At 44.7% G+C, this 144,179-nt stretch overlaps 3 protein-coding genes across 3 annotated transcripts; all 3 read right to left on the minus strand.

Moving 5' to 3' along the window:
• Window positions 1-29,906: 29,906 nt before the first annotated feature.
• Ckap2l (cytoskeleton associated protein 2 like) lies at window positions 29,907-56,659 on the minus strand. The gene is made up of 9 exons (XM_059261403.1): window positions 56,512-56,659; window positions 55,721-55,787; window positions 53,703-53,754; window positions 45,512-46,758; window positions 42,241-42,448; window positions 37,957-38,112; window positions 33,911-33,971; window positions 32,453-32,639; window positions 29,907-31,038 (listed from the first exon to the last, which is right to left on the minus strand). Exons 1-9 carry the CDS (start codon window positions 56,546-56,548, stop codon window positions 30,813-30,815), a joined length of 2,241 nt encoding a protein of 746 aa, XP_059117386.1. The 5' UTR covers window positions 56,549-56,659; the 3' UTR covers window positions 29,907-30,812.
• Window positions 56,660-59,637: 2,978 nt separating this feature from the next.
• Window positions 59,638-69,024, minus strand: Il1a (interleukin 1 alpha). Its single transcript, XM_059259571.1, has 6 exons — window positions 68,916-69,024; window positions 67,797-67,845; window positions 66,357-66,585; window positions 64,492-64,665; window positions 62,990-63,111; window positions 59,638-60,869 (listed from the first exon to the last, which is right to left on the minus strand). Exons 1-6 carry the CDS (start codon window positions 68,960-68,962, stop codon window positions 60,681-60,683), a joined length of 810 nt encoding a protein of 269 aa, XP_059115554.1. The 5' UTR covers window positions 68,963-69,024; the 3' UTR covers window positions 59,638-60,680.
• Window positions 69,025-118,050: 49,026 nt separating this feature from the next.
• Il1b (interleukin 1 beta) lies at window positions 118,051-123,854 on the minus strand. The gene is made up of 6 exons (XM_059259573.1): window positions 123,808-123,854; window positions 123,226-123,274; window positions 121,476-121,677; window positions 120,763-120,927; window positions 119,590-119,720; window positions 118,051-118,598 (listed from the first exon to the last, which is right to left on the minus strand). The coding sequence occupies exons 1-6, from the start codon at window positions 123,852-123,854 to the stop codon at window positions 118,389-118,391; spliced, it is 804 nt and encodes a 267-aa protein (XP_059115556.1). The 3' UTR covers window positions 118,051-118,388.
• Between the last annotated feature and the right edge of the window lie 20,325 nt (window positions 123,855-144,179).

Raw genomic sequence — 144,179 nt, forward strand, 5'->3', positions numbered from 1 at the left:
ACCAAATAGTCAAGCAACCAACCATCCAACCAACCAGCCAACTATTCAACCATCTATCCAACTAACCAACCATCTTACCAACCAATCAACCAACCAACCAACCAACCATCCAACCAACTAACCAACCTACCAACCAACCATCCAACCAACCAAAAAAACTAAAACAAACAAGCCAAAAGAAATCTTGTGCAGCTGGCATTGGAAACCTACTCAGTTCCTGGTCAGTCTCAAGCAGAATTTTTGCTGGATTCGGAGTCTGAGACGCTTCTAGATTGATCCTGTAGCTACTCAGAAAGCTGCCTGAGTTTTGTACATAGCAGCTTTTCAAATAATATGATATCCTGAACTCTGGATGCCTGTGGGGTTTCTAGTAGTCCTTGCGTCTGTCCATCTGTCCTCCCTTCCTCCCTCCTTTCCTCCCTCCCTCCCTCCCTTCCTCCCTTCCTCCCTCCCTCCCTTCTTTCTTTCCTGTAGACACAAAAAAATGTACCTTTTCTATTATAACAGAACAAAAATAAGAATAAAATGTCCACTGGGATGGTGGTTTTTGCTTGTGATCCCAGGACTCAGGAAACCTCAGTAGGAGGATTGTCACACATTAAAGGCTAGCCTGGGCTACAGTGTGAAACTCTGTCTCAAAACAAACAAAAAACTCAATAAAAAATAAGGTGCATATCAATTCTCTAATTTGACAATTCAGATTTATTTAGCATTCTATGATAAATTATTTTGAAATGTTTTTAAAATCTTATGCACGATTTTATATCTTGCTAACACAAATTTTTCCTTTGTTTTCTTGAAGCAAGTTGGAGTTTATTGAGAAAATGTTTTAATATAGATTTCAGCATAGGCAGAGGAGAGAGAGAGAGAGAGAGAGAGAGAGAGAGAGAGAGAGAGAGAGAGAGAGAGAGATTTAGAAAAAGAATAGTACACACCCAAATGTCAACATAAAATCTAAAACACATCTTTTATCCTAGGGTGTGATTGTGGTACTCAGGGTATAATTTTGGTTTTGGTTATAATTACCTCTTCTTATATGGTAATTACCCACAGTTTTTCATTTACTTTTATGAACAGGTAATATAGCACATGGCTCACAATTTCAAAATATGAACCAGGGTATTATGAAAACAACTTTACCCCTTATTTCTTTGCTTTCATTCCCATGACCTTCTCCATCTTCTGAAGTTCAGGTTTTAGTTTCTAACATGGTCTTCCAGCATTTCTTTACAGAAAGAGAGGCAATCCAAGCATGGACTCTCATCCCATTCTTTTCACAGAGCCTGAGACACCTATTTGTTCTTCAAGCTTCCCCCACCCCCAATTATTGGCATTGGAAACATTTTCTTATTCATAGATGAGGGACTACTTCACTCTTATTACAAGTGAAGTCTGATTGACTTTCACAAGAGTTGTATGTATTTCCTGTGTAGATCTTGATGAGTTGAAGATAAACATTTAGGATGCCATAAACTTAGCTGTCACCCCTAAGATGTTCCCCTCTTCCTCCTTTCCTGATGGCAAGAGTTTTTAGCCCAGGCTAGCCTGACTGGAACTTACTATATATACCAGGCTGATCTTGAATTCCTGGTAATCCTCTTGCCTCCTAACGCTGAGATTACAAGTGAGTGCTACCAGGCCTTGCCTCTTGCATTTTGGAGCTTACTATGATGTGAACCGTAGGTGACGGGCTGTGTAGATGATCTCTGGAACCTCTCATTGCTCATAAGCTTCACAGCCATGTCTTTCAGTTCCTCCTCTCCCTACCCAGGAGCCTCCGTATTCATTGTCCTCATTCTTTTCTAATAGCTGTGTACAGGCATGTGGATAAGGCACCCCATTATGGAGGGGTCTTCCTGCATCTGGCTCACCCTACATGGCAGTATATATGACTTACTCCTGCTGTTGTAGACCGTGCCACCATGAGTGTCTGTGTCCACTTGCCTGTTCTGGATGTATGTCAGCCAGTCTCATGTGTGTAGAGGATTTCTCTCAATTTTAATAGATGCTGCCAAGTCGCCTTCCCGAAGGGGCCGTGCCAATTTACACTCCTACAGGGATGGTGCGAAAAGCCCATCTCCTCATGTGGCATCAGTGTGCTCGCCACTAGTTGGAGTTTTACCAATCTCATAGGTGAAAATTGCTGTCTGTAGCTTTAATTTGCAATTCTCTGACGAGTCTGATGGTGTTTTTATGCAGTCAAGAGCCACTTGCTCACTTGTCTTCCTTCATTGATCTTTGTAGAAACTCTACATATTATAGGAAGCTTCTTCCTTCACCTGTGACATGAGATGCAAAGTATTCTTCCTTGCAGACTGTAACGTGCCTTTTGTCTTTATTTATAGTGTGTTCCTTTATTTATTTATTTACTCATCCACACATAAATAAGATCTAATACCATAGTCTAGGTTGGCTTGGGACTCACTATGTGCTCAAGATGACCTCAAACTCTTGACAATCCTCCTGCCTCAATGCCCAACAGCTGGGATTACAGGTGTGCACCAATACATTTTTAAAAAAATTTTAAGCCACTATACTTGGAGTATACACACACACACACACACACACACACACACACACACACACACACACACGTATATTTGAGAGATGATATTTAGCCCAGGCTGGCCTTGAACTCATGGATCTTTCTGCCTCAGCCTTCTGGGGTTGCAGGTATGCATCAACACTCCCGACTTTGCTTACAATGTATGTCATCATACTACTTACTCGTGTTTTCCTTGTTCCACAGAACCCCGAGAATGTCATCTTAACCTCTGGGTCTCAGGAGACACTAGGAGCCTGGCAATTTTTGCTCATTCATCTGGACATGTCTCTTGCAACCAGATTTAAACAGGAAGTCAAGCCAAGTGTTCCAGTGGTGCCTCGGTGACAATGCCTTGTGTAGATGCACCTTTCCTTCGGGGCTATGGGGTCTTGCCAGAGTGGGCAGGAGAATTCCAAGGATGTGAGCGTCTTCTAAGGATGGCCAGTGGTGCAGTCCACCCCTCCAGCGTCTTTGCAAGGCCGTTCTGTCAGAGGGGCTGCGCTCGTGCCCTCCTGACCCCTGGGCTCCAGGCTCACGGTGTTAGTCAGTGTCCTGCCACTGTCACAGAACTCCTGAGATGACATTTATGGAGAAGAAAGGCCTATTTCGGCTCACAGTCCGGCAGTTTCAGCCCATGGCTGGTTGGATCCATTGTTTGGGGGTTTGTTGCAAAGTGAGACATCATGACAGGAAGCTCCTGGTGGAGCAAACCTGATCATCTCTTAGCCAGGCCTCCAAAGAGAGGAAGAGAAAAAGGCTGGGGTACCAGTAACCCCTTAAAGGACGTGGCCCCATTGACTATCTCCCACTAGGCCATATCTCTTATCTAGTTCCACCATTTCCTGATTGGAGTACAGGCTGGCGACTAAACACACGGATCCTTAGAGGTCCTGTATCCAAACCAAGCTGTGGCTAATTTAGACACAAGTTCTTCTGAATTTCAAATCTAACGCCTTCAAGCAATCTTTAGCGTTCCCCAGAGATCCCACTCTCTCTCTGGGGACTGTGTCCTCATGCTATCTCTGACTTCCGGGCCTGTTCCCATTGGCACTATCTCTGTTCTTTGCATCCAGATGGCAAATATCAGGCCTTTCAATTTTTGCAAAGGGAACTGCCCACACAGTCATGAGGGGCAAAGAGGTTCCACTGAAGACTGGGAACAGGAGTGGGATGTGTGGGTGACAGAAGAGGGGTCTCCGCATGGAACGGTGCAACAGGCATCTGTTTGTAGACTGCCCCTAGCTTGGGGGCACCACTGGCCTTGGACTTGAGCCAGCCCCACCCCCTTTGCCATGTTGTCTCTTTCTCTCTGGTTTTCTCTGTCGCTGCTCCTCCTGGTCAGGGCAGGCCTTCTGACTCGGGCCTACATGAGTTTGGTCTAGTCTTCCCATCTCACTCACTCAGAGCTTATCTGGAGGTGGGGAGCGATCATTGGCTGTCCCCTCCAGCGGCCTCCTCTATTGGAGTGGGAACTCTTTGGTTTTTGCTTTGTAACTGTTGATGTTTGTTCTTGTGTCTTCTCAAGCTCCAGGTCTAGGCGTCAGGATGTGTTTCAACGTGGGATCACGGGAGGAAGAGGAATAGACAGGAAGGCCATGTAAAAGCATGAGTGAGAGAGAAAGAACAACTTAAAAAATGTAAATAAAAAGAAACCCGGGAGGAGGGAGAACGCATTATCAACACAAGCTGGGAAACAGGGGGCGGGGTGAAAAGTAAGCCCCTCCTCCACCCCACCTTCAGTCACTTAGTTCTGTTTCCCCAAAATAACCATTGTCACCAGAGTTTTTGTTTTGGTCTCTTGGGAAATATTTTATCTCCCTCCCCGCAAAAAAGAAAGAAAAGATAAAAAGAAATGGCCATAAAGCTCTATAGAGCCCAGCCCGTGCAGGTCCCAAGTGTATTCCTCAGTACTGAAAAAAGCAAATAAAAGAAAAATGAGGAAAGGAGAGAGCCCGTTACACATATGGTTTCACTCTTTGAAGTAATTTTGCAGTGTTTCACTACTTTTAATAATAAATAAATAATAGGTATATGTTCATAAACACACACACACACACACACACACACACACACACACACACACACACGTGCGTTTCCTGTCTGTCTCTGCCCCCATCACCTCTTGTCTCAGCCTCTCAAATGTTGGGATGTGTGCATGCCATCTCTGGCTCTTGTATTTTCCTTCATCTGCACAAAAGGACACCTAAGTAACCCCCTCCCTGGAGAAGGTATCCAGGGGGAGGCGTTTTTCTAGAGTGAAGAGAGACCGCCGTGGCCAACGTTCCTGATGTCAGATTTAGTGCCAGGGTGTGAGGGCGATCTGATTGCCCTTTACTGTGGTGGACTGTGTTCTTTCCAGCTGTCTTTGACCCCTCTGTGAGGGCATTCTGAATCTCCGCACCCCAATGTGTGAGCTGCAGCACCTTCCTGAGAGAAAAGCGAATTCTTTCCTCTCACAGGCACTGGGCTTGGTTGGCCACATGACCTCTTCGGGACAATGGGAAGAGAGTGGTGTGATGCATGTCACATCCCAATCAAACCTTAAGTGCCAATGTGGTTTTCTACTTTATGCCATTAACCCGTGACCTTGAGTCTGGAACTAGGGGCTGGGCTGTTCCTTCAGCATGAGCCTCAGGATAAGAAGAAAACAAAAGTCATAGTTGATTCACATCTTAAGTAATTGGGCATGAAATCTTATTTGTGGTAATCCCCCAAAATTCTGGGGTTGTCACAGCAGCCTAACCTCGTGAGCGCTGACTAATGCTGGAAGGGTGCAGGGCTAGGCTTGGTCACAAAGTCCCGAATGGATCCAGGATGAAGTCACCTGCTCACATTGGCTCTATGTTTGATCCAGTTTGATCTGGACCTAGCACTAGCTGGTTTACAAGAATCAGGATATGACACAAGCCCTGTGACAGCCCCGACTTTACCGGTGGTGACGTTAGGTGCTGTGAATTCTCAGGAAGTCATTTTGCAAGAGTCCTAAATAATTTTTTACTTCTAAAACCTAGCTTAAAGATGAGGAAATTCATTACTGAGATGTTGGTGAAAATCTGGATGCCCCACCACAGGGACATATTTTATACATTACTCTATATGATAGATATTTGAAGTCTTTATAAATCAAGTTACTGGGGCTGGGGAGATTGCTTGCTGTGCAAAGCACTTGTCATGCAAATGTGAGGCCCTGAGTTTGCACCCCCAGAATCCCTATAAGGAAGCCAAGTATGGCAGCACATGTCTGTAATGCCAGTGCTCCTATGGGGAGATAGGAGACATGTGCTATCATAAGCACATATCTTCACTTGCACACAAGAATTCTCACACACATGGACTTGCATGCATATACACACACACACACACACACACACACACACACAATAGTTGAATGTGTAATGACATGGGGAAGATGTTTCTATAATTATGAGTGAGATAAACATGACAAGGAACTACAGACATATGCCTGTAGGCTACATTTACATAGCAGATTAGGGGTCAATCGTGCAAACTCATAATTTTCTTGTTTCTTAAACTTACATTATGTGAACAAGTATTTCTCCTCAGATACATAAATGTGTATTTAAAAAGACCAGGGGATTTTGCCAAGCATGGCGGTACACGCTCATAATCCCAGCACTTGGGAGGCAGCATGGGTTTGAGGCCAGCCTTGTCTACACAGAGAGTTTTAGGCCAACTAGGGCTATATAGTTAGACCTTATCTCAAAACCAAACAAAACTTGAAAGCAAGCAACAACAAAACCAGAAAAAAACAAGCCCAACTGGCAGGTTTCTTGGGTTAACAGTTCCTTCTCTGCACTTAACTATTTTGCAAAGGTCCCGTAATGAGTGTGTGGTACTTCAACCATCAGAAACAAGCAAGAACCATTTAAGAGTCCTGTGCGGTCACCTCCAGGCCTGTGCCTCTGGGCTGGGCTACCCAGGGGCCTTAACTGGGCCTCCTGGTCTAAGAATAAGCTTGTGTGTTTAATTAGGTCACTCTCCTGCCGACCTAGAATCTCTGCTCAGAGCTTAGTGTGGACTGCCAGAACCCCGAGGAGACCTAGCAGGTCCTCTGAGGCTGTGCCGGGCAGGCAGGCGCCACTGTCCTGCTGCAGCCTGTCTTTAGCTTTGTGTGAATTTGAGAAACTTGTCAACAGTCGCCCCAGTGGGGCTGCCACCCTCATGCCTCTCGAAAGGATCCTCTTTAAAAATTCATTTAACCTGCTTTATTGAAGAGAACGTGAAGGCTCGTGAAGTAAACCTCAGAACCAGAGGAGACTGAGAATAATTCATTAATTCCTAGTCCTGCTGTGACAGACAACCATTGTTCATTGTTCACTCTACCTTCCTGGTATTTCCTGTGTCACATACATTCATGCCTTGGAGTGGCTGGCTAGGAGGTGGAGGAGGGGGAGGTGACTTCTCAGAAGTTGCTTGGCATGGGCACCAAAAAAACCTCCTGGAGGAACCATCCAGTGGGTCAAGGGAGCTGATGGCCAGGTGGCCCCCACACAGGGCCTGTGTATAGAGGCCAGTGATGCCTCTTCTGTTTTTCCAAAATTTTTATCCCATGTGCCATTGTAACAGTGTGGGACATGGTGTGTGTTCACACATGTGTGTCCAAAAGAGAGGCTGTATATGTGTGTGTTGGGCAATGTGCACATGAATTCAGGTGCCTGAAAAAGCCGGAAGAGGGCGTCAGATCCCCTGAAGCTGGAGTTTCAGGCAGCTGAGCTGCCCACTCGGGGTGCTGAGGACTGAACTCCTGTCCTTGGGTCCTCTGGAAGAGCAGCACATGCTCTCAACCACTGAGCCGTCTCTCAGGCACCTCTTACAACACTTCTGTTTGGAATTGTCCTTCCTTCAGCTTCTTGGCGGCGCTCTGAGAGCCCTGGTTCTCTTTCTTGGCAGAGATGCCAGCCAGGGAAGCTTGTCATGGGCTGCGGCGTCCTGTCCTTGTCATCTGCTTCCCTTTGACACTTCTCCAGTCTCACCACCAGTTCCACCGCTACCAAGCACGTCTGAGTCTTCTATCGGCTGACCTGCGGTTTGCCCCTGCACCAGGGCTCTGCCCAGACCTTTCCAGTTTCTCTCCCGGCTCCCTCCCTGGTTCTCTATAGCCTCCTCTGTGGGATTCCTCTGTCTTCAGTGCTCTTGTTTGTCCTAGCTCCTCAGTCCGCAGCTCTGAGGTCCCTCCCGCCTCATTTCACCCTAGCCATCCTTCTGTGCTGAGTCTCCAGCTGTCACAGACACTGACGTAAGGCCCCTCATCTCAATCCCTTGAACCCAAAATGGAGAGGTGGCCATGCTCGTTCAGTGGCAAGCCCTGACCGGCCACCACCTACATGAGTTTTTTGTTTTTTACCTTAATATAGTCACATAGTAGATTGAGTGTCATCCGCTGACTACAGTAGTTGCTGTCCTGGGTCCCACCAAGAGTGTGATTGCATACATACAGTAAATTGTATTAGTCTCCAGCTTAGAAAATGTGGGATTCAGAGGCATTTGTGGCAGCAGTGTTTCAGATTAGGAGCGACAGACCTGCAACTCCCACATCTGTTCTGGCCTAGGTCTCCCCAGTTCATTAATAATACGGCTAACCCTCCCCTTCAACACTCAGAGTTTAAGAGTCGCTGAGAGCTGGGGCAGGAGCCCAGGCAGGAGCTGTGGGGGGCCTAGATGATGGGCAGTGTGGAAAGGCAGCCAGGCAGCGAGTCATTTGACTAATCAGGATGTGAGGAGTCTGGAAAAGGAAGTGGCTGGGATGCCAGGGAGGATGAGGCCAAAACTCAGAGACAGCAGCTGGACAGACAGACAGACACAGAGACACAGACACACACAGAGACACACACACACACACACACACACACACACACACACACACACACACACACACCCCTGTGACACAGAAACAGCTAGCTCAAGCTTCTCAGGAAGGAGAAAGCAGAACTTTGTCAGAAGAGAGAATCTGTTGTTTTTCAGCAGTTGGGCATACACATCTCGGGTTATTCCATTTGCAGGCCCGGAGGCTGCACAGTGGGGGGCCTTCGAGAGCCTTCTCCAGAAGTCAGGGACTGATAATGACCACTTCCCTCCCAGGGGGGCACAACAGGAAGGCTGCTCCCATGCACCCCTCCCTGGGGCGGTGTTGGCACAGGGAGCCCTTTTCTGTTCACTGCTGTCTACTAAGGCAAGTTATCGCCCTTCTTAGACTGTGGACTGAAGGGTGACAAGTAACATGTGTGACTCGGGGCTTTGACTCAGCTCCTAGCTCAGGCTAGGCATGAGGCAGATGCTCAATGACTCTGTCTCACTACAGTGACCTCTGTATAGGAAGCAAAGGACACAGGCACCATCTCTGACTCCCAGACAGTTTCCGTGTGCTCTGGGTCCCTCGGCTCTGGCCTATGCTTGTGTGACTCGAATCCCAGCCTGTGTATCTCTGTATCCCTTCCTGGTTGTGTTGTATTGTGCTGTGTTTTTGTGAGCGGCTGGAAGTCACACTCAGGGACTCCACCTACAGCCTGGCTCCCAGGTCTTGTAGGTTGCAGCGAGGAAAGTTGGGGATTCTTGTTAAGGAGGTCCTCTCCCTCAAGTTATCTTCTATCTAGATCTCAGTATAATTGAGAGTGTTTGCTGTGGTTTGGGATGACTTTCCTCAGGCCTCAGGCCTTGCCTCAGGCTCTCTTCAATCTCCCAACACCCTCTCTGTCTGATTAGAGCCTTCCTTGCTCCCCTCTCCACAATCTGTCAAGCATGAGAGACTTAACTGCTCCTCCAGTCTCGTGTGCCCTCCACCAGTTGTGACCCTTAGACTCTTGCACAGGGCTGCACAGCTGCTGAGCTGTGGTCCCTCTGGTTTTCCAGATGGGGTAGCAGAGGCACCTCCTTAGTGGTCAATTTCATCTAAAGAAGGAGCCCCTGAAGAGTCTTGATTTTCTTTTCTTTCTTTGAGACAGAATCTCATGTAGTCTAGGTTAGCCTCAAACTTGTGATGTAACTGGATGATGTCCCTGACTTACTAAACCTCCTGCCTCCACCTCCCAAGTGCTGGGAGTATGTACCAGCATGCCCAGCTAAGCGCCTCGCTCTGATGGTACAGTTGAATGGAGAGCCTATGGCTTCTGGCTTCCCCAGCACCAAAGCTGTGCTCTCCCCCACAGGCAGGATGGGCTGGGTTGCTGCCATGTTTGTGCTCCGCTCCCTTCTCCACTCTTGCCATAACTGCAGTCCCCCAGAGGTTCCACCCTGAGACCAGGGGTCAGGGACTGGCACATCCTTTTCCCATCCTGGGCCCCAAATGCCTGCCCCCCATATCTTCACTCACATACATCCTCATCCACGCAGTGCCCGCATCCACATCTGCACCTACACTCACATCACAGATTCCCAGCAGCTTCCTTTGCTATGATGGAAGGAGCAGGTGCTTGGGAATTTCTTAATCTCTTACCCGAAAATTCTCCCTTCATGATCCCCACCCAAGGAGGGGAGCAGCCTTTGTCCTGGGAAGGGCAGAGCTATTTCTGGGATTTAACATTCCACGCCCTCCCCAGCAAATGGAGTTTACCCTCTGGCCATAGTCTAGTCAAGGTCCCTCCCCAGAGCATGCCCATTGGCAACGTACCATATCTGAGTTAAGAAGGCTGCTGGGGCCAGAAACCCCGGGCTGGGCTCTGATGGCCTGGCTATGGTCCCACCCCATCCGTTGCTGTCTCCTAAGGTCCACTTCCTTTCTGCCTGCAAGCACCAGGCCGATTATTGGGTTTGTGAAAATACAAACCCTATTTTCTTAAGTTCCTCATCTAAGACTCCTGTTACAAAGATTCTCTGATGTACAGCCAGAGTCCATGTGTCTCAGTCTCCTTGTGTGAATAAGCCCTAGCAACTGACTCTAGAGGATGCTTCTAGTCACCACCAGAGGGTTTTCCCAAGTTAAAAAGGATAGAAGCCCCCTCCAGCCCTAGGGAGTGGGTCCCATGTTACCAAATCTGCCATGGTTAGACCGCAGTGATCTAGGGTGATGTGGAAGGTAAGATCCTTTCTTGCTCTGTTGACCTGAGTGTAGGCATCCAGGATACAAATCCATCACAAGCTTGACTTGGACACGTGTATTTGTATATGTGTTGCACTCTGTGTGTGTGTGTGTGTGTGTGTGTGTGTGTGTGTGTGCTTCCTGTATTGCTTTCCACCTTGGTTTTCTATTTTCTTTTTTGAGACAGGGTCCCTCTACATAGCCTTAGCTGTTGTGGTACTCACTATGTAGACCAGGATGGTTTCGAACTCTTGGAGATCCTCTGGCCTCTGTCTCCTGAGTGCACCACCACACCCAGCCTTCCCCTTGCTTTTCGAGCATGGTCTCTCACTGAACATGGAACTTACTGATTCGTTAGACTAACTGGCCAGCAAGCCTCGGGGATCTTCCTGTCTCTGTGCTGCCCTCTTGACCTGCAGTGCTACAGCCTTTTACGTGGGTACTGGGGATCCGAACTCAGGTCTTCATGCTTGCATGAAGTCATCACTCCAGTCCCAACCTTGACATTTCTTTTAAAATTTTTAAAATGTATCTTTTTCTTAAGCCTTTATTTTATTCTATTTTATATGTATGGATGTTTTGCCTGTATGTATGTATGTATGCATATATGTATGTATGTATGTATGTATGTGCACCATGTGTCTGCAGTGCCTGCAGAGGCCAGAAGAGGGCTCTGGTTCCCCCGGGGACTAGAGTTACAGCTGGTTGTGAGCCACCCTGCAGATTCTGGGAATCAAACCTGGGTCCTCTGGAAGAACAATCAGCACTCTTAACTGTTGAGCCACCTCTCTAGTCCCAACCTTGACACTTCTCAAACAGACAGATGTAAAAGAACATTTATGGTCCACTTCTAGGTAGGAGATTCCAGGGGACTCTGAGCAGGTTGGTCCTGTTTCTGCTTCCTGTATCTGCAGATCAGAGTCACTAAGCAGAGCGCTCAGAAGGCAGGGCAGAAGAGAAGAGCTTCAGAGCTGGGGTGAGGGGGCAGGGATTCGTGTCCACACATTTTCAGTTTGGAAATAACTTCTGGTTTATGAAAAGTCATACAATAATAACTTAATACATAATTTTTAACCAAGATTGATCCATTGCTAGCACTAAAAACTATTTAATTTTATTATATTTATTTATCTGTTTGGTTTTTTGGTGTGTGTGCACACACACTCCAGAGCACATATGTGTAGGTCAGAGGAAAACTTGTAGGAGTTGGTTCTTTCTTTCCACCATGTGGGGTCCCTGTGATCAAACTCAGATTGCTAGGCTTGGTGGCAATCCCCTCTTTACCCACTGAGCCATCCCCATGGCTTCTATTGCTAACATTTGTCCCATGTGTTTTACCATGGTCCCCCACCATTTTGCCAAATGTCTGTATGTATGTATGTCCAGGTGCTTGATTGCTTTTTCTGAAACATATGATGGTTAGTGACCACACTGTGACACTTACCCTAAATCCTTCAGTCAGTGTTTCCCAAGACTGGGGATATTTTCTTATCTTCCTGCAGTAAAGTCATCTGTGCCTTAGGTTTACATCAAGGCAGCACTTCCCTTTAACCTACCACCCTTATTCCAATTGTAGTTGTAGATCTAACAATGTCCCCAGCACTGTATTATGTCCCTGAAGTAGAACTTGGTTGCAATTGTTTGCTATAGCTCTTTAGCCTCCGTTAAGCCAAGAACCTTTCCCCACCCTTCCTTGACCTTTTAGGACATTGAAAAGTCAAAGGACTTTTGTAAGGACCTTGGGCAGAGGAGGTCTTACCTAGTGGTTTAGAATAAAGACATTGGTGCCCAGTTGCCTGGACCTAGCCCCACTGGGCCACTCATTAGCTCTGTAAGAGTAGCAAGGTTGTTCTCACACTCTGTGTCGTAGCTGATCACCTTTAAATTCTGCAAACGATGGGCCCACCTGGAGGGGTAGTTATGAGGCCTGATACATGGCAAAACCTACTCTTGAAGTGCATGGAGTGCAGTGGGTCCTGGCACTTGCAGTCATGGGTCAAGGTCAAGGCCAGTCAGGGCTCTACAGCAACAGTTCCTGGCTCACCCTGCTGGCTCTTCAGTAGACAAACAGCCATATCTGGAGCTAGGAGCAGCTGAGGACACAGTAAGGACATGTCAGTGCAGTAGGTTTTAACACAAGGATGCTCCAGCCACCCCAACTGTGGCAGTCAAGACCAGCTAGTACCCACCAGATGGGACACCTTCTAATTAGCAGCGTGGCCAATTGTGCATGGTTGAGGTGTACTTGGAGAAGTGACCTGGGAAACACTGAAGCCACACACTGCCTGAGCATCAGTGGATGGTGTTTTTACCCCCAGACACGAGGGGAGTTTCAGCCACAGAAAAAAGGACACACTCTTTCCACCTGTGTGATGTCTTTTTTTTTAATTTTTGAGATTATAATATAATAACATCATTTCTCACTTCTCCTTTCTCCCTCTAAACCCTCTCCCGTATACCCCTCCTTGATCTCTTTCATGGCTTCTTTTTTAAAATTGATTTTTGTAACATGTATATATAGACATACATATTTCTAAACACAACCGGCTCAGTCTGTATAATGATGCTGGTATACATGTTTTCGGGGCTGACCGCTTGATATTGGCTAGCCAATTGGTGTGCTCTTCGTGGGGAAAATTATTTCTCTCACTCTGAGCGTTCCTTAGCTGCTCAGTTCTTTGTGTAGGGTTGACCCCTTGTGGGTTCCACCCCTTCAACCCCTGTCCACTTTGACATCATGTCTATTGTTGTTGGTTGTCCCTGTTCAGCTCCTGGTTAGTCAATCATGTAGGTGAGACTTTATGGGTGAAGCTTCTCTGACAATCCTAGGAGACACAACCTCACAGCAAACTCCCTGATTCTCTTAGCTCTTACAATCTTTTCTCCCCCTCTTCCAAAATGTTTCCTGAGCCTTAGGAGTAGGTGTTGTGTTGTAGATGTATCCACTGGGACTGGGCTCTACAGCTCTGCATTTTGATTGGTCATGGTTTTTTGTAATGGTCTCTGTCTGCTGCAAAGAGACGTGTCCTTGATGGAGAATGAGGACTATGCTTACCTATGGGTATAAGGACAAATATTTAGAGTGTAGTTCGGGATTGGCTGGTTTAGTAAAGTGGTGGTTGTAGGTCTTCCAAGATCCGTGACTTCACTGGCCCTGGGTAGCTGGCTAGGTTTCCAGTAGCAGGCATGATTTCCCTCTTGTTGAGCAAGTCTTAAGTCCAATTAGAGAGCGGTTGGTCACCATCAAGGTATGCTACTACTGCACTCTGAGAGCTATTGTGCCTTGCTGGTCGTTGTTGTGGTTCATAGGCATCACAGCTGGGAAGGACTGGTGTTTGCTTCCCTCCTTTGGGAGCTTGCTTGTGTCTTCTGGTACCCTGAAAGTTAGTCCTCAGAGAGGAAACATTCAGGTCAGGTCTAGCTCAGGTGGCCTCTGAGCCCTGTGTCTGAAGTACATGGCATCTTCAACAATAAGGGCTTACCTTCCTCCTGGTGGGGAACCAAGAGCACTAGCAACAGCCTAAACGTTTTTGAGAGTCTTAGACGACTCTGACCAGTAACTCAAAGCAGGGCTTTCCATGCCTCCTGTGGCAGACTTTGTTAGGTATTCTCTGTTTCTTGGGGAGCATTGTCAACCCTGATGTGACACTTTAGGACTGTCCCATGACTTCCTGTAAGCAGGTGGCCCTCTTCTTTCTCTTTTTTGACCTGAAGGAGTAGTGTCTAATGTGGGAAAGAGCACATGAAGGGAGCTGTGAGGGTAGCACAAAATCATGGGTGCAGGAGACTCCGGAAATCTCCATTTATGAAGCTTGATTTTCCTCTGAGGTCATCAATGTAGGCTGCCATATATGGCCTGGCAACTCGTCACCCATCCACGCAGGCATGAGTCCACCTGCCTCTGCATCCATTCAACCTGGCCTAGGATCTGTGGACTCTGCCTCATCTATTACTTGCTCATCTGACATTGCCAACACAGGACCCATTTCATAGACATGCTTTTTATTTTTATTTTTATTGTTGTTTTGAGGTCTTTTGATCTTTTCTTTTCTTTTCTTTTGGGGGTGTGTGACTGCTTGCTTTCTTGGAAGGCCTTATGTTCTCTATCATATTCTACCTATTCCTTTGTGAGACTATTTCTCCCTGCACCTGGGCCTTCTGATCTTTCTATCCCAGCCCCCTCAGAGCTGCGGTTACAGGCAAACAAGGGATACCTCGTATGTTACATAGGATCCAAATTCCAATCCTCAGGGTTGTGCAGCGAGCACTCTTAACCACGAGGCCACCTCTCCAGCCCTATTGTTTTAAGCAACATCATTTCATTTAGCTCAGGCTGGCTTCAAAGTCTCTGTGTAGCAGAGGATGGCCTTTTTGCCCACCTATGCAGGCCCGAGACTGAACTCAGGGCCTCATGCCTCCTAGGCAAGCACTCTACCATAAGCACATGCCTAGACCAGTTTTTAAAGGTATCTCCATTTTAAAATGCCCAACTTCATTTACTTTAGCTGTTTCAGAGAGAAAATTTTCTAAAATAAATCACAAACCCGGCCTCCTTTAATTTTTTTTTATTTGAAATTGTATTTTATTTTTGTGTACGGGTGTTTTGCCTGCAGATATATATGTCTGTGTATCACTTGTGTACCTGATGCCTGTGGAGGCCAGAAAAGGGTTTTGGTTGCTCTGGAACTGGAGTTGTAGACGTTGTGAGGTACCATGAGAGGTTGGGAACTGAACCTGGTCTATCTGGAAGAGTCATCAATGCACTTAACTACTTAAGCGTCTCTCCAGCCCCAAACTTGCTTTCCTTTTAAGAAGAGTCCATGCCTGTCATCTAAGTCTTCCTGGATGATCCAGGCCACTGTTCTGGATGAAAGTCGCTGTTCTGTTGTAAGAGCATTTGGGGGTGGGTGGGGAGCTGGGGGCACTAGGGGACATAGGGCTACTCTCTCTCTACACTAGGTGGTCCCAGTGGCTCTGCTTTGCTGTCTCCTTTTGGTACCCTACCCAGAGAGTCTAGGGTTCTGCTTTACCCCCTCTGGCAATTTCTCCTTTATTGTTCTCGAGCTGGGAAATTTATTAACCGGTACTAGACTCGTGTATAAAGAAGAGGCCAAGCTCTTCAGGTATTTGCGAAAGACTCTTTTATAGTTTTATTGTTTATTGTTAAGCACCGAATCCTCACCTTGGAACTCCTGTGCTTGCTTGATTTCCAAACTGCCTCAATTTAGGAGGTCCTTGGCTGTCTAAATCCTGGAACTGGCCTAGGGTAGATTAATTGTTCTTCCTTGACTCTTACCTCTGTCCTGAAGGAGGGAGAGATGGTAAAGCCATCTTTATTGACTCCACCCTCAAAAGAGGGCAGCAGAGGGAGGAACACAGGGTGGGGCCAGGTGGGTCAGGTGGTCCCAAGCTGCTGAGGAACAGGGGGCAGCTGGGCCACGCTGGGAGTTTGCCTGGGACTGGGGAGGGGGTCGCTGCCTCCTCTTGACTCTGGGTGGTGGCCAGTGTGCACGAGCCACAGGAGCCCAGCAGAGCCTGGGTTCCTCTCCAGGACAGATGCATGACTGGCACAGAGGTGAGACGGGCATTTGGCATGGGGGTGGATAAACCTTTAAATGTCCCGCATGTCACAGCAACACACAGTGACTCTTCTCCGTTCACAGTCAGGCATGGGCATCATAGAGACACTTTTCTGTAGATGGCAGTGACTTGTCAGGAGGAAACACTGACTGGACACGTTGGTAGGGAATTCCTTTCATGATTCCCCCAAAGGTCTCTGCCCTTCATCCTGGTGGCATATACTACTCAACTGTGTCAAACACATTTCTGAACTTGAATACACTGACCCCATTCAGAGACTTGCAGCCCCTTACATTGACAATCACCCTTCTCATTCCAAAGATGAATGGTCCTAACATGTTTCCAAACAAAGATTGTGAGCTACTGATTGTGTATACTCACTAGCACACATGCATCCACAATACATGCTCAATGCAAACGCAGACATGTAAACCAATTCTGCAGGCTCAGACACATGCACCCATTCTGCACCCTTACACACATAGCTAGACACACATAACTAATCTGTACACTCTCATGCACACACAGACATGAACACCCACTCTGTATGCTCTATTTTCTCAGACACATGTACTCATTCTGCACACTCACGTGTATGCTCTGACACACGCATCCAATCTGTATCTTTGCACGCACGCATTGCCACATGTACCCATTCTCACTCTTACGAGCATGCTCAGACATACATGCCCACTCTGCACACTTACCAGCAGCAGGGTCTTCAATGCCGGACTGGGGGACAACATCCCAACTCTCTCTTCTTCCCAGGATTTTTGTCAACTGCAGCTTTCACATGGACTACACTGTGGCTGGTAGAGAGGGCTGGAGTGCAGGGCATTTGGGGATGGGAGGGACCATGAGAAAGGCAACCAGACACCAGCGTCAATCTACTCGACCCTTCTGCAGCTTACAAGTCCCTGGCCTGTGAGACTCTGGCCTTCAAGTTGCTGCCTGAACGGCTGATGTGCGCCAGGTGTCCTCATGAGATCCTACATACATGACCCCATCTTCCTTATCAGCTGTGGGAGCTCGGCTGAGGGGAACGCTACGGCTGCTCTGGAACCCTTGTCCACACGCTTTCCCCAGAAGGCTGGTGTTTGACTCACTCTGTGGGAACCTGCTGAAGGTGGGCTCTCACAGAAACATGCTGCTGGATGTCCCTGGCTTCACAACGTCCTTTCAGAGTAAGGGTCAAGAGATAGAGGGGTGGGAGGTGGGAGGCAGCTGGAGGATGGAGGGACTCGGGGGACGGGAGAGGAGTGGCTCTGGATGACTGTCCAGACACCACAAAACAAATGCTAGCCAGACACGACAGAGGGGTAGTGATGGGGGGAGAGACTGGCCAAGGTCTACAGGCCTCGGGGAGCCTCTGAGAGAGGGCTCACTCACCCCACTTCCTCCTAGAACAGAGATGGAGTTTCTACCCCAGCAAGTTCATCCGGAGGGGTCGACTTCCCTCGCTTCCATGTCCTCAACACGCTCTTCAATCTGCCAGGTGAGGGCAGCTGGGGGGTGGGGAGGTGGTCCTTGGGGCCTGGCTCTGGCCTGGTGGACCACTGACTGTCCAGCCTCTCCCTCCCAGAAACCTACCTCTATACATGTCTGGGGGACTCCCTCTCCAGCTGTTCCTCTAAAACCAAGTGTGTCCCACCTTGGCCAGCCTGGGGTGACAGATAGGATGCTGCTGTCCAGGGGCCAAACCCCCAAATGGAGGCACCAGCAAGGGGCAGAGGTTCCTCATCCCAATCTGAAGGGGCTCTAGGGGCTCAGGAGGAAGGGCCCTGCTTTCAGGGTGACCTGTAACCTTGCTGACCCTGAGGGTGGCTTTCAGCACAAGGTGACTTCCTTCCCCAGATGTCTGGGGCATGAGCCCAGGCTGCCCCAGTGAGGTGAGAGGGGTTCACTCTGGTATAGGCTCCGAGGATGGTGATCACTTCAGTCCTCCTGATTAGTTTACTCTGCTCCTCGAGGTCTGTCCCATTGTGACACTGGATATCATCATGGGAACTATCTGTGTCCTTCTGAAGCCTCTTCTAGGATGTGACTGATGATGTGTCCACCTGTCATCGAGTGCCTGGATCCCCAGGATCTCTGACTTATCTGTCCTCGGTGCTCCTGGGCAACCCCAAGACCTCCAGTTCCTACAGACCTTACTCAAGTTTCTGCTGAGGACTTGGGCCCATGCCTCCTTGGCCAATACCCACTGTCTTGGACATAGACATGTAGGCAGGGGTGGACATGCATGCATGTGTGTGTGTGTGTGTGCACATGTATGTACATGCAGGGCTGTCTCAAAGGAAAGCCTCTGGAGGACATGGAGAAATGCATGGAGGAGGATGTGAGTGGGCACAGATCCCAGATCCTGACTGGCTTGTCCCTGTTCCTCGGGTGGCAGGCAGCCCCCTTTTGCTCATCTCTCTCGAGGTTTACACACACCTCTGACTCTTTACTATGGAACCTAGGTTGTGGGTGGCATCCATGGCTTTAAACCCACAAGGGAGATGCCAGCACAGCCCTAGGCGGCCCAGCACTGTGAGGTTGGGAAATCCCTTCTTTGCCCCAGGCATGAGTCTCCATCCTGCTGGCAGGGTGAATGAGGCTGGGAAAGGGTTTTGGGTCACCAACAGTGACTACACCTATACTTGTGAGTGTGTGCCAGAGGTGGGGTGGGTGGGGGTGGGGGTAGGGGTGGGGAGTGAGGCCCTGGTTTTTCTCTATGGCCCCAGGGGACACTGAGACCCTGGAGGGAGGAACAAAGGCTTTCTTACCCCCATCACCCTGTCAGCATCTTGAGTTCTAATTTCTTGACCTTTCAACCCTAATTTTCCTACCATGTTGTGCCTGAGGGCCCAGAATAGGGGATGACGAAGTGAAGGCAGAGGCTGGGTGCCCTCTGGCCTAGCCTAAGTCTGACCTTGATTCCTGCCTGTCCCTACCAGGCTATCATGACTGACCTATTTGCTGTCGGTGAGGCACATGTCTTAGGTTTGAGGGGTTAGGGCAGGAAGGTATGTATGTGGAAAGGGCAGGAGGGCCAGCCTCTCCTAGTCCATGAGGAGGAGGTATGTGAATGGTCTTTTTCCATGGGTGGGCCTCTCTGGAGCCTCTGGGTGGGTGGGGCAGGACCACTTATGTCCTCCTCAAAGGCCTGTTAAGACAGTAAAATATGCTGGGCAGTGGTGGCACACACCTTTAATCCCAGCACTCGAGAGGCAGAGCCAGGCGGATCTCTGAGTTTGAGGCCAGCCTGGTCTACAGAGTGAGATCCAGGACAGTCACCAAAACTACACAGAGAAACCCTGTCTTGAAAACAAAAACATAAACAAAAACAAACAAACAAACAAAACACACACAAAAAAGAGAGATAGTAAGATATTTGGGGAGGACTTGGGTGGGGTGAACTAAGTGTCTGGCAGGTCCAGGAGATCAAGGGACAAGCCTTAAGCTCTAATCAAGTATTGCTGGGTGGGTGGTAACTGTGGTCCTGTTCTGTGGCCCTGGAGCTCTCCACTGTGAGCATCTCTGGAGGCTTGTCTAAGAGTTCACGAGGGTAACTCCTGCCCCCTATACAATTACCATTGGTCATTTACTGTCTGTCTTGGCTAGGGATGCTGTGGATCAAGCCTCCTGGTTCCAGGGCCCTGGGGTGTCTCATTGGTCTGGGAGGTTGGTGGGCAAGGGGCAGACAGTCGCAGGGTCACACTTCTTGGGCTGTGTATGCCCTTATACATGTCCACGTTCCTGAACCCTGTCCCCTAGGCTGCCCTCACCCAGAACCTAGAGGTCCTACCTTGACCCGATCGTGGTAGACACACAGAAGCCTCGCTGTTTTTGCAGAAAGGACGGTCCTGAGGCAGGTCAAAGTGGTAATGGCAGTTGCTGATGTCTTGTTTTGTGGCGGGGAGGCTCCTGACCTTAGAGGTGACCTCACCTGTGGCTGCTGCTGGCTCGGCCAGCTTGCCTGTCCCTGGAGACAGGAATCCAAGAGACTGCTTTAGGGTCTGGTGACATTCTTACTCCATCACTGCCATAGTAGTCCCGTCACACAGATCTCCCCAGCCCTCTCTGACCCGAGATGGCGTGGTTCTCTTGGCTCAGGGCTCCTTCTGCCCCTCCAGGACTCTGGGAAGCTCTGTGTGGCTTCCTATACTTGTCCCCACCAGCCCCGTGTTGTCTACTCTGTAGGTACCGGCTGCAGCTACCTTCTCCTATGCTACCAGCACCCCCAAGCTTCCACCCCAGGGCAGAATGGTGAGCAAGCATTTGTCTTACTTTGCTGCAGCGGGAGCATCAGACATGGTATATGGGATTTTTGGAGTGGGGGAGATGGACGTCCTGTACATCGGGGGCCACGTCTTTGGGGACATTGTCAAATTTAAGAAGTGGCAGGGCTGGCATACTTGCCTGGGAGTTTCTGAGCTGCCCTGGGAGCTGAGCATCTGTGTGAGAGAGAAAGGTGAGCCGGGAGGGCGGCTGTATTCCTGTCTTCTGTGAGGGGACTCTCATCTACCATGTGATTTACAGGAGGAGATCTGAAATTTACACAAGAAAGCAGAGACCTTTTTAAGAGGTCTGTTCAAAATCACAGAGGTGAACAGGTCCCCATTTTCTGACTTATGTCTCCAAGATGATTCCAGCCCGGGTGGGTTTTCTCTCGCCCTTCCCCTACCTTCCCTGAAGATTTAGTTTGTGGGAAAGGCATGCTTTCTCACCCGTGAGAGATCAGGGCTTGCTTGCTGTGAGCTCAAACAATTTCAGGTGTGCTGTAAGCACTGTTGGGTCTGAGTCACTGCCTTGTGACTGTTGGAAGCCTGGCCACCTGACTCCCTGAGTGTTTCGGTCATCTGTCAGACATGGCCCGTGCTGCTGCGTCTTCTTTGCTCTGGGTTTCGTCTTATCTAATCTAAGGGGGTAATGTAGGTTATGGCTAGGGGAGCAGAGACCTTTGGTTGGGAGCTGACAGACAAAAGTGATCAGGGACAGTGGGTAACCCAAGGCTGTTACTTACCCTTGCTGTCTCCTGTCCCTGTTATTCAGAGCTGTCAGAGCATCTGGAGAGGCTAGACACACACCTGGTGGATCTGTAAGAGTGCTGATTTTCCCGAAGGTGGTCAAGGTGAGGGATGAGGGCTGGTGGTCTGGCCTGAGCTCACACAGAAACCTAGAGGATGTGTTTTGAATCAGGCTTCCGTAGTGACACCACTGAACCCCCAGGGGTCATGCTCGCTCAGTGCTTCCCTCTAGGCCAGTTCCTTCTAACCCACTGGGCACAGACTCAGGGGCTGTCCTTTCACGCATGTGCACACAGCCCATGGGTGTTCCCCTCTCCTCTGACTCCTACTCTTTATGCTCTGTATCCCCTAATGCTCTGTGTGCCCTCCGCATATGGGGCCGAAGAAGGTCATATCCCTCTCCTCTCCTGGATCACGTTGCTATTTTTGAACCAGGAACTTGGAAGGGAGCAGTTGTGGGTTACAAGCCCTCAGCTCCGAGGAGATTCAGGTAAGTGCTATGTGGTGAGAGAGGAGAGATAAAACCAAGAGGAGATGAGTGAGCCTTCCCTTGCCTGTCTAGGTCTAGTCTAATTTGTCTATTTATTATGCCCCGCTATTTGGTTTTCTCCAGGTTTGCCGGAGTATCTCCTGAGCTTGTCTTACAGTGCCCTCTGCTGGTTAGTATTCTAAACAACCGTAGCACGCTGTAGTAGAAAGGTTACAATCAATCCTGTTTCTGGGACTTGCCTCTCTCTGGCCCCTCAGTCCTCACCCTGAACACTCCTCAGGCACGCCTGACTTCTAGGCTTGGCCTCTTGGGGCTGACTACATAGCTATGATGGAAGTCTGCGATGCCATTGGAGAAGGAGCCTGAGAAAAAGGGATTCTGGGCCAGTGAGTTGACGGGTCTTGGGAAAAAAGAAGAGAGGAAAACATTCCCCTGTGGCATTACTGAGCAGCAAAGTTGATTCCCACAGACCACTCAGGTAGAAGGGTTCCAGAAAAATCTAGAATTCCAGGAAATCCTAGGCTCAGCCACATCAATGACAAGGACATTGGCAGAGTCATTTGCGGGTTATAAAGTTTAAGACACCTAGAATGTAGCACACTGAGTGTCCATTTGGTCAGGCAGGCAGGCACATCTGAGTGTCCCCTTGGTCTGGTCAGGTAGGCTGGCAGGGACTCATGTTCTTACAGTTGAGGAGGAAGAGGTCCAGAGATGAGAAAACCGGTTGGAGCTAGTTCTTCATAGCCTGAAAAACAGGACCTGAAGAAGAGTTGTGGACCCACCAGGGCAGTGACTGTAGGGTGGGCTTGTGGACATTGCCTCGTCCTCTGTTGTGTTCAGACCTGGCTGATCACTATTTTGAGCCAGGCAGGTCAAACTGGGGGAAGGCAGGAGCAGCATCTGAGCAAAGTGGAGAGATATTCTGTCCCCAAAAGTTGGGGGCACAGCTCTGTTCAGGGTGCTTACCTAGCATGCACGAAGTTCCAGGTACCAGCCCGGCACTGAAAATAAAAGTCCCATAGAATGAGCATTGAGTATGATGGCACATGCACATCTTTTCACTTGGAGTGCTGAGGCAGGAGAATTGCAAGTTCTAAGATAGCCTGAGCTACATAATCTAGATTATGTTCTCCAAACAAACATACAAAGAAACAAAACAACCAACCAGCTACTCAACCAAGCCCAAAATACCCAAACTACTTGTGTGCAGCCGTGGTTTAGAAGTCAAAGCTCCTTTCCTGTGGATGGGCACAAGCCTCAGTCCCCAGAGGGTTAGGACAGGAGCAGGGCTGGCTGGCCTGGCCCCATCAGGGGTCACACTCAGGGGTCACGCTCAGTGCCAAGGGCGGTGCAGAAGGAGGTGAGCTGGGATCTGTATTCATCAGGTTTCCCTCTGGCCAGAGGGTAACCTGGGAGCTGGACCTGTGAGTCAGCACCACAGGCAAGCTGTTCCGCCAGACCCTCTTTACTAGCCAGCTAAGCAGACGCCATACCATCGCCTGCCTTCATTTCCTGCACTTCCCACTCAGCTCGCTATTTTGGACAGTCCCTGAGCTGGTGAGTCTCTGGTGCCTCTCCCTGAGCATCCCTGACTCTCCACCCAAGAAGGACTCACTGGTTCTCTACCCCTTCAGGACCTTGCAGGGTCCTCAAGTCTATTAACCAACCTGTAGACATCGTGGGGCCAGAAGCTTTCAGATACTGGGTTCACAACTCTTAAAAACAAACACACACAAACGAAGCAGGAGTTGTTAGGTTTTTACAGGGAAGACGCTGCTGCCGAGGATGGTCTTTCTCCTGTCTAACCTTCCACTCCTGTTTTAGAGTGAGGGCCTGCTGTCTTACTCCCCCTGGTGGAAATAATGATGCTTCCCTTAGCAGGCAGGCATGCAGTGGCTTCTGGGGACCAAGCAGCAGATGATTCAGGAAAGGCTGTGCTGGCTTCCTTCAGGGAGACCCTAGCATGCTCCTGGGTTCAGCTCAGGGAAGTGAGGATAGTTGTGATCGCACAAGCCAGAGTTCATGGGACACAATTTGTGGGGCTCTCTGGAGCTTGCTGGACCACTGAACGAACTCCCCTATTTTATCCTGTAGATAGCAAGCTGGGTTAAGGATCTGGACTCCCAAGTAGATTTGGTGAGGGGAGTGTTCACTGGACCTGCTTTTTCTTCTGTTCTCACAGGCCATCTCACATTCTCTGATGCTCAAGAGGGGACTATTGAGTGTCCTCTGTGTTTCTTGCATGGGTAGGACACTTCTCAGAGTCTGCTTAATGCTTAATGCAATCCAGCCAGTGTCCAGCTCTGCCTTTACCATTGCTGAAATGGCATTTCAGAGAATCGAAGTCATTTTCTGTTACACTGTCAGTAGCGCACGGAGCTGGGGTTTCACCCCGGGGCTGCAAGGCTATGCTCTGTGCCCACCCCACATTCTCAGGTGGCTGCTGCAAAGAATTCTTTGCAAGGCTGAGAGTCCCAGGCACAACCATCTGTGCCGTTAGGTGTCATTGCTAAGTAGACATAAGGTAGGAAAGAAAAGACAGGCCTGAGTGACAAGGGGCAACATTGAAAGAAGTCTGACCTCTTGGCCTGGGGATCTTGAGGAAGATAAGTTTAGCTGCCAGAACTTTCTTTGCTCTGTACTCTCTGTGGGCTCTTTCTGCAGCAACTGTGGGCAGGAACCTAGCACTGTGGGTGGGGAGACTATGCATATCTCTGAAGTCTTGGGGGTTCATCTCCGTCCATGCTCATCCTAACCGATGCCTCATGAGTTGGTTGTGGAGAAAGAACGGGCTAGCCTGGACCCTGCCTTCTGCTTCCTCTCCTATAGTCAGAAGGTGAGTGACTAGGAGCTGCGGACTCCTCTCTACAGCAGAGCTGGGAGGAGCCATTTCATCGTGGCTGACAAACTGTGGCTTGTGGCTATAATGGGGTGGAGCAGTCGTGGCCGACACAGAGGCACTCACAGAGACCTTTTGTTTTGATTAGAGAATTATATTGATTTTTAAAATTATGGAGAAACTGATATTGTTTATGAATTCCAATTCGGTTAGTCTTGGGATTTTGCTTTCAAAATTAGGGACATTAGGTTTTTTTAGGGCCACAGTATCTGCTCAGTAGCTAACTGTTGGTGCCCTGTAATCAACCTTTAGTGATAAGTGTTGGTTGGTTGGTCCATCACCCTAACCCACCCACTCTGCTGCGGAGGAGAGTGTGGGGCATGTACTCTCCTGAGTTGGAGTCTTTAGACATGAAGGAGGAGGAGATCTTTTGAGTTCAGGGCTGGGACTCCTGCTGTCATGAGAGACCTTATGTCCACCCTGACACTCTTGGGGCTTGCTTATTAAAATGTCTTCTTCTGGGTGTGAGCAGATGCAGTGTGTCTACTGTGTGCCACACTCCTGCCTGGAGGCAGTGTAGAACAGGAAGGGGAAGGAACTGTGAACAAGCCCTGCTCAGGAGACACCCAGGAGGCCAGGGCAGTCATAATCTTGAACCTGCTCTTTGTACATCTTCTTCCTGTCAGCCCACCAGCAGTGGGGCCACTTCCACCAGTACCGTGGGTTCTCCCTGAAAACGCGTCTCTGGTTCCAAGCTTTTATCCTCGTCCAGACTAAGGCATTTGGACGTGTTTGACTCCACTGGGCAGTCACTTTCCATACCACTTTCTTTGTTCCTTATAAGACCCCCAAGCAGACAGAGCTGAAGACAAGGCAGGTAGCATCGCAGCTGATTCAGTCCTGGACATGGGCTGGCATCATGGCTTATCATCTGCTTGAGATGTTTTTCAGGTAACTGGAGATGGATGAAAAAGGGAAAAGGCAAATGTGCTGGAGATTCTTTTTTGTTTGCTTGCTTTTTTTTTTTTTTTTTTGACAGGGTCTTTTTATGTAGCCCTGGCTGTCCTGGAACTCACTCTGTAGATCAGGCGGGCCTTGAACTTATAGAGATCTGCCTGCCTCTGCTTCCCGAGTGCTGGGATTAAAGGCATGTACCACTATATCTGGTCACATTGAAAACTCTTGTTGAACTAACTTGGAGCCTGAGAATTCTTTTTTGGGAGGGGCAGTATTGCTGTTACCTTAGAAGGCATCCTTGATGGCTGTTGAGCCTTTTGAAAGTGTGTGAAACAAATGGAAATGAGATATTTTAACCAGTTCTTCCAAGGTTGCATCACGTTCACATATAATTTTATTTCTAAATATGTCTTTTAAAAATAGTATTTCTGTGAACTTTGTGTTTCAAAATTTATAAAACCTGCTTGGCTGGATTGTCTCGTTAGGCCGGATTGTCTTGTTAGGCTGGATTGTCTCTGTTCTGTCATCCTGGGTCACTGTGACAGATGATTCATATATGCATCAGAATACATCAAAAGTCATCCTCATAACTGGATTATTTTGATAGGAGCCTCAGTGTTCTGAGATCCTGGCTTTAATTCCCTCCTACTGTTCAGTTTTTGTCTTAGTGGAGACAGCTGCTGTTATGTCTGAGCCTGACCCTACCCACTGGAGATGACGGAATGAATCCTTGAGGGAATAGGCACCCTTGAGGGGACAGGCCTGATAGTGCGTTTTTCCAGGTTCACTCTCTGGGTCAGAAGTGTGAGCATTTAGAATGTCTGAGGGTGGGTGACGGGCATGGGCACTCAGGGAGTGACTTTCTCATTCCTCCTGTGCATTTCAGAAACATCCAGGTTTGGCATTGTTCAGGCCTCTCCTCCCTAAAGTACTTCCAGGCCCCAGGGTCTACAGGGTCCTGCTCCAGACACGGACTAGGCACCACTGGCTTTGTGTCTTTAAACACCAATTCATTACTGAGGGGCTAGTAGTATTTTTTCAGTTAGATTGTTTATCCCTTAAGGCCCATCCACTACAAAGCCAAGATTATAAAATCTCACAGGATTTCCCTCTTGAGTAGAGGACCAAGGTACAAAACATCAAAAGTACCCGAGGGGCCCAGGGAGGGAGGAGAGAAAAGGAAAGAGAGGAGAGGTGGCCACAGGGCCTTTATGCAGTTTCTCCAGGCCTAAAACATTCCTGTCTCTTCAGTTCCTCCTGTTCCTCTTCAGGCTTCAGGGCATTGCTGCTACCCTGGCTAGACTGGTGTGTTCTCAGCTCCTGACCAGAGACCGCTCTTTCGAGGACTTAAACATACATCTGTGACTGTGATTACAAGTCCCCACTAACTCCTCAGCTCCTTGGGGTCAGGCCATTTGGGCCTGCCATCCTTATCTCTGGTGTCTGCAGCATGCTGGGTATTTTACTGAATGAGGAGCTGTGTGTTGCCTTGGAGAACGTCAGGGGAAGGGGTGGAGCAGAGAATACGGTGTAAGAAAGAGGAAGTGGGAACAGGCGATAAGTTTTGACTTGGGACTCTACCCTCAGGAACTTGTCTGGGGCAAGATAGGGTAGCACAGAGACCTCAACTTGAGAGCTAGTCAGATAGTGCAGGCTTTATTTTTAAATCTATACTCATTTATCTATACTTTAGAGATGTATGACAGGAATACGTAGCAGACACCCGGCAGTCATGTCTCGCTTACATATGTACCCTTTTAAGTTCATAGGTCTGACAGACATTTCCAAGCTTTCTTTGAAGATGAATAGGGACATGTGGCCTCCTCTTCCTCCTTCCCAGGGCTAGAGCTGGTTGTGACCCGGCTTTGGTCACTTCCAAGAGGCTCCCAGAGAGGGTTGGCAGAGCCCCAGGATGGATCCGGACTGTGCCCGACACCATCTTAGTAATGCACACTTTCACTGGGCCTGCTGAATTGAGAGCTGCGTTTCCATTTGAGACTAGTTCCGGCAGCTGAGCCAATGTCTTAGTTCCGGCCCCACATCTCCAGCAGCAGGTTGCTTCTGGGGTAGCAACCCAGTGGTATGTGAGTGACCTAGTCACTGTACTCGAAGAATAAATGACAGCACTTTCTCCATCAGTGACCCTATTTCTAGCCCCACCCTCTTTTTGGTGATATATCATATATATGCACATATATGTATATATGCATATACACCCCCCACTGCATACATGAGTGAAGGCCAGAGGGCCTTGGGTGTCCTACTCTCCCACTCTCTGTCTTTCAGACAGTCTCTTTGACAGCCAGCAGGTCCCAGGGGTCCTGCTGTCTTTGTTCCACACAACTCCGGGCTTCCGGGGCACTCATCACTCTGCTCAGCCTCTTATGTAGGCGTTGGGGATCCGAAAGCAGGTTCTTCTGTTTATACAGCAAGTGTGTTCACACTGAGTTGTCCTCTCAGCCCAGGCGGCTCTCACTTGCTAAACCAGGGACAGTTCAGACTTTCTCAGATTTGCTCTTTCCCCTCCATCACCCTCCCACTGCCTTATGTAAGCCAGGTGTCAGGAGTTCTAGACCTGGAGCCAGATGGCTCTGAGATAGAGATCCTACCATGTCACTTTCTGCCTGTCTTACTCACTGTTCTGTTGCTGTGACAAAACACCATGACCAAGGCAACTTACAGAAGAGGGCATTTAATAAAGACTTACGGTTTCAGAGGGTGAGTCCATGACCATCATGGTGGGGGTCGTGGTAGCAGGCAGGTGGAAAGAGACTAAGAATGGCATTGGCTTCTGAAACCTCAAAGCCCACCCCAGGGACACACCTCCTCTAACAAGGCCACATCTCCTAATCCTTCCCGAACAGTTCCACCAACTGCAGAACAAGCATTCAAACATATATGAGCCTATGGGGGCTTAAGTTTTTTTTTTTTTTTTTTTAAATCTATGTGTATGGGTGTTTTCCCTGTGTGTGCTCACAGAGGTGCCAGAAGAGGGTGTTGGATCCTCTTGGAATTAGGAGTTACAGATGGTGGTGAGCCACCAAGTGGGTGTTGGGAATTGAACCTGAGTCCCTGGGAAGAGTAGCCAGTGCTCTTAACCCCTGAGCCATCTCTCCAGCCCAGGCCTTTCTTTTTCTTTTTTTTTTGAGACAAGGATTCTCTATGTAGCTTTGCGCCTTTCCTGAAACTCACTCTGTAGACCAGGCTGGCCTCGAACTCACAGAGATCCGCCTGCCTCTGCCTTCCAAGTACTGGGATTAAAGGCGTGCGCCACCACCGCTCTGCCCTGTTTTTATTTTTTATTAGGTAATATTATTTCCTTCTTGGGTCTCTGAGGGAGTTGAAGATTAGTTAGTTATAGTTGAACATTAGATAGTTATAGTTTTCTTTGTTAAGAAACTCACTAAAGAGGTGTAAGTGTATAAATTTGAAAGACGTTATAAGATAGTTCTGTTAGTAATATAAGTTAGGATAGAAAGTGAATCAGGTACATTTTGGACTTACCAAAACAGGATAGATAAAGGAATTATTTTCTCTGAATTTGTCAAATACAAATGAACTAGACATTGTTTAGGTATTTATTGCTTGTATATGTGGTATATAGTTATTGTACTTTTGTCTATAGCTTTTCCTTCTTATATTAGTTATAACTTTTTTCCTTTTTTCTTTTTATTAAAATAGAAAAGGGGAAAAAAGAATTTGTACTGTATCAAGCTGATAATAGAAAAAGAAATAAAAATGAAAAACAACAACAACAACTACAACAAAGTAAGTCTCTACAAAGTGCCTCAGAGTGAAGGTGGTTTTCTACAGTCATAGCATCCTCAATTGTTTTCATGACCAGAGGCTCCGTTAAGTCTGATGAGGCTTTGAAAACCTCCAACTAGTTCTTTGAAGCCAACCCTTGTCAGACACTACAGTTGAACCTGCACTGTATTCCAGTGTCTGGGAGGGACCGCCAGGCACCCTGCAGGGAGCTGGGGATGAAGAGGGCAAAACTCCTCCATCCTGAGGCCTGTGAGGACTGAAGCCAGAGTCTGAGGTTTGAGGCAATTCTTTCCTCCTGGGGGGCCTTGCAGGACTCTAGCTTGCTGATCTTAACGCTTCTCCCAGTCTTGTGGCCACTACACAACCCTCCAAGCTGGCTGCATGATTTCCCGCATGCTGGTGGAGATGGACATCTATCTCTCATGGAGGGCTACTTCTCTGGCACCAAGGCTTTCTAGGTCAGTTTTAGGAATCTTGGTGTTATAAGCCTGATCTTGAGAGGTGAACCTGTTTCCCTCATACCAAAAATCCAGTTCCTCATGAGGCTCATGGTGAGATCCTTTATTCAGGCTACAAATTCAGGCACCCCGTGAGGTTCTTGGGGTATCCATCAGTGTCGCCCCTGAGGAACCCCTACGGGTCTTGCTAAGCCACCACTATAACAAAGTGAACAAACAAGCAGGGATGAACAACTATTTAATGGTTTTTATTTTAGATATTACTTAGTAATAATAGTAACAAAGCTGAATTTAAAATGTGCTGACTAGGCTTTCTATACAAAATATTTACAAAACAACTCTGGTTTTCCTCGCCAAGAGCAGTTGCCCAAGGAGAAAAAAAAACCACAGCCATATTCTCACGGCCTCTTCAGGCTACGAGTCCCTGAAACAGAAAACCATGGACGCAGTAGGTGCTGTCCCCACACTTTTGCTTTTACTTGAAGCATTTCTGCATAACAAGTGCAAAATGAGGATTGTACCTAATAAATACCTGGGTGGCCACGCCAACTCTGGATTGTGCTTCACTAGAGGACACCCACCCAGAGAGAACAAGAGTCACCCTCATCTATAGGGTCGCTATGATGGAAGTCAGAGGACACCATGAATGTCATCTGGGAGCTGAGTATAGGCATGGCTAGCCCAATCTTCTCTGATGTGTGGGGTTTGACCATCCCGCCTGGTGAGCTGGGTTCAAACCCAAATCTTTCCATCCTAGGAACCTGCCCTCCTGGGTACAGTGGATGCTAAGAGGAAAGTCAGTCAGACCACAGCATCAGCCTTTGGGATGAAAAATAACTACAGTAGAATTATAGTAGATCAGCAAAGTATATTGATACTCTGAACTTATGTATGCTGTAAAACTATCACAAAGTATGCAACAAAATACATGAACCAAAAGTCTTTGTGGGATATACAATTTGAGAGTAAACACAATGCATTACTTCCTTAGCCGCAAGAGTCTCTCTTCTGGGCCATGGTGTGTCAGTGGACATTTATTTCAGGCCATCTTAACAAGGGCATTTCTTATCTCTTGCAAGTCCTGAAAAAAACCCCATTTAAACAAAAACAAACAAACAAAAAATCAAAAGATCATGATTCAAGGACTTCAAAGCCTAGTGACACAGGTAAGGCCTCATTTTCCCGGAAGACAAAGTACTCTGTTTTGTCCCCTTCCAGTAGCTCGTTAAGAGAAGCCACGACGACATCATGCTCCTGCAGCATTTCTGGGTAGCGGGCCACTGCTCGCTCGATCCTGGCCGAGCGCCTCACGGGAGTGATGAGCTTCATGTCTTGTACTTCTGGCACACCACATATTCTGAAGGAGACCAAAGGATGCGTTCAGAGCCTTCACAGCTACAGCAACATTCTGTTTTTATTCTGTGTTTCTTACTAAATCATAAAGCATAACTGACATCTCACTGTAAGCTGAGCAGGAGACAAGTCTGCAGTAGTTCTCAACCTACAGTGGCTTTCTCTGATGCCCAGAAAGTACTGGGTGGTGGCCACATACATGCTCCTGCATGGTGTTGTGTTAGCATTAGGATTTTATGAATGAAGGGTGAAAATGGTTTTGATTTGAAGCTAACTGCTTTACAATTGCTATTTGTTTGTCTCATAAACTTCTGAGGGTTTTGAGGAAACTGGCCTAATACCAAACTTGACTGCACTGGTGACTTCAAAGAGTCCTTCTAGTGTTGACTATACATCACTCAAAATCTGTTAAGATACTGGACCAAACCATGTACTGAAGCTGGGACAACTGAGAATCTTCCTTGTAAACTTCCCAACGTATTCAGGGACCTTTGCATGCACGACTGGTCTAAAATTCACAACACTACTGCCTGCATTAGCTTACGCAGAACTAGAGGGCAGGTCTGCTAAAAAGTGCTTCTAACAATCATTCTGGAGCCAGTGGGAGGCGAGCTTCAGACAGCCTGACTGCTTTCATGCATCCAGAAGCCAACCACAGTGGGGCAATGGTGGCTAAGTGGTTAGTCTAGCTGTGCTTTCCGGGGAAAGGAAGGCCCAGAACCGCTGAGCTGGTGCTCCTGTGTGGAGTCCTTCCAGAATCACGAAGAGAGGAGAGATACTAAACTTACTTTTTGGAAACGACATTGACCCACTGCCATACTGCCTTACAGTGACAGTGCAGTTCTGCCTGGAACGTAACCTCCTAGGAAACAGAAGGCTCTAGAAGTCTCTTAACATACTCAGCTTCCCTCACTGTTCTCACAGGGCTGGACACGCCCCTTCTCTCCCACACTAACTGGGGAGTTAGTGCTCCCCATTCCTGTCTGTGCCCGGCTGGCAGGACAAAGAACAGTGGAGAGGTGGGGCTGGATGCAGGAGGGTGTGGCTCCATGCCAGCACCTGCCAGACTCTGCAGCATGGACTTCACTGTAGTTGTGTCTTTTTAGGGTGGAGCAGGGGGTGGTATATATGCAGACTTGCCTGTCAATGCTTCTAACTTCTAGTATCCTCAGCCCCTTCCCCAATGCCAAAGACCGTGATTTGGGCATCTTTGCCAATTGAAGATGGATCCTGGGTCTCCTGTCAGCACTGATCCTCTCCTCTGTTTCGATGCCCTGAGAGCTCTCCGGGACTCCTCACTGACCTAACCTCTTTGCAGAGGCATCTATCAACCACTGCTTCTCTGGCTGGGTGTGAAGGAAACTGAGAGTTCAACTAGAGTTAGTTCTGTGCTCAAAAGCCTGCTGGAGTTGGCTTACCTAGGGAGAGGGGCGATCTGCAGTTTGATCCTAGGGTTATCCCATTCTGCCGTGGTTATTAGTGGAGCTGCTGTAACCTGCTCTCCTTCTGTTAGAGAAGGACATGACTGCCCAGATTCCTCCTTCTTGGCCAGCTCGTCCACAGATGTGACATTAGTTCCAGCAGCTAACGAGTCAGAGGTGACTGCTGTGTACACAAGGCCAGGAAGGGACGTAAGAGTTAAGCAATTTAATAATTAAACTAAAAATCAGTAAAACAAGAGGGCATCATATACAGTGACTTTCCCATGATCCTCATGGAGTCTGTATGGCAAATGAAGAGCTAGGACTGCAACTGGCATTTATGTTCTTTTTTTTCTTGCCGTATTTTTTAAAAAAATAGTATTTTCTTATTCTTGGAAACTTTCATACATTTATAAAATGTATGTTGATTATATCCATCCACTGCTACTCTCCTCCAGTTCTTCCTAGTGCCCCCTTTCCTGCTGAGCTCCACGGCAACGCCCTATGACATCAGGCCACCTTACTAAGCAGCCCTCCAGACACCTTTCGGGCATTTTACCAACTGAAGATGGACCCTTGATCCCTTTTAGCACTGGCCACACTCTGACTGCCTATTCACTCTCATGAGAGCAAGTATCTGAGATACAGTCTCCTTGTGAGTCTCCCATCGAATAGTTCAACTCTGTTCCTCAAATTACTAGCTACTTAGCTGTTATTCCATAGGACTTCATGGTCCTTAGTTAAATCTCCTCCTCCTCTTCCTCTGTCTCCTATTTTTAAAGGTCTTACTTTGTAGTCCAGGCTGGCCTTGAATCAAGGCAATCCTCAGCCAGGATTACAGGCATGAGCCATCATGGCCACCTTAAATCTATTCTTAAAGGAAAACTATTTGCCATCTAGGATACTAAGAGCTCATTTTATTTTCCAAAGACAGGACACACTTTCCCTTCCCACTCCTATATAAAAAGTATCTTACACATTATTATATGTCACCGAGTTTGGTACCATTACTTCCAAGGACACATTCTTTAAGGTTCTGAATAGTGACCATGATGGCCAAGTAAGAGGAGAGACTCTTGAGAGACAACATGAGTTTAGATGAGTGACGGTAACTTAGGGGTGATTAAACACACAACTTAAACCACGGTGTCTCTTCCTTTTGTCTCCCTCTCTTGGTAAACAGTCATTTGTGTTTTCCCACAGAGGACTCCAGGAAAGCAGGACACTAGTCCAGGCTGCTGTGGTGGACAAAACTTTTGTTCAGCATTGGGCATATATTGACTTGTAATCACAGAAATAAATCGGTGGATGATTACAGCTAAAAAGGGCCAGGCCACAAAGACCAAGAGGCGGGAGGTGTTTCAGGGCCTCATTCCACTGATCTCCTACATGCTCCATGATGATTTTTACTTGCACATCTCAAGGGAACGAACTCAAATACAAAACTAACCATACCCTCCGTGCTTCTGCTTGGATCCTGCAGAATGTTCAGAACTTCCTGTAGTTCTTGTACTGGCTGGAGGCAGCAAAATAAACAACTGGTATTAAAAGCATTCATGGAAAAACTGAGCTAAGGACTTTTGCTTAGCATCAAATAAACCTTCTGCAATAAAAATGTTTTCTTTTTAAATTGCATATTCAGAGATAAACACACTTAAAATAGTTCAGTTTTAAAGATTCATGAGCAAAACAAAGAAACAGAAAATGTTGATTAAATTCCATACCCAATTTCATTAAGAGATGTGTTCAAAGCTGTTTATAATAATTTTCTCTAAATCAAATTTTCTTTTTCCATTAATTTATATATCATTAAAGATGTGTTCCTATATAAAGATTCTAGCTTAGAGATATAAAGTTAACTATATAGATAGAAAACGCATCAAGTACTGTCGTTGTCAGTTTAATTCTTGTTTTCGTGATAGAAGGTATGTGTGCATTTCAGAAAGCCTGAACCATAGGTTAACTCAAGGAAGAGTTTTACCCAGAGTCCCATGATGCAGTCTTTTTTTTTTACTCTTTTCTGTATCTTTCCCTGGCCTCTCCTTTCTCTCCTTTCTTTAGTTTATGTATCTTAAACAGCAGGACAAATCAACCAAGCAAAGGAAAACAAAAAACTCCAGGCATAGAAAACCATGTAAACCACATCACAGAGCATGCCGCAAAGTCAACTGCTGTTTCTCCCTGGGAATATTGTATTTGGAATTTTTTTCCTGACTTGGTACTCTGTATCAAATTAATAACACACACACACACACACACACACACACAGAGAGAGAGAGAGAGAGAGAGAGAGAGAGAGAGAGAGAGAGAGAGAGAGAGAGAGAGAGAGAGAATTGACCAAGTATGGTAACACAGTCCTTTAATTCTAGCACTCTGGACTCTGGAGGTAAAAGCAGGCAGATCTTTGAGTTCCAGTCCAGCCTGGTCTACATAGTGAGACCATATATTTGTCTCAATAAAACAAAACAAAAAAGCCCACTCCAACAAAAACAACAAACAAATAAAACCCAAACCGAAGAACAAAGCCAACCGATCGAGTGATGCTGTAAGCTTCTGAAGTGGGGAATATACATATATACACTAATGAATCTGTGTTATAAAGACTTACATCAAGTAAGTGATGCTGTAAGCTTCTGAAGTGGGGAATATACATATATACACTAATGAATCTGTGTTATAAAGACTTACATCAAGCATATTTATTATTAAATTTTTAAGACAAGGTATTTCTCTGTAGTCTAAGCTAAGCCAGGCTATGTAGACCAGTCTAGTCTCAAACTCATGGCAATTCTCCTGCCTCAGCCTCCCAAGTGTTGAGATTACAGGGTAAGCCCAGCTCCATGAAGCATATTTTGCATCTGTATAGACTTCTGTTAAAGACGGTAGACTAAAAACACATTTATTTCTAACTTCTCTTGAAATTCTACTGAAATGAAAATAAAGGATTAAAAAGAGGCACAGGAAAGAATAAACAGCAAGATTTTGGAAGCTGGAATGGTGGAAAGGAGAGCCAACTGTCTGAGAGAGCTGAATCTTGGGCTGGAGTGTGGCTGAGGAAAACCCTGCTGTGTATCCCAGAGCTTCCAAACTCAAGGGCAGGAGGTGAGGCCTCTGCTCATCAAGTCTGAGACCTCCAACTCTACCCTAGACTCCAGCCCCCTGCAGCCTGGTGCTTGTGCCCTACCAGCTTCACCCTAACAGAAAACTGGGACTTTTCTCACATTCCCAGGGGACATCATGTAAGACCCGGGTAGGTGACTAGTTGAAAACAGGATAAACAAAATCTCCAGGCTGTGGAGACCCCCAACACTGGCAGCACAGTTTCTAGCTCCCAGGAAGGAGGCTGGCAGAACCTCCCCGAGATAATCTGACGAGCTGAAGAGAAAGACCTGAAGAAACTGATACCAAGGGTTCTCCAACCAGCCAGTGCAGCCGGCCAGCTCACCCTACTGGAAAGCCCCATACATGTGGCCAGAGCTTGTGTGTGTGTGTGTGTGTGTGTGTGTGTGTGTGTGTGTGTGTGTACATGCATGTTCAGTGTGTACATATGTGTATGTGTGTGCACACATGTGTGTAGAGTCTTTGTCATTCCTCAAGAACCACCCGCCATGCTTTCTGAGACAGCATCTTTCACTAGGATCTGGGAGTCATCAATTAGGCTAGGCTGGCCAGCTAGAAAGCTCCAGGGATCCACCTGCCTCTGCCTCACCAGTGCTGGAGTATAAGTGTGTGCCACCTTGACTGCTACTTTATATGAGTGCTAAGAATCAAAGTCAGATCTTCACGCTTGTTCAGCAGGCACTTTATTGAATGAGCTACCTTCCCAGCCTCCACAGCTTTGAATACACGTTTCCAGTCCACCTGTGTGCGCACACATCCATCCATCCCAACTTCAGCCGCATCTGAATAAACCCTTCAATGAATGATGGAGAACAAAACAACAGCAAGAGTGGGAAGAGCACCGGAGAAGAGGAGGCCGGCACTGAAGGAAACAAGAGAAACAGCCTACTCAAGGAGTGTGGAGCGTGTCTGCCAGGGATGGAGAGGAGAGCTGAAGGACAGCCGGTGTAGACAGGAGCTGAGAGCGGCCTGTCCAACCTGGAATAAACTAGAGGGGTCTCGAAGAAAATTAAACCAGTAGATACCTGAAGTCTTGACATTATTTAGAAAATTCAAGAACATGACAATTAGTTATATAAGACACACTCAGAAAACTAAGCATAGGTAAAATAAATAATTAATTCTAGGAAAAGTAGAAGATGTGTTTGAAAGGCAAAGCAATCACAGTGCATGTTCCATAGCTCAGCACAGCCATGTATTTCTTTCTTTCTTTTTTAAATTATCTGTTTGTATTTTATGTGCATTGGTGTTTCGCCTGCATGTATGTCTATGTCTGATCTTGGAATTATACAGTTGCGAGCTGCCATGTGGTTCCTGGGAACTGAACTCAGGTCCTCTAGAAGAGAAGTCAGTGTTCTTAACCCCTGAGCCATCTCTCCGGCCCCACCATGTACTTCTTACATAGGTCTAACAATATGGACACAAAGTGACAGAAGCATAGAGAACAGCAAAGGTCCACAAGGACAGACAGAGCTGTCGACATGTGTGTGAGGCAGTGGACACGGGGAAATCTGGGTAAAAGGAGGTTACAGCCGGGTCCTCATCTGTGAGGTCACAAATTATGGCCAAAAAGTGGAAACAGCAACATAAGCATGTTTTCTGAAACCACAGAGGTAAAAATGGAATCAGTTTGTTCTAGGAAGTAGGAAATGTGAAGGGGGCGGGGTGAGGAAAGACATAACTGGGTGAAACTGAGCAAACAGTGTAGATGTACAACTCCGTGAGCAGCCATGGTCGTGGGTACCACAGGATGGGAGGCAGGGAGGGAACGACATCTGAGCAAGAAGAGTTAGCAGGTGATTTGATACACTCTCCATTAAATAAACCTGCAAACGGAGGTTTCTGTTTGCTTCTAGAGTTAGTAAGCTTCTTGATGTAAAGACTCTGGGTTAGTGATGTCCTGAATTTAATGTAATTTAGGTTCTTTCTCACTATCTGATCTTGTTACTACTGTAACTTTCCAGTGTTACTTCCAAAACTGCTGGATTCTGCAATGGGTGCTAAGTTAGACATGGGTACTTGACAAGAAAACCCAAATTCCACTGGTGAGTGTAACCCTACTTTCTAAGAAATAGTTGAGTGATGCTTTGATAAGAATATATTCCCCCTGGACCCTGTGATTGCCTTATGAGGCGAAGTAGGTTTTCGCTAGTATGTATTAAATGTACGAAACAATGGGTTTCAGGTCTCACTGTGACATCGCCACACGTGCATATAACACACTTGGATCATCTTTACCCTATCACCCCCTCTCACCCCTCTCACCCCTCTCACCCCTATGAACGGAAGTTTACCACTGCAATATAGAGCCATCTTATTGCAACACCAAAGAAAGCACATGAAACGGAATTTGAGGTCCCCCATCCAAGACAGGTACTCACTGCGGCCCCACTTCTAATGGCCTCTTCGTACAGTCCGATAGCATCAAAGGGACCTCTACTTGCCAGTAACTTTGCTTTGCAGACCCAGAACTTGGAAAATTTTTCAGCCTCAGGAATGCTGGACACAATGGTAAATATTTCATTAGGAAATACACCCTGGAAAAGGAAATACAAAATGATTATTATGACTTTAGTTCGCTATTAACTCTCAGATATCTGAAAGTATGATCATTAATTTTTCTGAAGTTAAAATTTCAATTTTATTGAGGTATAGTAAATATATAATAAATACATAATTGTCCCTATTTTAATTGTACATTTCAAAAATTTTTAACATTAGCCTTTAAATTTTAAGAGTTACATAAGGCAGAGTAGATAAAAAAACATTTACCACAGCATAAGGTAAAGAATATGCTCTATATTTTTATGGTATGAAAGACCCAAAAAGAATCAAGACATAGAGTAATAAATACTTCTTACATATTAAAAATATTCAAGCTGGGCAGTGGTGGTACACGCCTTTAATCCCAGCACTCGGGAGGCAGAGCCAGGTGGATCTCTGTGAGTTTAAGGCCAGCCTGGTCTACAGAGCAAGATCCAGGTCAGGCACCAAACCACATATTCATAGTAATGTGAACAGTGAGTCAAGGCTAGACTTTCCATATGACTAGCCTCAGCATGCATGAAGAGCAGCAGAGGTATGCAAAGGTCAGGGTATATGTGTACATGTGAGTGTACTGGAGATTCATGCAGGTAGATTCCACACAAAGGGACTTAGAAATGGCTTCTGGCTTAGGCCCAGGGCAGGGCTGTGACATGGACTAGGAGCAAGAGTGAGCCACCAAACTCAGAAGCTCCGCTGGAGACGTGGAGACAAACATGTACACTCCCAGCTAAGCCTCACCAACATGATATAAAAGCTTCACACAACTCAACAAAGAATGGACACTAGCACAAAAACTGAGGGACCGAGAAGGCAGTACCAGCAGAATGGCAAGGGACTATCGCTACCACAGATTCCCCACCCCCCAGTGGGACACAACAAAGAAGTGAACAATGCAAAATCCAAATTCTGAGTTCCCAAAGTCACATCTATTTTTAAACACTTTTGTAATGTTTACTAAAAATGATCAGTTATTAAAACGACTAAGAAAATTCCAACAAATTCCATCAAGGAGAATCCAGAGAAGGCGACTTGACCAATCACTATACAGTTAGACACTAACACCTGTAAGAGAAGGCCACTGTAAGCGTGAAATGCAAAGATAGGCTTCTAAGGTAAGTTTTGCATTAAAGAACTCTAAACAGAAATTCTCCAGAGTTAGACACAAATGGAAAGCAATGAGAAGGCATCGGTATCAGGCAGCTACTCTGTGAACTACTTCAACTTAGCTCAAACCCCACTTTTGTCCTGTGTCTTGACGCTGGGGCTGGAACCCTGCAAAGCTTTGTACCGGACAGTGGCTCTGGCTGGGCCCTGCCTGCACAGGAGACTAGAGGGAGCTGCCCAAGTGAAGGACAGAGTCTTTCCAGCGCTTTTGTCACCCTAGCAGTAGTCCCTCACCAGGGACAGCAGCTGGTTCCAGCCACCTCCACCCCTACAGTCACTTTCACACCACTGAGCTCAGAGCACCATGGGGTAGTGGTTGTTCCTCAAGGTTGAGCCCCCGGCCCACAGGCTCCCTCCTCTTGTCCTTAAAACACTAGCATTTGTTGGTGGTACACCCTAGCAGAAGTTGGAATCCTATTTTCTCCTGTTCACCTCTTCTAGTGTGATATTGTGAACTACACATGGAGTCTTTCCCATTTCTGGCACGTAACTCCTAAAATCCTGGGACTCTCCAAAGTCTTTTGCATGCTAATAATTAACTGAAGACTGGCAGTCCCTAGGTAGCCTCAGGAAGATGGCTGGTCCCAGGACAGCCGGCAAGCAGAATCAGAGGGGTGGGGCCTTCAGTCCTACCCTCAGCCTCTGGGGAGGGACTGAAGGGTAAGCTGATCACTAATGGCCTAATGTAGGTCAAGGTAACCAATCATGCATATGTAATGAAGCTTCCATAAAATCCAAAACCAGACAGAGTTCAGGAAACTTCTGGATAGAACCCATGAGGTGGTGTGCTGGAGAAAGGCATTGTTTTTGTGATATGACCTTAGCTGATAAGACTATTAAATATGACAGATATTAGAAAGTAAAACCAGGAGGCAAATTTATAGCATTTATCATATTTATAAGAAACTCAGATTGATTAAATCATCCAAGCTTTTAATGAGAAGCTAAGAATAACAATTGACAGGATAGGTATAGATACGGACAAACGAGAAAAAACAATTACTAGAATCCAAAAGATTTTGTAACCTTTAAATAGATCAGAGATATCTCCAGCAAATCTGATCCCCTCCTCTTTAGCTTTTTGATAGGATGCACTACGTATTTGAAGCTGGCTATGAACTTTCTATGCTCATTCAAGGCTGGCCTTGAATCTGTGATCTTCCTGCCTTGGCCTCCCAAGTGCAATAAGTGATTTAAAAAAAAAAAAAGGCACAAATCCACTATACATTCAGCCCAAGAAACATAAAACAGTCATGTGAAAAGCTACACAAACTATTTTCAGAGTGTAGAAAAAAGGGAAAATACCAACTTATTTGATTGAGACTAGGAAAACATATAAAATGTGAAGTAAGATAATGGCAACTTGGAAGTCAAAGCCATCTGCCTCCTTCGCCATGTATGGAGACTGTATGCACATATGTATGTGAAAACTGGAGGGACAGCCAGCAGTGGGTGATGACCACCTTCAAGGAGCAGGCTGAGATGGACGGGGATCTGCTCACTCATCTGTATTACTTTTTGAAATTATTTTAATATTAAGAAGGTACAGGGTGGGGGGCACGCTTTTAATCCCAGCACTTGGGAGGCAGAGGCAGGTGGATCTCTGAGTTCAAAGCCAGCCTGGTCTACAGAGTGAGTTCCAAGTCAGCCAAGGCTACACAGAGAAACCCTGCCTCAAAACAAACAAACAAAAGTGGGTGGGGCCATAGGGGGGGGGGCTCTGTTGGTAAGTGGGCTCAGTAGAACGACATTGTCCAATAGCCAGAAACCTCCCAAAGGCTGGGACTGGTCGTGCATGCTTGCAGTCCCAGCACCAGGGAGATGTAGACAGACCCCTGGGGCTCATAGCCAGACAGCCTCCAGCCTAGCCTACTCTGGAGGTCCAGGCCTGTGAGACCCTCCCTCAAAACAACAAACAACAACAACAACAACAAAACCCAACCCAAACCAAAACAACTCCTATCCCCCAAACAAGGAAGACAGTGCCTGAGAATGACACTTGTGGTGGCCCTGGGTCCTTCCCATAAGTGTACCTACCCCTCTAACCCACAAAAAAATGTATCCGTGTATTTTTAAAAATGAAAACGAAAGCAAATCAAACAAACAAACACACCTCTGAAGTTCAACTCCACCAAGGAGAAATAATGTTCCCCGCAGTGAGAAACATTAAAATAATAGTCCTCCTGCCCTTCCCCCAAGTCCAACACTACCAGAACACGCTGACTTATACTTTTTCACTCTCTGTCTAGAGGTTAAGCGTATCAATTTTTATTAATGCATTTTCATTAAGGCAATTGCTTAAGTTTCTGACACTTAGTCTACCACCCATGTTATCCTGATCTGTAGACTTCAAGATACAATTCAGATACCATTTCTAGCTACCAAAAGTACTTAGGGGAGCTGAAGAGAAGGCCCAGTGGTTAAGAGCACTAGCTGCTCTTCCAGAGAACCAGGGTTTGGTTCCCAGCACCCACATGGTGGGTGGCAATCATTTGAAATTCCAGTTCCAGGGGATTTGATGCCCTCTCCTGGTTTCCATGGGCACTGCATTCACAGGATGCAGCTATCTATACATGCAAAGCACCCATATGCATAAAATAAAAATAAATAAATCTTAAAAAAGCCCCCAACCAAAACTATTAAGGAAATTCCAATTTGAAAAAAGCCTTGTATGTTGACTTAGATTTCAATCTGAATGTTGTTTACTCCTTGGACCCTGTCATCCCGAGAAGGCTCCTTTGGGAGTCAAATGGCCTAGGTTAGTTTGCTAACATCTCTGGGCTGCCACTGAATTGCATTTCATCAGTATTACTGTTACTATCACTCTTCTCTATACTTGGAAGAGTGGCTGGGTTTCTGTTGAGGTGAAGGTCATTTCCCTTGCTCTGTAAGAAAACTTCTAAGCACCAGGACTGATTGCAGGTCATCCTCTGCTGTTTCCTCCTCTCACTCACCTCCTCAATGAGCCTCAGACACTCTGTCAGAGTGCTGTTAATTTTATTGGACAGCTCCAACTGAGCTTTCTTTTCTTCTTCTTCTCTTTCAATGCTCTTCCAGAATGAAACGTTCATTTCCTCTATGACTTTTCTTTTTTGTTTCAATTTCATGGGAGGGCGTTTATAGGTTTTCCCCTTAGATTTCTGCCATTCTTCCAGCTGTTTCCTGTAACATGATTGGGGCGGGGGTTAGTTGTTTCCCTCTTAACATTTCTAAGACAGACGACAGGCAGAGACTGGGTATAAGTGAACCTTCCACACAGACAAGGTCAGGAAGCAGAAAGAAGAACAACCCACAAATGGGCGATGGCCATGCTGGGTTGACTATGCCAATTAGAGCTGTGGGGGTTACAGAGGACCAACTGGAGCTTCAGTGTGTAAATACCTGACTTCTGATTATTTTTCAGTCTTTTCCTCTGAGTCTTCATTTCCTCGTGTGCTGCCTTGGACACCACCTGCCCTTAAGACACCTCAGCACTCCATTTCTACCACCAGAAGCTTCTGGCCGGCCACCCAGACCCCCCAAACCCGCATTATATCTTTAGTAGGGCCTTGGTGCTCATAGGAATCCACTTCGCCCAGCTCCTTAGTGTTCTGACCACACATGGCCCTTTCTTCTTTAATCAACAATCTTAGGGCTCTCTTCTCCTTAAGTAACTGGTTTCTGACAGTGCCAAGCTCTAGTGCTGACTGCCACAACTCACATTTTCTCCATTCCCACTGCTAAGCAAATAGACTTATTTTGGAAGGCAGGGGATGGATGTGGACACCAAGTGTCTAGATTATATCACAACTGTGTACCAATGACCAGAAAATGCCCATTTCAGATTTCAGACACTCCATGGAGCCCCAAACCATGTTAAATCCACTGCCTCATTTGTACCTTTTATTTATTGTCTAGCAGGCATTTCAGCTCAATACTGTGCCAAACAAAGCCCTTGATATTCACCTCCAAGTCCCTTCCTAATTCCCTTATTTGATCAACAGTAGGCCCTAAACTCACGAGTTGTCTTTGGGTAGTTGCTTCCCCTTGTGTCTAACACATCACTGTACAGATTTAGTATTGGTTCTGTCCACCTGACCACCATGCCAAGCCACACACATCACCTTGTCTGAAACGCAAAGCAAACTCTAGCCCTTGTCACTCTCTGCCCACAGCATCTATCAGGAGAATGTACAGTAGACTGTGCTAATCTCAAGATTGCTCCAGACAAAATTAACAATGTTTTCAAGGGCTGTCCCGCCACCCTTTCCAGCTCCACACCACGGCCCTCTCCCTCACTACCCTCGTAGAGATCTGACATCCTTTCAGTTTCCTGATCCAGGCTCATTCCTGCCTCAGGGCCTTGCATTTTCTGTCCTCTGTTCGAATGGTTCTTACTTGAAGAGTAATGATCTGCAATTATCCTGTCCTAGTTAATAAACATGTTCATATTGTGTCTCCTCCACTAGGACACAAGCTCTGTGAAGGCAGAACTGGGTGTCCAGTACCTAGCACAGAGCCTGGCACACACAAGCTTTCAATGACAGTATGGTAAAACTCACCTTTTAGAAGTGTGTTGTTCTGTGGGTTTAAACATACAAGACCACTCGACTGTAACTATAATCAAGATACAATACAGGCCCAAATCTCTTCAGAGAGCCAAGCTTACCACTAATCTCCAGTCCCCGAGAATCACTGATCTGCTTTCTGTCTTTATGGTTTTGCCTTTTCCAGAATTCAGTAATTATAAATAAATGAAAGTTATTAACTGTCATTTTCCTCTGACTCTATCCAGAAGATAAGTGATCATACAATCTGCACAGTGCTTAGCGTAGGCAGGATTGTTCCATGCTAACAAAGCTAAGAAACATGATCTTTACTTCCTCCAGTCCCTAGCATTCTTCCTATCTCCATAGTCTCCTTGTAATTATAATGAAGACAATTTCCCCTTCTAAAATCAGCGTACTCCTAGGACTTCAATGCCATGATTAACTTCTCTAAACTTTCCATGTTACCCCAAACGACAAGCTCCCTCAGGGTAGAGGCAGTGATGGTCTTCCTTGCCCACCTGAGCCTGGCACAATGCAGGCGATGGGGGAACATGCATCACGAGTGGATGGATCTAACCCTTCCCACAGGCTCTAGTCCTTCTGTGACCAGACACTTTCAACATGCTGCACACTGTCATATGGCAAATACGTGAGCCAGGCTGGGAGTTCTAGACAGACACCAACTTGTCACTCATCACTCTCAGTTTCTACACTCCCCTTCCTCCTCATCAGCCTCAGGTCTCACTGATGGAAGCGCTTCCCCGAACCTCCTATTTAAATGGCCACCCTGGTCCTACCCTCTCAACCACATCACCAAACATTAAGCTTCTTTCTAAGAAGGCAGAAGGCTCTGTTTCGAGACCAAATCCTGTCCCCCTCAGTCTGCGCCAACTTCAGCCACCATCTAATTTTACATGCCTCTTTCACTCTGTCAGGAGTCTATGTTCTGTTCCAACCAGGTCTCCACAAGTGCACTCTAAGGAGGCTCATTTGCATTCTGGGACGGTGACTGGTCTTGGGCAGAAAGAGGACAAAATCCTTTGGCTCACCTCAAGCATCATGTACAACACTGAGCCCCAGCAACCCCGGGTCCCGATTTCTAACACGTGCACGCTGCCTCTGACCAGGGCTCCTGCTTCAGCTTACCTTCCCCAGCCTGGGCCACTCATGCTCATGGAAGCCTTCCATTCCTTCTCTGCTAACTGCAAAGGCAATCACCGACTTCTTTCTTCCTAGCTATGTGAACTTACTTCTCTGGCTCCTTTCAGACTGTCCTGGTCTGTTGTTCTTCAGTCTCTGCAGGACACTTCTTGGGAAACTAATCTATATTGGCAACTCCTATTTCCTGCTCATCTATTCTGTTCCACTTCCATTTTTACAAAACAACTTTATAGACAATTATAGAGAATGATTTATAAAACATTTGTGGGTCACCTAGTTTTGTTAAGTGTTAATATTTATTATAGCTTCATACCATTTCAGGCTCTAGCTATATACCACTTAGGAGCTATTTCTCAACCTAGTGTATATGCACATATAAAAATGTGTGTATCTGTTGGTGGTACTGGGGGTTGAATTGAGGGCCTCACACATGCTAGGGTAAGTGCTTTATCACTGAGCTACGGTCCTAACCCCAACCACTACGAGTTTGCCTAGTCATCTTAAATTGCAGTATCTTAGAATTAAAGCAAAGTACCTCCGATCCTCTACTTCTGTCTTTTTAACACGTGGATGAGTCTGGGTAGCACTCGGGGCCTCCTTCCTACTCGTGGTTGCTGTACCAGCTTTTGGTTTGGGAGCAGTCCTGTTCAGAAACTGGCTCTGGGGAAGAACCTTTTTGAACTTTAAGTCCAGAGTCTGTGCTTTTTGTTGAAAGATGTTATTGCATTTATTGTCATGGGTTTTATTTGCTCTTATGCTAGGGGTGCTTAGAATGACTGGATTAAAGTTGCCAGCTGTCAAATTAGGCCTCTGGCTTATGGCTCTTGACTTTTGCAGAATGCATGCCGTCCGGGGTCCAAGACAAGGCTGCACAGTCTTTTGATCCCGCCTGATGGTTGGATGTCTGTTGTTCTGTCCTCCCCGAAGCAAGCTGGGCTGGGAACCAGGTTTAGTATGTTTGTCTTTCTGTTCAGTAGCAGGGTGTGACTGTACCTTAGTTTCTTTTGGTCTTCCACATTTAACCCTGTTAATCTTTATGTCCTGTGTGTCCTTGACCACTGGTTTCTTTGACATCTGAGTCTTACTAAGGGCCGGAATGAAGTGAGAGGGAACTGTACGTGGGGGTTTTTCTCTTGGTTGTGCAGAATCTGCATCTGTAGAGAGATGCTGGGACTTCACTGGTTGAGCTCTGACTTGTGTGTTTCTAACAAACTGTTTGTTGGCTCTGTCTTTCAGAACAGTATGGTTAACCAAACTTTTGCTTAAGATTTGTTTAGAAGCCAGACTTCTCTGGGTTTGATTATAGAAGCCAGTGTTTGGCTTACTTATGGGGTATGAGTCAGGATCTGGCTTCCCAGGTTCTAGCAAGGTTTGGGGCAAGTTCTCTTTGTTCATGCCATCTAGAAAGCCCTTCAAAGATTGGTTTTCGACATGGGTCCTAGCCACAGGACCGGTGCATTCGGCATTTCCTTGATGTGTTTCCTGTTGCTTTTGGGGTTTCAATTCTTGGGTACCCATGGACTGCCTGGGTTTTCTTGACAGCCCTGTAGTGGACAATGTAGCTCTGTGCTGCTGCTGGCTCTTACTGGACTGTTTACAGTCTGGGTTAGAAGAAAAACATCTTGAAGTGAGCCCTTTGCCTGCAAGTTTTGCTGGCTCCAACTCTGGCTTCTGGGACCCTGTGATATTAGCTGGTTTAGTCTGGAGTTTAGTGTTGATGGGCCTTGCAGTTTTGACAGGCAAAGCAGCATGATTAGAAACATCTTTTTTAGGTCCAGGAGTCTGAAAACACGAAGAAAAAATATATTTAAAAGCTCATAACAATAGCTCACTTTTTAAAATGATGAAATAACCCAAGCATATGTTAGAAAACAATCTTAGGATGTTAGTTAAGAAAGATGAATCTGGAATATGAAGGCTTACCTTTGCATATAGGTGATTTTTGTAATTTGAGTTTGTATTAGAAGTAAGCCAGAGAGAGTCTTTTTAACTCGACACAATTAGGCAGATTCAATAAATTAAACAAACAAACAAACACAGCTAGCAACAACAAGAAAAAAACTGTTTCAAAAACGAATTTGCCTACATCAAAGAGTACTTTTCAATGCCCATTATGTCCCAATAAAGAACACTCATAACTGGCCTGGACAGATACACCATCAACTCGAAGACAATAACTTGTGGCCAGGCAGCCTTCAACAGGCCTTCCCTTGTACTTGTACAGCCACGCTATGCAGTTTTCCTATTAGATACTCGCCAGTAAACCTTTAACCCAGGAATCAGTGCCCTCTGTAAGCGTCAGAGGGTAAAGATACAAGGGAGAGGACACTGCAATATGGGGAGAGCTTCACACACGCCTTTTCCTTTCCCCTCCAACAACTGCCAAACCCAGAAAAACGAAACAAAACAAAAAAAGTAATCAAGCTCACACTTGTGAAGTCAAAACAGAATTTTTTCTTACACTGAAAATAGATTGTTTTCATATACATATTCTGATTGCAGTTTTCCTACCTCAAGTCCTCCCAGATCCCCCCATCTCTCTTCATACCCTTTCTCTCACAGAAAAGACATCTAAAAATAACAAAATAAAACAAAAGTGAACTAACTAGAACAGATAAACCAAACAAACAGATGAGAAAGAGTCAAAGACAAAGCTCAAGAGACAGATCTAGATGCGTGCACACACACACACACACACACACACACACACACACACACACACACGTCAAGGTAGAATTTTAAGGTTAGATTTTTTTTTTTTTGGTAATTAGCAAGTATCTTTGTCAGCTTTTATTGTTAGCTTGAACTTGAGAAGGACTCTCAATTGAAAAACTGCCCAAATCAGACTGACTTGTGGCCATGTCTGTGAGAGCTTGTCTTGATTGATAATGGATGGACTAGCCCACTGTGAGTGGCATTGTCCCTAGGCAGGTAGGGGTCCTGAGTGGTATAAGAAAGCTAGCTAATAGCTGGGTGTGGTGGCGATGCCTTTAATCACAACACTCTGGAGGTAGAGGCAGGTGGATCTCTTGAGTTTGAAGCCAGCCTGCTCAACCAAATAAATAAATAAAATAAAAATAAATAAGTAAACAAACAAACAAATAAATAAAAGAAAGCTAACTAAGCATGAACCTGGGTGTGAACCAGAGAATGAGCCAGAAAGCAGCATTCCTCCATGGTTTCTGCCTCAGTGCTTGGCCTGACTTCACTCAGTGATAGACTATGACCTGAAAATATAAGCCAAATAAATCCTTTCTGCCTCAAGGTGCTTTGGAGCAGAATGTTTTATCACAGCAACAGAAAAGAAACTAGAGGAGTAAGAGGGCACTGGCGTATGCACAGGGAAAGCAACTGCTCAGCAAGGAGAACTGGGCATATTAAAGAACATGTATCTCCAAGAGAAGATATGGAAGGTCCAAACTCCGGCTCTCTTGATCACACCGCTAAGACTCACTAGGTAAATATACAAAGGAAATCTTTAACAAGAACCACCAGGGCAAGGAGACACCAGCCTGAAACCCTATCAGCGTGTGGTGTTGCTGAGGGTGGGGTACAAGAGGGTTGGAAATGGGAGGCAGAGAGAGATGGTAAACCATGTGGCTATATTTATATTGGGTTACCACTTGGACCTAACATTCACTTCAGAACTCTACATCATCGTTTACTGAGAAACTGGGGATGTTGGTATGAAAATGTCCAAATGATGACCCAGAGACCTATGACAGAACCAAATATGACTGGAGGAAAAAAAAATCTCAATGTAATGATGCCTAATGATATGTTCTTATACTCATAGATTGGTGCCTAGCCCAGTTGCCGAGAGGCTTCATCCAACAACTGATGGAAACAGATGCAGACCCACAGCCAAACACTGGCAGAGCTCAGGGAATCCTGCAGAAGAGGGGGATAAAAGATTATAGGAGCCAGAGGGGTCAAGGACATCACAAGAAAACTCACACAATCAACTAACCTGGCTCATAGGGGCTCAGAGACTGAACTGACAATCAGGGAGCCTGCAAGGAACTGACCTAGGCCCTCTGCACATATGTTACAGATGTATAGCTTGGTCCTCTTGAGGGACTCCTAACAGTGGGAGCAGGGGCTGTCTCTGACTCTTTTACAGGCCTTTGGGACCCTACTCCTCATACTGGGTCCCCTTGTCCAGCATTAATACATGGGGAGGTGCTTAGTCTTACTGCAACTTGATATGTCATGTTTTGTTGATATCCATGAGAGACCTGCCCTTCCCTGAACAGAAATGGCAGAGTGGATTGGGGGGTGGGCACAGAGGGGGTAGAGTGGGGTGGAGGGGCTGGGAGGAGAAACTGAGGCCGGGATGTAAAACAAATAAATAAAAATGAAAAAACAACAATGTGTTTTTATGGCTTATACTTCACAAATTTGAGATTTAATTAACATGCCATAAAATTTAGTATTTTAAAGCCTCCAATTCAGTGGGTTTTAGAATGTTCACAAGGTTGTACACCCATCCCCATGGAATGCCAGAATATGTTCATCACCCCAGAAGAGGTTTGTTACAGTCATTCTCCATTTCCCTCTCTCCACAGCTCTTAGCACTGAGAGCTGCTTCTCCCCTACACCCATGCAGAGCTGGTAAACAGGTGGATTCATGGACTGTTTTGTGCATGCCTGTTGTGTGGATGTGTCTGGCTTTCTTTGTTCCCCTCCTTGCATAACGTTTTCAAGATTCACTCAAGTTGTGCCCTATATTAGCACTTTACTTTTGTTCTGAAAGAGTCTCATGTAGCCTAGGCAACGTTTGTGTTACGAATTCACGAAAAAGCCTCTTGCCTTTGGACTTGTGGGCCCCAGCTCCGGCCCCAGCTACACTCAGGCGGTTGTGGTGGCACGCCGGTAGGAATTACTGAAGGAGGCAGAGGCAGGAGGATCCCGAGTTTGAGGCCAGCCTAGGAGGCTTGGGAGAAGCTTCAGCCCAGACCGAGTCACAAACAAGCAGTGCGACCATGGAGGCAGTGGCTACTGCTCCACGTTGCCAACTCCTTCTCATCGTGTTGGTGACTGCGGTGATGCTGCTACCTGGGACGAAGAGTTTACTGCTGCTTGTTCAGAGAAGAATTGCCAGGACCATCGTGTTACAAGAAAACATCGGCAAAGGTCAGTTTGGAAAAGTTTGGCAAGACAAATGGTGGGGAGAAATTGCTGTGAAGATTTTCTGTTCTAGGGAAGAATGTTCATAGTTCCGAGAGACAGACATTTATCAGACTGTGATTACTCCAAACCACAGAGGAGGCACAAAAAAAAAAAAAAAAAAAAAAAAAAATCTGCAGAGAACTATGACCACGCCTAACAGTGACTTTAAAATTTTCAAAAAAGTGACAGGACTCAACAACGATGATTCTACATGGACTAAGGTAAAGCCATTGAGCTGATTAACATCACGGAAGGATCGACTTTGGACTATAAACTGTTTAGGACAATTTCGAGATGGCTAGCTGAGATGATCCAACCTGACAGACTACTCGAACAAGAACTTGTGACAAATGATACAGGACTTGACAATTAACTTAAATTTTTTCTTTTCAAGATTCCCTAAAGAGATCTTCACCCCTAGAAAGCAAAAAGAAAAAGAGAATAAGATATGAGATAGATCATTGAATCTACTCTGAGAAAAAAGATAAAGAAATAATAGGATAAATAGATAGGTCACTGAATCTACACTGAAGAAAAAGAGGAAGATATAAAAATGACAAAAGGTAGACTACTGAATGTATTATGGAAAGAAAAAAGAGAGAATATGGATATGATAAGATAAAAAGGGAGATTATGGAATCTACTTTTAAAAAGGAGCTACTTGTTTTAAATAAGATAAGTAATGAAAATTTTTTGCTCTGAGTTTATCAGATGTTACTGGACTGGACATTGTTAATATATATAATGGAGTTTTTACTGAATCTGTCAAATGTTAATGGACTAGACATGTTTAATGTAATTTTTGACTGTATATATTGTATATAGTTATTAGATAGTTTTTCTTGTATTAGTTACAAGCTTTTTTAAATTTTAGACAAAAAGAGAGGAAATGTGGTGGTATTGTGTTCCCCAAAATATTGTATACCTTAATAAACTTATCTAGGGTCAGAGAACAGAAAAGCCACAAGATACTTAGGCTAGAAAATGTTAGCACACACCTTTAATCCTAGCACTCCAGAGACAGAAATCCCTCTGGATCTCTGTGAGTTCAAGGCCACATTGGAAACAGCCAGGCATGGTGACTCACGCTTTTAATCCCAGAAAGCAGCCTTTAATCCCAGGGAGTGGTGATAGAAAGCAGAAAGGTTTATAAGGCGTGAGGACCAGAAACTAGCAGCATTTGGTTGGTTAAGCATTTGGCTGGTTAAGCTTTCAGGCTTTGGAGCAACACAGTTCAGCTGAGATTTGTTTTGGATGAGGACTCAGAGGCCTCCAGTCTGAGGAAACAGGACCAGCTGAGGAATTGGCAAGGTGAGATAGCTGTGGCTTGTTCTGTCTCTCTGATCTACCAGCATTGACCCCAATAACTGGCCTCGGGTTTGATTTTATTATAAGACTCTTTAAGATTCCTGCTACAACCCTTGAACTTGATACACAGTCGAGAATGACTTACAATATTAATCCTCCCACCTCCTCCAGACTGGTAGGATTACAGGCATGTGCTATCACACCTAGCTTACGTAATGCTGGAGTTAAACTCAGAGCTTGTGCATGCCGAGCAGGCAATCCACCAACTGAGCTATACCTCCAGCCCAGTAAAAACAACAACAACAACAACAACGTAAAATGCTTCTTTTTAGAGAAGTGTTTTGTTTTTGTTTTTGTTTTTGTTTTTTTTTAGTTTTTCGAGACAGCGTTTCTTGGTGTAGTTTTGGTGCCTGTCCTAGATCTGGCTCTGTAGACCAGGCTGGCATCGAACTCACAGAGATCAGCCTGGCTCTGCCTCCCGAGTGCTGGGATTAAAGGCGTGCGCCACCGCTGCCTGGTTGTTGTTTTTAGGGTGTGTGTGTGAGTGCATGTTTTCCTGGGGATTGAACCTAGAGCCTGATGCATGCCAGGTAAGCATTTTTCTACTGAACTATATCCTCAAACTTATTTTTACTTTTTATTTTGAGACAGGGTCTTACTAAATTGCCCAGCCTGGCTATGAATTTTCAATCCTCCTGCCTTTAGCCTCCCAGTACTTGGGATTATCAGCCGGTCCCAATAGCAGGTCTGGGATTACTGGCCTGCCTCTCATTGTCATTTGATTTGCATTTTCCTGACAGTTAACACTATTGAACATTTCTTCTTATCTTTGACATCTTTGAGAAATGTCTACTCAGACTCTGCCCATTTCAAACTTGAGTCATTTGTCTTTTAATTGTTTGTGCTGTAAGAATCACATATCCTGGATACTAGATCCCCATAAGATATGTGACTTGCAAATGTTTCTTTTGGACATTTTTCAGATCTTGACTTTAGATTGGCCTGACCTGACTAAAGTATTACAAGTGGTAGAACTGGTCATTCAGTTTCAAGCCCTCCGGTGAGGGAGAAAAGCTATCCTTAGAATAGGACATTAGAACTGAAAGAGAGATTTTAGAGATAAATTCAACTCCTTCATCTGGTAGAAAAAGTGAGCTGTCAAAGGCTAGGTAGGCACAGGGAGGGAGCTGGAAGCTGGGTTAGGGTTAGAACTTCCATTTCTGACTCTTGATTCCTTTAAACATCTAAGAACTAACAGATGAAGTTGAAAAAGAAAACAATGAACGCACAAGAAAGAATAATTGCTTTACGCTACATTTACTTTCACTCACTCTGGGCATCTGAATTGGAAGGGAACAAATTCAGAGGATGTAAGGAAGGCTTGAATCAAGAGAGAATTATTCAAGGTTGACTAGAAAAGGCACAGTGCTAGACTCTAGGAGATGTAGAATGGGATTATACTTGATTCTGAGGACCTTAAGTAGAAGAGATATAAGCGCATAAAAATAATAATATATTGAAACAGAGGCCATGATAGGGTTGGAAAAGACATTAATGCATATCTTATCTGTGGTTTTTATCTACTCCTAGAATAATTTCTAAAAACTCAGTATATTCTTTAAGTAGCCCCATGTATTCAATATAATTTATTAACAGAATGAGACAGGATTTGCTCTTACTGGTTGTAGAATTAGGGTGAGGACATAGTCTCTTTGAACCCCATGTCTCACATACAAACAGGTACAACAGTTACATTAACAGTAATATCTATTTTTTTTCTAGGACAGTGTGGTAGTTTGAAAGAGAGTGGTATTAGTACATGTGGCCTTGTTGGAGGAAGTGTGTCACTGTGGGGGTGGGCTTTGAGATCTCATATATACTCAAGCCACTCCCAGTGTCTCGCCACTTCCTATTGCCTGCAAGTCAAGATGTAGGATGCTCAGCTCCTTCTCCAGCACCACGTCTGAGTGCATGTCACCATGTCGCACCATGATGATAACAGAATAAACCTCTCAAGACGTAAGCCACCCCAATTCAATGTTTTTCCTTTACAAGAGTTGCTGTGGTCATGGTGTCTCTTCACAGCAATAGAAACCCTAACTAAGACAGACAGGTATTCTATGTTCTTGAGTTTTACAAGATACTTTGATTTAGGCTTCTTGGTCCAGTACTTTATTTTATCCTAAAGAGTTCTGGGTTGAATGTTAAATCACACAAACGACCTTTTCATAGGGCTGTTTACTTACATATTTGGAAGATGGTGGTTTGGGGCAGTTATTCTTGGCTTTTAGATAAGGCCTACGAAAGATGAAAATAAAATTAATCCTTGGTACAGAAGAATCAGGAAAGCTAGGAAGAATAGTGATTAAAACATTATGATTAGAATTTTAAACCAATAGAATTTCTGTATAGGGTAAAATAAATCAAAATTATTACTTAATAAAAAAGTATCCTTACTCTCTCTTCCTTGGCCCTGTATTCCCTTCCCCAAAGACCACAGCCGCTCTTACCAATTCCTTTTGTGATTTTTTTTTTCAGGATATCCTATGTACAAATGGAGCATTCTAAAACTATTAAGGAAATATATGTGGCCTCTTCATAGTTAGTCTTCTTTGAGCATCAACTCTTGAATGTTGAGGGCCAGACATGAGAGAGAGGTTTCATTGAGAAACTTCCTTGCTCTACATGTCTTCAGTATTTTTCAGAGGGGGATGGGGGTTTGTATATAACCAAGTCTCCAGTTCATGGGTTCCACATTTATGATTTAACTAACCTTTGATTAAAAAAATACGAAAAACAAAACTGCGTTCATAACGAACATGTAGACTTTCCCCTCCTTATTCTCTAAACCTAACTATTTCTATGACATTTCCATTGTACTGGGACTCATAAGTAACTTGCAGATGATTTCAAGTCTATAAAAGGATGTACATACATTACATGTAAACACTACAGCATTCATGGACCAGAACATCTGCAAGTTCTGGTACCTATGAGGATGTAACATGAAGTTGAAGTCTAGTTAGTGAAATAAAAGATATAACAGAGTGGAATTGAGAAGGACTCAATCTCCACGGACTGAAACCCAAGACGAACAGAGATTGACGAGCATAAGCCATGGAGGGCAGGGATGTCTCTGCCTTAGTAAGTTCTGCATCTTTCTGCATTAAGAGTGATTGACAGGCCTGGAGGATATATGTCAGTGGTAGAATTGTTGTAAAGCACATGACAGGCCTGGGTTCCATTCATAGGGGAGGGGGAGGAAAGGAGGAAGAAGGAAGAGAAACAGACAGAGGGAGGGAGGGAAGGAGAGAGACATTATAGGTACTAAATGAATATTTGTTAAGAAAATGATTTGGGTTCATTCAATCAAGGAAGCAGAGGTGAGGAAAAACCCAAGGTAAAATCACCTGGGCTAGGATGGCTCAGGGGTAAGAGCACTTGCTGTGCTCCTGGGGACCTTAGTCCAGATCTCCAGCAGCCACATAAAAATCAGGCGTGGTGAAGGTACCTCTAACGCTAGGCACTAGAGGTGGAGGAGTGGATCTTAGGAGTGTGTTGGCCAGCCTGCTTAACTTAGACAGAGAGCTTCAGACAGTGGGAGATCCTGCCTTAAGGGAATAGGGCAAGAGCGATAGAGCAGACACCCAACATCCCCCTCTGGCACACACGCGCGTGCACGCACACACATAACTGAGTCACCTAAATGAAAATATACCTACGGCAAGCAAGAGAGAGAAATAACAGGACAAAGATGGTATGGTGCTGAGAAAAGGGTAAAGGGGTTATGTTCTGTCCACCTCAAATGTATGCCAGGAGGACATCAAAGGACATCACCAAGTTGGAGGATGTTGGTGAGCCACTATTGTGGACTGACTATAACCAAGGCTCCTGCTTTAGTAAGCAAACACTGGAACCAGTTTCCTCCTTGATCAAAAACTGCTTTGCTGGGAACCAATCTTCCCAGAAAAAGGAAGGAACCAGAAAGCTTCCAGTGAGGTAGGTAATACTGTAATCCTTTCTTCCTTTGGTATTGGAAAAAAAAAATAATAATAATGCTTAAATCTCTGCCAACAGGACACCACCTAGGTGTTTTTTTTTTTTTTTTTTTTTTTTTTAAAATCATGCCTGGACTGAAACATTCCTTCTGTTATTACATGCTCACCTTGCAGGTCAAACAGACCGGAAACAAAAGGGCTGGTACTACTGTTCTTTGTTATTAGCAACCAGGGCAACAAAACAAACCACAGGGAGGTGAACTCACTTGGTGTTCGGGTCCTTCAGCTTTCCCTTGGCTGCCAGGTACTCCTGGAGCTTTCTCCATCGTTCTTCTGCAAAAACGTGGACACGAGCAAACAACAGAAACTTAACTTGAGGTTTTAACCAGTCCCTTTACGGTCCCAAAATACCATACGTTCCTGTAGCTGTTTGGGAAAGTCAAGGCCAGTCCTGTTATCCTTGCTTTCAAACTAATATCAACACCAACGGTATCAGCGTGGTGCCAAGCTGTTAGTAAGCTGTTTACAATAACACAACAATTCTGTGAGGTATTTTGCTGTTTGAGAGGGTAATGATATGATTAACTTTAGTCACTAATAGGCAGCAAAGCCAGGATTAAAAAATTTTTTTTTTTAACCCTCGAGTAGGTAGCGCCTTGGACGGGGTACAGAACAACAGACCTCATGAGTGACGACACCGCATGCATCTTAAGGTGACATGGGGGTGGGGCATTCCGAAGAGCGAGTAAGGGCTCCAGGCCCGTCACAGACATCAGGGTCCACAGCATCCTTACGCCTCGGCCCACATTTAATCAATCAACCTCCAGACAGCGCAGAGGTGCAGAGACTCGGACTGAGACAGAACCGGTCTCCTGACTCCTGTCAAAGTTCCGGCCCAAACCAGCAAAGCCAGGGTGTCCACAGGCGGCAACGGAGCGCATCGCTCCTCGCTGTGTGACCCGGGTCCAGCGTCCCGAACCTACCCGAGCCCCGGGCAGGCTGAAGCAGGCAGGGGGCGGCCTGGCAGCTCCTGCGGGAGGCTGGCGACCACACTTACCCGCGGCTGCGCTGGCAGTTGGGCCCGGCCCCACCATGACTCCGCGGCGACAGCTTCTTCCTTCAAAGGGCGCGCCCTGCTCTGGTAGGAGCCGCGAGCGCGCGTCCGGACGCTCCCATTGGTTCCGCGACTTTGAAATCCGCCAACCGGAAGGCAGAGGGGGCGGGATAACAGGAAACCAGCGCCTTGCGGTTGGCCCCGGGGCCGCCTCGAGGCGCTGCGATTGGAGGATCGTGTGGGGGCGGGGACAAGCTCCGAGAGGTGGGCCCAGTGGCCGGGTCACTTCCGTGGCGGTGTGTCAGGGCCGGATCCTGTGGCTAAGGCTGGAGCTGACCGCTGGGCGTGCAGAGTAGATCTTGTTGTAGCCGGATTTGGGCTAAGGACAGTTGTGGCAGTTGGACGACAGGGAGAAACAATGTTCTATATCAGTTAGGGTGGCTTTGGCTGCAAGTAATAGCGTGCCAAATGAAATTGGTCCGTAGTCGTTATTGTTTTCATTCTGTGGCCAAGTACCTGAATGAAACAAGTTATGGTTCCAGAGGGTTCAATTCAGGGTTGCTTGGTCTCTTCCCTTGGGCAGAGCATCCTGGCAGAGGGAGTGTGTGGCTGATGCTGTTCTTTACATCTTTGTGGACAGGAAGCAGAGAAAGGAGTATAGGAAGAGGCCAGGGCAAGATGGAGCCCCCAGTGATGTAGCCCGCTGATGAGCTAGTTCATCAACCAATCCCTCACCTTCTACCAGTTCCCAACCATGCGCTCATTTCCTGTTATCCCGCCCTCTCTGCCTTCCGGTTGCCGTCACATGATAAAATCATTGAAGGATCACTCCATTGATTAGGCCATGATCAAATTGTTTCTGGAAATGTTCTCAGAAAAACTTTCAGAGATTAAAGAAAAGAGAGGAAAAAGATGGTGAGGAGTAGAGAAGAATGTTATGGAGGGTTAGAAGAGTTAAAAAAAAAAAAACCCAAAAGATTTCCCAATAATGAGAAAATTAAAAAAAACCCACAAAATTAGATAAATCTAAGAATAGAAGTAAAACATGGAAACAATAGCTTATTTAAACAGAATAACATCAACAAGGTAAAGTTAAAATGCTAACAATGGCCCACTAGAAAGAAAAAAGAATCATGGACAAAAGGGAAGAAAGAAAGAAAGAAAGAAAGAAAGAAAAGAAAGAAAAGAAAGAATCACCATTATGCATAAGAATAATTAGGTGAGAGTTTGAAGGGCAATAAAAAAATCACAAAAGGGTTCTTTTTGTTATTTGTTGTTGTTTTTAATATGATAAAAAGGGATGAGATGGCTCAGGGTTAAGAGCATGTACTGCTTTTGCAGGCAACCAGAGTTGGTTCCTGGTATTCATATTAGGCAACTCAAAACTGCCTGTAACTCCAGTTTCATGGGGTCTGACATCCTGACATCCCTTTGTTGTGTGGCAAAACATTTCCTGGGGAGACATAGCACACATGTCTACTCACTTCGGATGGGCATTCCATGACAGACCAAATAAGGATACCAACAAAGTCCAACTTGGTGGACCAATGAGTTTTTCTGGGGTTACATACAAGAATACAGGTGAGGAGTTATTGCACATTTCAGCTTTGTGAATTTCCAAGGTTTTTTCTTTCTTTTTTTTTTTTTTTTTTTTTTTGAGGTAGTCTTATTATTTCTTATTCTGAGTTTTTCCTTCACTAGGCCACAGGAAAGCAGCTTCCAATTTGCTATAAAACCACTACTTGTTTTTGATGGTACTTTGTATGAGTTTGTATGGACATCTATATCAGCATACACATGCACTGAATATGTATTACATGTTTTATTTGTTTGTTTGTTTTGAAACAGGGTTTCTCTGTGTAGCTTTGCGCCTTTCCTGGAACTCACTCTGTAGCCCAGGCTGGCCTCGAACTCACAGAGATCCACCTGGCTCTGCCTCCCGAGTGCTGGGATTAAAGGCATGCGCCACCACTGCCCGGCTGTATTATATGTTTTAACTGAGCCTGGGAATATAATTTTCAATGCTATCTTGAATACTGGCAGCTAACAAAAAAGAAAGAAAAACTATGAAATATGTATTTTTTAAATGTATTTTTGAGATAACAATGAAATATAACATAAAGGATAAGAAGACAGAACAAAACTCATTAAAGTTGAACAAAACAAGACAACAGAAAAATAAAAGAGCCCAAAGAGAAGGCACAAGAATCAGAGACCTACTTGTTTACATATTCAGGAGTCCCACAAAAATACTAAACTGAAAGCTCTAGTATGTATGCAGAGGTCCTGGTGCAGACCCATGTGGGCCCTGTGACTACTTCTTCAGTCTCTGTGAATTTATATTAGCTTTGCTCAGTTGTTTTAGAGGGCCTTGTTCTAATGTCCTCGATCCCCTCTGTCTTCTCAACTCCTGCCTTCACATCCACGGGGTTCACTGAACTCTGCGGGGAGGGATTTGATGGAGACATCTCCTTGAGAGCTGTGTGGGAACCTGGTTTTGTAAAGTGACACTAACTGTAGTGGGTTATGTGACAGTCTATCCATTTGTTCCTAACAGTGAGGTAATGAAGACAGCAAATGACAGAACAACCCTTCACAGTATTAAAAAAAAAAAAGCAAAACGATTGTTGTGGGATAATCTTTTTGTCCACTGTGAAGATGTGTCTCTGCCAAGGCACCTTCTGACTGGTTAATAAAGAGCTGAATGGCCAATAAGTAGGCAGGAGAGGATAGGTAGGACTTCCAGGAAGAGATAGGAACTTTGAGAAGAAGAGAGGTGGAATTCACCAGCAAGACATGGGGAGGTAGGATGTACAGTATGGAGGAGAGGTAATGAGCCACGTGGCAGAACATAGATTAATATAAATGGGTTAATTTAAGTTATAAGAGCTAGTTGGGAACAAGCCTAAGCTAAGGCCAACCTTTCATAATTAATAAGAAATCTCATGTCATTATTTGGGAGCTGGTAGTCCAAACAAAGTCTGACAACAAACAACCATCCCATTGCAAAACTCAAGCAAAAAAAGATAACAAGTAAATATATGTCAGCTCAAACTTGTTTTATTTAATTATGATCAACAATAATGCACTGATTACTATTGTTGATAGTCATGTGACACTGTGGTTTGAGAACAAATTTGAAACCCAGAAGAAATACTGATTATATCCTAGAGAGAAAACTTCAAGTAACAGTGATGTGGTTGTCACAGTTAAGATCTTTCCATCTTTGGAGTGTTGGATTTAATTACAGGTGAGGTTGAATGATGTAAGAATACCCAGACAGCTTTAGGGACAGAAGGGTGAAAGACTGGCCCAATTATCATTTTAAATGAACAAAGTAAACAATACAGATTCATGGTCATAATTACAGGGCTCCCGAGAATGAGGATGCAGAGAGAACTTCATGGCTGTGGAAAAAGCATAATGTCTACAGCATGTTGTTCTGGAGCAGCTACAACTAACTGATTCCACCTAGAACACCCTGCTGCTGAGGATACTGGTCAAGCTCAGAGGATTTAAGGATGTGTCATAAATAATATAATTATCATAAATATATTTATAAATACATATATAAAATAACTTAAAAATAACATTCAACATTCTGTCTTCTTCTTGAGGTTTGTTACAGGAGGATTTCATCCAAATGATCTCATTGGAATAAAACCCGCTGAGGTAGGAAAGATGTAGCTATTGTCCCCTTCCTTTTGAAAATGAGAGAGTTAAGTTTTTATAACTCTATCCTACTCAATCAGCACTTTGGAAGCAGAAGGTACACAGTTAGATTGACATCATGGGTCTGTGGATTCTCATTCCAATTGCTATTAAGTGTAGTTTTTAGTTTTTTTTTATGCTGTAGTTAACCCATCTGTAATATGGGTAGAGTCTTTTGATCACAACAGCTCTGTTCCTCCTAAGAATGTCATGAAGAATAATAATTAAAGGGATTAGTATTGTGCAAAGTATAGGGTGCTCTTTAAATAACAACATTATATGTCGGGGTTGATTGCATTAGGCTTTGCTCTTCTCTCACAAAGAGGGTAAACATTCATTTAGAATTACAAAGGCTCAGCACATGCTGTGCAGGTGACTCAGGGTGAAGAACCTTCCTGTACATGGTACATACAGATTGTCAGCACTTCTCGAGTCAGTAGACTCCAGAAATAAGGCTGCTCTTATGGTATCTGGAAGTCTGTCATCGAGGGCAGCCCCCTTGCCAGGTGCACCCGACTTCGTTCTTTTGTGGCAATAAACAGCTCTGGATAGGCAGCTGATGTGAAGTAGTTCTTAGAGTTGACCATTTTCCAGAAGAAAATGAGGTCGATCTCACTCCCTGTGATGACTTTTGGTATTTCAGGCATCTCCTGTGATAAGCAAAACAGAATTCTGTTAGTGCACAAGAAGGTGTTGGAAAAAAACTGAAGTGTAACAATCCTCTGGTGTCTGGCCTTCATGAAAAATAGCACTCTAGAAGCCTGACTCAGATATGATCCACTCCTTCATTTGTTCACTCAATAAACATTTACCACATGCCTATTCGATGTATGATCCAGACTACTCATAAGAGCTGATTTCTTTAGTTAATTGGAGAGAAATCTAAATGAATCATGAAGACTGTCAATGATGCTGGCATCTCCCTGTATCCAGACAAGCGAGGTGAAACACTGCACGTGTGTATCCTGTCTCTAATGCGGGCACAGGGTACTCTCACCAAATCTGAACACTGACGAGTCTAAGACCTCCAAACATTCTGACCCCCAAGCATACAAACTACACCTTTCTGGAAGCAGTAGAGCATAGAGATGATATTTATCTCTGTATTTCAGTCAAAATCTGAAAGTTAACCATACCCCCCAACACACACACACACACACACACACACACACACACACACACACAAACTGAAACCCCACAATGCTTCCCTGATCGATTAATTGCTGACTGTGTTGAACACAACCTTTTAAGACTGTCCTCTTCCTTTGACTCTGAATAAACTCTAAGAATAACCTTCATGGAAAAATACATTTCAAATTCTGTGTTTGTTAAAACTCCATTTTGTACTCTTTTTAATCTGCAAATCTACAAGTAAATAACCTGATCAGCTTCCTTGGGGTGTCAACATCAGCAAGAACAGTACTCTTCAGACCTGTTCATCTTTTGCTTTTACCCTTTCATTCGGCTGTTCTGGCTCCAGATGACTCTACAAGGTCTGTTCCCTTCTGTGTGCTCACCTTATTCTCCACACTTCACCTCTAACTTCCCAACTGAGCTCTCAGCTTTTGCTCATGTTTTCCTTCTAGACCATCATCCATTTACAAAATGTAACTAATACCAGCACCCTGCACTGTCTGCAACCCTTTAGTGCCTTTCAATTGTATATCAAATATATAAGAGTACTCGCTGATCCTTGGAGCTGGCCTGTGGACTCATGGATGGAGATCTAGGGAACTCAGATCCTAAGAGGTATAGGATGACCCGTCCTGACTTCTTATTAGCTGGTCTTGTCTCTCAGAGAGCTCTGCTCTTGTTCCTCCCTCTAAAATAACACTTTGCCATTCTTCTCTCTTAGTACCTTGTGCATTTTCTGTCCAATATTTACCTTTTTGTTGTTGTCTATCTGACTTATCTATTGTCTGTGTAGAGTACTATGTCCCATAAGGTTAGGGAATTGTCTTGTCATTCTCCATAGCTTAATGCTGTGCTTGAAAAAGAGAAGGCTCTCGGTAAATAATGGCTTGTTGAATCAATTCATGAATGAAGCTACTGCCCTACTTAGTGGGTGACACTTTCATTTCATTTGATTCAGACAGAGAAATACAAGTGCCCACATACATTTTAGGTGGAAACTGGAAGCATTGGATTATACATTTACTGAATGAGAGTCACATTTTTCTCCATGGTAAAAATGTTTAATGCTTAAATATGTGTGATGTGATGTGATGTGATGTGTGTGTGTGTGTGTATGTGTGTTGTGTGTGTGTGTGTATGTAGGTGTGTGTGTGTGTGTGGTATGTGTGTGTGTAGGTGTGTGTGTGTGTGTGTGTGTGTGTGTGTGGTGTGTGGTGTGTGTGTATGTTTGAGGGATATGGCTGTAGAGAACATGGGGACGGGATGAAAGACAATAGTATTACCAATGGACCGCTGGAGTGAGAACGCTAAGGTTTGAGTGTTGCGGTTCTTAACTTTTGACTTCACATGTGTTAGCAAGTGGTTTATCCTCTCTGATCTCAGTGGGCTTGTTCGATTTTTGTTGAGGCTTGCCCCATTGTCGTAATGCCCACTACCATGCATGTCAGATGGTAGATGTCAGTAAAGATCAACGAACACATGGATGCTCTGGGGTGGGAGGTGAACAGAGTCAGGGAGGGAAGGGTGAGCGTGTAGTGACTCTGGCAGGTCACCCTGGGAGGGACGTCTGCTTACTATGATCGTTTACAACAGTGGGAGGCAAGTGAGAGCAAGTTTGAGATGGAAGTCAACTGACCTTCAGCAACACAGGCTCGTCTTCACCTTGAGCGCTCACGAACAGCTGAGTATTGGAGATTTTTAGAGTAACAGGATATTTAGAGTCGTCTCCTGATAAGTAGGCATACATGTCAAATTTTACTGTCAAAGAAAAAGCCAGAAAGAAAGTCAGTCCACTACTTTTTTAAATATAAAGAGAGGTGTTTAGAAAGATGTGCGTGTGTGTGTGTGTGTGTGTGTGTGTGTGTGTGTGCGCATGTGTGTGCATGCATGTGTAAAATCAGATCCCCAACTATGGTGTAAATGAATACACCATATTTATTTGTGGAGGTCAGGAGTGGGATTTTATACATTGTTGTATCCTTTACAATGCCTGCAACTGTAAATAATGTTTCTAAAGCTTTCTATTTGGGTAGAAAGCTTAAGGACCAAATTCTTGCTAAAGCTCTTGTAGTTAAAATAGTGGAATAAGACCTTGACATTTGTTGGTTTAAGAGTTCCTAATGGCTTAAAATGGAGGGATCTAAGAAGATCTCTCCCCCCTTCTCTCTCTCACTCTCTCAGGTACACACACACACACATACACACACACACACACACACACACACACACATCCAGCATAGTAAAATGACTAACTGCTCTAGTACCACTAGAAATGTAAATAATACACTTGCTTACAGTGTATCTGGCTTAGGTTTGAGTTCTTGCACCAAAAAGCAAGTGTTTATGTGTGTGTGTGTGTGTGTGTGTGTGTGTGTGTGTGTGTGTAGAAAATTCATAGATTAAGTCAATACGTGGGGGAAACTGTATGGTAAGTAGGAAATAGGATACACAACAATTTACATATATTATAGAGTAGAAAGCATGGTAACTGGTGTGCATGGTGTCTCTAATCAGAAAGAGCCCTGCCTGCTTAGTATAAAGTTGCTGCTGTGGCCCTTTAAAAAAATAATTTTGCATATTGATGATGCATTCTGCATGTAAAACAGGTTTATTATGGAAGCTGGATCTGTGTAACAAGACTTTTGGCACTGAATTTCATCGTTCAGATCCCATTGCAGTTAGGGGCTGTTTGGCTTTCCCGTCACATTAGCAAGCTCTCCCTAGCTGAATGTGAGTTGTAAGTTTAATCATCAGCTTTCTAATAGATAGTGACTGACTGCGCCTTGTTAGCTTCTGGGTAAGTCATTAAATATTTGTGATGCTCAGTTTTCTCTTCTTTAAACTTGTAATAGGGAGGTCTTGTTGAGAATGTCTACAAGCACCAAAGAGATGGTACACATCAGAAAGCTCTCTGTCCCGTGTAGTGAGCTCAGGTAGGAAACTGCTCTCTGGTGGAACTCATAGATTTGGGTGAGATTCTGTCCTTTTCAGGGATTCTTGGGGAAGGTGGGGTGCTTCATTCTATTCTAGAAGAAGTGTGCAAAGCCAGGGATGTAGGTAAGTTTGTGCTTTGAAAGCAGAAAGTTTGAAAGAAGCGAAGAAACCCAAGGAGGGGAGAGTGCCAAGGTGGCCATTTACCTTCATGTTGCAGGTCAGTTAACGAAGCAGCCTTGAGATGTACATTGTCCACATCCAGGTAGATGTTTTGATTGAGGGGATCATTCAGGACAAACTCCTTCTTGACAAGCTTTTGCAATTTGTATTTCACATTACTCTGGAAGATGTGAGGTGCTGAATCTGATTGGATGGTCTCTAGAATCATTATCACAAGGTCAGGTTATTGCCTTGTTAAAAATACAGATGATATATACATGCTAATACAAGCATCAGATGTAGCTCTGAGAGGGACTGTAGGGGTAGCTGATCCTGGTGGAACAGCCAGAGCTGAAATCAGTCAGCAGGAGGCTTGATTCCAGCTAGGTTTTTTTAAAATGGTTATTTCTTAATTTTTCTGTAAACCAATTCATCAGGCAATAATTTTATTTTACTTTTTACAAGAGTTCTTGAGAAACTTTTAAATTTTTTGCTAGTTCTTTTCTTTTCTTTTTTCTTAATATGGAACCCTGGTTGGCTTGAAATTCATTCTATATACAAGCACAGTCTTGAACTCACAGAGATTCTCCTGCCTCTGCCTCCTACTGGGATTAAAGGTGTTAGGCACCATGCCTGGCCCTGTTAGCAGGTTTTCAAGTGATGAGAAAGACTACCAGTATTTCTAATCGATATTTTTCAGATGAATGTATGCTAAGATGAAAGGAAATGTGTTAAAATTATATACCACAATGATATGTCCCCATTATCTATAAATAATACATAGGTTACATATATATGCACTGAAGGTACAGGTCTACCATTTTTCTGGAAAGTGTATGTATGAGTAGTTTCATGAATCTCCAGGTTCTGACTAATTTCACTTCTAGGATGCTATTCTAAGGAAATGAATGGTGACAGATATTGACATAGATGTTCACTGTCACTTCAGTGTTGAAAAATTTGCCTGTAAATTGTCTGTAATATATTAAGTGGAAAAAGCTGGATTTGAGATTGTGTGTAGTATACCAATGATGATGTTGGACATGTTTGCTCTTGTGTGCATCTGTATGTGCAAAAGACTTTAAGGAAACATTCCGTGGTGTTGGTAGGGTTAAAATCTGGATGACAAAAATGAGTGAATGCTAAAGTTCTTTCTTATACTTTGTTTTATTTTAAAATTTTTCTAGGCGGAGAGGTATTGTTGCCTAGGTTTTACATTAAAATGAGTACTTGGTTTATGTTACCTGTGGAGGAAGGTATAGCAAAGACATGAAAGAAAAACCCAGGGTTCTCATAGTCAGACTGGACTGAATTGGCTGTGAGGGTTTCCCACGTAGAGACTGAGCCTCATTTCCTCATATGTGAAGGAGAGGGGAAGGCTGTTTTGGAGCCTCCAGAGAGTGCAGCCATCAATAACTTAATAGTGTTGTGGCATTTCCAAAGGCACTGGGAGCAATACCAACGGCTGACGTTTCTTGGGTGGTGACTTCACATTAGACATTCTTCTAGTCTAAATGTTTTAGAGGTATTGGCTTATTTACAGGAACCCAGTGAGCTGGAAGTCTTGGTAATCTCTATTCACAGTATGGGGAACTGAAGCCCAGAGAGATTGAGGAACATGAATAAGGAGGTGGCACCCACTAGAGGTCATGAGCTAATGGACGATGACTGCTTTCTCTCCAACCAAAGACCTTTATGTGACCTTCACAATATAGCCAAGAAAGGAGTCCTTGAGCAAGTGTTCTAGACTCAGGCTACTGTTGATCTCTCCCCTCTGGAGAAGAGTGACATTTAATTTTTCTTTGTTATAGTTACTGAGCTAATGTCTGGTTGCTTTCCTGTTTGGTTCCAGGTTTTATTTTCTTTGCTTAAAACTGGAAAATTGGATTTTGTTGTGTTTTATCCCTTACCTTCTAAATTATGGGTCATGGCCTCCAGGTCCTCTTCAGCAAAGGCCCGATCGAAGGCCAGCCGTCTCTTCTTCAGGGTCTTCCCTTGGTTTGATGTTGCTGCCACCATCGTCAGACTCTCCTTGAAGGTGAAGTTGGACATCTTTGAGGTTTCAGAGGCTCTCAGAGATACAAACTTGTCTGCGCAATTCTCCTGAAGCGAGACGTAGCTTGCATCGTAGAAGGACTTCTGTGAGGAAGGGAAGTGGCACCTGAGAGCTTGCCTATGACCTTGGGATGACACTCTTTATCGGGTCTCTATCCTACAGACTTAGTGAGAGTGACCCCCATTCTGGCTGTAGGGAACCAACCTACGCTTCACCTCTCCCTTGCCTCTTGACCTCCACGGTCCTTCCCCGCCTCCCGCTCCATTCCTTCTTTTTTTCCTTTCTTGGCTTTCCCTAAAACCACATGATTCTGGGGGAAGGTCTTTTCACCCATCTTTAGGCCCCAAAATAAGACATTTTAGTGAAATAGGTTAACACGTGATCCTGGTGAGTGAGACCCTTCCATCAAGAGGTCCGACATCTACTTGAGAGTGCTCAGAATATTTTAGAAATACTTTGGGCTGTCTATATTGCCTGCTCAAATCCAACCAACCTTAAGATTCAAAATATTTTCTAAAAAGAAATGACATCTGTACTGAACATGTGAATCTTTTTGTCATTATTTCCTAAATAATGTAATCACTGACTCATAAGTATAACAATTATTCCCATAGCATTTGCATTGTGGCAGGTATGGTTAAGTCACCCAGATATGAATTAAAGTCATTTGCGAATGCATGCATATTTTATACAAGTAGAAGGTCACTCAATATAAGGGACTTGAACATCTGCAGAAGGTGATCTCCCTGGGGGCTTGAGCCCCCCATGGATGTCTTTGGTATGGCTGTTCTTCTGGAAGCAGTTTTTAAAACCGGTATCACAGATATACAAAATAACTTGGTGAGTGTGTGTAACATTTTCTCTTTCTCTTAGCTAGCTTCCTCTACTTCAGCTCTGTGCGCTATCAGGCTGTCTCTGGCCTCTGGTGTTAATGTCAGAGAATGATGTCCATATTGCATATTAGGAGTCCAAGACTCCAGGTGAGGTGGATTGAAGCAACTGGCTAAGGATGACAAAATTAACATTTTGAAGGATCCCAGAAGTTCTTGGGGCTTCAGGTAGTTCTTCTCTGTATGGAGGAGCCAATGAGCGTGAAGAACACCAGTTAACTACTAGTGGAGAGAGGCCAGTGGTCTCACTAACAATAAATAAATGTACTTTAGACCTGTCGTGAGAGTGAAACAAAAGTGTATAATACTCAACCCTCATTGTGCTTTTCTGGCAGAGGAACTAGTGTGTAAAGAGAAAAAAAAAGAAAGAAAGAAAAAGAAAATCCAGATCTATAAGATCTTACCTGATTCAGAGAGAGATGGTCAATGGCGGAACTGTATTCTTCATTTTCACTGTCAAAAACATATAATGAGACTGTATTTTAGTTCATCATTTTACTGTGGTTTAGGCATATATTTTAATGACCACATTAGCTTTGGTAATACAACATTCCTGAGTACTGATTTAGACCCAGGCACTTTTGAGTCTGAATGCTCCAACACAGCAATGGATTTTAGTGGCTGTTCAAGAGTTACTCCATTCTTAGGAGAACTTGATCCCAGTCAGGAGGAGAGTCAGCTCTACAGTAACTTGGGCACATGAACACACACACACACACACACACACACACACACACACACACACACAGACACTACTCTGAAAAGTTAAAGACTTCTACATATTCATGTCTACACACATAGTAATTGGTTTGTCACTAATTTGGAATTAGTAATTATTAGAACAGCTTTGTGCTTTATCTGTAAAAACTAGGCATGACTAATAAATCAAAGAGCCTTAATTGGAGTTCAGGAAAGGCTGAAGCTCCTTGAATGAAAAGAGAACTTCTGAAATACCACAGACACACGTGTCATATACTGTTTTCATGTACTCTCTAAAACAGATTTCACGTTACAACAGCAGTAGCCAGGAAATATTTGTAGCTTCATTAGCATTAATGTTAGTTGTAAACAACAAGAACATAGTTAAGAATGTTCTAGAATTTCAACTCTGCTCACTTATCAGGGTGAAGTTTAACTGTGGTTGTGAGTTCATGTGCCCAAGAGCTGTTTTCTCTGCTTGACAGGGATCAGGGTCCCCCGAGAACGAATTCTTTCTCAAACAGTTCATTAAAACCTGCTGCTGGAGCAGGGCACACAAACTCCTCAGAGTGCCTAAGCTGATGTTGATATAAAATTACAGGGGAGTCAGTATACCTCAAAAACAGTTTTCTATAATTTCCATTTCTCTCAGTGAAATACCATTTTAGCATGTTGGAGGCTTTGTCTTTCAGGGTCTTCTCTGGTCTTGCCTGGACTTCAGGGTCAGTGTACATCTCCAGAGCCTCTGACAACACAGCCACTGGCCGATCACTTAACTCCTAGTTAGATTTAGTGAATCACAGAAAGTAGAATATGTTTCTTACCTATAGCAATTCTTCAAGTCTTCAAACAAATCAGGAACTTTAGCCATCGTGACTTCTGCAAGAGAACACAGTGGCTGTCAGCTCTCCACCTCTGAACCCCATGCCTGCAAGGACAGTGACCCCACTTTGCTCTTCTTGAGAAACTACAATGAGTGACTGACTTATCACACCCAGCATTTCCTCTATTCGTCTTCATACCCCCTTGCATTTTTTGTGTATGTTTTGCTCTCCTCTACTAGCTTGTACATTTGTTTGAGAATCTTTTCTCTATCTCGGTATTCTTTGTGTCCAGCCCATGCCATCACACACAGTAGGCATTCAGTGGATAGGATAAGGAAAATAATGAAAGCCATCTGGGTGAGGTATCTGCCTTATACAGAGGCAAGGGAGACACAGCATGGGAACCCGCAGATCTTTCTCCTTTTTGTCAGCAGGGAGTTCCCATCTCCGGGAAGAGATTCGGCTGTCCTGATGGATTCCCTCACAGGAATCCTGTTCAGCTGCCCTTCAGTTCCTTATCACTAGAAAGAGAATTCTTCTCTGAAATCTGTGATTCCAGCTCACACACCAAATCAGGAACAACAAGAGAAGAAAAAGGAACAGACCACAGCCTCACAGAAAGTGCCTCGAGAGAAAACAGTCAAGGACCAAACAAAAGACAATTTTCATAGTCTCAGACACGATAAAGACAATACCTTTGCCGACTCAAGCGCCAATGAGGTGACTCCCTCTCTGCCCTGGAGACTTATGCCTGAGTCAGGCTTCTCTGTCTTTTATAATCATCTCAAGTAGGTGTGGCCATGAGTGTGTCACTGGGAATTTACATGAGACAATTCTGTATCTCTCTATGTTCGTTTCTGCTTGATACTGGCCAGAAGGTAATAATGTTCTTTGCAAAGACTCCACAAGCTGTTGACTTGATTCATCTGTTTATTGCTTGTTCCAGATGATTATAAACATGTAGTCTTACAAAAAGGGAAGAGCAGCAGGAAGCTCACCAGGATTCTAAAAGTATTGGGTGGAAGAAGAAGGCAGAAATCCTCAAATCAGAGGGCTAGACTGAGTAGGATGGGAGCTTCAGGGGTACACTTTGTGCTTGACCTGGTTTGTTTATTGTGTCCCAGGACTGAATGTGGATGGGCAGGGTAACTGGCAGCTAAGGTATAGCATTTGAGGGAAAATGAGGTTTCCCTCTCCTCTCTAAAGAGGAAGGTTTGCTTGAAGAAGTCAGCAGTCTGAGTATGGAATGACAGCCTTATGGTTAGAGGGGGTAGAGATAACAAAAGTGACATTGACCATAAAGACCCGGGTCCTCTTACTCCTTTGAATAATGCCAACACATTTCCTACAGAGATGGCAGCTTCAGGAGAGAACTCCCAGGCTCAGCCATGTTATGGTAAAGTGACCCTGTCCCACTACCTAAAGACAGGTCAGAGGTGGGCAAAGATAGCTCCCCACTTATGCAGGCAGGGACAAAGCCCCTGCTGGGACAGTGGCTCAGCTCAGGAATGGAGGCTGTGGGAAAGGCAGGTATGGATTCTTACATATGACATGGAATCAGCAATGCCTGGTCACTTTTAGTAAAGACATTTTCAGTCCCCAGAGGCCAGTCCAGTTCAGATGGTAGAGCACCAGACTCTCAGTAAATCAGTGTCTCAGCTTTCCTAGTTGGCAGTAAAGTCACTTAAATTTTAAATAAAGGAAGTGGGTGGTAGACAAGGAAAGAAAAAAAAATGGCAAAGAGAGAAAGGCAAGCCACTGAAACATGGGAATAAGAGAAGCATGGGACGAGGAGTAAAGTAACTTGTGTGATTTGTATGAAGTATTCCCTCTGGCCATGTTTAACCATAAATAATGGAGCTATTCAAACGTTCATTGATTCTATTACATATGGAGACTCTCCAGTTCCAATTCTGTTGCCCAGCCTGTCCCTTCTTGTTGTATTTATAAACAGGAGTCAAAGATGAGTGGTATCATAAATGAAGGCAGAATAAGCATTAAAGCAGATTGGAGCCGAAGTGTGGGTGTCTCTAAATAGATCTTATAAGAGCAGCGATGTCAGCCAGCTAACTCCACATCTCTGCCTACCCTAGTTCCCCTCAGGCAGTACAGAAACGTTAACCTTGTCATCTTCGGCCCGTCGGACATCTTGTGAGGACAATCACTAAGAAACAATTGCAAGGTGCATTGGGAATGTGGGCTGCTATGGAGATGCAACCAAACACAAATAACAACACTAAGGATGGCTCCAGTCACTCGAGAGTCCATAGTCATCACCGTGATGCCTTCGTTCACAGAGGAAAACAGACTTCTTATGAAGACTTCAACAGGGAAGACATTTTCGAGTGAAGGCCACTCCTGAGGCACTGAAGTGGTTTGGTTTCTGAGAGCAAGGCAGAGCGCCTGCCTCTTTGGCAATCTGGGAAAGCACCCTTGCTTCTACCATCTGAAGCAACACTCAGCCCAGCTCCATTTTCATTCCTGGCGTGTGGAGAACTCACCAGTTGAGAGTTGGGTTGAGAAACAGCCAATTTTGGTCAGTGTCTCTCTCAACCCTACTCTTCCACATGATCTTCTTGGAAAGAGGTTTGAAGGGAAGTAGACAGGGCAGGAGGCTCAGAGAGTGAGAGCACCTTGCTTGTTTGGTGGGGAGCTTACCCTCCTGTGAGAGTACACCGAGTGTGTCTAAACCAACTCTTCTAGGGAAGGGGAAGAGAAATGTGTTGGGGAGGGCTTTACCAGGCCTGATGTATTTGCCTCAGAGCTCTCTAGATAATTCAGGGAAAATATTGTGCACTCATTCTGTACCACAGGCTTTGCTGTACATTTTCCCCTCAGGAGCTACAAAATTAAGCATGCAAGATGAAATGACGCATGTCGGTAGGTGAATATGCTTTGTAAGCCCAGATGCTATGACTCTAAGGGATCTGTCTGTCTCTTTCTCCTTCCCTTCATCCCTCCATCTCATCCCCCACCCCCTGCCCCATCTTTTGTTCTTGACAGGGTCTCACTATGCATCTGAGTTCGTTCTCAAACTTTTGCTCATCCTGCCTCAGTTTCCTGAGTGCTGGTCTTATAGGCACAGCCATTCCCATCACACTTATCCTAAGGATCCAAAGAACCTTGGTGATGCTTTTCTTGTGACAACTGCCTTATGGTTCACAAAGTGCTCACACGCATGCCAGCCTCCAACTGCACATATACAGTGGCCCTTTCTGTCTCCTTATGTGGCCGACGACGACCTTGGAAGAAGGAAAGTGAAGGTCGTAGAAACGGAGACACAGACACAGCCTGTACTTGAGACTAAGGATTCTGATGCCAGGTCAGATCTCGTTTGCAGTCGGAACCCTAGAATGTTTTATCATTATCGCTGTCAAGTGACAGGGCTGAAATGCATTGTCCTTACTGATTCTAGGATTTTATAAAAATAAAAGATGGTCTGGGGAGGGATGGTGGCTCCAAAGTTAAAAGCGATTGCTGGAAGAGCAAGAGGACCAGAGTTCAGATACCCACAACCCATGAAAATGCTGGGTGGCCATGGCAGCCCATTTGTAACTCCAGCCTCAGAAAGTAGAGCAAGGGAATCTGGAGCAATTGGGCTAGCTCGAATAACCATACCTGCAAGCTGTGGGTCTGAAACAATAAGATGAAAGAGGGACTGAGGAAGATTTCTGATATCAACCCCCGGCCTCAGTACTCACATGCACGTAAAGTGTATGTACATGTGCTCACACAAACACACTCCCCAACACAAAACAAACAAACAAACCCCAAAGATCAGGAAGATTTTCTCCTTTCTCTCTTCTAGTGAAATCTCCTTTTATTCTGTGGTACTCTGGAAATGGAAGGAAGGCTTCCGATATGATGGAGTAACGATTGGCAGTGGAGTATGGCTGTGAACTCAGGCATGATCTTGCCAATGTACCATGAAGATGGGAAACTTACGCAAACACCTTTAGAATCCACTTTAAAATTAGTGCATGATACCTGGATATGAAAGAAGTCCCTTGAATACAGAAAGAAGCACAACCTAAGTTTTTCTGGGGGGCGGGTGGAATTTGGTCCTCTGTGTCCCCGGACTCTGTATTCCTAGATTCAGCCAACTGTAGGCAGAAACACTTGGGGGTTGGGGGGAAGGAGAAGTGTCTGTACTGGACAAGTGCAGACTTTTCCCCTTGTCATCACTCTGTAAACAATATGGTATAGTGGCTTTTCACAGAACATTTACACTGCTCTAGGTGTTATAAGAGATAAGAAATGATTCAAGGCATATGGGGGCTAGACATAGGTTATATGAATGCAAAGGTATGTTCTATCAGGGATATGAGCACTTATGGAGTTTGTTATTCGTGAGGGCACAGGAATTAACTATTTGCTTGTGGACCTCAACGGAGGGTGCATTTCTCTTCAGGTGATATGAAGCCTGTTCAGAGGAATAAAACATGAAGAGACAAGTGAGCTTTACAGTCTCCATTCATGCTTCACTTAGTTTTAATCTGCTTTTTAATTACATGACAATTAGGCAGGAGGAAAGATGTCCATAAAACCCTATTAGCTTCCAGGTTTAAGAATATATTATCCCATTTAATCTTCCCATCAGATCAGAGAGGAGGTAATCTTGTCACATTTTACAGAACAGGAAGTATAGTTCTAGCAAAGTTAAGTAACTAGCCTGAGGTTGCAAGCTTCAGCAGGTTGCGGAAATGGGATTCAGACGGGAGTCTACACTCAACCACAAGGCTGTCTCTATGTCTTAATGTTGCCTTTCTCGCTCTCTCTCCCTGCCCCCTCCCCCTCTCTGTTTTCTGGTTCTCTTTTAAGTGGAGTTTTACTCTTTCTACATTGTCTTGGTCTGTAGGGAGTCCTAGAGTTACGTGTTACAGGGAACATGCTTTGGAGACCACCTATTTTAAACTCTCTTAAAAGAGCTTGGGCTTACATGGAGGCTTCATATGAGAACAGGAAATAAAATGAAAATTCAGCTCTTGGTTCCACCCTACAATATTCTACTTCTAAAGGACCAAGGCTCTTAATGAAGTGGGGGAAAGACAAGAAGTAAATTCTCCTACGACATCTCACTCTTCAAAAGGAGTTACAGGGCTGGGGGTGTGGCTCAGCAAGATGCTTGCCTAGCATGCACAAAGCCCTGGGTTTGATTCCTAGCACTGAAAAATTGGGTAGGGTAGCATATGCCTGTGATTCTAGCACTGGGGAGTTGGAGGCAGGAGGATCAGGACTTTTGCTATATAATGAGTTTTAAGTCAGCCTGGGATACACAAGACCTAGGCAAGCAAACACATGGAATAAGTAAATAAAGTGCTTATCATGGGATTGGGGATAAAACAGGTGTTCAAAAATGTTTTTAAAAAGAGGAGTTACAGGGAGCCGGGGAGATGGCTCAGTAGTTAAGAGCACTTACTATTCTTCCAGAGGACCCAAGTTCAGTTCCCAGCATCCATGTTGTGTGGCTCAGAACTACCTGTAACTCCAGCTCCAGGAAATCTATCCTCTTCTGGCCTCCACGGGCAGCCACATGCATGTCACACACACACACACACACACACACACACACACACACACACACACTCTCGCACTCACACTCACAGATTTTTAAAGGAGTTACAAAGAATGAAGGAAAGCTACAATACTTCTGAGCTTTTTTCCTGTCTCTTTTTACTTTGCATCAAGCAATGACAACTAGCTGTGGTTTCCGATCTCCTGAAAGCTGACAATGAAGCCAGTGATGACCCCTGACCCCACGTACCTAGTTACACATCGAGGTTAAGTGTCATAAAAGTATGAAATAGAGGCACTAGTCAGTCCTGGAGAGGGTCACTCAGTGGGGGAGAGGAAGGGAACATTCTAGACTAAGCAGATGCTATGAGAGTCAAGTAAATGGAAGCAGGTCATGAAGGCTGGAGCTCAGAGCTCCCGGTGGAGGGGGATGAGCTGGTGAGCCATGGACCAAGGACTGGGAGGAAAGCAGAGGCCAGACCAGCAAGGCCTTGTGTAACCCTCGGAAAGTCTTTCCTGGAGGGTTAGTGGAAGACATCCAAGTTCTACCTCTTGGTAACTTGAGCGGTTTTGCACTGCCAGGGTTGAGCCAGAGTCTCCTGCACACGGTGTCAAGCGTCTCCCATGGAGCTGCATCCTCAGCTTGCTTTGTCCTTTTACAGGATAACGGCTTCGAGTTTGGGAACTATTTCTAGGCTGTGAAACAGTACCTAGAGAGATGGCAATGTGTCTATACATGTGTCAAAAGCAGTCTTTCTACCTGAACTCAAAGGTGTGTAGGACTAAGATGTTCTGCCCGCCCAGGAGCAGAGGGATGGCCCTGGCTTGGGGGTGATGGGAGATCCAGAAGTCTGCGGCAGGAGGGACACACACGGATGAAGTTCAGTCATGGAATCACCGGGGAGCTGGCTAGCTGGGGCCCCTTCTCTCTGCCTTAGTCCATCCCTTCCCTCATGGATGCTTTCTGTTTCTGAATTCCCTTTCTCTCACCTCTTGAGATGCTGAGTAATGAGGCTTTGCCTCTTCCTTGCCTTCTGTCCTGATGCCCTTCAGAAATGAGCTCATCAGCAGGCTTCCTGTGTGGCAACCCTGGTGTCTGGACCTGTCTCTGACTTTTCCTCTTCTGGGCTAATTGCGATCTTCTGATCAAAAAGGGCATTTCTTTCCTCTTGAGTCTTTTCCTCATTGGAGTCAGGATTATTTTGAATGTGTTTCTCAATGAAAAAAATAGTATGATTAAAATCTTTGTTATTAAATATTTCTGTGTTGGAGAAATATATAAAAAAGACTAAAATAAAGCCCACGAGAAATGTAATAACTGGGAGTAATTACTATTTATTTTTGTGTTATTTCTTCAAGCCTTTATGTCTTTAAGGCCTATGTAAATTCTTTTTTAGATAATTGGGATACTCTAAAATCTTTTGATGTTTGCTTTTCTGGAATCAATGTGCGGTAGCTAATTGCTCACTAAATATATCCATCTGCTCATGTGTGGGATTGCCTGCTGAATGTCTGTCTTCCTGGTCTCCTTTGCAGTTAGATTGAGGACACATGGAAAACTCTGGCTGACAAACGGTGAGCAGGAAGTGACTGCTGTTCTACTGATGCAAGGAGGGCCAGCATGGGCCTTCGTCACACCCAGCTTCCCCTGATGCAGCAACCGTGGAAGTCACGTGTTGCGGATACTGCTGTGGCAAAGGCATGAGGCTAGAACACCTGCGCTCGACTTTGCATGAGAAACACAGCTTTAGTTTTGGCAAATCATTGAGATTCAGTTTGTTTCTGTGGTAAAACCAGACCTATTCTGACTAATGCCGTGTGTTTCACTCCCTTCTTTACCACAGACCACGATGACATATATTCTCTCAAAATTCCTCTCTCACACAATCAATTTCATCTTGGACAGCATCGTGTCTACATTAGCATTCTTGCCTTAACGCTCTCTGCCCTCTGGGAGAGGGATTTTCCAGTAAGACAACTCGACATCCTAACTAGATGCTTACAGTGAGGCTAAATTAGGATTTCAGATGTAAAGATAAATTTACTGTGAGAATAAAGTAGATGATAATAAATTTGGCAATATTGCATTAATAGGCCAAACAATAAAATAACCTAATGCTTATGTAGTGCTTTATAGTTTTTTTTAACATATTTAAACATTTTTATATGTGTATAATGCATTCCTGTGTGTGTGTGTTCACATGTGCACACGTGCGTGCATGTGAGTGCTACCACACGCCTGTAAGAGACCAGAGGGCCACCTCAGGAGTCAGTCCTCTCCTTTTGCCTATTTTGAGACAACATCTCTTTTCTTGTTTTGTTCCTGTGTTCTCCTGGCTAGCTGGCCTGTGAACTTCCAGAGATTCACCTATGGCCTCTCCTCTGGCTGTAGGAGAGCTGAGGTTACATACATGTGCTACCATGCCCAACTTTATATGGGTTCTGGGGGGTTCAAATTCAGGTCCTTATGCTTGAGTGATGAGTACTTTATCCACTGAGCCGTTCCCCCAGACCTCAAGGTATTGGTAATAAAGAGAAATGTAAGACTCTAATATGAAGCGAGGCTGACTTTTTATGCATGCCAACAGTCCCGTGCCCAGTGTGTAGCTCTCTCCTTCCTGTTTTCTGATGTGAACTGTTGGCTGAAGATGATGAACCTCCAACTGAACCAACTAGGGTGCGGTGTGCGCTCAGCAGGTGTGGCACACAGTGTGGCCTGGGGTGCAGGGTGGGCTCAGCAGGTGTGGCACACAGTGTGGCCTGGGGTGCAGGGTGGGCTCAGCAGGTGTGGCACACAGTGTGGCCTACCAGGCAGAGCTTCATCATGACTTTGCTCTTGGCCACTTAAGACCTTAAACAATTCTTACACTTCTCAGGGCTTCCCTTATTTATGAGGTGGAAGATTGGAATGGATAGTTACTTGGAGTATTCTAGTACTGGTTGTCCATTCCAGACTTCACGATGACCCTGAACATGACCATATTCTGCAATGGCTCCCTTGTGTTCCTGAAATACTGTGTCTGGTGGTGTAGTGTCCCTTTCCAGACCCTTACTTTCCCTTGAAAATCTTTAATTGTCTCATGCAGAGCCAAATCACAGATGCGTGCTAAGTTCTCTCTGCCTTTGTCCTTTTGATTTCAATGGCAAACGATATTTTGACTCCTAAATGAAACAGAAATAAATCCTATCTTAGCAAAGGTGTATATGATAGTTGCTGACAAGTTAGAAGGAATTGGCCTTTCTACCATGACAGTGAAAAGGTCATTGATTAATCAGTCTTGCTTTCAAGAAAGCCTCAAATGTATGAAAGACCGTCAGGGCCCTTCATAACCCTTAAGGAAAAGAAGTTTATGTTCCCAAGACTGAAACTCTGGATGAGTTTTAAAGTATTTTAATAAGAAAACAAATATCCAAGGGAGGGGGAATATGCTTTTAACTCTCTTTTTTTGCTTTCTTTCTTTGGTGGGTTGTAGCGCCTAAAGGGCATATTTCATCCTATCCAGGGTTACTCAAAGGTACTGTGGTTCTCTTGAAAGAGGAGCAGAGCTACAGAGCTTGGGCTCCGCAGTGGAGCCATGCAAGTCCTGGGCAGGTGTTCTTGGGGGGCACTGTACAGTCAGCCTGGTAGGTAGGGATGCCTTGCTCCGTGGCTCAGTGAACAGCAAAGCTGGAGGACAGCTGTGGGAAAAGAAGCGACAAAGAGCCCCGCTGTTTTTAAGTTTTTTAAGTTCTGGGAAGAAGGGGAGGTGAGGAGAATAGAGGAGTAGGACAGACAGAATCGGGCAGGGAGGGAGTGCCGGAAGCTCATGAGTGGGAAGAAGTTTAGGCAAGCCTTCAGGGAAGCTACCTTAAGCTGCCATTTAGCTTGGGAACTTGGATTTGCATAGCGGAGAATGGCTATTCCAGGCTGTGGAAACCGGGTGAGTAAGGCTGAAGGCACTTGTGTCTCCTACTGTGTGGTTATGGGTAAGCTGCTCACCCTTCAGAGCTTGGGTTGCCTCACTTGCAAAACTGCTCTAGTAATTCCTCACAGGGTTTTGGAAGCATCGCATGAGACTGTGCTTGTGAGTTAGTGTTGGTCGCCTTTCTGTCCTCTTTAGATGCCACATTTTCCCCTGCTTTACTCCATCCGTAGTGAAGCTTATTCTTTCTTTGGAATTTATTTTCCTTCCACTCAAGGAACTCAGACGACTTCTTTACTCACTGTCCAGGTCCCTTCGTGACACAGGATGGACAGCATGGCTTTCTGAAAGTAAGGAATGTCAAATGTGACTAGGCAAAACAAATAAATTAAAATTTAAAAAAAAAATCAGGCTGCAGTCAAAAGGATTCTGAGTACAATGCAAACTTGTCTACCGTCGGCATAACAAAGAGGCTGGGATAATCATTAAAGGCTATCTCTTCATTCATCCGCTCCCACATATTTATTTAGAGACAATGGGGTCATATTGAGAGCTAAGGGCTGAGTGGTAAGACAGACACAGTTTTTAACTTCATGGAGTGTCTCTGTCAGCAGAGAAGACACACTTCCTTGCTGTAAGTGTGGTGTTGTCTTAGTCTATTAGCACAGCTATAGAAAAACACTGTGAAGCTGATGGCTTATAAACACAGACCTTCGGGAGTCTCAGGGAAAGGTGCTGGCTAATTCTGGTGAGGTTTGCTTTCTGCTTCATAGATCACACTTTTCTTGAAGCCTTACATGGCAGAAGGGGCAAAGGAATGCTCTGGCAGATCTCTTTTGTAAGGTTACCAGGTAGTGCCACCATAAAAGAGGTCACGACTCCCCATGCCTTATCTCCCAATGTCTTTACATTTGGGATTTGGATTTACCAGGGGAATTTTGGGGGAAGTTGGTGTACAACCATTTCAGTCTATAGCAGGTGATTCTTAAGGAAGGGAAAGTATGGGATGCTATGAAGATATGTGTGGGGAGACCTTGATCCTCTGCAAGTCCCCTTGAAAAATCAACATGATGTCTAGGTAAGGAAGGAAGAAACCCAGGGGAAGAGTCGCATTCCAACTAACACAAACAGCCCATGCAGAACCCTGAAGCTGGAAGATCACGAGTGTTAGAAAAAGCGAGAGCAAGCCAGTGAAGAAGCTCTGACAGTGAGGAGCAAGGTGGCATAAAAATAGGGATGGAGCCGGGCGGTGGTGGCGCACGCCTTTAATCCCAGCACTCGGGAGGCAGAGCCAGGCGGATCTCTGTGAGTTCGAGGCCAGCCTGGACTACCAAGTGAGTTCCAGGAAAGGCGCAAAGCTACACAGAGAAACCCTGTCTCGAAAAACCAAAAAAAAAAAAAAAAAAAATAGGGATGGAGGGAAGGACAGGGAGCAGCTTGCTGTAGGATACCAAAATCCTTATAGGAAAGACCTTCGAACTCTGGATTCTACTTTCAGAGATTCATCTTCAAAAATTCATCCCCAGGATTACCTAAAAATTTGCCTTTGATATCTCTTGGTGGCTTATACTTTGTTGTTTTATGTTGAAGCCCTTAATTTCTTTGGAGTTTAATTAGGTATGGCTTGAAATCCTGGAACTTTGGCATTGACGTGTGACCTGCTGTCTCTTAGGTGACTTTTGAGGAAACCAGAGAGCAGGGAGGAAGAAGCCTCCACTTCCTTCCTTAGAGGGGTGCGCATATCACTTCCCCTCTCTCCACTTTGTTTCTACGAATTCTTTCTTTACACTGCAAAGCCCACTAGATCAGTTCTCTAGAAATTCCCACAGGCTGCCCCAAAGCAGAACTAACTGGTGGGGAAATCTGGGTAATGTTTCTGTGTTGGTGAAACTTACCCTATGCACTGACTCAGAGTATCCAGAGAGAGCATCATTTTTCCTCCAGACTTCTCCATTTTCCTAGTCCAGATTCAAGATCTTATGTCATGGAGTGCTTTTCTGCTCTCCCGTACACCCAGGTGCCCTGTCATGGGTTCCTCCTTCCTCTGCCCATACCCCTCCCACCAGCGGGGAGTCTCATCACTGGTTACCCACTCTCTCCTCACTGTGGTCTCAGAGGATGAGTGACGGCTTTCACTCACTTCTTGTGCCCATCCCTCATGCTTGTCGCTGCCGGGATCTTTTGTGTTACATGTACGGCTCTGCTTAACCTCTCCATTCCCAGGATTCCTCATTGTTCACAAGCGAAAGTTCAAATGCTAAATACCCTACCGAGGCAGTAACCACCAGAGCCTCACACAGGAGTCACCTAAATTAAAATGAGATTATTATTGTCTTGGGTTGCTTGGAGGGCTGGTGTTTTGAGACAGGATCTTGCTACTATCATTTGCCTATACGATTTGGTCCCACTCACCTTACGTTCAATGTCATTAAACAAAGACTTGAGAAAGTTGCTAGTATGTACCTTGGATGGTTAGCATTAATTGCCAACGAGACACAACCTAGGATCTCCTGAGAAGAAAGGTGAGGGATTGTCTACATCAGGCTGGCCTGTGGGTGACTGTCTTAATTTAATTTAATTGATATGCGGGTGGCATCATTCCCTAGACAGGGGATTCTGAATTGTGTAAGAGTGGAGGGATGGAACTGAGCACAAGCAAGTGAGCGTGCATACATCGATTTCTCACTGTTGTTGACTGTGGGTGCCACGACTGGCTGTTTGAAGTCCCTGCCTTGACTTACCTGCAATGAGGGACTGTAACCTGGATTTTCTTAAACCAAATAAACCCTTTCTCCTAAATTGCTTTTTGTCAGGTTATTTTTATCATAGAATCAGAACTTAAACTAGGGCAGCACCTTTAGTTGCTTCTTTTTGGAACTTTGGAGTTTTCCTCTAATCCAACCTCTTTCTCAGAAGAATAAGTCTTATTTATTGTATTCCTGTGAACATGGGGTTATCTAAAGAGCTGGAAACCACCTTACAGCCCACTGAGAAACTGTATAGCTCTGATACAAAGATGCTCTCCCTTCTGGTACAACCAGTCTCTATGGGTCCTTAGCTCCATCCATTTATCTTAGGTGTTTCCTGAAAGATGCACAGAAGGCTTGCTATCTCAAGGGAGCCCTTAGGATCCTATGGCGTTTCTTTGTGGCCTCTGAGCCCCTTCTAACTGGCCCTCACAGAATTCGACTGATTGATCCTCATGGAGTTGAATGCTCTTCTTAGGGCAGGTTCAGTTACCAGGGCCCCTGTGACATAAGGTTGACTCCTGAACATTCAAATGTGAAAGAGGGAGTAGGGTGATCTTTCTATTGGTCGGGTTTTAGTCACGCTTCCAGGGAGCAGAGTTTACCTTCACAATGAGCTACATTGTCCTTTCTTGACATTCTTAACAATGTTATCTCTAGAAGCAAGGCCTGGCTGGGTAATTATTCTTGTGCATTGGCTCAAGAGTAAGTCAGATAATTGCAAAACTGTAATGCATGCTAGGAATAGTGGTGTGTGCCTGAAATTATAGCACTTGGGAGACTGAGGCAGGGTAATCTCTAGCTTTGAGGTCAGCCTGGGCTATGTAGCAAGACCCTGCCCCCTGCCTCAAAAAAAAATTCCAGCTATTTAACCAACTAACCCCCCCCCCCCCCCCCCCCCCCCCCCCCCCCCCCCCCCCGCAAATGGTTTGGAGCAGAACTCACATGTGTGGCCCTGATGGAAACTAGCTGTTTCATTTCTCATTCTAGAAAGAAGAACCTGGGCTTTGGTGGAGGGCAGACGAGAGTTTCTGTCATCCTGAATGGGGGTAGCTCTGTCTTCTTCGTAAGGCAGTTGTAAAAAATAAAACAAAATGTGCATTTCTTGGTAAAAATAAGAAAAATTTGATAATATTTGTTTCCTTTCTCATGTAACCTTAAAATACTTTTAAAGTTGCTGTTATTGTAGAAATATCACTCATCTATGTAATTTCGACAAATTAACAATTTCACGGGTCCCATTATCTAGACAGGAAACTGAGCCCCTGGGGAGGTAGGTGAGTTTGCCATGGATACTTAGGTAATATTTTACAAGTTGAGGGCTAAAACCAGAGTCCCAGTCTACCCTAATCAACCTTTTGCTTTGTTTTGAACCACACCCCAGTCTGTGTTGGGGCTGGCATAAATTAGCCTGGCATAGCAGTAACTAATTCCACTTACTATGACAGACACCAATCCTCTGGGTATTCCCTCTAAGCTTGACAAAGTTTTGAATGCTAAAGAGGATGTAAACGTAATTCAAGGCTCTAGGAATAATCACACAGTTATCAGTGTATTCCAAATTAGAAAGGGTGAAAAAGGACTGGAATTTTCATATGCTCTTGGTTGAAATGTAAAGTGATACAACCCGTAGTTTTTTAAAAAGTTAAACATATATCTAACATGAGGCTCCACCCTTCCAGTCCTGGGTCTTTATCTCCCCGAGAGAAAGAAAGTATATCCTCATGTAAACATTTTTTTTATGGAAATGTTCATAACAATGCTATTTGTCATTGCTAAAAATGGAAACAGCTTTAAGTCTTCCTCAAGTGACTGGATAAATGAGCAGTGGCTGAGCCATATAATGGAATACTACTACCCAGCAATAAAAAGTGATGAGCTAGTGACCCGTGGGACAATATGCATGAGTCTCAGACTTATCATGGTGCCACACGTCATTCAGAAGGAGTATATATACTGTATGCTCCATTTATACCAAACTCTAGGAAGTGTCAACAAGTCCACGGGGAGAGAGCGCACCAACCCCTGTGTGGTGATGTGAGTGAGGACAGAGTGGAGACAAAGACCTCACCACGAGGCAGGAGGAAATGGCAGGAGAATGACAGATGTGTTCAGCACTTGGTTATGTCCCTTGGTTTCATTGTATATACTTCTGTCAAATTATTGAATTGTACATTTTTAAATTTGCAGGTTTTTAAAAAGACCAAATTGTTTTTAATATTACTCTTTTTACAACCAAGGAATTTTAAAATAAAAAAAGTTATTGTTTGTGTGTGTGTCTATGAACATGCACTTAAGCATGCCTATGGAGGCCAGAGGACAACCTGTGGGATTCTGTTCTCTCCTTCTACCATGTGAGGCCAGGGGATCAAACTCAGCTCTTCAGGCTTGGCAGCGAGTGCTTTTTGCCCAACTGAGCCATCTCCCTTGTCCTAAATTTGCATATTTTTGTTAACTATACCACAATAAAGCTGTTAAGAGAGTATATTTAAGGATAGACAAATAAATGCTCACTCCTGGGTCTCACAAGTTTGTGGCAAACAAGGACACTTGGCAGTAATGACTCCAGTCTCCCTGATTATCTTCACCCACATACCGTGGATGTCTTATAACCTCCGGTCTGAGGGACTGTGGTGGTCCCTTAGGCTCCTCTGCCTCATGCAGGAGGGAGAGCGAGGCCTTTGCATGTGCACCTAACAGTCTTCGTCAAATTCCTTCGTTAAACACCTTTCTCTGTGATTTCTTGTGGCTGAGCAGAGACACCTGCTCAAGAAAGCTATTTGTTCAGGGGCCCATCCTCCACAGGCTTTGCACACCCAGCATGCAAGTCAGCTCATGCCAGGGCAGGATTTCCAGTTGCGTGTGCCACTGTGCCCCTCCAGGTCACAGGATGTGCCTGGGCGTATTGGATCCTTGGGCAATGACGCAGGCCTCAGCGGGAATTCCCATGTCACGTGCGGAAATCCAGGTCACCTGCACTGGTAAACTCCACAATCTGAAGACTTTCCATTTCTAGGACTGGAGGAGGAAGGGAGAGCCAGAGGAGGAAGGGAAAGAGAACTTCTTTTCCCAGAGCTGGGGGTGGTGGAGGGCCATGGGAAGGACTGGACTGGGTGTGTGGCTTGTGTGTTTTCTTATTCTCCCACTCTCTGTTCTCCTCATGACATTTTCCAAAACGATTCTGCACACAGACATATACGCAGATGCACACACACACACACACACACACACACACACACACACACACACACACACACACACACGTGCCTGGGCCTTGCCTGCCTGTTGACTCAGTGAGCTAATACTTGTCAGCTTCAAAGGAATCTCCAATTCCCCAAACTCCAAAAGGCAATCTAACTATCCAGACAGGAGCTCCACCTGACTACAGGAGGATTTCTGGCAGCTGGATGAAATCCAGCATCAGTCAGGAACTTAGGAAGCCAGTTCCCCTCTGCCAAGAGGAGTCATTTCCCTTACCTGTGGAAGAAGGGACATATGGCTCTCCAATTAGCTTATATCTGCGGTGCCTGTCAGCATAATCAACGTCCATGTTAGCCTTCAGGCTCACTCAATCCCCACTCACAAGTAGTTATATTTCAGTGTCTCCATGGGCCCCCCTCCCTATCCAGCTAATCTTCTTCTTCTTCCTCTTCTTCCTCCTCCTCCTCCTCCTCCTCCTCCTCCTCCTCCTCCTCCTCTTCTTCTTCTTCTTCCTCCTCCTCCTCCTCCTTCTCCTCCTCTTTTTTTTTTTTTTTTTTTTTTTCCAAGACAGGGTTTCTTTCTGTAGCTTTGGAGCCTGTCCTGGACCTTGTTCTGTAGCCCAGCCTGGCCTCAAACTCAGAGATCTGCCTGCCTCTGTCTCCGGAGTGCTGTGATTAAAGGTGTGCCCCACCATCGCCCGGCACTCACCCTTCTTATAACCTGGTATTCTCACTATTCTTGGCTCCTGCTTCTCTCACTGTGTTTTCTCTGTTCTCTGTGCCCTGCTATTCTCTCTCTCACAGATAGCCCTGGCCATGTCCAGTCTGCTTCTTTTTCCACTCTGGACTCTTTCAGATGCTTCTGACTGTTCTTCTCTCCCTCATAGCTACAATAAGAACCTTCCCCTTAACCATGGAACAGCCATGTTATCAGTTTATACAATATTGAAGTGAGTTTAAATTACTAAAACAATAGTGTTTTATTCTTTTTTTAATCTAGTTTTAAAAATAGTGCAGTGTTATTTTTTTGTTTTGTTTTCTTTTTCCTTTTGGTTTTGTTTTAAAGTCAGTTTTGTGTAGAGTTCAGTAGCTTTCTAAAGTTTCTTCTTTTCAAGAAATCAGATGCTCCCACTTCCTCCATCTCTGTCTTCCAATTTGGCACGTAGCTCTTGTTTCTTTTTCTTTCGTGTGTGTGTCTGTGTGTGTGTGTGTGTGTGTGTGTGTGCACATATGTGGAGGCTGGAAGTCCCAGTTAGGCATTTTCTTCAGTTTTTCTCCACCTTATTTTTGAGACAAGGCCTCCCAGGGAATCTAGAGCTTGTTGATTGGCTAGACTGTCTGATACGAACTCCCTGGCCTCCTCCCCCTTCCCTGCTCCCTGGCACTAGGGTTTCAGATGTGTGAGGAGGATGGCAGTTTCTAACGCAGGTGCAGGTTCGAGGGATTCAAACTCTAGTCTTCTTGGCTGTTCAGCAGGCACTCTACTGACCGAACGTCTCAGCCTTAGCTCTTGTTTCTTAATGACACACTTTATTGTTAAGTCTTAAACTCAGGGTTTTAGGCTTGCGCAATACTTCCTCTTTGGAAAATGAAACAAATTTTGCTCTGCTCCAATCTCCAACTGGCATTATCTACCTTTCCCATCTGCTAATCCTCCTAATATGGTTACACCTTAATTTTTTTATATCAATAAATGGTGTTATTATTATGATATATATATATATATATATTTACTAAGTATATCATAATAATATACTTAGTAAATTAGGCATTCTTTCTGTCCAGTTAAACATTTTGTCTTTCCTTAATAACTGTCTTCTCTTTCTCATTTTCTTAGTTTTCTATGTACTTATCAGTAGGGGAGTGTATACTTTCTGTTGGCTAAGAAAAGAAACACATGCTGGGCTGTTGTCATAGGCCTGTAATTCAGCTGCCCAGGAAGCTGAGGCAGAAGGATTGCATATTCAAGGCCCGCCTAGACAACCTAGTGACATCCCATCTCAAAGAATGAAAAAGAGCTGAGGCTGTGCTTGCTTAGCAGAAGTAAGGCTCTAGTTCAACTCCAGTAAATCAGAGAGAGAGACAGAAAGAGAGAGAGACAGAGAACAGAGACAGAGAGAGACAGAGTACATAGAGACAGAAAGACAGAGAGACAGAGAACAGAGACAGAGAGACAGAGACACACAGAGACAGAGAACAGAGAGAGAGACAGAGAACAGAGAGAGGACAGAGAGACAGAGACACACACAGAGACAGAGAACAGAGAGAGATAGAGAGACAGAGACACAGAGAGAGAGACAGAGAACAGAGACACAGACAGAGACAGAGAACAGAGAGAGACAGAGAACAGAGAAACAGAAAGAGAGAGAGACAGAGACAAACAGAGAGAGACAGAGAGACAGAGAACAGAGACAGAGAGACAGAGACACACACAGAGACAGAGAACAGAGAGAGATAGAGAGACAGAGACACACAGAGTGAGACAGAGAACAGAGAGACAGAGAGAGAAAATTATAAAGGATCTTCTAACCAAACACTTGAAAATAAAAGATTTAAGCTTGATTATCTTCACAGAAGATTCATCTAAAACTATCACTAACTGTATTACAAACTTGACAGTAATTATTTAAGTCTTCCCTTAAATTCGGACATGTCAGGCAGCTTGTTTCTACCTTGTGGGGAAATCTCTAGAGCTCTGTGGTCTGCTTCAGTTTGGACAGTGGTTATTTGTTGCCGTTTCCAGCTTTATCCTGTTCTCTCTCCCTTCGCTTCTCTCTTGGAAAGGTGTGTAAGTGTAGACATTTCTGTAGGAATTTGCCTGCGTGCCGCCATCTCTGTTCCACTCTGACATTTGCTAGATAGTATGTCTGGGTGTGTAACTCTAGGCTGGAGTAGGTTTGGTTTCCTGGCTTGGAAAGCATGGCTCCACTTCATTCTAGCTTCCAATACTGCTGTGAAGAAGTCTGACTCAATTCAAATGTCTAGCTCTTCTCATGTGACTATTCTTTTCTGTCTGGAATGTCACAGAAATATCTTCTTAGTTTCAGTATTCTGAAATTTTATGATGTGAGTACATTTTCATTCATCCTGTGAAGCATTTAATAGGTCGGTGAATCTGAAAACCTGTGTTCTTTAAGTTTTAAAAAACTATTGATTATTTCTTCTTATTGTTTTTTTCTTACCTTTAATTTAAAAAATTATGCATGCGTGTGTGTATATGCAGGCTCACATGTATATATATACGTGTGTGTGTGTGTGTGTGTGTGTGTGTGTGTGTGTATGTGTGTGTGTGTGTAGTGTAGAGGACAACTTTGGGTGTCATCCTCAGGTATGCTATCCACCTCCTTTGAGACAAGGTCATTTATTGGCTTCATCATGGATTAGGCTAGAGTAGCTGGCTAGTAAGTCCCAGGAATCCTTCTGTCTCCTCTTCCCCAGTGCTGGGATTACCAACCCAGACCACCATGCCTGGCATTTTTATGGGAGCTCTGGGGATTGAACTCAGGTCCATGTGTTTACAAGGCAAGTACTTTACCAACTGGGCCATCCACTCCAGCCCTAGCTCTAACACTCTATTCCAGTCTATTTTTTAAGTCTTTGTCTTTTTCTCTACTTTCTAGGAGGTTTATTTAGCCATTCTCTCTCAGCACTTTTATTGAGTTTTCATTTCTCTGACACCTTAATATGTTTTATTGCTGGACTCTTCTGCCTGTTGAACATTATAGTATTTTATTATTGCTTCACAGTTCTACTGTCTTATTAGCATAATGTACTTCGTTATATACTGAGATGCTTACCTACTTAGAGTATATATTCATAATATTTTTAAACTTAAAAATAATGGAGATAGGGCCTTTCTCTGGTTGTTCATGATCGTCTTGATCTCCTGAAACTCAAGTACCCCTCCGGCCTCAGCCTTCTGGGCATCTAGGACTACAGGAACACGTCACTGTGGCTGTGCCTGACTCATACCAGCTTTCGTTTGTTTTCCAAGTTCTTTTCTCTTTGCATGGTCTTTTTGCCCCTTTGCCCCTATGAGTTGGTTTATTTGATGTCCGTCTTGTGAGAACTCTGCAGGTGTTTAATAATCTTACATTTTTTAGAATGAGTGTCACTAGAGTGAATTGGAATGTCTGAGTACATGGTGAGACTTGATAGCTACAGAGATCATTGATTTATGTCTTATCAGGGCTGTTGGGTGAAGCAGCCCTTAATAGTAGTTTTGGCTTGGTTCCCAGGAAGGTTTCTTTTAATCTCCTGCCTAGAGGGGAACGGCCTTCTGTAGCTAGAGTTTTCCTGCCTGGCCCACAGTCAGGACAAATCTCTCTCACCCACCAGTCCCACAGCCACTCAGACCCAACCAAATAAACACAGAGGCTTATATTGCTTACAAACTGTGTGGCTGTGGCAGGCTTCTTGCTAACTGTTCTTATATCTTAAATTGATCCATTTCCATTAATCTATACCTTGCCACATGGCTCGTGGCTTACCGGGATCTTCCCATGTGGCTTGTCATGGTGGCGGCTGGCAGTGTCTCCCTCCCAGCCTTCCACTTCCCAGAATTCTTTTCCTTGTCCTGCCTATACTTCCTGCCTAGCCAATGGCCAATCAGTGATTTATTTACTGACCAATCAGCAACACACTTGACATACAGACCATCCCACAGCAGCCTTCTGTCTTAGTTACTTTCTATTGCTGTGATAATACACCATGACCAAGGCAACTTACAGAAGAAAGAGTTTATTTGGGGCTTACAGTCTCAGTGATAGATGTCCATCATGGCAGGGAGCATGGCAGTGCACAGATACGGAGCTAGAGTAGTAGCTGAGAGCTTACATCTTAATCCAGAAGCCCGAGGCAGAGAGAAGGGGACATTGGAAATGGTGTAAGACTTTTGAAACCTCAAAGCCCGCCCATAGCGACAGACCTCCTCTAAAAAGGCCATACCTCCTAACCCTTTCCAAGTAGTTCCACTAACTGGGGACCACATGTTCAAATAGATGTGCTTATGGGGATTAGAGCCCAGCCTGCATTAGGGGTGGGAGAGAAGGCTGGGACTCTCCACAGAAGGCTTTCTGTTTCATTAACTATCCTGTTTTCAGGACTCTCCTCTTATCTTAAAATACACCAGGCATCCTCCAGTCCCCAGACACTTCATTTTCCAGTTTTTACAGACAGTAATTTGGTAGTTTGATATGAGGTGTTCTGGGAATCTAATCATTAATTTTTCCTGATTACTTCATTTTTATATCATATGTTAAATTATTATCACACTGTTCTCCAAAAATCACAGAACCAACTAGCAGCCTGCAGTTTGTGTATGTATGTATGTATGTGGTATATGCATATGTGTGTGTGTACATGTGTGCGTGCCCATGCATATGTTTATGAAGGCCAGGGGAGGCATCAGGTATCTTCCTCCATTATGCTCTTTCTTATTTATTTTTTGGACAGATCACTCACTGAACCTGGAGCTTTCTGTTTCAGTTTGCTAGCTGGCCAGAGAGTTCCTAGGATCCTCTTGTCTCCGACTCCCAATGATGGAGCACACTTTTCCATGCCTAGCTTTTTACATGGGTGCTGGGGATTTGAACTCAGGTCCTCTTGCTTTCACAGCAAGTACTCTTACCCACACAACTGTTTCTGCAGCCCCTCATCAGCATTTTAAACTAGAGGGTTTTTTTTGTATCAACTAATGCTGTGGGATAATGCTATTGTACACTGATTTAATAAAATGCTGATTGGCCAGTAGCTAGGCAGGAAGTATAGGTGAGATAAGCAGACAAGGAGAATTCTGGGAGGAGGAAGGCTGAGTCAGGAGACACCAGCCTGCCATCCAGGGAGCAGCATGTAGTGGCACACAGGTAAAGCCATGGAACATGTGGCAGCATATAGATGAACAGAAATGGGCTGAGTTTAAGTGTAAGAGCTAGTCAATGGTAGGCCTGAGCTAATGGCTGAGGGATTATAATTAATATAAGCCTCTGTGTGTTTACTTGGGTCTGAGTGGCTGCAGACTGGGCAGGTCACAGGAAAACTTTAGCTACAAACTTATTCTTTGGCAATTTCATGTATGTATCTAATATGTTCTGGTCACACTCACTCCCCCATCATCCTCTCTTCACTCTCTCCCACACACCCCTCCTCCCCCATATTCCCATACGCTTTTATGTCTTTTGTTTTTGCTTTGTGAGCCACTGGACTTAACCAGGGCTGCCTGTGTGGGCATGGGTGGGGAGCTATTGCAGGAGGCATGAGTAACTCACTAGTGGCTACATCATTGAAGACAACGACTTCCTCTTCCTCACAGTTCTGAATAGTCAATAGCTCCCCTGGACAGGGCTGGGCCTCATGAGCCCCTCCTGAATCTGTGACTGAATGCTAGTAAGCTCAGTCTTGTGCAGATCCTATGCAGGCAACCACAGCTGTTATGGATTGGTAAGGACCACACCTTATCCTGCCCAAAGACAGCATTTCAGGGCTCCTCTCCCCATGCCCTGGCTCTTACATTCTTTCCATCCCCTCTTCCTGGATGTTTTGTGAGTCTTGGAGTGAGTGATTTGACTGACCCATTTAAGGCTAAGCACTCAATGGTCATTTGTTCTTGGCGCCGTGGCTAGCCCTGAGCCTCTGCATTAACAACTCTTAAATGACAACTTTGCCAAGGTAAAACTGACAGATAATAAACCGTTCATATCTAAATTATTCAATTTATGTGTTTTGACATATGCCTATGAGACCATCATCATCACTGAGGACATACACATCTCCTCTTAGGTCTCTCCAGAGTCCTTTGTAATTCTTTCCCTCCCCTCCTCCCCTCCAAGCAAACCCAGATCTATTTTTTTTGTCCCTAAAGATTACTTCATGTTTTCTATAGTTTTATATGAATGGAATCCTACATGATTCACTCTTTTGTGGGGGCGGGGAGCCTATTGTTCTTAATCATCGTGCAAATAGTCTTACTTATTTATCATCTCATTCTCAAAGGTGAAGGATTCTGACTGGTTCTCTACCTTTCTCCTGTCCACTTAGGTTCTGCCTCCACTTGTCCATCTGCTTTCCATTTTCCAAACCAATTCATGTGTATTTGTTGTTCAATTTTTTTTATTACTTTGTTTCTTTCTTGTGTGTGTATGTGTGTCAGCCACCCATGTGGAAGTTAGAAGAAGACACTTTACAGAGTTGATTTCTCTTCCTTTTACCATTTGGGTCCTGAGGATCAAACTCAGGGCATCATGCTTGGCAGTAAGTACTATCTCACTGGCCCCCAAACTAAATAGTTTTGGGCTTAAAAAACTACCATGTAAACCAGTTCTATCCTTCCACTGTGTGGTTCCTGGAGAATCGAGCTCAGGGCATCACGTTTGACAGTAAACATCATGTCACCACCCCTCAGAAACAAGGTTTTTGTTTGTTTGTTTGTTTTGTTTTGTTTTACAAAACTCCCATATGAGGCTGGGAGCTCTTGAGTTGCTATAGTAAGTGTGAACTCGGGGAAGTGAAACATGGCTGCTGGCTCTAAAGAATTCATGTTCCCACTCCCTGCTCCCTCTTCTTGCTATTTTCTTCTCTGTTCGCAGCATCCTTGTGGCTTTTAAAAAGAAAGCAAAGTGAAACAACACATCAAAACCCTTTACTGTTCTTTTAGTTGGGGGCTGGGAAAAGGAACAGCATTAGCTACAAGAATGCATATTTATACCGCTATTCTGATAGGAAGAGTGTTTATCGGGACCTTCTGCAAGAGTTTAAAGATGTCCTTGGGTCTGACAGTGTAATTATGGGAGGAAAAAGAGAAATTTGTGTTTTATATTGAGCTTGGTCATGACTGTGGCACTCACTCCCTTCCTCCCTCCCTCCTTCTTCCCTTCTCAACTGCAGCAGCTGCCTTGGAAGAGGGGACTGTGCCAGCTCAAAGACGAAGGTGATGTTTAGTAGAGAGAACAGAAACTGGGCAGCTCCATTTAGGATGGTATGAAGGTCAGTGGTGGTATCTCTGGTGCCAGGAAGGGATAGGCCTTCCTGGCAGAGAAGTGGGGAGGGCAGTACAAGGAAGGCAGAGATGAACTGCCAAGTGTGGAGATTCCAGAGTCTGGAGGGGCTCAGCTAAAGGGAAGCCTCAATCCAAAGAGAGAAGATTTTAATGGCTGGGCACAAAGTTTTTTCCTCATGGAAAAAGGCTCAGCAGAGGTTCAGTGGCCAATGAACCAGGGCCTGGAGAGACATTCCTGGGCGTTTGAGAACTTGGCTCAGGCAGAGACTACCAACTTCATATCTCTGAGTCTTATTCATTCATGATCTTTGAAAATGGAGGACAAAGATCCCTGAAAATGGAGAGTAGGTACAAGGACAAACTTGAATAGCATTGTGTCCCAATGTACCCCCAGAGCCACAGCCTTGCTTCCTCTTAGAGGCTTTGCTGAGGTTTACCAAAGGTAGGAGGCTCTTAGCTCTGCTAGATGGCATCAATGGAAGGAACTTAAAAATAGTGTCTGTTTCTGTCTCTTTCGATGAATGTTTAGAGGTCACTATTTCCTCTTGAAGAGGAAGTTCTACAAACATTCCATTTCCAGCCTTAAAAATAACCAAGTATCAAGGCATTGAAAACTCTATGCTGGGGAATTCCCAAGGAAGTAGAGGCTGAATGTTGTGGACCCAAAGTGAATTCAGAGCGATTACTCAGTAGCAGTTTGTAGTAACAGCAGCAGGAACCAGAATTTCCACGCATATCTGCCAACTCAGTATCTAATTATTTCAATGGATGGGGAAAAAAATAGCGGTGGGTGCCTTCACTCAGATACTGGCCTGCCTCCACCCATCATTGTATACCCAGAAGCCTGTCTCTCTTGAGATGTCCTTGGAGCTATCTGTGTGTGGGAAAAGGGAGTGAGTGGGTCTGCTTCATGCCATTGTCACGACAAATAGAGGTGACTGCCAAGTTCACGGGCATTCCAAAGGCTGTCATAGCCCCATACTGCAGCTTCTAAGGAATGGATGAGGAATGTGATGGTGCTGGGAAGAGCCACCCTTTACTTTGTGGGGATGGATGGCCACTGGAGAGAGGTCACTTTGTGAGTAATGCATCGGTTCATGAGACCAGGAGAGCAGTGTGCTTATTCCCAGATGTTACTCACGGTCTGCACATGTCAATAGTTGTGCTATGAGGTCCAAGGCCAAGGATTCTCTGTTGGAACAGAATTCCTCAGCCAGCCTAGACTGTTCCTGTTACAAGGCATTTTTGGGGATAGGGTAACTAGTATATTATTTCTACACACTGTTTTAAAACATAGTTATCTTACCCAAAAGATGTACAGTGGTGAGTCAACATGGGGTCAAAGGAAGCAGTCTCTCAAGAAAAGGAGGGCAAAGTTCAGGGCGCGGAGGATTACCACATTCCTGAGGTAAAAGGGAGAGAGCTAGCCAGGAGGAGAAGTTATATTGCCAGTTCTCTTTGGGCCTCAATTTCCTCATTCAGGAATGGCACCACATGTTCGTGGGACATTTATTAAGTGTTTTTTTCCCCCTAGGCACTGAGCCTAGGCGCTGGACTGAAAACCAAACTCATTCCTATAAATTGTTCTGAGGCTAACATATGAATTATTCGGAAAGTGCAGGACAGTACTTTTGTTGCTTCCAGGCCATATTAAGGCTGTGATCTGGGACACTTCTTATTACTTAAATAACGGACGGGACAAAGGCACTTCGTAAGGAGAGGAATGGAGGTCAGTGCTGTTCACTCCAGGGAACAGCTGGAGGACCAGATAGATGTGCAGAGTGCATGTCTTTGTGCAGTGGAAAGTTAGATGCCAACCAGGGCATCTGTGGCTTTTAAAACAAATATGCTTGGAAGGCTCTTAGAAACTGTCAATTTTATAGGTAGGAAAAGTAAGCAAAGACGTCAAGAACAGCCATGGGTCAGTGGGCAAGTCTGAATAAAGGCCGGCTTCCTAACGTAGTGGACTCACCTCTGAATCTCATGACGAAGTTTAGATGTTTTTTGGAGAGTGAAAATGGAAACACTGGTTGATACTGGTGTATCTTACCTGTGAGCTAATCTGCAGTGGCTAAAGCTAGACAGAGAAGTCTAGTAGTCAGGGACAGAGGCTAAGTCAGTGTGTATGTGTGTGTAGTGTATGCATGTATAATATATATATGTTTATACATCCAATGTGTGTGCATGTGGAGGCCAGTTTGATGTTGGGCGTTATCACTATTCTACCTTATCTTTCGAGACCCAGTCTCTCACTGAACCCAGAACTTGTTTGGCTAGACTGACTGAGCAGTGAGTGCTGGGGAATCTACCTGTCTATCTCCCCAACTCCTGCTTTAGGGTAGCAGACAGGTATGAACACACTGAGCATTTATGTGGTTGCCTGGGATCCAAAGTCAGGTCCTCAAAGTAAGGCCCAGTAGGCACTTAACTGACAAGCCATCTCCCCAGCCCCAGGTCAGTGTTTTCCAGGATGGATGCTAACAAACCCTAGTCTTTTTCTCTGCCTCTGTTTTTATTTTCTTCTCAAAAGGAAGGGAATGGTGGGGTGAAGGCAGGCATTCAACACACACCTGCTGTTCTGGAGTTATGTCATAGCAGGACGGAGGTGACCCACAGGTTTGTCTCTGAACTGTGGTATTGTAGGGTTTTCCAAACACCTGTCACATCTTCTTCCCCACTCCGGGCACAGCTGGCTCCACCTCTGCATTAGCTCCCCCTGCCCTGCTATTTGCTGGTTGATCTCCATGTTTGGTGGTAGAGACTCCTCTCCTTTTGAGGTGCTAACTTATGCTCCTACTTTTTCTGTGAAAACTCCTGAAACTTCCATTGTTCCCACCTTCCCTCAAACCAGAGTTTCTTTCTTTCTGTAGCTAAGGGGTCGTGACTTCACATTTCTCACGATACTTAACTTGGACCTCACCAGCCCGAGCAATGAACGTGGGTTCCTCCCCAAACCTGCTAGGGCCCCTGCCTTACTCCAGAGTCTCTGCTCTGACTCAGGAATTTCTTGAATCATGAGCCCAGGGCCAAGATCATACATGTTTTCACTCCCTTTCTTCTGCACGTGGCTTCCTTGGGCTCTGGCAGCTTTAAGGCTGCTCCCCATTGTGTAGCCATGAGTCAGGGAGCCTTCCATGGTAATGCTGTTGGAGACTCCTAAAGAGCTGTCTTATTTTAGGTCCCAACCTTCCCTCTGATTTGTTTAATCTTTTTCTGCTCTCTCTAGAGATGAGGATGCCCAAGTCCTCTGTATAAAATGGTACAGTATTTATTTGCATGTAGCCCGGGCACATTCTCCTACAGACTAAGTCAATTCTGGTGACTTAGCACCTGCGATAATGTAACGCTATGTAAAGATTGTCATTCTGTATCATTAGGCGCTAATAATAAGAAAGAAAAGCCTGTATTTCTTCAGCATAGAGGCAATTTTTCCCCCCACAAATTTGATTCACATTGATTGGGGAAGGCTAGCAGAATATACTCATATATATACTTATCCACATCATATATGCAATTATTTATATGTATATGTAGCATTCACATATAAACATATGGATATTTCACATATAAATATATGGAATTATATATATTTTCTATATATGATATAGACAGTCATCAGTATTAGAATAAAATTATGTGTTTAAACTGTGCTTTTACTTTTATCAAACATTCCATAAAGTATTGACATAAGGTATTCTCTTTCTAAGAAATTTTTAACAGTTACATAATTGGCATATTAAATATTAATTAATTAGTTCCTGGTTTATTTCACTTTTTCTTTTACTATTTTGAACAACAATCCAATAAGCACTGATAAAATACATAAAATTTGTTGCACATCCTTGATTATCAGCTAATAGAATTTAAAAATATTTTTTTATAAGTTGAATTTGGGCCAAAGCAGAAGCATTTGAATGTTTCAGGTGTCTATTGCTAAATGAAATCCTTCTGTTCTGGGTTTACTGTGTTCAGGATGACTCAGTTTGCAGGAGAGCAGGTGGTGGTGGTGGTGGGGCGTGGCTCCCTGCCTGCCTTCCCAGACCTCCTTGGGTGAAGTCATAGTCAGAACAGGTAAGATTGGGCGCTGCCCCAGCAGGTCTTGCTTCCTGTACTTCCTTTTCTTCCCTTGACCCTTGCTATCTCAATCCAGTTTTAGCTCGAGCAGCCCTGACATTTGGGAGGAGGTGGGGCCGGAAGAAGGGGTACAGAGTTCCCAAGCCCCGGGAATGGGTGGTATAGTGTGGTCCAGGGTAATCCAAGTGATTTTAGTGCCAAAGGGAAAGAAGAAAGAAGAAGAAAAGAAAAGATGCAGGAACTGTCAAAGTACAACATTTACCACTTAAGAAATACAACTTTCTTACTGATATATGGTAGACTGTGTCAAAGATACATTCAACTAATTATCGGCAGGACCAGCATTGGCCCCGCTGATTAAAGGAGCAGGATGGGAATCTATCTACTCACGACAGGTACTGGCACACATATTCATGGCACCAGTAGAATAAAAAGTGCTCGAAGACAACTGTAAGGTTAGATACAAGACAGGACAGCAGGGTGTGGTGGCATGTGCCTGTAATCCTAGCACTTGGGACCTAGAGACAGAAGGATCAGGAATTCAAGGCCAGCCTGGGATACCTGAGACTTTGTCTCAAAAAACTAAACCCCACATCAACCAATCAACCAAGCAGAGAAACGGGACAATCACTGGCAGTTGGCTTTACTTTTTTACTGGACTGGAATAATCTTTGCAAGGTGACATCAGACCATGGAGTTTGGGCTTGAATCAGTAACTAGTAATCACATAGGCACTGTCCTCTAGAGGCATCAGCAAAGGATCATGGGTCCATCTGGCCTTCTGCGATCATGTACATCTGCTGTGTGTTGTCTGCAGCTGCCTTAGTGCTACAAGGTACTGTTAAGAGATTGTGACAGAGACCTCCAGTCCTTGGGCCTGAAGGACTATTGTTTTGTCCTTTACAGAAAAAGGGAATCTGTGGGCCTCTGACCTAGATCATCGGGTGCTCCAGAACAGGCTGCTTTGATTCTTTTATTCTTTTTCTAATGTGTGTATATATATACATATACACACATATATATGTATGTATATAGTGTGTTATAATATATAACATATAATAATATACTAATATATAATATACAATGTGTGTTATGTGCATAAATATTTTTTTTCTTTGAGATAGGGTGTCACTCTACAGTGAAAATTGGCTTAGAAGTCACCAAACTGGCCTTGAACTTGAGGCAATCCTCCTGCCTAAGCATCCCACGTGTTGGTATTACAGTCATGTGTCACCGTGCTCAGCTTGGACCATTTTTCTTACTATAATTCTTTAGTCTCTTTCCTCCTGTGCTTTCCGTCTGGAGGGCAATTCTGCCTGAAGTCTCCTTGCTTGGCCTTCTATGATGTCAAGTCTCTGACAGAGCCAGGGGTCTAGTGAGCGGAGTATGGAGTGCTCTAAGTTTGGAAGAAAAAGGGCAGAGATGTGTGTACTGGGGAAAGGATGGCACTTATGTACACACCCACATGGTTCTGGGAAACAAAAAAATCTGAATTATTAAAATGACCTTTTTTTTGATTGCCTATATATAGAGTGTGTGTGTGTGTGTGTAGGGGGTATTATCCCTGGTGAGTGGGTAGAGTTTTCTAGAGTGGGTCTCAGCTCTGAGACCGAGTAGCACAATTGGTATCATAAGGGACCTAAGGGTACCAGGCAGCCCATGTGTTGGGAGGAGAGGGATGTTAGAACTTTGTAAGGACTCCGACCACTGTGCTCTTCTGATTTCCGGAGCTGCAAGGGTGCACTGGCTTCATCTGGGATCTGGCTGATTTTGAAACTTCCTTTTGAAGTTCAAGGCATTTGCTGTTGCTTGAAAGTCAATGCGTATCATTAAATTTATTATCATTGTCGACTGAAATGCCTATGTTTTCTTAGCATTTTAGGTTTGACTTACAAATCTTGAATTTATAAAGCCATTTTCTTTCATGCAGTTAGAGGAAAAACCCTTTATTTTTAAAACTATCGATCAGCGACGTTATTGCCTGCTGTCGTAGGCTCCCTGGATGTTTAACTCTCTTTTCTAGCATACTCTAGTCTCCCCCAGTCTTGGTCCTGACTCTTCGGGTCTCTCTATGTAGCTCAGGATGGACTTTGAACTCACGGTAATCCTTCTGCCTTAGCTTTCTGAGCGCTGACATGACAAGGGCACATCACCACATCTGCCTTGAAGTTGGGGTTCTTGACTCTCCTGCAAAGAATGTCAGAATGTGAAACAAGGTTGGAGTTCATTAAGAAAGGTTTTGACGCAGATTTCAGTACGGGTCTCACAGGGAAGAGGCATTGAAGAAAAGGGCGTAATGACCAGGAGACACTCGCTCCTCTGTCAGCATGCTGGGAGCTTGCTCATTCAGCGAGGACAGACAGGATGGAACTGCCGGGCACTTCTCTTCCAGCGACTGCCAGCCCATTTGCATCTGTGCCCATAGTCTGCAGCACCTCCTTTCATTGTGTCCCCTACAGGTTTCTCAGGGAGCTGGTTTCTTTTCTCTCCCACCAGATTTCTCCTTCCTGATTGCATGATTCATCTTCACTTACTAATGGGCCCCAGCAAATCCATTTTCAATATAAAAACCTTTAATGGATCCGATGACATCAGCTACCCACTGCCCTTCTCTGACTTTCCATCCCTCTCTGAATGTATTTTCATCTTACAAAAAGAACTATCCAAAGGACTCTTTTTTGAAAGAGGGTCTTTCTGTGTAGCCCAGGGTAACCCCAGACTCCGATTTTCCTCCTTGAGTTTCACCACCATGCCCTGGCTTCAGAGGCTTTGTTCACTGGCTGCACACACTGCCTTTCATTCCTTTCTTAGCCCATTCCAGTGAGGTTGTTTGGCCCTCTAATTCTTCCTTGCTTTGGTTTTACAGCCGTCATTAACTCCTTTTGCTGGATCCTGTGGTCAGGTCCTCGCTCCCCCTGGAGGACACAATTCCTTCTGCCATTCTTTTCTAGGTATCTTTTCTTTTCCCACACGTCTCTCACCTCATTAGCTGCCCTTGTTCAGTCTCTTTTGATGGCTCCATTTGTCCTTCCAAACTCCCCATGCTGGTGTACACATTGCAGTTTCTGGCCATGCTAGCCTTTCCAGCTCCTTCTCTTGTGTGGTCTAATGTGACCCATGGCATCATGTACTTCTACATGCCAGTTACAGTTGGCTCTGATTATCAAAGGGGATTTGGATTTTATATGCAACTGATTCTTAGACATCTTCACGAGGATATATAACAGATGTCTCAAATATGGCTCGATCAAATTGAAGAGCTTTTAATCGCACCCCCACAATTTCTACTGCCCTTCCAGACTGCTCCATGTCTATTAAACAAGTATCCACTCACTCCTCCAGCCTGTAAGTCCCCCTTGATTCCCCTCTCTCCCTAATCTTCAGGGTTACTTATCAGCTAGTGCTGCTGTCTTTAGGCCCAGAATAGATTCCTCACCATCCCTCTGTTACCCTGGGCCCAGATCCATTCTCTCCTGCCTAGTCCACTGTACTTTGACACTTGTCCCAGGATCTACTCTTCACAAAATAGCAAGAGTGGTACTTATAAACCAAACAATGAGGTCATTCTTTTCCATCCTTAAGAATCTCCAGTAACTTGGGAAAGACTCTAACCCCAAACTCCTTACATCTGGTCCCTGCCTGCCCCTCTGTCCACTCTTAAACAAACTGTCCTCTGTCCCTTGTTTACTCTGCTTCAGCTTTGTTATGGTAAAACAAGAATAGTATCAGTAGGTCCAGAATGAAAGCTGACACACATCATTAGCTTTAGAAGAATGGATTTTATTAGGAAACAGGGTCTTCAAGTCCATGGTGATGCCTTAAGGTGGAAGAAGAGCCTTAGATAGACAATAGGGTATTTATAATCTAAACATAATGGAATGACGGGCCTTAAAGGGAAAGAGAGGCCTCCCCTTAAAGCCTGGAAAGGAGCTTCAGAGAGAGAGAGAGAGAGAGAGAGAGAGAGAGAGAGAGAGAGAGAGAGAGAGAGAGAGAGCGCAGGAGGAGGCCAGAAGAGCCTCTATAAAGAGGCATCATTAGAACAATCTCCCAGAATCCCCCTGAAGAGTCTTTCTGGCCAAATCGCCCTGAACAAAGGAAGGTCTGACCTTTTATAACCTTTTAGGGATGGTGAGAAGTTTTACATCATGTGATTTAGTGTAACAGAGTGTATGTGACAAAGAGTGTGGAGGAGCAAGACACCATCAATTGAGAGCTGTCAACTTACAGCAGAGACTCCTTTTTTATTCTCTGGACCAGAGATCTGAAGGAGGCGTTGCCTCCCTCAGGTTGTGGGGTCCGTCCTTATGGTGCTCGTCTGGTGCCAAACCCACATCCAGCCTTGGGCCTTTCTGCTCCAACTTCCTCTTCTTGGCATGCTGTTTCCCCAGTTCTTGGTGTGATGGGTACGTTTATGCAAATAGTACTACCCATCTGCAGTTGCCCAGTAATTCTCCGTCATGTTCTTCTGCTTGGTTATTTTCTACCAGCGGGAAGGGACTGAACCACAGAGTGCTGGAGCCGATGACCAGCCATTGATCCACCCCCACATTATGACAGAAGGGAAATGAGGTCAGAGGGAAGGTGGGCTAGGCTTACTCCAGAGTCTTTTCCATTAGTTGGCATGACTGAAGTCACAGTCCTGACATCCGCTGTGATCACACTTGGCTGTCATCCAAGTCAGCAAACACACCCTGAGGGTAGACAGGCAGCCAGCTGTGAAGGTGAAGATCAGGGTGGTCTTCGTCCCCTGTGGTCTGCTCCATCTTCACTTACTAAAGAAGCTTCCTGCATGTCCTGGGATCCTAGGAAGTTCCATTTACCAAGGCTATCAAAAGTCCTGGGACTTAGAACAAAGGGACTGTCTTAGCATCCAGAGGCCAGCAGAGGACTCACAAACTTCCTAGAGCCCTGGTGGCCTCCTTTTCTTCTAAAACAACTGATGGAAGCCTTGAATAGTTTGTTTAATAAGTCATTAAATTCTGTGTGAGTGGGGATCAAACCCAGGGTATTATGTTTACTAGGCAAGGGCTCTATCCCTAGCTCCCTGAGTTACATATCCAGTCCTAAAAATAATTAAACATTTAAATTACATTTATTTATTTATTTATTTATTTATTTATTTATTTATTTATTTATTTATTTATTTATTTATTTATTTATTGTGTGTGTGTGTGTGTGTGTGTGTGTGTGTGTCTGTCTGTCTGTCTGTCTGTCTGTGCATACACATGCTCATGTGGAGGTCAGAGGGCAACTTTCAGGAAGTTGGTTCAGATCTCTCCTTTACACCACGTCACTTTCGTCAAACAATTCAGAAGGATTTCTTTTATTTTTATTGGTGTATATCCATTGTATCTGTTAGGTTTCACAAACACATTTTGTGAAATATGTTATGTATTTTGTCCTTACACATTTCCCTACCTTCTAATTTCTCTTCTTCCTCTTTGTTCCCTTTCTCTGTCTCCTTCCTTCCCCCAGTCTCCCTTCTGCCCAGGAACACCAATTTAGGTTATCTCAAATTCCATGTTCCGATGTGGAAACAGTTTCATTAAGTGTTTTTTTTAAATTTAATTAATTAATTTTACATCCAACTACAGCCTCCCCTCCCTCCTCTTCTCTCACTCCTCCCCTCCCCAATCTACCCATCCTCCATATCCACTTAGAAAGAGGCAAGCCTCCCATGGACATCAACAAAGCATGGCATATCAAGTTTCCATAAGACCAAGCACCTTCCCCTGTATTCAGGCTGGGCAAGGCAATCCAGCATGAGGAATAGGTTCCCAAGAGCCAGCCAAAGTACCAGGGACAGCCCCTGCTCCCACTGTTAGGAGTCCCACAAATAGACCATGCTACACAACTGTCACATATGCAGAGGGCTTAGGTCAGTCCCATTCAGGCTCCCTGGTTGTTGGTTCAGACTCTGTGAGTTCTCATGAGCCAGGCTAGCAATGTCTGTGGGTTTTCCTGTGATGTCCCTGACCCCCTGGCTCCTACAATCCCTCCTTCCTCTCCTCACCAGGAGTCCCAGAGCTAGGCCTACTGTTTGGCCATGGGTCTCTGAATCTGCCTCCATTAGTCACTGGATGAAGGCTCTCTGAAGACAAACAGGTAGTCACCAATCTGATCACAGGGGATGGCCAATTCAGGCTACGCATCCACTGCTGCCAGGAGTCTTATCTGGGGCCATTCTTGTAGACTCATGGGAATTTCCCTTGCATCAGGCTTCTACCTGACCCCGAAAAGGCCCCCTTTCAGTCATCTCTCTCAGCACTCTCCTCCTCCATCTACCCCACAACGATTTCCCTCAAGTTCCCATGTCCACCCGCCCCCAGTCCACCTAGGAGATCTGCTCTATTTCCCCTTCCCAGGGAGATCTATGCATCCCCCTTGGGCCCTCCTTGTTACCTAGCCTCTCTGGGGCTATGGATTGTAGCATGGTTATCCTTTACTTTATAGCTAATATCTACTTATGAGTGAGTACATACTGTGTTTGTCTTTCTGGGTCTGGGTTATCTCACTCAGGATGATTTTTTTTTCTAGTTCCATCCATTTGCCTTCAAATTTTATGATGTCATTGTTTTTAACAGCTGAGTGATACTCCATTGTGTAAATGTACCACATTTTCTTTATCCATTCTTTGGTTGAGGGGCATCTTGGATGTTTCCAGGTTCTGGCTATTATGAATAAAGCTGCTATGAACATAGTTGAGCAAGTGTCCTTGTGGTTTGATTGAGCATCCTTTGGGTATATGCCCAAGGTTGTTATCACTGGGTCCTAAGATAGATTGATTCTCAGTTTTCTGAGAAACTACCATATTGATTTCCAAAGCGGCTGTACAAGTTTGCATTCCCACTAGCAGTGGAGGAGTGTTCTCCTTGTTCCATATCCTCTCCAGCATGGTCTGTCATTTGTGGTTTTGATCTTAGCCATTCTGACAGGTGTAAGATGGAATCTCAGAGTCATTTTGATTTGCATTTCCCTGATGGCTAAAGATGATGAACATTTCTTTAAGTGTTTCTTTGCCATTTGAGATTCTTCTGTTGAGAAATCTGTTTAGGTCTGTACCCCATTTTTAATTGGATTATTTCTTTTTTTTTTCTTTTGTTTTTGAGGCAGGGTTTCTCTTTGTACCTTTGGAGCCTGTCCTGGAACTCACTCTATAGCCCAGGCTGGATTCAAACTCACAGAGATCTGCCTGCCTCTGCCTCTCGAGTACTAGGATTAAAGGTATGCGTCACCACTGCCCAGCAGATTTTTTTTTTGATGTCTAGTTTCTTGAATTCTTTATATATTTTGGAGATCAGCCCTCTGTCATATGTGGGGTTGGTGAAGACCTTTTCCCATTCTGTAGGCTGCCGTTTTGTCTTATTGACTGTGTTCTTTGCCTTACAGAAGCTTTTCAGTTTCATGAAGTCCCATTTATTAAATTGTCAATCTTAGTGTCTGTACCTACTGGTGTTCAGTTCAGGAAATTGTCTTATGAATTTTTTATAGTTTTACAAAACAAAGAAATCATAAATCAAGGCAAGTTTAAAATACACTGGTGGGTACATCACAGAGGTGGGTACAACAGCGAGGATCTAGTCTATAGAACCACGATGCTGTCTGATGATGTTCTTAGCCCGTAGATTGGTGGAAGCTAGTGTTCTGATAAGTTAACAGCTTCTAAGAGGTTTTTACTTATTATCATGCAGCATTAGTTCAGATACAGAGTGGGGCAAGGAATGTCTGTTCCAGAATGTTAGAACTAACCCAAGATAATCAGCCTCTGAACCTACAAAACTCCAGTCTCTCCACAGTACTGAGATTCTGATCGGCCCATCTGTCTCTGTGGACACAGACTCCTTCCAGCTCTTTGCTTACAGCCAGACACAGCTTCTTTCTTCTTTTCAGGAATTTTCATTTTTATAATATATATATAAAAATCCTAAAATATATTTAGGATCCAAAAATGAAACAAAGCCTGCAATATTTTTCTTTCTGAGTCTGGCTTATTTCACTTAAGATGATGATCTCCAGGTGGATCTAATTTCCAACAAATCTTATTCTTTTTTATGGCTCAATAAAAGTGTGTATCACATTTTTTTGTTTACTTGTTTGTTTGACAGATACCCAGGTTGATTTTTATAACATATCTACTTTGAACATAGATAAACATATGTAATCAACATGGATATTCTGGCATTTCTGTGGTGTGCTGTTAGAATCTTTTGGGTACATAACCAAAAGTAAATAAATAGATAGATAAAAGGATCCTATGGTGTTTTTATTTTTATCTTTTAGAGGAACTTTTGTTTTGACTTACATGGTAGCCATGCTAATTTTTATTTCCATAATCAGCATTGTGTAATGATTCCCCCCCTCCATCCTCACCAGCATTTCTTGCCCTTAGTTTTCATTTTCTTATGACAGCTGTTCTGACATGGGTGAGATGGAATCTCAATGTAGTATTGTGTGTGTGTGTGTTGCATGTATGTGAGTGTGCGCACAGTACACATACTCATGCACACACATTCGAAGGCCAGAACAGGCTGTCTGGTGGTGTCTTCCTCTATTACTCTTTGCCTTACTGCTTTGAGACTTGTAGTTTCAGCTAGGCTGGCCGGCCCGTGAGCTCTTAGGATCTGCCTGTCTTGGCCACCTGATGCTGAGATTATAATAGGCACATGTAGCCATACTCCCAGATTTTTATGTGGGTGCTAGGGATTCAAACTCAGCTCCTCGTGTTTGCAGATCATGTGCTCTTACTCACAAGGCATTTCTTCAGCCCATCTTAGTGTAGATCTTTGTCTTTTAATTTATGTGTATGTAGGTGCCATTGGAGGCCAGAAGAGGGTATCAGATTCCCTGGACTTGTAGACAGTTGTGAACGGCCCGATGTGGATTCTGGGAATGGGACTGCAGGTTCTGTGAGAGCAGCAAGCGCTCTTTACTGCTGAGCCATCTCTCCAGCCCACTCAGTTTAGTTTTAATTAGCATTTTCCTGATAGCTAAGGATGTTGGAACATCTTATTTTTCATTTCTTATTGACTGTTTGTGCTTCAGCTTTTGAAACCTGTTTTGTGTGGGGTTGTTTGGGTTTTAACCTTTAGTTTTTTGAGTTCTTTACAAACTCTGGCTATGCAGTCAGATGTATAGCTAGCAAAGATTTTGTCTTTCTGTTGGCTCTTTACTTAATTCCGTATTTTTGAGTTTCAGAAGCCTTTTGAGTCCATGCAACTCCATATGTCAGGTATTTAGATGATTTTTCCAAGCTATTGGAGTATTTTTCAGAAAGCTCATGTCTGTGTCTACATTGTGAAGGGTTTTCTGATAACACTTTCAGAGTTTTAGATCTTAGATCAAGGTCTTTGGTCCATTTTGATTTTGTTTTTGGTAAGGGTCCAGTTTCATTCTTCTATAATGGGATATCCTGTTTTAAAAACCACGTGATAAAGAGGCTTTTTGAAAAAAAAATCCAAAGTCCATTTTTGTCATCTTTGTGAAAGAAAATCAGATGCTGTTGCCGTGTGGATTTAAGTCTGGGTCCTCTGTTCTATTTATCAGTGTGTCTGCTTCGGTACCAGTGCCAAGCTGTTTTTGTTACTATGGCTCTGTAGTATATCTTAAAATCAGGTATGATGATCCCTCCGGTATTGTTCTTTTTCCTCAGAATTGCAAATTCAGATAGGATTTCAAAGAATCAAGTAACATGTTAAAATAAAGTTCCTTTCATTCCTGTTTATTTACTGTTCATATGCACAGGTTTTCTTAGCATTTGTATTAAATAAAATCCAAATAAGAATAAGATGACCATTGAATTCCCATCCTAATTAAGACACACACAACACACACACACATTCATACATATACCAACTTTTAAAAAGATTTATTTATTTCTGTGTGAGTGTGAGTGTGTGTATGTGTGTGTGTGTGTGTGTGTGTGTGTGTGTGTGTGTGTGTATGAAATGGTGAGCATGCACTGTTTGTGTGTGGAGGTCAGAGGACTGCTTCTTATGAGTTAGGTCTCCCCTTAGAGTTTGTCTTTGAAGCAGGATCTCTCTTTTTGTTTCTGCTGCTGTGTTGCATATCTCCACTTCTCACTTTGACTTGGAAGTGTTGGGATTACAGATGTGAACCATCACATCTGTTTATTTGTTTAAGGCATACTCTGGGATTGAATTCAGGTTGTCAGGCTTGTGTGGCAGGTACTTTTATTCACTGAGCTACCTCTCCAACCTATATTAAATGAAACTTTAGAAATCTTGTCTTATGAAGATACCTTGATGATAAAATAAATACTTGTAAATTACTAATTTTTTAATTGTTTAGTAGAGTGGTAAAAATATAAAAATGGTTGTTAGGAATAAATGTGACTGGCAAAAGAGAGAGAGAGAGAGAGAGAGAGAGAGAGAGAGAGAGAGAGAGAGAAATGAAATGATTCCTAATGATATTCTGCTATACTCAAAGATGGATGCCTAGCCCAGTTGTCATCAGAAAGGCTTCATCCCAGAGCTAATGGGAGCAGATGCAGAGGCTCACAGCCAAACATTGGGCAGAACTTGGAGAACCCCATAGGAAAGGAGGAGGAAGGATTGTAGGAGCCAGTGAAGTTGACCGCAGGAGAACACAGCCCATAGAATCAATTAAACAGGGCCCATAGGGGCTCACAGAGACTGAAGTGGCAATCATGGAGCCTGTATGGGTCTGCTCTAGGTCCTTTGTGTATATGTTGTGGTTATGTATCTTGGTGTTTCTGTGGAACTTCTAACAATGGGAGTAGGAGTGTTTCTGACTCTTTTGCCTGCTCTTGGGACCCTTTTCCTTTTCCTGGATTGCATTGTCCTGCTTTGATATAAAGGTTTGTGCCTAGTCTTATTGCATCTTGTTATGCTATGTGGGTTGATATCCCTGAGAGGCTTGCTCTTTTCTGAAGGGAAATAGATCTGGGGGAGAAAGAAGGTGGGGAGGGACTGGGAAGAGTAGAGGGAGGGGAAACTGCCATCAGGGTGTATTGTATGAAAGAAGAATAAATTTAAAAAAGCTCATTGGAATAAAATAAAATACAAATTACTAACTAATGCTGGTTTTTACAAGCCAATAAACCTTCTCGAGATAGTTTATTTAACTGAGTAAGTGAAAATGGCCCTATCTGCACTGGTTATCTTATAAAACTGTAAAGATCAGAAAATTAGAAGACAAGGATTTTTGAAAACTTCAAATTGTTACAGTAAGGGCACAAAGTTCATTTTTTTATTAAGAAAAATATTTTTTTAATTAATTTTACATACCAAAGATCCCCCTCTCCTCTCATCCTGCTATCATGATGGGAAACTTACAGAGACAACCAAACCAAACTAGTGGGAACTCATGAAATTTAGATCAACGGCTATGGAGCCTGCATGGGACTGGACTAGGCCCTCGGCATAGCAAGGCAGTTATGTAGCATGATCTGCTTGGGGGGCCCCCTGGCAGTAGGATTAGAGTCCATCCTTGGTGCATGAGCAGGCCTTTTGGAGCCCACTTCTATGAGGGGATACCTCGCACAGCATGGGGAGGGGCTTGGATCTTTTTTAAACAAAAAAGAATACTACAATCTTGAGAACATTTTCAAAATAGAATTTTATGCTTATATAAAAATACACAAAGTATATAAACAATATATGAAAATAATATAATTTGAGCAGTGGTGGTGCAAGCCTTTAATCCCAGCACTTGGGAGGCAGAGGCAGGCAGATCTTTGTGAGTTTGAGGCCAGCCTGGTCTACAGAGCAAGATCCAGGAAAGGCGCAAAGCTACACAGAGAAACCCTGTCTCGAAAAACCAAAAAAAAAAATGTATATAATTTATATATATACATAGGCATAATATATAAAGTATAATAAATATGTTTTGTGATTACATAAAAATATAAATTTATATAAAAATTATTTTGTTGTCACCAAGAATATAGGATAATCAGTGAAATGCTTTTAATCATATTATATATACATACATATTAATAATAAACTTCATGAAAGAAGGAAATGAATTATTAGTTCAAAGACACAGAATACAGTAAGTTTTCTGGCTATTGGAGGATTTCTTGTGTAATTTTTAGATGTATGGCAATAGAAAACAATAATCTTTAATAATTTTTAGTTTTTATACTTAATACAAAGAAATTTTATTGCAATATTCAGGGAATAAAGATAAGAAAATTTAATTGTTAATCTCACGGATTTGAGGAGAAAGACCACCAACCGAAATCATCATGGCCAAATTAATTAAAGCAAGCAGTTAATTAAAACAAGTTTAAAAAAATTTTTTTTATTCCTGTACATGAGCTATCTTTCCCTAAAGGCAAGGTTCAAGAGATCGGCATTGGACATGGGTAAGATAAGCGTTTTTATAATTCAGGAGTGAGGGGTTTTCAAATGGGGGATTTGGCAGGCAAATAGGTGGGGCTTCAGAAGTAGAACATAAACATAACAAATTGCTCATAACAACCTCCCGAAACAAAGATATATTTGCAACGTGGTCATAACAAGGTGGTTATAGCAAGGTGGTCCTAACAATAGGTGGTCCTAACAACAGGTGGTCATAACAAGGTGGTCATAACAACAGGTGGTCATAACAAGGTGGTCATAACAATAGGTGGTCATAACAACAGGTAGTCATAACAACAGGTGGTCATAACAAGGTGGTCATAACAATAGGTGGTCATAGCAAGTTGGTTATAACAAGGTGGTTATAACAAGGTGGTCATAACAAGGTGGTTATAACAAGGTGGTCATATCAAGGTGGTCATAACAACAGGTGGTCATAGTAATCTTTTCAAACAAAGTCAGGGTTGCTGTTTCTTTGAACAGGCAGTACAGAACCATTTGTAGTTAAGGTTACAGGTGGGGCATAGCCCAATTCTGGAGAAACAGATTTAATCATAAACAGGAATGATCCTAGTTTGTCTTTATTATAAGATAGCTTTCAAGCCTAAGATGGAGGCAGGGTGGCTTATCATTAATTTGTATATTTTTAGTACATATTCAGTCAAAAAACTACTTTTCACATGTGTATTAGTACCTTCTTATTGCTATGATAAAACCCTAAGACAGCTTACAGAAGAAAGGGTTGATTTGGGCTTGTAGTTGAAGAGGGATGAGTTCATCACCATCACAGTGGGGAAGCATGATAGCAGGTAGACATGGCAACTGGAGCAGGAAGCTGAGGACTTCCTTTTAACTATCTTTTTATTTATTCTATGTGTCTTCTACATCATGCATTTTGATCCCATTTATTTCCTCATCCCTTTACATCTGCCCTCCACCCCTGAACCCCCCAATAACACAAAATTTAGAGAAAAAAGAGAGGAGGAAGAAAAAATTAAAAATCTCATTATGGCAGCTGCAGTGTGACACAGTGAGTCATGAAGTAAACCCTTTGTCCATATATCTTTACTTGCAAGTGTTCATTGCAAAGCATCATTGATCTGGTTCAAGGCCTCTGATTTCTACTATACCATTGATGCTGGGCTCTCACTAGGACTCTTCTTGGATATCCTGTTATTGCCCTGTGTTATGGAAATCCTGCAGCTTTGGGTCTGTGGGGCAGGTCCCTTCATGTGCTACAGCAGATCATAGCTGAGGTGAATGTTGGGGCAGGCCAAGTCATAACCCTGGTTCTGGGCCTGGGTAGCTGTAGGGTTGGTCAGCCCACCACTTCTCCCCTGTCTTGACCACCAGAGTGGGCTCTCCAGCATTGCCCTAGCTAATTCACCTCTTATAGCAATGAGTGAGGGGCGGGGCCAGTTCTCCTGCTTTCACACCCTCAGGGTTGGCTCTCCCACCCTTACACCATCAGGGCCTATTGTGTTGCCCAAGTGAGGTACAGGGGCCACTCTTTGGAGTGCTGCAGCTGGTGAGGGGTAGAAACAGCCCTCCCTCTCTTATGACTGTTGTTGTTTGGTTTTGCTCTTCTTACTCTTTTGGGGGCCCACCACCTAGCTCCCAAGTAAACAGAGGCTTATTATTACTTATGAATGCCCAGCCTTAGCTTGGCTTGTTTCTAGCCAGCTTTTCTTAACTTTAAATTACCCCATCTTTCTTTTGCCTCTGGGCTTTTACCTTTCTCTATTTCTGTATACCTTTCATTACTTCTTACTCCATGGCTTGCTGTGTAGCTGGGTGGCTGGCCCCTGATGTCCTCCTCTCCTTGTTCTCTTGCTCCTTTTTCTTTTCCTCCCAGATTTCTCCTTCTATTTATTCCCTCTGCCTGCCAGCCCCACCTATCCTTTCTCCTGCCTCACTGTTGGCCATTCAGCTCTTTATAAGACCATCAGATGTTTTAGACAGGCAAGGTAACACAGCCTCACAGACTTAAACAAGTGCAACATAAAACAAATGTAATACATCTTTGCATCATTAAAGAAATATTCCACAGCATAAGCAAACGTAACACATCTTAAAATATTCTACAACATATGACCCCAGGGCCCACTCCTCTACCTGCCTCTGGCATTGATGGTTGGGGGTAGGGAGGAGGGCATTTCTCTTCCACCCATTTGTCACATGTCAGATGAGTAATGGGGTAATGGGGACAGCTCTCCCTTGCTCTCCACACTGGGGCTGGGTCACCCTCACCTCTGACCATCAGGTAGCTATGCTGTGCTGCCTAGGCAAGGGGCAGGGCTTGCTTTCCTGAGTGCTGCAGCTGGTAAGGGGGAGGGTCAGCTCTCTCATCTCTTACAGGAGGTAAGGGGTGGGGGATAAGGAGGGTATCCCTCCCTTATCATACTGCTGCATGACAGATGAGTAGTAGGGACAGCTCTCCCATGGTTACAACTTTGGGCCTGGCTCACCCACACCTCCACCAACAAATTGGCTCTATTGTGTTACCCAGGTGAGGTATAGGGCCTGTTCTTCCAAGTGTTGCAGCTGGTGGGGGCAGGGATAGCTCTCCCATTCTTGTGACCTCAGGGCCAGTTCTCAAACCTGCCTCAAGTGTTAATGGTTGGTGGTGGGGGAAGGGCAACTCATGCTTCAAGACAAATGAGTAATGGGGACAGCTCTCCTTGTTCACTACTTTGGGGCTGGCTTCCCCATACCTCCACCAACAGGGTTTGCTCTATTGTGTTGCTCAGGGAAGGTGCAGGGCCTGCTCTCCTGAGTGTTGCAGCTGGTAAGGGGCAGGAAGGGCTTGAGGACTCATATCTTGAACTGCAAACACAAAACAGAGCCAGCAGGAATGGTGGGAGGCTTTTAAACCTCAAAGCCTACCTTTAGTGACATATCTCCTCTAGCAAAACCACACCTCCTAAACCTACTCAAACAGTTTTACTAACTGGGAACCAAGTAATCAAATGCCCCAGACTATGGGGGACATTTTATTCAAATCACCACCACCTGTGAATGGTTAATTTTCAAATGTAGAGCATGGGGCTCTTGAGGACCAATTGTACTTATAAAAACACTTGCAACTGACTCTTTAAGATGTTGACTAAAACAATTTGATATTAACCTAAAAAATTCATGTGGAGTGGGGCAGAATGTCCATGTTTTTAAAAAATTCCTTGATGGTGTTTTATATAAAAATTTGAAAGGCCAGTGTTCTACAAGGATTAGGGCCCCAGAATGGCCTCCTGGGGAGGATATTGGAAATGTGTAGTAAGACCCATTGTAAATGGTGTACCCAGAGAACATTGTTTCTTTGAGATGAAGCTCCCAATTTAAAGGCCTATAGAGACATGTGTGCTCAGCCTCATTTGTTTCTCAGATTCCTGATGGGGAACATCCTGTCAGTTCCCAGGCATGACTTGTCTAGTCATGTTTAGGATCCATATATATATTTTATTTTAAAGCAGACAGGATCCATATATATATATATATATATATTTATGTATGTATGTATGTATGTATGTATGTATGTATGTATGTATGTATATATGATTTTAAAGGCAGACTACATCAGGTGGAAAGGCTCTTACATGAATCTAGATTCCAGGCACCTCTTTGTTCTAAAGTTTCATTCAAATCTAACAGTTATGTACAAACTATGTGGCCCCAGCCAGGCAGTGGTGGTGCACACCTTTAATCCCAGCACTCAGGAGGCAGAGGCAAGCGGATCTCTGTGAGTTCGAGGCCAGCCTGGTCTACAGAGCGAGATCCAGGAAAGGTGCAAAGCTACACAGAGAAACCCTGTCTCGAAAAAAAAAATTATGTGGCTCCTATTAGTCAGGCAAAATAGCATCAGGATGTTCAGTTGGCTGGGACTCTGCCCTCCCCCAGCCCTGATCCCTGAGTCCACTCAAAAGGAAGATGGGAGACTTTTCACTCATTTCTCTTGGAGGGCTGATCTTGTTGGGTATAGTTGGAAGAGTGTGGAGGCCCACAAAGGTTTCCTAGTGAGTGAGATCTGAACTTGCTTTATCCAGCAGAGGTGCATTAGAGGATTGCTTGACCATGTGCATTGTTACTAGGTGATTGGAAGGGTCTACACTTGGCTGAACTAGGGGGAGATCTTTTGCTCTACCCCTTGGCAATTCTATAAATAGTCCTTTAGAAGAGACAAAAGGGGCTGGTGGATAAGGATCCAGGCCCTCCTGAGGCTATCCTGTTTTTATGTTTCTCTCCCCTCTATCCTTCTACCTAAATCTCTTATACCTCTCTCCTCAAGAGTACCCTAGGGTAAAATGTGGGAGCTGGTCCCCCAGCTGGCCTCCCACAATAGAGGTGAGAGGCTGGAGGGGGAGAGAAGTATTGGCTCTTTTAGGCAGCTTGTGAGAAGCTTAGAACCTGGAAGAAAGTGGTTGCATAGCACTCATAGTTCTTGCCTCAGTCTCCAGAGGACCCCACTTGTTCAGGCACAGATCTTACCTTGATATCTCTGTCTCCAGACACTATTTGCCAAAAGATGTAGTGATATCAGAGACAATAAGACCTCTGATTTGGGAGAAAATCCAGGGACCCCAGGACACTCCTCACTTCCCCCATGACATTCCTTGTCTCTACTCCCAGGGATCCAATACATCATTTATGTTTCATGGTTTTGTGCCTTTCTGGTACAGAATTGAATTTTCATGATTATGTATGTGAATAGACATGTTTATCTCGATAAGAGAAGCAGTGCTTCCAGACTACCCTAGAAGAGAAATCTTATCACTTGGCTTGCTTCCTCCCTGCCAATTTGGGACCCAGGATGTGGGTGAGATAAGTCAGAAGAACTGGGAGGAAGCTCTAACTTACACATCCCTGGGCATCATTACTTCAGACCCCCAGCTCACCTCACCCTTAGCCTACAGGAGAACCACATGTCTGTTGGTAGCTCAGCAAGGTTGTACTGGTGTGTGTGTGTGTGTGTGTGTGTGTGTGTGGTGGGGGTGAAGAGTAAGCGACAATATGAAAAGCAGATGGATTCCCAAGTGAATGTGTTTTGCTGACATGAACATGGCCATGTCAAAGATCCCAATGCCTCAGACCTACAGGAACGGCAAGGCTTTCCCTGGTCAGAGTACGGATGTTGACAGTTGACAGTACAGAAAGTTATCAATTACAGCTTCCTTCTTCCAGATGACTGATGTAGTTTGAAGTTTCTCTAGTCCCACCCAGCCCCGAGGTCCCACAGCCGCTTATAAAAGAATTACTCAGAGGCTTAATATTAATCACAAACTGTACGGCCCATGGCTTCTTGCTTCTTGCTAGCTAGCTCATATAACTTAACTCAACCCATTACTATTAATCTTTGTATCGCCACGTGTTCCATGGCTTTACCTGTGCCCCATTACATGTTGCTCCTTGAATGGTGGTTTGGCGTCTCTCCTTACTCTCCTTTTTCCTTTTACTATCTCTGTTGGATTTTCCCACCTGGCTCCATCCTGCCCTGCCATAGGCCAATGCAGCTTTATTTATTAGTCAATGGGAGTAACACATATTCACAGCATAGAGAAAGACATCCCACAGCAGACTGACTCCAGAGACTGCTCCCCTAAAGAGACCCCCTACTGAGAGGTTAGCTAGCCTGCCCTCTCCTTAAACTGTGTACAATAAATTCGCTGAGTTTCAGGGCAGCCAGTGTATCTCAGACAGAGTACATGGTCCATCTAATCCCAGCTTTTCCGTACACGTGTCTATCATTTTTTCATTCCCTGTTGCTCTGGTTAGGTCAATCCTAAAGTCCTGCTGTTCATGGTAGAAAAAAGTAAGGAAAGGTCTGTGTAGAAGACACGTTGACTTACCCTTCTACCTCTCTGGCTTAGGTGTTAGCAGCTACCCACTACCCACTCTCCCAGACCTCATGTGCTCCCAGATACCACTGGATTCTTTCTTCCCCAGCTAGGTACTTGCTCACTGCAGCTCAGTCCTATAGAATCAGCCATTGTCTGCCCCTAGAGATTGCTTATTACAGAATCTCAGACATCAAGTTAAAGTCAGAAGCACCTGCTTCCCATTCTCCAGCATGTGGGCTCTCCTTGGAAGCTGGTAGGAGCTGTGTGTGTGTGTGTGTGTGTGTGTGTGTGGGTGATGTGTTTCCTGCCAAAGTCACAAACAAATCAGCTTCCTACTGGCCTACATTTTGTGTATTGAGTAGAGTTCAAGGAGCATGCTGACTCTTCCCTACTCAAATCATCTGAGCCTTTTGATGTAGCAGGAAGTAATTTTTTTCTTCCAGGCCAAGGACACTTAGTACAGAGATATAGAGAACTTGGCTCAACATCAGAAATAGAATATCTTTTGGAGGATCAGTTTAGTCATTGACTCAGATCCAGGAATTGGAACTCAAGCCATTTGCACAGTTCAATGCAGAGGATTAAACAAGTGTGTGTGTGTGTGTGTGTGTGTGTGTGTGTGTGTGTGTGTGTGTTACATAAAATATATATTCTCCCTGTCAAAGAGTCAAATGTTAGAAAGTTGAAGTTCCCCTTGACAACCCTCCATGTTCTGCCTCTCCCTCAGTAACCACCATGTCAGCTTGGTCAATACCCTTCCAGCTCTGCCTTTAGAAGCACGTGGTTAATGCTGCAGATGTGCTGGGCCTTCCATTCTCTGTAAATGCTCTTGCTCTGTCCTTGTGTGATTTTCCCTTTTCTACCAATGATGTGTCTAGATCTTGCTTCCAGTTGCTTTTGTTAAGTATTTATAGACAATGCACCTATGAGTGTTCTTGAACATGTTTCTTTGGAGGAACAGCAAGGAATGAGTGGAATTTCTGAACCACTGGTCTTTTAATAAAGCTAATGCCAATTTTTTTTCTCTGAAGAGCCATACACATGTATGTGCACATAGATGATTTGGAATCTGGCTTCCTTATAAGGGGAAATGTCATTACAGGTGACCACTGGACCTGAAAGGGCAGAAGGATTGTATCACTGAACCAAGGAATGGGGGTTGTCCTTGGGCTATGGGGCCACCTCTATGCCACTCACAGTAGCTCTCTGTTATGGAGTAGGTGACATTTGGGTGCCTGCTCCCAACATTGGTACCATTCTGTGCTCTGATTTCTGAAACAAGGAGATGTGAAAGCTGCCCTTCTCTCTCTGCCTTAGCTTGGGGAGCTGGAGATAAGGAAAATGGGTGTTGGAAGTGAGCTTCTAAGCACTGACATTTCAGTGTTTGCTTTCCTGTGATTGGTCATTTAAATTCTTTTGTTCTGGAAAAAAATTTTTAGTTATTGCTATTTTATATCTGAGAAGTTAATGAATTCACATGATTAAAAAGATTAAGCTATCTAGAAAGTATACAGAGAGGGCTTTATTCCTATGCCTGCTCATGTATGTTTTATTCTCTGGATCTTCTCAGTGACTTTATTGGTTTCTTATGTATCCTCTAGAAATTTCAGATCAAATAAGAGCACAACAGGTGATTTTGCCTTCTTCTCTGCTCTCTGTTATGCTGGCATTTCAGGTCTTGCTTTTTCTGTATATTTTGGAGAGAGTTCCATATTGGTACAGAGAGTCAGGTCTTTCCTCATTCTTCAGTTCTGTCTCAAGAGTCTTTAACTTGTTGATGCTGAGTTAGTTCCAATTATTGAGAGTGATCCATGTAAAATGAACAATTCTGATTCTGTATCATTTCCTGTAGGTCATACACATTCATAGACTGCATTCTCACCATAAGATTGCTGGGGCAAAGTGAAGTACATTTGTGATTGTCAGTCATCACTGCAGTTTCTTCCATAGATGTCATCCTTCATGTATAATGTTTAACAGTGGGGTTTCCCTACAGTTCTGCCAACAGGGCGTGTGAAACCTTTGGTTTTTGTCATTCAGATAGGAACACATGAGTATCTCAAAGTACTTTTAAGTTTACTGTCTTCTAATGAGTAACGTTGAGTAACCCTTGCTCTGCCCAGGATCTGATGGCATTTCCCTTTCTGTGATCAGCGTTGCCTGGTAATAGCCCTCCCCTCTGGGTTTATCGTTTTGTTGGATCTTCATTATATTCTTCCTCCAATGTTTTGAAGGAGCTCTTTGTATGTCCAGGACATTAACCCTTTATTTGGGATGGAGTACAATTTTCTTTTTCTGTAATTTGTTTTGTGTTTTGACTTTGATTTTATTTGTGCATCATCCATTCCCACATCCCCATGCCTTAGTTCACTCAGGTCCCTGCACCTGATGTTCTCCTTTCTCCTTTTTCTAACTTGTCCTTGTTTCTTTAGATATGACGCCAATGCCACCCTCCTTGACTTGCTGTCTCTCCTGCCAGACCCTGTAGCTCCTTCCTGGCCACTCCTTTTATACTTTATCTTGTCTCTATGTGTTATGTTGCATTAATTTTTCCATCTGTCTGTTTACTATCCATCTTTCCATTCTTCTACTCACCTGTCTTCTATGTAAGCAGGGATGCCTAGCTTATTCATCAAGCAATTGTTTAACAAATGTCTGTGGGCTAAATGACTAGGCAAGTCTGCTGTTACCACCAACCCTTACTCCCTTTAAAGTTTCAGCTGATCTTACTCTTTAGATGAATCATGTGCAATGAAAATTCCTTTGTGTGTGTTGGGGGTGGGTGGGTGGAGACTAAAGATCAAAATCAGTTATCTTCCTCAATTGCTTTCCACCTTAAGTTTTGAGACAAGGTCCCTCACTGGATGTGGATACCCACTAGACCGACTGGCTAACAAGCCTCTGGGACTTTCCTGTTCCAACATCTCCAGTGTTGGGATTACAGGCACGTGCCACCATGCCAGGTTTTTTTTATATGGATGCTAGAGATCTTATTCAAGTTCTCATGCTTGCGTGGTAAAATACTTTACTGGTTGGGCCATCTCCCCAGCCCTTGAATAGCCTTTAGAAAGAAAGAGAAGAAAGAAAGGAAAGGAGAAAAGAAGGATGAAGGAAGGAAGGAAGGAAGAAAGAAAGAAGGAAAGAGAGAAAGAAAGAAAGAAGTTGAGAGGGCGAGAAGGTTTCTATTTGTGGCCAAAGATATGTCTAAGGTACTTTGCTGCCCTTAGCTGTGAGGAATAGGCTTCTCCGACCTCCAGTGAGAATTCTCATGGACCAATTGATTTTTCTCTTTCTGTGTAAACTCCAAGAGAAGTTAATAACCAGGCTGAAAGTTCTTTGTTTTAGTGAAATTTATTTCATACTCATCAAAACATTGTGCTAATGCTTCATTCATAAATATTCTCATCTACATAATATGAGCCTATTTATTCTCAGCTTCAATGAAAGAACTCAGTTCAGGCCATGCACTGGATTCAAATTCAATTTATTCTATAAACACTGAAAACTAGATTTTTTTTTTTGTAGGTATGCCTCATGTCCCCCTTGAATTAAGTTAAATAGATCAACCAATCAATAAATACATAAATAAATAGGTAAGTGGTTGCCCATCAGAGGCCAGGAGAAAAGACAGGCTTTCTTTGAACAGAATGTGCCATGGTTTCTGTCAAGGTGCCTCTGAAAACACAGGAGAGGTGAACGAGACCTGGCCCGGCAGAGGACTAACGATTCCCCTGGAAACAGAGCTGTCCGCTCATTGGCAACAAGGGAGTTCCTTAGCATGTCCTGGGTCAGGCGTTAGAAACAGTCCAGCCTATTCTTCTCATGTCAGCACTTGGGGCTGAGGCTTCATTCAACACACATGGACCTCCTAGGAAGCAAAGGATTCCATGGTGAAGTCAACTATATCCCGGCCACTGTTGTTTCCCAGGAAGACAGGCTTATGTTCAGCTTGAGAGGTGCTGATGTACCAGTTGGGGAACTGCGCAGACTCAAACTCCACCTTGGTTTTGATTTCTATCTTGTTGAAGATAAACCGCTTTTCCATCTTCTTCTTTGGGTATTCTTTGGGATCCACACTCTGCAGAAAAACAGAAAGAAGAATTGCGCGTGTGTGAGACAGAAAGGATAAAGCTACCATAGTAGACATGTTCTCGGGGCTGCTGGAGGGGAGATTGCTGAACAAGCTGTGGGACTAGGGGCCACATTCTTTACTGCTGGACCCCATCTTTCTAGCTAATCATTGGAGGAGCTCTTTGTTTTTTCTGAATCCTAAGCCCAAGGGGAGGAGCATATGGGTGGAAATATTTTCAAAAGTGAAAATTATATTAAAGCTTCCAAGAATACCTAGTTTCTAGGGATTTTTGTCACATTTTTTTTTCCTAAAGCCTTGGATAGAAAGAATGGCATTGGCTTGGGAATGAAGCTTTTGGTAAGCATGCTGCAAGTGGTGGGAATGGACTGAAGATTGATGGTGGATCCCTTTAAATGAGTAGCTCTCCAAACCGTCCTCCACCAAATGAGGGAAAAACTGTAGCCATACACAACCCTTTCAACCTGGACACTGCATGCTATGCTGGGGGTCATAACAGTGGCGGGACATGGTAAGAACAACCAAGTGGCTTAGTTTCTCCCGTGGAAGGAGTGAGGTTTACAAGCATTTAAAAGTTATGCTAATTTTATTCTATATTTATGTAAATTGTCAAGAAGACCTCCAACATTTTCTGGAGGGCAGGGCAGGAGGCTGTCTGGGAAGTGGGAAATGGCTGAGAGTCTTAAGAGAACAAGGGGCTGGGTAGTGGTGGTGCACACCTTTAATCCCAGCACTCAGGAGGCAGAGCCAGGCGGATCCTATATCCCTATGTGACTGGACTGGAAGATGGCTATACATATACAATATGTTTATGTATTTGCTGTCGTGTTCCATCTTGAAACACAGAGCTCCAGTAAGCCCCCAGAAGGCCAGCCTGGTCTACAGAGCGAGATCCAGGACAGGCACCAAAGCTACACAGAGAAACCCTGTCTCGAAAAAACCAAGAGAAAAAGGGGATGGCTTCTCTGGCTTCACTCACCTCCAGCTGCAGGGTGGGTGTGTCACCTTTCATCATACAGGACAGGTACAGATTCTTTCCCTTAAGGCCCAAGGCCACAGGTATCTTGTTGTTACTTGTTTCTCCCTGTACAAAGCTCATGGAGAATACCACTGGAGGAGAAAGAGGAAGCGGGGTCAAGGATACGGCTGGCTGGGAGGACTCAAGCACCAGACGACAAGCAAAGCCCATATAGTCCTCTATGGGAGCCCAGAAGGAGCTTCTCATAGTCAGTAGCAAGGTCAGGGGGCTGGTCCAGGATTCCCTCTGAACCTCTTAGTAGCCACAATGAAGAATGAAAGCGGTCTAATTTTTAAGCCCTAAGGAATAAAGCTCTTATGGCACTGGCAGGCCGTGTGCCCATTAACATGGGAAGTACAATTTGGTCACTATGAAAACAGGTAAAGTTTTTTAACTTTTAAAGCCTTCCTGGCTCCTAAAAGGATTCAGGGTCCAGCACGTTTTGAGGAATATAGAACAGTAAGTGGGAACAATTGGCTGAGCTGGGGAGAGTGGATTCAAAAAAGAGACACCCATTTTGATCCTAGTCACAGCAATCTCAACTGGAGGTCCCTGGCCACTGCCATGACTTAGTTATAAAGAAGTAAGATTCTCTTCATCTGGACAAGAATAGGCAGCTCCTTCCAAGGCTTCTAAGATCAGAAGCCAAGGAGAAGCACATGCTGCTGTCAGCTGTTGCCCTCTTGGGCACAGTGGCAAGGTGCCAGGTCCATCCCTACATCTAAAGATGCCCTCACCACACTCAAAACGCTTGTTATTATCAAAGAGAGATGTAAGTTCCTGCTGGTCAGGAAGTCTCCCTACAAGGAACCATGTGGTTTTGGGTGGGAAGGATGTGGGGACAAGGGACAGGATTGGGAACAGGAATGGACATATCAATTCTCTACCAACCACATTTCAGCCTCAAAATGGGGGAAAAAGAACCCACAGGCAGTTATGGCATGCCCATCAAATGACTCCACACTAATGGAGCATTGGCAGTGTGGTAATCCTATATCCCTATGTGACTGGACTGGAAGATGGCTATACATATACAATATGTTTATGTATTTGCTGTCGTGTTCCATCTTGAAACACAGAGCTCCAGTAAGCCCCCAGAAGGCCAGGAAGGGAAATCAAGTTGCGCCTAGTTACCTTGTTGGTTTATATTCTGCCCATTGAGGTGGAGCGCTTTCAGCTCACATGGGTCAGACAGCACAAGGCATTTCTGTTGTTCATCTCGGAGCCTGCAGTGCAGCTGTCGAATGGGAACATCAGCCACGACCAGCTCATCATCCCAGGAGTCACAGAAGATGGGCTCTGAAAGTCGAAGAACAGATGCCGTTTAGATATCAATTAGAAGAGCAAGCCCAGTGAAGTGAAGCAGCAGAATTTGGTTTATTGAGTGACATCTAAGCATTCAGAGTCAAGGTTCTATCCCAATTTTTATGGGGTATAAGTACATTGGAAGTGGGGTGAACAAGAGCATTGGTTCTGGCATCACGAGACAGCTTTCAGTATTAGGACCATTCACTATGGACCAGCAGGAGAGGCACTTACAGAAAATGTTGCTAGTAATAAGACTAGCTCATCAGGAAAATCATAAGACTTCAAGCTCTAGTGTAAGCCCAAGTGCTTGGAGAATGTATGGTCAAGCTGCAAACGTGAGCATCATTAAAACCTTCTTTTAAGCTAATCAGCTCAAGATCTTACTAATTCATTTTGGAAGCCTCCTTATTTCTTCTAATGATTGAAATGTCTACCATTAAGGGTCTTCCGCTTGAGGAGGGAAGTTGACTGCTAAGAGGTAGACAGAGAAGGACCAGAGAGCGAAGGTCTACTATCTGCCCTCAGTTCTCATCAAGTACCTTCTTCAAAGATGAAGGAAAAGAAGGTTCTCAGGTCTTCATCCTGGAAGGTCCATGGGCAAGGGACAGGTATGTTCCACAGCTTCTCCACAGCCACGACGAGAGACACCACCTGCCTGAAGCTCTTGTTGAAATGCTGCTGGGAGATTTGAAGCTGGATGCTGTCATCTGGACAGCTCAGGTCAGTGGCTTGGAAGCAGCACTGTGGAGAAACCAGGCAGAGACCAGTTAGGTCATCAGACCGGGGAACTCCTACATTAACCCCAGAGAACTCCAGGGGCCCTGGGAGATAACCACGCTCTTAACCACAATCCCTGTGTCTTCTGGAAGCCAGAGGACTTAAAATGGTTTACCCAGAGTTACATGGCCACCAGACCCAGGCTTCCTGGCATTCTCTATACTAAACCTCATTTCTACTTTATCTCTCTCGTACAGACCTCATCTCACCATATAATCGTACCTACTTAAACATTTCATCTTTAGTGTCCTCATCGCTCTAACACCGTGCATTTAATTTCTCATGGTAGCATGTTCATGCTGTCTTCTATTCATCTGAGATCACTCAACAAGCTCTCAATCGTTTCCCACATACCCCTTTCCTCAAAGGCATTTGGCAGACACTGTAAGCAGAGCTTCTGCCTGTGAAATGTGTTATCACTCTCCTGTTCTTCAGAGAAACATACACTAAGGTCTAACCAAAGTTGTCTCCAGGCATGATGACAGTTTTGAAGCTTGAAGGACAGCAATGGATACTTTCAATGATATAAAGAAAAAAGTGATTGGGAGAGAAGTTCCTGTCCAGAGCAGAGGCTCCCAGTGAGAGCCAGGCTCTGGAGTAAGGAGTGGGGGCCACAGCCTGGCTGAGAAGGTCAAGGGCTCCACCTATGGCTAAGTCAACCAGCTATAATGGTCTTTAAAAGATACTCATTTAAGACTGAGGACTGGATTTTGCAGCTGGCTGTCGTGAACTTGAAAAAAAAGGTCTGAGAAAAGCAGTTGCCTCCTGCCCCAGGTAGTGATCTGTCTGGCTGGGCAGATACCATGCCACATTAGAGAGTTATTGTGGAAAGGGGAAGGGACAGCTGGGATGTCAATATGGCTTTTCATGGGAGTGATTCTGGAAAATGCCCATGTGCTAGGATGGACTTGGCCAGCACTGAAAACATTTCCGAATCGAAGGTTGTTGCAGAATGCCAACATCTCAGAGATTTTCTGGCTCAGGCCCTGTGTTTATGAGATGAGGGCCAAAAGGGCACAATAACTTGTCTAAGGTCACAATTTATTTTTAAAAATCCCAATTAATCTCTTTGTTTTAATCGACCACTTCTTATTGTCTTAATCTCTTCCCTGGGAACATAAGAAACTATTCTATGGTAGAGAAGGAAGATATGCTGATTGTAAAGGTCACCCTCTCCGGCTTACAGCTTATGGAGTTTGACCTAAATGATCAGAGCGGCTTCTCCGTCTGAACAAGGACTAAATGTGTGTTGAAAACTTGACTTCTGTCTTCCTAGCATAAAACACCATAATCACCATCAGCAAGTCTTAGTGAGTGGCTATGGTGTAGTGGGAGCTGTGTGGAAGCTAGGTCAGGGTGTGGGTTGTCTGTATCTGTTTCACTGAAAGAGGCAAAAATAACACCATCACAAAATACCCTTGGAGCAAGGCAGTCCAGCATCTCTCACCCTGTTTGGAGCTTTTCCCATTCCAGAGCCCCTCCACAAGTTGAGAGCTAACACCCAAGTCTCACCTTCATCTTTTGGGGCCCATCAACCTCAAAGAACATGTCATTGTCATCACTGTAATGAAAACAGATGTTGGTTATGTCTCCTTATCAATACAGTGCAATAATATGCACACAAATCTTCACTGTTAAATGAACCTATGCATAGAATGACACTCAAAGCTTCCTGAAGACTTCTGGCAAGTTCCATAGTGTCACGCAAGCAAGAGTCTAGAAGCAGATTCTGGGCCGGGTAGGTGGGTACTCTTGGTGCTCTCTGTTGGATTCTGACACCTAAATTCTGGACTAGCGGAGTTAGCTGAATTCTGAGCTCTCTTCCCTTGCTTCCAAGCCAGACTTTGCAAATGGGTCTCCTGTACTGTCCATGTGGAAGTTGCGTCTGTGGGACTCCCTATAGTGGACAACATCTAGGTCTCAAGGCTGGACTTGGTAAACAAAGGCAAACCAGCCTTTAATCCAGGTTCACTTGAATTCTGATAACCACCGAAGGAGGTGAGCTGGAGACAGTCTCGCCTCTGAGCATAGATAGCCCTCCATTCCTGGAAGCAGAGCCCTGAACACATGACCCCTCTCCAGGTCCCCACTGACCTGTGGAAAGCTGTCATTTCACTGTTGAGTTCAGGAACAGTTGCCATGGCTGCTTCAGACACCTGTGTGAAGAGAGAAAGCGAGCGGTCATGCACAGTGTTAGTTCCCTGAGGCTACCTTCATTTGTGTTTCTCTCAGCTCTAGTTCAGGGCGGGCATGGGAAAACTGATCTCTGACGAACGAGCTAATGAATTGAGGAGCTGTAGTGTGGATTTAGAACAGCGGTTCTCAGCCTTTCACAGGGGTCACCTAAGACCATTGGAAAGCACAGATATTTGCATTACGATTCCTAAGAGTAGCAAAATTACAGTTGTGAAGCAGCAACGAAAGTGATTTTTGTGGTTGGAGTCACCACAACATAAGGAACTGCATTAAAGGGTCACAGCATTAGGAAGGTTGAGAACCACTGGTCTAGAAGAAAGCAAGTGTTGAACTAAACCCCAGACAGAAAAACTTTTCAAGGAGAAATTAACTCCTAGATGTCAGCTGCCATATAAACAGCATTCATTTCCAGAGTATTTTACAAGCCATAGCTTTACAGCTATGTTTAAAAAAAAACCCAACAACATATATATATAGGGAAGGATGGAGTGAGTGAGAGAGAGAGAGAGAGAGAGAGAGAGAGAGAGAGAGAGAGAGAGAGAGAACCTCTCTCTGAGGACTTAGTTGTCAGAGGTAAATCTTACTTGCACAGGAAGCCTGGCTGGAGAGAATTCCCGATCAGCCTGTTCAGCCTTGAGACCCCACAAGGTTTGCTATTCACTGGTTCTCCTTCACTCTTTTATAGTCTCCAAAAGCAGAAGTGAAGAGCTGAGAAATTTTCCCGCGGTTAACCGATTTCACAACCAAGTTAAAGGTGCAGGGAGGGGGAGGAGATTGATGGGAACTCCAAGGCTGTTGTTACCCTGAAGAAATAATTTCTAATCCCTGGAAACACAAGGAGTGGCAAACCATGACACATTTGCAAGTGTGTCACTGGGGAAACAGGCATTATTTTTCTCTGAACAGTTGTGCTGATGGTGTCAATATTAGAATACCGGGTTTTCCTGGGTTAGCTGCACGTTTTGGGTTAGGACATCTAGAACAAAGGAGGACATGCAGATGCACGCCCGCTAATGTATCACCTCTCTCATCTCCTTGTGTTTAAGCTGAGGAAGCTTCCCAGTTGGAGTTTGATAACCATGTGTGAGGCTCCACCAATAGTCCTGGTCTGACTTGAGAGTATGCTCGACTGCTGGAGCTCTCCATCAATTGTGTTGACAGGGACGTCTGCAGAGACATTTGCCCTTCCCTGCATGGGGCAGAATACACACATATGCAGGCATCTGTGTAGGCTGGCCATAGGGTAGGGGAACCCTGGAGGCAACTTTATACAATCCAATAATGCCAAGGAGCTAGGTGCCCTAGTCTGTCTCATGTTGAAAATGTATCACTGCTAGGTGGTCAGCAAAATGAGCCTGAATTAAGTTTCATCATGCAAAAAGGTGGTGAATGAGGCATGTGATGTTCGTGATCACACTCCATCTTGGAATATGTAGAGTACTGTTTGCCTAAAAAAAATGTTTTGGCAAACGTTGTGGAATATAGTTTAAGATGTATTACGTTTGTTTATGCTGTGGAATATTTATTTCATGATACAAGGATGTGTTGCATCCTTTTATGTTGCATTTGTTTAAGTCTGTGAAGCTGTGTTACTTTGCCTGTCTAAAACACCTGATTGGTCTAAGAAAGAGCTGAACAGCCAATAGCAAGGCAAGAGAGAGGGATAGGCAGGGCTGCCAGGCAGAGAGAATAAATGGAGGAGAAACCTAGTCCCGAGTGAAGAGTGAAGAGGGAAGAGCGAGAAGAGAAGGAGAGGAGGACTCCAGGGGCCAGCCATCCAGCCACCCAGCCACCTAGCCAGCCATGGAGTAAGAAGGAACAAAAGATATATAGAATAAAGAAAGGTAAAAAGCTCAGAGGCAAAATGTAGTAAAGAGAGGTGGGATAATTTAAGTTAGAAAATCTGGCTAGAAGCAAGCCAAGCTAAAGGCCGGGAGTTAGTAAGTAAGAATAACTCTTCGTGGATTTATTTGGGAGTTAGGTGATGGGCCCCCAAAGAGTAAACAAACAAACAAACAAATAACAAAAAACCCTACAGGCAAATTCTTGTTTCTGTAAGATCTTGGGGAGTTCAAATCTCTTGGTAACACCAAGTGTTACTACACTGTTAACTCAGAGAGCAGCAGAGTGTCTCTGCCCAGGGCCGCTCTTCTTTCTTGGATTGAATGAGCAACCAGGTCATATGAATGGTGCACACAGCCCTTCGGGCACAGCTTGGGTACAGTCGTCATTAGAGTCCTCAGTGGAAACCTAACTCATTCTCTGATCCCTCAGAGGGTCTGTGGACTCTAGCAGAGCCAAGGCTAGCACAGTGCCGGACATATGAATGCAGGCAGGAGGGGCCAGCCTGGGGGAGCAGGAATTTGACAGCGGGCTCATTCAAATGAGCTTGTCCCTAGTATGTTTTGGGCACTGAGCTTATTCTTCAGCACTCAAGGAAAATAAATATGCAGAGAGAATTGAAAGCAGGAAGTCACCAGGCTCTACTATGGAACAAGGTTTGCTCACCAAGGGGCCTTCTTTTGACTACTTTGGCCCCCAGTATCTTGACTTCAGAAAAACAAACAGAAGAATCATATCTTTGATCAACTATGTTTGATTTGAAATCTGGAGACAGTTTAGGACCTCGGTTTCACCTGAGTTTGGTTAACAATAATCAGTTCCCAGCACTGAGACCTTATAAAATTAATTAACTAATTAACTAATTAATTAATTAATTGTCTGATTAGCTGGCCAGGATTGGTGGTGCACACCTTTAATCCCAGCACTTGGGAGGCAGAGGCAGGTGGATCTCTGTAAATTCGAGGCTAGCCTGGGCTACACATCGAGCTCCACAACAGCCAAGGCTGTTACACAGAGAAACCTTGTCTCAAAAAACCAGAAAACCAAAGCCAAAATAAACCAACAGAGGAGCCTGCTGTTGCTGGGTAATGGTGGCACATGCTATTATTTTTTAAACTTTCTTTTTATTTATTCTATGTCTTTACATCATGTATCTTGATCGCATTCATTTCTCCATCCCTTCACATCCGTCCTCTGCCCCTACACCCCACCCCCACAATAAAACAAAATTTAAGAGAAAAAAAGGAAAGAAAAGGGGGGAGAAAATTTGAAATCTCCTCATGGCAGCTGCAGTGTGACACAGGGAGTCACACAGTAGACCCTTTGTCCATATATTGTTACTTGCAAGTGTTCATTGCTGGTAATGAACTGGTCTGGTCCGAGGCTTCTGGTTTCTGCTACACCATCGATGCTGGGCTCTCTAGGACTTTTCTTGGATATCCTGTTGTTGCCCAGTGTTGTGGAAATCCTGCAGCTTTGGGTCTGCAGGGCAGGTCCCTTCATGTGCTCCAGCAAATCATAGATAGGGTGGATGTTGGGGCGGGCCAAGTCATAACCCTGGTTCTGGGCCTGGGCAGTTGCTGGGTTGGTCTGCCAGCCAATTCTCCCCTGTCCTCACCACTAGGGTGAGCTCTCCAGCATTGCCCCAGATAATTCACTTCTTGTAGCAATGAGTGAGGGGCGGGGCCAGTTCTCCTGCTTTCACACCCTCAGGGGCGGCTCTCCCACCCTGACACCATCAGGGCCTATTGTGTTGCCCAGGTGAGGTACAGGGGCCACTTTGGAGTGTTGCAACTGGTGAGGGGCAGAGATAGCCCTCCCAGGGGTTATGAGCCCAGGGCCAGCTCCAACACCTGTCTCAGGTGTTGATGGGTGGGGGGTGGGGAGGAGAGCATTTCTCCTCAACCCATGCTGCTACATGTCAGATGAGTAATGGGGACACAGCTCTGCTGTGCTGCCCAGATGAGGGGCAGGGCTCGATTTCCTTTCCTGAGTGCTGCAGCTAGTAAGGGGGAGGGTCAGCTCCCTCATCTGTTGCAGGCAGTAAAGGTGGGACATACCCCCACATACCCCCGCTGCACAATAGACGAGTAGTGGGGACAACTCCCCCATGATTACAACTTCAGTGCGGGCTCACCCACACCTCCACCAACAGGGCTGGCTCCATTGTGGTGTCCGGGCAAGTTGCAGGGCCTGCTCTCCCGAGTTTTGCAGCTGGTGGGGGTCAGAGAAAGCTCTCCTATTCTTATGACCACAGGGCTAGCTCTCCCACCTGCTTCAGGCATTGATGGGTGGTGGGGGGAGGGGGGAGAAGAGGAGGAGGAGGGCAACTCTCTCCGCTCATACAGCCACAAGACTGATGAATAATGGGGGCCGTTCTCCCATGCTCACAGCTTCGGGGCTGGCTCACCCACATCTCTACTAACATGGTTGGCTCTATTGCGCTGCCCTGATGAGGCACATGCTTTTAATCCCAGCACTCAGGAGGCAGAGGCAGGCCGATCTCTGTAAGTTCGAAGCCAGCCTGGTCTACAGAGTGAGTTCCAGGCAACACAGAAAAACCTTTCCTGGAAAAAATTTAAAAAAAGATTTATTGTCTAGTCCTGGAGACGGTTCAGAAGTCCTGTCTGGGCCAGCTGGTACATTTGTCTGTTCTGCCTTCACAGGATCTATTTTTCAAATTAACCACTGGTACCCAAGCCTGCTTGGAGGGACTGTTACCTTCCTTAGAGCCTTTGGGCAGGGCTGGAGGGTCAGATGATTTTGTGGGCTGTCCTGACAGAGAGTGCTAGAGACACTTCTGGTCTGCTGCTATGAGATGGGCAGAGCAGGGGAGGGTGAAAGCCAGGGACCGGACAAGGGCTTATGAGGGGCCTGAGCGTCAGCTCCCAGCCCCTTCTCCCTGGGTGGTTTGTCAGGAACCTTGAGCTCAGTCCAGCTGCAGCATCTTCCTCACCATCGTCTAGTTATAACATCCCCACCCCCCGGAGCCTGACAGCGGAGAGGAGCCCCAGCGATTGGTAGGATCCGGTGGGACCATATGGATGAAGACAAATGGTCATCTAAACGTGACTAACAGATGGAGAAACAGAGATGAGGAGATGAGCGATGATTTGCTCAGCACAACAGTGAGGTTGAAGGTTCTTTTTCTTCTACAGGGAAATTTTGGAGCCATGGGGCCATGCCTCTGGTACCCTGTTATTCTGTCATACCTCATCCTGGCCCTGTGGCTAGGACTCCAAGCCTCTGCCCCTTGTGGAATAGAGCAGGCAAGTTGCATAATATGTGTATCAAACCCTGTCTCTCAGGCCACTCATCCTTCTGGTCCTCAGTGAGTAGAAAATAACTCACTATAGGAATCGTTGTGTTGGGGGGAAGTGTGTGGTATAGTAATGACGGTGGTGATGACAATGTAAACCAAGGAAATGAACAAAGCAAAGGAGGAAGTTGGCAATGCCAGGATGGTGATGGGTATTCTAGCTTTTGGGTAGTTCTCCAGTTTTTGACTTATTCAGCCCTTTTCAGCTGTAAGGTTCCCTCCACCCTGGCATCTCACGTCTCCAAGATGGAGACAGGCATTTCTTCAAAGCAGCAAGTGCCTTGGCACCTGTCTTAGTTACTTTTCTACTGCTGTGATAAATGTGAATGAATTCACTCTGCAGCCTAGTCTGGCCTCAAGGTCATGGCAATCCTCCTGCATCTGTCTCCCAAGGACTGAGATTACAGGCACGAGCTCCCACACCCATCGACGTGTGGGGTCTACCCTGGGTGCTTCCTTCATTGTCTATCCCCTTGGTCAGAACAGAACAAAGCCATTTCTATCCCTACTCCTTTCCCCAGACCTTGTCTCCTTCTGGGAGTTGGTGTTTTAGCACAGCTCTTAGGAGTCTGCTTTTCCTCTCATCTTTTCTGTACTGGCTGAATTTATGTCAACTTGACACAAGCTAGAGTCATCGGAGAGGAGGGAGCCTCAGTTGAGAAAATGCCTCCATAAGATCTGGCTGTAGGCAAATCTGTAGGGCATTTTATTAAATGGTGATTTATGGGGGAGGGCCCAACTCATTAAGGGTGGGGTCATCCCTGGGCAGGTGGTCCTGGGTTCTATAAGAAAACAGGCGGAGCAAACCGTCAGGATCAAGCCAGGAAGCAGCACTCCTCCATGGCCTCTGCATCAGCTCCTGCCTCCAGGTCCCTACCCTGCTTGAGTTCCTGTTCCGACTTCCTTTGAGGATGAACTGTGATGTGAAAGCATAAGCTGAATAAATTCTTTCCTTCCCAAGTTTCTTTGGTCACAGTATTTCATTATAGCAATAGTAACCCTAACAAAGACAAATTTTGGTACCAGGATTTTGGGGTATTGCTGTGACAGACCTGACCATGTTGTTCTGGGGAGGATTGTGGAAGGACTTGGGAACTTTGTGCAAGAAAAGTCATTGAATGTTCAATGCTTGTGAGCTGTTCTGTAGGACCTTGGAAGATAAGAATGTCAACGGCAATGCAGACAATGGAGGCCTGCCTGGCTTGTAAAATTTCAGAGGGAAGTTTAAAGACTCTGTTGGGACCACAGTTATTTTTAATTAAGATTCTGTGGTTCTGGTTAGCTGAGGCTGAAGGGTCAGCTGGGATTAACAAGATACCAGAACTATTAAAGTGAAACCTTTGCTTTGCTGGGATAGTTGATGCTGGTCGCTGGAGCTGAGAAATTAGCAGTGATTAAGAAGTAACCGGCATCAATGAGGTGAAATCTTCTGGAAAGTGTGTGTCCCCAGAGAGTCAGCACACAGAAGCTGTGCTCCAGAGATGGCCAAGGTTGTGCCTCATGCTGGCAGCTAAATTTGATCATGTATACCACCCAGGTGGTACTGGTTTTGAAGGCATGAAGGGGTCATGGAGAGCAGCTGAGGCTTGACACTGTGAGAGGCCACTGGTGAAGGTCTAGCCCCAGTGGCGGCTGAAGGCACAGGATTGAAGGGGTCATGCAGAAAAGCTGAGGATTGTCACCATGAAGAGGGCCCAGGAGAGGCTATTGGTGAAAGTGCAGCCCAGTTGTATCAGCAGACCCCAGTGTTTTGGAAATGCCAGTACCATGGGATGACCGCCAAGAACAGCAGCAGGGTAGAGTGGAGCCAGCTGGGGCCTAGAAGACAAGCTGTGTGTGTTATAGAGGGCAGAGCTGCAGAAGTAACTCAAGCCCCTTGGAGATGCCCAGAAGATCCCAGACATTGGATGTTACATTATTGACACTTTTCTTTTTTATCTTAAGGGATTTGGGAGTTTATGATTAGACACAATTATCTTTATTTTATTTTATTTTTTTGGTTTTTCGAGACAGAGTTTCTCTGTGTAGCTTTGCACCTTTTCCTGGAACTCACTTGGTAGCCCAGGCTGGCCTTGAACTCACAGAGATCCGCCTGCCTCTGCCTCCCGAGTGCTGGGATTAAAGGCGTGCGCCACCACCGCCCGGCATAATTATCTTTATTTTTTAATTTAAAAGTTATTTTTTATTATTTATGTGGATGGGTATGTTTTGTGAATGCATGTCTGTGCATCATGTGTGTGCAGTGTCTGCAGAACTCCCTAGGACTGGAGGTAGAGGTGGTGATAAGCCACCATGTGGGTGCTGGGAACCGAACCACAGACCTCTGAAAGGACAGCTGGTGCTCTTAACTGCTGAGCCAACTCTGTTTGGCATGAAAATGATTATTGTTCTTCCTTGTTGCGTATGTACGGTGTGTGTGGTTGCATGTATGGCACACATGTGGAGGGCAGAGGGCAACTTGCAGTTGTTTCTCTCTTTCCACCTTTTCATGAGCTCTGGGGACTAAACTCCGGTCGCCAGGCCTGCATGGCTGGCGCCTCTCCCCACGAGGCCGTCTCACCGCTGTGTTCAGGTTGGTTTTGAATTCAAGGTCCTTTGTCTCAGTCTCCCAAGTGCTGGGATTATGGGTGTGCATCATCACGCCCTTTCATGAGCTTTAGTTTTAAGGCCTCTGCCCTTCCCCTTCCTCTCAGGGCATCGCCTCCAGTTAGTCTACTCCCTGTTTTTGGACTCAAGAGCTCAGAAAAGATGCAGACAGGTTCCAGTGAAGATTCTCTTTTCCTCTAGAGTAAGGGGAACTTACATAAAGGAACTAACATGTGAACCTTGTAACATATGGTACCCAACATCTTTCTCTTGATGGATGAGCTGTTATTATACCTCGGAGAGGCTATTGAAAGCTTGACTTCCCTTTATGTCTCACAGGAATAGCTCTAGGTGGGTAGGTGCATGACTGCTCAATTTTCTCTTTTACTGTGGATGAGAAATGGCATGAACAAGGGGCTATGCTACTACTTATCTGAGGGTTCTGGAAATACGTGTTACAAAAAGATTTATTTATTTTTAATGTGTTTGAGTGTTTTGCCTGCATGTATGCATGTGCACCACGTACATGCCTGGTGCCTGTATGCGTTAGAAGAGGGCACTGGATTTTCGAACGGAGTTACAGACAGCTGTGAGCCACCACGTGAGCTCTGGAAGTGAATCTGGGTCTCGGCAAGAGCAGTCGTCTCTCCAGCACCTGTTCATGTTTTCTAAAAGGACAGACTGTTTTTGTTTCAGGTGCAGTGACTCAGTTCTGCTGTTGCTTCAGAAGAGCGGTCACAAGTTATGCACAATTTAATGGGCTTCTGTTGGGAGCACAGCACAAAGGTCCTGGTACCCTCAGATCTCCAGAGAAACCAGGAATGTTAAGCACACAGGATTGCCCCCTCAAAGGCACGGACAGGCCTAAAGCCTCTTCTTCTATCCAGAAAGCTTGGAATTGGAGGTGATTAATAGCCTGGTTATATGTGTTATCTGTTGGGCCAGGCCGTATCAAGCTCCTACAACCGGGACCAGAGGTGGCTAGTAATCTAAATAACCCTTACAGCCAGGGGCTCCCCAGGCTCCCACAACCAGGACTGGAGATACGTAATAGTCTAAATGACCCTTACATAGTCTGTGTAGCAAGAGATCCCCACAACCAGGACCAGAGGTGGCTCTGAGCCCAAATGATCTCTATGCTATTTATATGACCAAGACCGGGCCAGACCCTTCCTTAGCCCTTACACTAGTCCAGGTTGCCTATCTCTAGAAGCCATCTTGGAAGAAGGGTGTGTACCCTGATTTGAGTTTCAATGTAATTATGCCTCTTTGTGCACTGGGCATTGTATTACGCCAGGAAATTTCCCCCCAAATTGTACTGTGTTTTAAATATGCTGGCAATGAACCACTTGGCATCAGACTCCCCGAGTCTGATCCAGGTTGATAAAGTCAATGTGAACCGGGTTTTCATCCTCACCTCTTTGAGGTTTGCATCCCTGCCTGGACACCTGCCGGGTCCCCCTCAGACTTCAACGAATTTGTCTGCTCATCTTAGGTTGCAGTCTCTGTCTTACACCATTGTACTGTACCATTTTCCTTGGATGCAAACTAGAGACAATAGTTTTTTTTTTTAATGTCCCTTATGGAATACCTAGTAAGTATCAGCCATTTCCCCCTGCATCGTCATCTCAGTCTCCATTACGACTTCTAAGTATTATCTAGTACTGCTCTATTGCACTGTTAATTGCTCTATTTATTTTCCCCTCCTCCTGTCTACACAGCATCCACCTCTGGACTATTTTCTCGAAGACCTAATTATAATCTAAACAGCATTATTGAGTAGATGTGCACATCTCAGAAGTTCTTCTCAAGTGTTTCTGCATTTAGCACTGGGGTGGACTCCATTCCATGCCTTTCCGCCTTGCCTTCCAGTGGGTGACATGCTATGTGAATTCACACTTCTTTATTTGTCTCTCGGGGCAACACTGGGACTTTCCGGATTAGTTGTCAATTGTCTGTCTTCCCTTTTCCGAGGCTCTTCCTTATTGCTTCACTTCCTCACCTGTGACTGGCAACTTTGTTTGTGGATTTCCTTTGTCGTCTTGTTTTCCCTTTCTCTGTTAAAAAAAAAACAAACACTTTAGAGTTTTTATCTTTGGGATAATATTTCGTATGGACTTGCAGCCCTCACATCTATGATAAAATACTTCTAATGTATCCGGTCTGTCTGTTTTCATCTCTCTGGTTATTAAATCATGGGAGGTGATTTGGCCATGCCCCTCTAGGACATTGCTGTTGTTAATTTCACTTCTCAAGTTACTTTCTCCTTCTTGGCTGGAACAGAGTTTTCTGTCTTGAGGGAGAGAAAGTTGTCATCAGGGCCACTCGGAATTTTTTGGTGTCTTGATGAAGTCCAGGACCAGATTCTGAGTGGCTAATGTCCCTAATAACTGAGCAGTGTGGAATAAAGGAGTCTGATTGTGGGCAGCTATTAATCCTTCCCATGAAGACAAAGACTCTAAGATTGTGGGTAGACAGCCTAAAATTCACCAGGCTCTGAATTGGGGGTCCTTTCTTTACCCAACATTAGCGGTTTAGATAATCCACCAATATCTCATGGACATCAATGAGATAGTCATCCAGGGCCCACTCTTAAAAACAGATTTTTCATATGTAGTGATGCTTGATATGAAGTTCCGGAAAAGAAATATCAACATTAGTAATGATTAAAAAATGACCCTTCTTAAACTTTTTGTATTATGTACAATCATTCTCATTTCAAATATCAAAGTGACAAGCATCTATGAAAGTATTGTGTGCATGTAAGAGTACAAAGTGGAAGACTCCTGTTCTCCATGCCTCACTTCCTCTTTCACTGGAGAACTTACTTCAACCAGAAATTTTGTTCCCCCAATCACTGCCACCCCCAGGATTTATCCATCCATCCCAAACCTGCCATCCACGGATTAAGCTGCTCTTTTGTGTAGGTAGACGTCTCTCCACCCTTACTTACTACTACATTGTACTACAAGGTTGTCTCTCTTTTCACCATAGCTATTTAAACCATATGCTGTTTGAATCCCTTGGTTGCCATGGAAACCTCATCTACTTTCTACACAGCTTTAGAGCTGTATCCAACAAGCAGATCTGAGGCCACTAATCCCTTGCTTAAAACCCACCTTTGGTTCCCCATCTCTTGTGTGAACAGATGTAAACATGTACGTGGTGTACAAAGCCTACAGTGGCCTCCCGGGTTCTCCTCCCCTCTCCTATGCCTCAGCCTTTCCCAGCTATTTGTAGCTTCATAATTGCATGTTCTTTATGGCTTCTCTGCTTTTGCACAACCTGTGGGACTCCTAAAAACTTTCTATTCCTTGTCATTTGGGCCTACTCAGCTCTTCAAGATTCGTCTCACGCTTCACCTCTCCATGACAAGCCAGATGGTGGATGCTGTCCGTCTGTGTTCCTCAGTAAACCTCTGTCACTGAGCTTTTATTTGTACATGTACTACACCAGGTGGGATTTCCTTGCTTGTAGCCTTGACTGGAACAAGACAATGTTCCATGAATGTTGATTGACCAAATAAACAGAAACCAGGCACAATCTTGCAACCACATGCCTGGCTTCCAGTAGGGACTAGTTTCCTGACAAACAAGGACTTCCATAGGGAAAAAATACCTTTGAATCAAAAGCATGAGGACACTATGTCTAACTCAGAATATACTATGCCCCAAAGAGTTTCTTGATGTGGATGCAGCGAGCAGACCCCAGGGACTTCCAGAGGGGAATAGTGGCTCTGGTTCTGATACACAATATTATCCTCTTGAACAAAAAGAGAAGAAAGGCATGTTGAAGACTATCTTGCTTCCCTAGCTTGAGTCCATCTACTTAACTGGAAATTCTGTTTTGCTCTTTTGGGGGGCCCACCACCCAGTTCCCAAATAAATCACACACAGAGGCTTATTCTTAATTATAAATGTCCGGCCTTAGCTTGGCTTGTTGCTAGCCAGCTTTACTGATTATCCCATCTAGCTTCTGCTTTTGGGCTTTTACCTTTCTCCATTTCTGAATATCTTTCATTATTTCTTACTCCGTGGCTCGCTGTGTAGCTTGGTGGCTGGCCCCTGATGTCCTCTTCCTTCTATGGCTACTTCTTCTCCTCTTCCAGATTTCTCCTTCTATTAATTCTTTCTGTCTACCAGCCCCACCTATCCTTTTTCCTGCCTCATTATTGGCCATTCAGCTCTTTATTAGACCATCAGATGTTTTGAATAGGCACAGTAACACAGCTTCACAGAGTTAAACAAATATAACATAAACAAAGGTAACACACCTTAAAATAATAATCTACAACAATTCTGGGTCTTTTACAAAGTTCTCTGGGACAAGGAGGTAACTGAGACTGACCTAACCTAATAAGGTAATGCTCCTCTGACCTATGTTTTTCTAGAAATACCCGTGGCAGGTAAATGTGTACAAAGATACTTCATTCCTCATAGTAAGTGTGAGATGTTTCCTGAGAGATATTTTCTAAATACTTTTGGGAAGATCAGAAGCTAGGGAGTCAAGGTGCTGATGGCATGCCAAGGAAATGAAATATAAGGGAATGGCATCATCCATCCATTGTAGCTGGAATGTTTCTCATTCCTATTAATCTATATGTTTCCACATAGCCATGGTGTTACCAGTCTGCTGGCATCTTGTTGCACTTTTGGTGGTGGCTCACATCTTTTTCAAGTCTACCTTTCTCTCTATATCTCTGCTTGGATTTCTCACCTGGCTGTAAGTATTCTTGCCATAGGCCAAAATAGCTTTATTTATTATCCAATGGGAACCATACATATTCACAGCATACAAAAAGACATCCCACAGCAGTCCATCCATCCATCCATCCATCCATCCACCCATCCATCCATCCATCCATCCATCCATTTATCCATCCATCCAAGCACCTTTTGATGTGTGTCTGTGCATGTGTATATGTGTATTCATAAGGGAAGAGGAATTATACTATACAATATATTTATACCTGACTAACTTTTCAGGGAAAGGCTATCTGCTCTTTCTTCCATTCACACTTGGGGGGCATGGCCTGGCAGAAGAGTGGGAGAGTAGGAAGGCTCTCACATAAAGCCTCTTCCAACTCATTTATATTACATCCTGAGGGTGAGGTGGGTGATTAAAATATTGCACAGAGACTGGAAAAAGGAACATTCTCCAGACAAATCCTCACTTTGTTTCCTTTGCACTGGAGAATTTAAGCCCAATTTAAGAGTATTGAGAGTGATTGTGTTCAGTGTCCCTGAGTGGGAGGATCAGAACCCTGGGTCCTGCCTGGTAGACTGTGTGGCTCTAGCTGACTGTGCACATTTTTCTGCTTTCCCTTATTTCCACATGGGAGTTCCTTCTGAAACTGCTTGCTAGTCAAGACTTCAACCTTTTCCAACAGAGTCCTACTCCACAGCAGCTTCAAGGCATCTGAGGACCCATTTAGCTCTCTGAACAACGCAGCTGATAGTCAAGGGGTGAGACTTACTAGAAATTAGGACAGGTCCTTGAATTCCAGCTCCAATTCTCGCCCCCACCAGGCATTCAAAGGGAGAGGCGGACGTGTGGTGCTCCACCCTGCTCTTGAGAAATCCCAGGACTCTGAAGTCTCGGTCCACCCTGGGCTGCAAACCTCAGCAGAATTTGCTTAGCTACTAGGAGTCAGTCCTTTCCCCATCATCTTCCAAATGGCAGCACAGAGGAAGTGCACGGCGATGGAATGGGAAGGAGTGAGCCCTCCCTCCGTGTTCTCTCTGAACCCATGCTTCTCTACTGGCTTACCCCGATTGTGTGTCAGAGCACCTGGGTCTTACACTGACAGAGTTTTAGGCAGCTCCCTGACACTTGCCCTAGGCCCATAAAAGCTAGTTTTAGAAAAGACCTATGTTTAGTTTAGCAAGAATGTCCTGCCATCAACAACTGACCAGTCCTGATATTTAGTGTGGCTCTTCCTTCTGCCCCCTTACCCAGGTACTGTCTGGTCACCTGGCCTGTTTTTTAGTAGAGATCCTGTTGCTAAGCTTAGCCAGAATCCACTGACTTCTGACCTTTCTGTTTACTAATTTCCTATTCATTAACCTCCCTACTCACCTCTTTGTCTATGGAGCCCCCTTTTCTTTAGTTTTGATTATCTGACATTTATAACATGAAATGACGGCGTATTGTCTCATCACTGACAAAGTATCTAACAAAAGCGGTGTAAGTGTGCACAGATTTATTTAGGTAACCGTTTGAGAGGATACGGTCCGTCATGGCAGGGAAAGAATGGTGACGCTCCATGGTGGTGGAGCGTGTGGCAAGGGCTTCTACAATTAGCTAAACCAGGAATCAGAAAACAGGCAAGAATTAGGGATGGTCTGTAACCCTCACTGCTCCCATGAACCATCCCTGAAAGGCTACATGATGAAGCAAATCATCAGCTGAGAATCAGCTGCTCAGAACGTGAGGCCGTGAACATTTTACATTCAAGCCATCAGCAATGGATCTCATTACGACATTTTCATATATGTATACATGTACTTTGATCATAACAGTCTCTCCTTCATGGCTTCTCATTTTCTCACGTAACGTTTGAAGTTATGTCTGGTCTCTCTCTCCTCTTACATAATCACATTGGAGCTGCCCTCTACCTGGTATGATGCCTTCGAATAAATTTTATTCACTGTGTGTTAAACAGTGTCATCAAGCCGGGAGGCGGTGGTGCATGCCTTTAATCCCAGAACTCAGGAGGCAGGGCCAGGCAGAGAGTTCGAGGTCAGCCTGGTCTACAGAGTGAGATCTAGGACAGGCATCAAAACTACACAGAGAAACCCTGTCTTGAAAAAACAAACAAACAAACAAACAAACAAAAAACAGTGTCATCAAATAGTTTCAACAGTGTTGCCTTAGATCACTGGGGTTCAGCCAGTCCAGTTCTTTATCTCCCTTCTATTTACAGGAAATACTATTTTAAAATATCAATAATTCAACAGGATTCACAGCAAAATTTATGCCTATTTCCTTTAAGTTATAACTGTCCTGTGAACAAGAAAATGGTCCACTACCTCCATACACAGATGAGGAACCTTCACAAGGCTCCCTCAGGCAACAAGGCTTCTCATTAGGTACCAAGAAGTTGCTTTGGATGTGACTTGTCTGGAACATACTTAACCTTCTCCACTGTCTATAGAGGGCAGTGAAAAAAGTGCCCACCTCCCCAGTGATGCCCTGCCTGTAGTGGGCACTCTAGGTGGGGGCTGAAGCCATCTAGACAGCACATGGTTGGTGAGTTGAAAAGAAAATGGGGGAGCCGGGCGGTGGTGGCACACGCCTTTAATCCCAGCACTCGGGAGGCAGAGCCAGGTGGATCTCTGTGAGTTCGAGGCCAGCCTGGACTACCAAGTGAGTTCCAGGAAAGGCACAAAGCTACACAGAGAAACCCTGTCTCAAAAAACCGAAAAAAAAAAAAAGAAAAGAAAATGGGAGAGATTATATGGAACATTTCTCTCCCCTGTGTCCTAAGTGTCCCCATGTTTATCATGTGGACAGAGAGACTCACTCTTGCTATTACAATGATAAAGTCCCACAAGGGAAAACACCTACGAGAGATGAACCATTGTGGACATGCAGAAGTACTTATTCACCTCTCCCTCTCCTCAGCCCTTCCCTACTAATGGGTATGGCCTTGCTCCCTCTGTTGGCATTGGATCTCTGACACTCCAGCGGGCACCACTGATCAGGTGTGAGCCGGTGTGTGACCAGTGAGCGTCACCTGGGGCTGCAGTGGGGATGGGGATATTTGCAGATGCCTCGATGCCCCTGAGGCTTTTGTCCAAGTGGAAAAATGACACTCCCCTTGGATTCACTACTCAGAGGTGTCCTAGGTTTTCAGAATTTCTCACAACGTAGCCCCACCTATTCTTCAAAGCTCATTTTTTTGTACTGTAAGACAAACACAGATGAGTCAAACATGGCTCTCTTTCAGGGAACTTACTATGTTCAATATAAAAAAATGAAATTAGGTATCAAACACAGGATTTCCTTCTTTGCTGCCCTCAGAGCCTCTTGGAACAGTCCCATTTCTGTAATCATGTGCACACATGCTCATCTGTGACCACAGTGCCCAGCCTTCCCGAGTTCTTGCCCCCACAATCTGAACACATCATCTTTCTCTTCTCAGAGCCTTCTTTCTGCTTTCCTTCCTTCCTCCACAGCATAATTCCCACGCTCCATCTCTTCAATAATATTCGTACTACTCTCACAAGCAGCCCTTCAACTTTTATTCTGTTGTTCTCAGTCTACAAAATCCAAGGCTGGGTTGTATGTGTTTGATCTGCTTCCACTGTGTTCCCACAGGGTCTGCCGAGGCCTCTTGGAAGAAGCTGCCTGGCCTCAGCAATGGATGCCACTCACTTGGCTCTCTCTCTCCTCATTAGTCCTGCAGGGCTTCCTGTCCACAGCCGTCATTTTACATACCACTGTCCTGCCAACCTGATATTATTACCTTCTATATACTGACCAGTGAAAAGGGATACCTTTGGCATTTCCCATCATGCATCTGTTGTCTTACTGCTGAAGTGGCAGAAGCTCTGTATCCTATTTGCCTCTTATGCAGGCCTCGAATCTTCAATTACTTTCTAATACAGAATTGATTTGGTCTTTGCCCTAGGTTGCTGATATGGTCCTTCTAAAGCCCTTGGGGTTTTCTAATAGCAGGAGTTATCTTTGATAACATGAGAATTAATTAGCTCTGGGCTGTCCCAGGGACCAGATATACAGAGAGAGGTCAGATAAAGAGCAAAATGCTCCAGTGGGCAGCAATTGATGAAGGAACTCACAACTGATCGTGGACCGTCTTGGAAGAAGAGATGGAAAAATTGTAAGAGGCAGAAGTTAGGAGGACTGGACCGAAACAGTGTTTCCATGACTGCTGCACTTGTGACCTGGCAGCTGTGGTTGCCTGCACAAGACCTGAGCAAGATCAAGCCACTTAGCATTCCAGCATGAGTCAGGGAGGGGCTTACAAGTTCCCACCCCTAGCTGAGTGACAGCTTCTTGGGGAAGGAGAATGTTCTCTAAGGATGTGATCTCTGTTAGGTTGACCATGCTCCAATGGAAGGCCCCACACCCATGAGTGTAGAGTAGCACAAATCAGAATCAGTGAGCTATATAAAAAAAGGGAGGGACCTGAAGTTTGGAGGGTGTAGGGATAGAGGGGTAGAACTGGGAGGAGGAGGAGGTGGGGGTATTGCAGAGTGAATATGATCAATTATGATCAAAATATATGTACATGGATGGAATTTAAAAAAAAATCAATTAAAAATATTTAAAAGGTACATATCATGGTGCCTACCACCTAGGAAGCTCCTTTACATTCTACTATCTAGGTAGTTTCAAAATGGGGCCAAGACACTGTAAAAATTTAGTCCATGATTGTGGGATTGCGGCCTTAAGCCTCAGACATGAGTTCATCATTAGATCTTTAGAGAAGACAATTCACTCATTGACCAGAGACTCCATCTGTCTTGTTTACATAATGAACCCCCCCAAAAAACTGGTGACTGGAGCCTGCAGATGCTTCCTGGATGGGGGGCACACTTTTGTGAGGACCCTGACGTTCCACAATGAGCAAGTACAGAAGTATGACTTGACTCCATCTTTCTCCCTGTATCTGGCCACTGAGCTAACCCTTCTGCTCTGTGTCCTTTGTATCTTCAAACATAAAGATATTGTGACAAGTATAAATGTTCCTGAGTTCTGAGCCTTACTAAGCAATTTACTACATTTTCAGGGGTTGTAAGGCTCCTTGCATTTAGAGCCAGTTATTAAAAATGGTGAGTGGCTTGGGCACCTAGGAAGTGAGCTTGGCACCCAACAGAGGAGCAGATGTACTGGGGAGCATGGCACTGAACTTGTGGGGTTCACACTATTGTAACTCTGGAATGCTGAGTGGCGGAACTGAGCTGCAGCGTATCAATGGGACTGAAACAGCATGTTGCTTCTCAAGGACTCTACTGTTTCTCGTTCTTATTCTGTTTTATATTTGTATTCTACTGGCATGCACTTTCTCACCACACCCATTCACGTCACACTCACACAAAATGAAAAACCAAACCAAACCAAACCAAACCAAAAACAAGGAAGGCAATGCCTCCTTTTCCACTTACTGCTGGTTCTCTTGAAAGAGTCCTTCACTGGTTTTTCCTTTCCTGTCTCAGCCCTCAACGTCTTTGCTCCCACCACCACTTAATCTAAGCCTTCTGATGATTGTCTTGCCCCACAGTCAACGCTCAGTATGTTTCATGATTTGACTCTTCAGCAGTGTTTCATATTGGCCATTTTCATGTCTTATTACACCACAACCTTTCCTGTCCCATCTCTAGAGTGTCACCCTGCTTCTCTGTGGGCCATTCCTTTCCTGGTCTCCTGTTACAGTATCTTCTGATGAGCTTTTAATGATTCTGAACTGCACACACTGTCTGCGCCTTGCTCTCCTCTCATTCCCAGCTCACTGCTGTGGTTTGGATTTGGTTTGAGTGGATGCTTCCCCTTTCTCTAGTGGTGGGTGCCTCAGGAGCCTGTTTCTTAGAGTGTTGATTCTGAGCAGTGAGGCCTAGTGGGAAAGTCCTTAGGTCATTGAAAGCATGCTCTCACATGGTTTCAGGTAGTTCTTTGGGGACCCTTGAGTTGATTTTTGAAGGCAGCACGTTTTGATGTAGCCTGAGCCCGAGTCCTGAGTTGGGTTTGGTGTCCTGTCTGGTAATGCCATCTCCGTGTGTCCTTGCCATCTCAGTTGTCATTTGTTAGAACTTTCTTGCCAGAGCTGGGTTGATGCTGGCACCATGTCAGCATTGCCAGAACCATGAGTTAAACAAACGTCTTTTCTTTATAAGGTAGTTTGCCTCATGTGTCTTGTTATAACAAAACCTGGCTAAAACACCTTTGCATATCTTGTCACCCACCTGGATATTTGGCTATGGCTCCTCCAGTCTTCGCTCACTACTCTAACTTCACATTTAATCAGTCATCACATCTGAATCCTTCTGCTCCCCGCCGCCGCCGCGCCCCCCCCCCCTTCATCTATGTCCTCTGTTTTGAGAAATAGCCCTGGGTTCACTTCACAGGTGATTTGTTTGCTGCTAGTTGTAAGACGCTTCATCCTGTTCTTTCCCCCACAACCAGAGTGATATTTCCTCAGCAGATTCAGTTATGTAGAGCTTAAATCCAGATCGGATCTGGTCCATGGCAGGTGGCAGAGAATTTTTTGCTGAATGAGTGATTGAGAGGCTACGGAGATTCCTCAGTGTGTAAAGTACTCACTGTGTAGCCGTGAGAACCTGAGTTCAGATCTCCAGCACCCATAAGAAAGCTAGGTGTGGTAGTGTGCCTATATCTCAGTCCTAGGGGAGCTGGAGACGAGGAGATCCTGGGGGCTTGCTGTGTAGTAGAAAAAGCAAGCTCCAGATTCAGCAAGAGACTCTGCCTCAACAAATAATATAGAGAATGGTCTAGGAAGGCACCTGAATGGGCAAGTGTATCCATACATACTTCTAACACACACACACACACACACACACACACACACACACACACACACACTCTGAATAAATGAATGAGTGAGTGAATGTTTCACTTCAAACCCTGGTTTGAAAGCTCTGTAAGCTCTGTAAGCTCTTTGATATGGTTTTTAGCCTCCTGACCTGGACAAGAACACTCTTCTCTTTCGTGTTGAATAGCTCACACCCATCCCCCTCCTGCACGGAACACCCTTCCTTGCCACAGATTGAGCTTTCGGGAAGCCTTTCCTGCTCCACCTTCTATATAGGCCCATGTCATTTCCTGGTCCACCTATCACGTGCTTACTACATTTTATTGTGAATGCCAGCAGCACACACCCGCTGGCAGTTTCAAAGCAATCCTGGTCACGTCACATTCTTGGCAATACTTGGTGTAGCCAGACTTTCAATTAAAGGTCAATTTGGTGTAAAATGGTATCTTATTGTAGCTAAATTTCTGTATTTCTAATTTTTAATGTGATAAGCCGCCTTCTCAAATGTTGACTAGCCATTTGAATCTATTGTCAGATGAAATGCATGCATTCTCCCGCGGCGGATTGTTTTTCTTTTTCCTGTTTCCTTGTAGAAGGTGTTCACATATTCTGAAGATCAGTCCTATAAACATGCATGTTATAAGCCTGGGCTCCTAGTTTATGGCTCTTTTTACTTTTTAATGGTGTCTATCAGTCAAAAAGAGGATAACACTTAAATGTGGTCAAATTGATCAGTTTTTCATGAATGATTTATGCCTTAAGTATCTTATATGAAAAATACGTTCATGCCCCAAAGGCACAAAGATATTCTTCTATATTTTGCTTTAAATGAGTTTGTTTTGCCTTTTATATTTGTAGACATCCCATAGTTGCTGTATCACTTCTCTGGGAGAGCAGCCTCCATGAGACTAGAAAGCATCATTTTGATTCATGTTGATGCCCAGTGTTTCTCACACAGCTGGAGCCACCCTGTAGGGGATCAATGAGTAACTGTTGAGTGGCTGATCC

Source organism: Peromyscus eremicus, chromosome 4 (genome assembly GCF_949786415.1).
Source record: "Peromyscus eremicus chromosome 4, PerEre_H2_v1, whole genome shotgun sequence".
Taxonomy (NCBI): Eukaryota; Metazoa; Chordata; class Mammalia; order Rodentia; family Cricetidae; genus Peromyscus; species Peromyscus eremicus.

What these genes read in the sequence shown, in the direction of transcription:
- Ckap2l (XM_059261403.1), bottom strand. Translation starts at nt 56,548, where the DNA reads ATGGTGGGGCCGGGCCCAACTGCCAGCGCAGCCGCGG. An exon ending in CTGAAGGACCCGAACACCAA is followed by an intron (nt 53,755 to 55,720) that starts GTGAGTTCACCT and finishes CATCTTTCGTAG; the next exon opens with GCCTTATCTAAAAGCCAAGA. An exon ending in ACAGAAGTAGAGGATCGGAG is followed by an intron (nt 42,449 to 45,511) that starts GTACTTTGCTTT and finishes ATCATGTTACAG; the next exon opens with GAAACAGCTGGAAGAATGGC.
- Il1a (XM_059259571.1), bottom strand. Translation starts at nt 68,962, where the DNA reads ATGGCTAAAGTTCCTGATTTGTTTGAAGACTTGAAGAATTGCTATAG. An exon ending in GACTTGAAGAATTGCTATAG is followed by an intron (nt 67,846 to 68,915) that starts GTAAGAAACATA and finishes TGTTTTTGACAG; the next exon opens with TGAAAATGAAGAATACAGTT. An exon ending in ACCATCTCTCTCTGAATCAG is followed by an intron (nt 66,586 to 67,796) that starts GTAAGATCTTAT and finishes CCTTCCTCACAG; the next exon opens with AAGTCCTTCTACGATGCAAG.
- Il1b (XM_059259573.1), bottom strand. Translation starts at nt 123,854, where the DNA reads ATGGCAACTGTTCCTGAACTCAACAGTGAAATGACAGCTTTCCACAG. An exon ending in GCAGAATATAAACCAACAAG is followed by an intron (nt 119,721 to 120,762) that starts GTAACTAGGCGC and finishes TTTCTCCTCCAG; the next exon opens with TGGTATTCTCCATGAGCTTT. An exon ending in CACCCACCCTGCAGCTGGAG is followed by an intron (nt 118,599 to 119,589) that starts GTGAGTGAAGCC and finishes GTTTTTCTGCAG; the next exon opens with AGTGTGGATCCCAAAGAATA.